Here is a 144179-nt window from a genome sequence, read left to right on the forward strand (position 1 = left end):
ACCAATAGATAGAAAAACATTTATTCATATACAATATACAGGACCTTAAATGCTTCAGATATATCTATTATAAAAATAAAGAAAAAGGTATCAAATTGGAAGCATATTGACCTGGAGTTGCACTATGGAAAATCAGAATATTATAAAGATGACAACTTGTTAAGTAAATCATGTACATATTAATAATACTATTCATAGTAACTGCTGATTGTACCCTAATCAAAACAAGAGAAATTATGTGCAAAATCATCATAATTATATCAAAAAATAATGAGCAGCTGGTGATAGGAAAAATAAACAAAGAAAATTAGAAAGCTAAGTATAAGTCAGAGTTTCCCAAACGTATTCACTCAAGGATCTATTTTAGGGAGTGCTAAATTGAATAACATATAAGACATTTTTAAAACAAAGATCTTTTTTACTGCAATTATTTTTCAATTGCCAAACTCCTCCCACCATTTGCCATATTTAGAGGAGCCAATATGGGCTTTAGTCAACAGACAACAAGGCTAGTCATGGTCATAATGTTAGTATAAAATGCATTGTTTTTGTAGTTGTTATCTGAGAAATCCAACCAGGGACAGATTGTATGTAGCAGGGTTAGATAATTAGATATTGCTCAATTTTCAGAGCTAAATTACATAAAAAGGGGTAAAATAAATAAGGAAAATAAATTGCAGAGGTATAACTACATATTTTCTATAAAAATTTAACAAGGACCGAATGGCCCTGAATGTAACTGTTTCCGCGCGAGCCTCTTCTGAGGCTGCGGACATCAATCCGCCCGATCGCATATGATTTGATGGCCGCAAATTTGCAGGGGGCGGCATTGCACAAGCAGTTCATCAGAACTGCTTGTGCAATGATAAATGCAGACAGCTTATGGTATCTGGATCACACATTTATTGATGTGCAGTGGACATGATCCACTATAGCGAACCATGTTCGCTCGCACTTTATTAAATCGGCCCCATAGGCTTTATACCTCCAAAACACAACTTTCCATGTAACTTATTTCTCTTCCCTACTTAAATAAACGTTCCTCATATACACAGCACTTTTGATGTTAGTCGATTGTAAATGCTACAAGTGTTTGTTTGTGTATGATTTAAGTGTTTGTGTCTGTATTCTTTTGTTTGTGTGTATAAATGGATGTGTATGAATGTGGGCATGTGTGGTGGGTAAGTGTATGTGTGTGCGTGCGCACATGCATGCACAAATGCGTGCGTGTGTGCATGACCGTGTGTGTGTATGTGCATGCAGGAGGGTGTGTTTGCATGAGTGCGTGTGTGTGCGTGCAGACACATGTGCATGCATGAGTGTGTGTGTAAGTGTATGTGTGTGTGTGAATTTTTGCAATCGTTTGCGCTCTGTTTTAATTGCACTCATATTACAAGTGCTAGAATCCTTACCGCGATCACAGAGCTGTGGTTAACTGTTTTCCGAAAATAAAAAGTGTCATAAAACACATCAATAATACGTTACAAAGTACAGTTACACTCATAATAACCCCATCTAATAAAAAAATATTGCATTAAAAAGTTATAAGGGCTCAAAGATATGAGATATTGGGTGTTACATATATATGTGTGTTTACATATGTGTTAATGAATTTATATGTGTATATCAGGGCCGGGTTGGCCTACCAGGATACCAGGAGATTTCCCGGTGGGCTGCAGCAGCTGGGGCTGGAAAGCTACAATTTAAAGGGGTGATTAATGGATACAATGGGTTGTAGGGCTGCTATATAACATCAATCTGATATTTGTATTTAATACAAAGTAATATAATTTAATTCTGAAACAATATTGGGGAAGGAGTGTCCCAGTAATCCCCTTTGAGAAAAATGGGACATGTGCATTCTATCGACTCAACGGAAAATAGGGCTGGTCTTCATATTTTTCCAGGGCTGCTTTTTATTCCCAGTCCAGCCCTGGTGTATATATGTATTTACAGACATATATACACATATAAAAACATTAATACATATGTATACATATAGACATATATATATAAGTGCATTGGAGCCTTTTCCTGAAATGAAAACATGTAAAAGCATATTTATGCACTATTCATATTTAATAAAGGCTTTAACTATGTATTTACTATAAATATTTGACATTCCAATGATCTGCACATAGCAGAATATGTTCTTTATACTGTATTTGTAAAAATATATTCCTATATATTTCTGCAAATATCTATACATACATAGGTCTAAAAATATATATTTGTTTAAAAACCATTAGATATATGTAGAAATATTTAATTATGAATAAATAGAACCTATTCTGTTTCGTAAAGAAAATTTGATTATGAAATATTCATATTTTCATGTCGGTATGCGTATATTACAGTATGCGATCATGTTTGTGCATATTACAGTATGCGACCGGGTATGAGCATATTACAAACAAACATGTTAAAGAACATTGGAATATGAAATATTCCTATTTTTATATCGGGTTTGTGCTAATGAGAATATGTCATGGTGTTTGCACGAGAGAGTGGATGCTTTTTTTTAACTTTTTTTCTCTATTGCCTTCTACGGGGAATGCAAAAACACGATTGTGATTTTCAAATTTTGATTTTAAAGGGCCACTAAACCCAAAATCTTTCTTTCATGATTCAGATGGAGAATAGAAATTTAATTAACATTACAATTTACTTCTATTATTTATTTTGCTTCATTTTTTAGATATCCTTATTTGAAGAAAAAGCAATGCACATGGGTGAGCCAATCACACGAGGCTTCTATGTGCAGCAACCAATCAGCAGCTACTGACCATATCTAGATATGCTTTTCAGCAAAGAATATCAAGAGAATAAAACAAATTAGATAATAGAAGTAAATTAGAAAGCTGTTTAAAATTGCATTCTCTTTCTAAAATATGAAAGAAAAAATGTGGGTTTCATGTCCCTTTAAGCACGATTTTGGTTACTGCAGGAAAAAGAAAGTTTACTTTCAACTTGTAGTATGAGCGCAATGCAACTGGCGCAAAAATGAAAATCCTAGCTGAGTTTTCACTTTAGCAAAAATGGAAAATTCCGCTCCACTTGTAATCTAGCCCTTAATTTATAGGGGTTAATTTACAAGTATTTGTTTAGCTTGCAAGCCTGAGTCTAAAGTACTCATAAGCTAATATATCCAACAAAATATTGATGAAGTCTGGGAAACCATCAGGATTGCAGAACCTGCGCAATGAGTAGCTACATGGCTTAAAGATCATCTACACTTCTTATACTTCTATTGAATGCACACATTTTTTATTGGAACTAGACCGGTAAGGTTGGAGCCTATTTATGTTTAAGGTACGTTATGTTATCTGGATCGACAACTAGTGTTTCTGCCCTAAGTGGCCAGATTGTGTGGATGACAGTCTGCGTGGTTTTGGCAGCGGCACTTTCCCCCTCCCTAAGTACTGGGGATACAGTTGCAGATGCTAATATAGAGCTGCTCATATTAGAGCCTGATTGGGGTAGTGTGCTCTATTGTAAAGAGTGGTGAGGCGCCACAAGAACTGATGATGGCTACGTTCTCTACTGTTTCCTCAAAAGCGCTAATCTCTGCTCAATGGAGTAAAGGGACAGTCAACACCAGAATTTTTGTTGTTTTAAAGATAGATAATCCCTTAATTACCCATTCCCCAGTTTTGCATAACCATCACAGTTATAATTATACACATTTTACCTCTGTAATTACCTTGTATCTAAGCCTCAGCAGACTGCCCCCTTATTTCAGTTCTTTTGACAGGCTTGCATTTTAGCCAATCAGAGCTGTCTCCATGGTAAATTCATGTGCATGAGCTCAATGTTATCTATATGAAACATGTGAACTAATGCCCTCTAGTGGTGAAAAACTATCAAAATGCATTTAGATTAGAGACGGCCTTCAAGGTCTAAGAAATTAGCATATGAACCTCCTAGGTTTAGCTTTCAACTAAGAATACCAAGAGAACAAAGCAAAAATGGTGATAAAAGTAAATTGGAAAGTTGTTTAAAATTACATGCCCTATTTGAAACATGAAAGTTTTTTTTGGATTTGACTGTCCCTTTAATGCTAAGCTGCCACTTACTTTACTGTTGATTGTTAGTCCTCCTGAATCCCTCTTCCCATCAGAGCTTGCAGCTGTGATTCCTCAAGTATCTGTAGCGGAGTATAACACAAAGCTTGATTTACAATGCTTAGATTTCGGAACATGTTCTTTCCCTAAGTCTGATAAATACTGGCAAAATCTAATATGTGATGAGGGAAGGAGGACAGTAGATCAATTCATTTAATGAGGCTTATCCTTACCTGGTTGCTGTCTCTGGCATTAGAGCTAAAGGACAGAGGCATAACATTTTGATAGAAGGGACTGTCTGTCTTGTGGCAGAGAACAGGAGTGGGATAAAGTAGGTTTGAACTGGTCTGGGATACACTAAAAGTTATTTAATTTTGATCTTAAAAGGAAATTCTAGTCAAAATATAAATGCACATAGATTACATCTTTGAATAGAAACATATTTGCAATATACACGTATTGGCAAAAATCCTCTTAGTAAAAATGATGACTGTATTAGTGTTAATTTTTTTCTCTGCACATGCATGTGAAACATACCTAGATATTTTCATTGCACCAGAATTGTAAATACTGCAGCTGCTCAGAGTGCCAGTGGGGCTTGTATCATGTTGAGAGGGTCTCATTATTCCTCTAACCAGACTGTGCTACAGCTCCTCCCAACAGCAGCAGCAGTGTTTACTGAAGTGGTTCTATTCTCTGTCCAGGGGAAACTTAGTTCCTCCTGAAAAAATAGTGCTGGAACTCCGTTCCCACTGGACTTGACCCCTGGTTTTACCTGTTACCCCTAAGTAAGTTTACATAGTATTATTAGGCACAATTCCCCACCAGATGACGTTAGAGGCAATAGTTAAAAATGTATTGAGGGGGCATATATTTTAAGGAAAAATTACCATACTCTGCTTGATTTGATGGAGTCCATCTTAGATTCACCACTATAAAGTGAGACCATGCGGAATGTTTGATCTAATTGTATTAAGCCTTAATGGGCTTTATTGTTGTTGTTTTTGTTAGTTATATATATTTGAACTAAATATACTCAAAATGGTAACCAGCACCTGCATATAGTGGTGTGCGTGCCTAAAGAGTCATAGGGGGATATTTATCAAAGCGTCAACTATGTTGCATTCGCCGGCATCAATACTTTCGCCTAACATCGCCAACCATCACGGCCGCGGATCTCAATATGCTCTCCTTATTTATAAAAAGGCTGTCAAAAACACACGCACCAAGTATGGGGCGATGAGCATTGGACTGTTGTTAACTATCAGTCATCAATCTCGCGTCTATTTGGCAGTCATTCTATTGGCTCATTGGAACAGCCAATTGGAAGAGAGCTCAATCCTACTGGCTGATTGGAACAGCCAATAGGATTTTAGCAGCTCTAATTCCTATTTGCTGATTGAAATCTTTTAGCCAATAGGAATGCACGGGACACCATATTGGATTGTGTCACTTGCATTGAAGAATCAGTGTACGGCGGCGACCGTATGAAGAGGATGCTCCATGCCGGATGTCTTCAGGATGGACCCGCTCTGAGCCGGCTGGATGAAGATAGAAGAGGCCGTCTGGATGAAGACTTCTTGCCGCATGGATGAAGACTTCTTGCTGCCTGGATGAGGACTTTGACGGCTGGATGGATCCTTCCAGCGGGACTTCAAGAACTGTAAGTAGATCGTTGGGGGTTAGTGTAAGGTTTTTTTAAGTTTTTTTTGGGTGGGTTTTGTTTTTAGATTAGGGTCTGGGCAATAAAAGAGCTAAATGCCCTGGGTGGGTGGTGGGTTTTACTGTGGGGGGGGGTGTTTGTATTTTTTTTTGCCAGGTAAAAGAGCTGTTATCTTTGGGACAATGTTAGGTGTAAAGGTAGCTTTTTTTCTACCATAGAAATCAATGGGGTATGCTTCATTCTCTTGCAGCATCGAACATAAGCTTTCGGTGCTTTCATACTCCCATTGATTTCTATGGCATCCGCGGCCTCAAGGGTGGCAGATTGAAAACCAGGTATGATACGTCGGAATAGCCATGAGCGTACCTGTTAGAAGTTTGATCAATTGGAAAAAGTGTCGAATAGAGCCGAATGTGTATTCGGAACATCTGTAATGACGTAAGCATCGATCTGCGTCGAATTGAGATAGCGGGATCATATGTTACATCACAAATTTCAACATTTGCCGATCTTGAGGCTTTGATAACTAGGTTGGATCAATCTCACAACAATTATTATGCAGAATTCCGGCGTATTTTCTGTTGACACTTTGATAAATAGGCCCGATAGACCCAAATCAATCATAAAGAGTCCAACCAGCACTGCTCTTAATTCAAAATCTTTTTTATTGAGGAGATAAAAGCCAAATACAAAATACCTCATTGCGGGCATCCTGCTCTTAGTCATGACATAATAAGAGCAGTGCTGCCTGGTTAGACTCTCTATATTTGAACTAGATCAGGGTTCTTCAAACTTGTTTCCCCGAGACCCAGTGCAATGTCAATGGAGAAAAAAAGTTGAAAAAATACCTAACACCCCATTCTCTCGCGCAAGCACCAACATATTCGCAATAGCGATAACCAGACATGATAATATACTGTAAATATTTAATTTTCCAATGTTACTTACATAACGGAATATGTTCTGTTTATTCCTAAATAAATATTTCTACATATATCTGATGGTTCTTTAAATAAATATATATTTATAATTATATATATATATGTATATATATATATATATATATATATATATATATATATATAGAGATATATATAGGAATATTTATTTAGAAATACTTAAAACATATTCTATGTGCAGAACATTGGAATGTGAAATATTTACAGTAATTACGTAGTTAAAAAGTTTATTAAAAATGAATATTGCATAAATATGCTTTTACATGTTTTCATCTATTTAATGGGAAAGGCTCCAATGCACTTATATACAGTATCTCACAAAAGTAAGTACAACCCTCACATTTTTGAAAATATTTATTATATCGTTTCATGTGACAACACTGAAGAAATGACACTGTGCTACAAGGTAAAGTAGTGAGTGTACTGTATAACAGTGTAAATTTGCTGTCCCCTCAAAATAACTCAAACACACAGCCATTAATGTTTAACCGTTGGCAACAAAAGTGAGTACACCCCTAAGTGGAAATGTCCAAATTGGACCCAAAGTGTTAATATTTTGTGTGGCCACCATTATTTTCCAGCACTGCCTTAACCCTCTTGGGCATGGAGTTCACCAGAGCTTCACAGGTTGCCACTGGAGTACTCTTCCACTCCTCCATGACAACATCACAGAGCTGGTGGATGTTAGAGACCTTGAGCTCCCCCACATTCCATTTGAGGATGCCCCACAGATGCTCAATAGGGTTTAGGTCTGGAGACATGCTTGACCAGTCCATCACCTTTACCCTTGGCTTCTTTAGCAAGGCAGTGGTCATCTTGGAGGTGTGTTTGGGGTCATTATCATGTTGGAATACTGCCCTGCGGCCCAGTCTCCGAAGGGAAGGGATCATGCTCTGCTTCAGTATGTCACAGTACATGTTGGCATTCATGGTTACCTCAATGAACTGTAGCTCCCCAGTGCCGGCAGCACTCATGCAACCCAGACCATGACACTCCCACCACCATGCTTGACTGTAGGCAAGACACACTTGTCTTTGTACTCCTCACCTGGTTGCCGCCACACATGCTTGACACCATCTGAACCAAATAAGTTTATCTTCCAGTAATCCATGTCCTTATTCTGCTTGTCTTCAGCAAACTGTTTGTGGGTTTTCTTGTGCATGATCTTTAGAAAAGGCTTCCTTCTGGGACGACAGCCATGCAGATCAATTTGATACAGTGTGCGGCGTATGATCTGAGCACTGACAGGCTGACCCCCCACCCATTCAACCTCTGCAGCCATGCTGGCAGCACTCATACGTCTATTTCCGAAAGACAATCTCTGGATATGACGCTAAGCATGTGCACTCAACTTCTTTGGTCGACCATGGCGATGCCTGTTCTGAGTGGAACCTGTCCTGTGAAACCGCTGTATGGTCTTGCCCACCGTGCTGAAGCTCTGTTTCAGGGTCTTGGCAATCTTCTTATAACCTAGGCCATCTTTATGTAGAGCAACAATTCTTTTTTTCAGATTCTCAAAGAGTTCTTTGCCATGAGGTGCCATGTTGAACTGCCAGTGACCAGTATGAGAGAGTGTGAGGGGCGATAACACCAAATATAAAAAACCTGCTCCCCATTCACACCTGAGACCTTCTAACACTAACAATTCACATGGCACCCGGGGAGGGAAAATGGCTAATTGGGCCCATTTTGGACATTTCCAGTTAGGGGTGTACTCACTTTTGTTGCCAACAGTTTAGACATTAATGGCTGTGTGTTGAGTTATTTTGAGGGGACAGTGAATTTACACTATTATACAGGCTGTACACTCACTACTTTACATTGTAGCAAAGTGTCATTTCTTCAGTGTTGTCACATGAAAAGATATAATAGCATTTGTACAAAAATGTGAGGGGTGTACTCACTTTTGTGAGATACTGTATATGTCTATATCTGCATACATATATATATGAATGTTTTGATATGAGTATATATATGTTATATACACATATAAATACATTAATACATATTTTTACATATATATATATATATATATATATATATATATATATATATATATATATATATATATACACACACACACACAAATATATACATGTTTAGACATGTATATGTATGTATCTTATCTCAATGTTAAAGTCCTTTGTCGGCTTTTTTTTCCTAACACCCGAGATCTCATATCTTTGAGCCCTTATACATTTAGGGGGCATTATTTTTTTTAAATAATTTTTATTAGACAGTGTTAATATGAGTGTAACTGTACTTTATAATGTATTTTTGATGTGTTTTGTGACACTTTTTATTTTTGGAAAACAGTTAACCACAGCTCTGAGATCAAGGTTAGGATTCTAGCATAAATCACGATTTCGCTAGCAAAATCACGACTTTGTTCAACTTGTAATATGAGTGCAATTTAAACGATGACAAAAAACCTCACAAAATCGTTTGCGCTCCACTTGTAATCTAGCACATAGGGTTGCAGTATCACTAGTGCTAAAACTACATGCAGTAATACATTAGAGCATGTCATTTTCTCACTATAATCAGCCTTTAAATAACTATTCCTAGCAATTACAGAAAACAAATGTCTCGTGCAACATTTTTTTCAGATTTGTCTATGAAATTAGAAATGATTAATTTGAAACTGAAGTCTTCTTAAGAATTCTGCAGCCTCTTGTGTTTATGCCAGGGAACATGAAAATATCATGACATCTGCTCATCTTTCTTCACAGTATACATCAGAACCGCTCAATACAATATATGTAAATGCCATGTATTTGAGTAATAAACAGCATTATGTTTTAATCTTAAATTATTCTTTTTTTGTTTATTTTTATCAAATAGGTATAAAAGAAAGAAAACTAAACCCTTCAACTGATCAAGATGTCCAAAAGCATAATGAACTTAAAATGGAAAAAGCTGCCTATACCAGCCAGGTAAAATGTTTAGTGCACTGTAGTTAGCATTTTGTTCTATTCACAATAAGTAGAGAACAGGTTGAAGGGATATACTAAAACTAATACCTAGGAATCAAAAAGTTACCCTAGGGGGGGCACTAATATCCAAACATAAAAAATAATGGTGCAGGTGGAATGAAGTTCACAAATTAATATACAGGGGCCGATTTACCAATGTCTGGCGGACATGATATGCTGTAGCGTATCATGTCCGCCAGACAGGGGTGTCAATCAACCCGATCGTATAGGATCAGACGGACCAGTTAAGGAGCAGCGGTCTTAAGACCGCTGCTTCATAACTGCTGTTTCCGGTGAGCCTGAAGGCTCGTGCGGAAACAGGGGCATTAGGGTCCATTCGGCCCTTGATAAATCGGCCCCACAGACTTATCTCTAAATACAAAATTCCAAAAGTGTCCATACGATAATGTTCAGTGTTGATGGAATCAAATAGAATTGAACAAAAGTGGTAAAGATGATCTCATATATCCGGACAGCACAAAACCACAGCTGTTCCTCTCCACTTGGAGGTAGATTTATCATAGTGCGAGCGGACATTATACGGTAGCGTATCATGTCCGCTGCATCATGTCCGCTGCACATCATCATGTCCTCTGCACATCAATAAATGCCGACTGCATACGCTATCAGCATTTATCATTGCACCAGCAGTTCTTGTGAACTGCTGATGCAATGCCGCCCCTTGCAGATTCACAGCCATTTGGCCGCTAGCAGGGGGTGTCAATCAACCTGATCGCATTCGATCGGGTTGATTTCTGTCCGCGGCCTCAGAACCGGCGGACAAGTTATGGAGCAGCGGTCTTTACACTGCTGCTTTATAACTTCTGATTCCAGGGAACCTGAAGGCTCACACGGAAACAGGGGCATCAAGCTCCATATGAAGCTTGATAAATCGGCCCCTTCATGTGTATATCAGTGTGTTATTAAAGATGGAATGGTATAGTAGCACAGTGTACTCGCACAGTGTAGTAGAACCCTGATGTGCTGACAGAGGAGTTCTGGAGACTCTCAGGGCTCCAGCTCACTGAACTCCAGCTGCTGGTACTCCAAAAGTGGGGTGATGATTTTCGGTGGCATTAAAGAAGGCACTTTGAGTAAAGTTATGTAATAGAATATAAGTTTAATAAAACCATAAAAAGTGCACATATGTTGGGGTTAACAATAAAGCATAAATGCCCCCTGGCATGCAACTTGTTTCCCGGCTGTACCAGCGGTTTCATCAGGCATAATAATAAAGATAATAATAAAGATAAAGGTCTCTAATTATTGGTGCCGCCATATTATAACTTAGGCTTCACTGCAGCTATCAGAAGAAGAGTTGCTGCACATGTGCAAACACTTTAGCAATGGATTGCAGTAAAAGCTAAATTTCAACATGAACACACCAATGACTAAAGGAAGGTGGTGAATAACCTCAAGACTATGCTTATAAAATGCATTTAGTGTTTAATGTCCCTTTAACTGCCAAAGCCCCCTCCTAAAAAAACATGGTTCTCATCTACAATTACTACCCAAATCACTGCATGAGTTGTCACCACTCTTACCCACCAAGATCCACCCTACCACAAGCAATTCCCCTCCCTTCTTCAACCATCAGAAAGTGAAATGGCTCATTTAATCCCTCATTGGTTAAAGGGATACTAAACCCAATTTTTTTCTTTCATGGTTCGGATAGAGCATGCAATAAAACAACTTTCTAATTTATTTCTATTATCAATCTTTCTTCTTTCTCTTGCTATCTTTATTTGAAAAAGCAGGAATACAAGCTTTGGAGCCGGCCCATTTTAGGTTGAGAACCTGGGTTGCGCTTGCTGATTTGATGGCTAAATGCAGGCACCAATCAGCAAGCCCTATCCAGGGTACTGAACAAAATATAGGCCGGCTCCAAAGCTTTCATTCCTGCCTTTTCGAATAAAGATAGCAAGAGAACAAAGAAAAATTGATAATAGGAGTAAATTAGAAAGTTGCTTAAAATTGCATGATCTATCTGAATCATGAAAGAGAAAATTTGGGTTCAGTATCCCTTTAATTACTTAGCCAAATAAAACATACACAATTACTATATATATATACAAATTTTTGGGGAGTAGGATAATATAATTTTTAGAAAATACACATGGGTGCAGACCCTGATGCACATATAAATTCACTATTTCAATAGAGAGAAACACGAAGAGGACACAGTAGTGTCCTCTCCAAAGAAAGACAGGGATTTCAGCACTCCAAAAATTTTTACTCTTTAATAAGAGGTATAAAGTATTCAATTTATATATGTTAAATGTAAAAAATGGTGCTCCCCACCCCAGCGCAACCTGATCAGCGGCCGGGCCCCCTAAATCAAACCACACATAGATAGTTAATAAATGGATTTTAATACAAGTGCGAAAAAAATCAAGTGTTTCAAAGTGTAAAAAACACATAGAAAAAGCTGGCCAGCTCACATTGGTTGCTAATAATGCAAAGATAATAACCTTGAATATAGTTAAGTTATTTGGCAACACCCCAAGCCAGTGGGTAGCCCTGTGAATTCACAGGAATCTGCTACCATGGATATAGGAGGGGATCCATGCAAAATAACTAAGAAAACAGCAACAAGTATTGGCAACACCTCTCTCAGAGGATAACCCAAACTGATTGGAAATATGTTATCATGAGGAAAATACCTGAGGATCTATGCCTAATACTTCTAAATACAACCAAAAAAGTTACATGCAAGTTGTTATAACATGTAAAGCTTATTTTTACACTTTCGTACTAATGGACAACACCCTTACCAGAGGATAGCACCAATATGATAAAAGGTTATGGCTATCATAGTACACCATACACGGGATCTATGTCCATAGAATACTACTAGCGTAATCTCAGCAAATATGTACCATTAGCATAAAATGTATCAAGCAGGCAAAAAAAGGGGGAACATATTAGAGAGACATTTATATTTCTTTGCAACATATAGTGAAAGTTGTTGCAAACAGAGATCACTCTGTTACTTGGTTTCCTAAGGAGTGTGTTCCATTTAGAAAGTTAGACTCGATAGTCCAAAGATACTTATCAAGTGACTCCTGGATATTCGGTTCTCCGTTACGTCCTTATATCAAAGCCTGATCTGGATACAACAAATTGCTTCTTATGGGGATTCCCGGACAGCTTTTGGAACCATATTGGCTGCAAATACAGTCCGGGAATCCCCATAAGAAGCAATTTGTTGTATCCAGATCAGGCCTTGATATAAGGACGTAACGGAGAACCGAATATCCAGGAGTCACTTGATAAGTATCTTTTGGACTATCGAGTCTAACTTTCTAAATGGAACACACTCCTTAGGAAACCAAGTAACAGAGTGATCTCTGTTTGCAACAACTTTCACTATATGTTGCAAAGAAATATAAATGTCTCTCTAATATGTTCCCCCTTTTTTTGCCTGCTTGATACATTTTATGCTAATGGTACATATTTGCTGAGATTACGCTAGTAGTATTCTATGGACATAGATCCCGTGTATGGTGTACTATGATAGCCATAACCTTTTATCATATTGGTGCTATCCTCTGGTAAGGGTGTTGTCCATTAGTACGAAAGTGTAAAAATAAGCTTTACATGTTATAACAACTTGCATGTAACTTTTTTGCTTGTATTTAGAAGTATTAGGCATAGATCCTCAGGTATTTTCCTCATGATAACATATTTCCAATCAGTTTGGGTTATCCTCTGAGAGAGGTATTGCCAATACTTGTTGCTGTTTTCTTAGTTATTTTGCATGGATCCCCTCCTATATCCATGGTAGCAGATTCCTGTGAATTCACAGGGCTACCCACTGGCTTGGGGTGTTGCCAAATAACTTAACTATATTCAAGGTTATTATCTTTGCATTATTAGCAACCAATGTGAGCTGGCCAGCTTTTTCTATGTGTTTTTTACACTTTGAAACACTTGATTTTTATTCGCACTTGTATTAAAATCCATTTATTAACTATCTATGTGTGGTTTGATTTAGGGGGCCCGGCCGCTGATCAGGTTGCGCTGGGGTGGGGAGCACCATTTTTTACATTTAACATATATAAATTGAATACTTTATACCTCTTATTAAAGAGTAAAAATTTTTGGAGTGCTGAAATCCCTGTCTTTCTTTGGAGAGGACACTACTGTGTCCTCTTCGTGTTTCTCTCTATTGAAATAGTGAATTTATATATATACATATATATACTGTATTTATAACACTATCATACTTCACTGAGGAGTACTATGCAGGACCCTTGACCCAGAAATGAACGAAATGGAGATCAAATTCAGTAATTAAAGGGACATAATACTCATATGCTAAATCACTTGAAACTGATGCAGTATAACTATAAAAAGCTGACAGGAAAATATCACCTGAGCATCTCTATATAAAAAAGGAAGATATTTTACCTCACAATCTCCTCAGCTCAGCAGAGTAAGTTCTGTGTAAAAAGTTATACTCAGCTGCTCCCAGCTGCAGGTAAAAATAAAAAAATAAATGAAGAAATGAACAGCAGCCAATCAGCATCAGCAGTGCTGAGGTCATGAACTCTTACTGTGATCTCATGAGATTTGACTTAACTCTCATGAGATTTCATAGTAAGCTTCCTTTACCTGATTGGTGAAATAATATGAGAGTTCACGAGGCTCATCCCCTAAGCTGTCCTAGGACAGACACACTAAAATGCTGCTTAGAAATCCTTTACAATGGGAGGTGGCTACTGAGGAACTTTTGAGGTAAAATATCTTTCTTTTTTACATAGAGATGTTCAGGAGATATTTTCTAGTCAGCTTTTTACAGCTATGCTGCATCACTTTCAAGTGTTTAAAAATTTGGGTATTATGGCCCTTTAAGATAGGAAAATGTTTTTTTTATGGTAAAGTTTTGGATCCATAGTTTAAAGCTAGAGTTAACAAACAATAGAAAATCACTGGAAGGAACAATGGGAAGGGTAGGCTGTCTGCTACTAAGTTAGTGATATGTGATATGTTGGTCTCTTTTATGGGTACTGTCTCTTGGGTAGGGGGGTCCCTTTACAAAGTGAATTATTTTTCTGGCTGTTTGTAGTGAACATGTAAGAGGGATTGCTTGTGTTAGGTTATCATGGCAGGAGATGAACCCCTAGGTGATTGTGTGCAGCAGACATTTTAGTGGGTGGAAGCAGCAACTAAGGGTGCCGCAGGGTGGGAAAGGTTAATGAGATAGCGATATTGGCCCCAATTTATCAAAGGTCTTGCGGACCTGATCCGACACTGCGGATCAGGTCCACAAGACCTCGTTAAATACGGAGAGCAATATGCTCTCTGCATTTAACATTGCACCAGCAGCTCACAAGAGCTGCTGGTGCAACGCCACCCCCTGCTGACTCGCGGCCAATCGGCCGCCAGCAGGGAGGTGTCAATCAACCCGATCGTATTTGATCGGGTTGATTTCCGGCGATTTCTGTCTTTAGACCGCTGCTTCATAACTTGTGTTTCTGGCGAGTCTGAAGACTCGCCAGAAACACAGCCCTTCAAGCTCAGTACGGAGCTTGATAAATATGGGCCATTGTCACTAAAGCCGGAAAACATGGAAATAAACTTACTTATTGTAAAGAGCATACACTTTATGCATTTCCAGATTAGATCATATGCCAGTAAATCCGTTAAAGTAATTTTCACAAGGTTGGAGGTCTTGATATAGAATTTTGGGTTTATGTTTTTTTGAAGCCAAAGAGCATATCATTTTACATGTGGCGCATTAATATGGTGCAAAGCCATTTTAAAGGTACAGAAAAATGAGGACTTTTAAGAAACCACTTATTGAACTTTGTTATCATATCCAGTTGATTGGCAGAACTAGAATCTGTTTATTAAACATAGCTCAAATACTTGGTTGAGATTGACAATATTCTTTGACTTATATATCATATCTGGAAGTTAGATCTCACTATGCACCAGGGGAGTATGATTCATCCTTACCTTATGGGTCGTCTCTGCCAGAGGACATGCGCTGGCACAGATTTCCTGTACAAATATAGTGGAAGGTTTTTTGTATAGTAAAACTGTGGCTTCATCTTAAAAAATCCTGACACCATATTTGCAAGGCACATCCGTACACTTTACTTAAACTGTGAGCCCTTTTTCTTAAAGGGGCCAGAGGGGCCAGACATGATGCATGTGAACCCCAGGCCCCACTAGGTCCCCTGTAGTAATGCAACTACTATTTGCAAGGCTAGATGGGCTCCTTAGAGGTGCAAGCCTCAACTGAGACCTCTTTGAGGCCCATTTATCAAGCTCTGAGTGGAGCTTGAGGGCCCGTGTTTCTGGCAAGTCTTCAGACTCGCCAGAAAAGCAAGTTATGGAGCAGCGGTTTTTAGACTCCTGCTCCATAACCTGTCCGCCTGCTCTGAGGAGGCGGACAGAGATCGCCACAATTCAAGCCGATCGAGTACGATCGGGTTGATTGACACCCCCTGCTGGCGGCTGATTGGCCGCGAGTCTGCAAGGGGCGGCGTTGCACCAGCAGCTCACAAGAGCTGCTGGTGCAATGCTAAATACGGAGAGCGTATTGCTCTCCACATTCAGCGATGTCTGTCGGACCTGATCCGCATTGTCGGATCAGGTCCAACAGACCTTTGATAAATAGGCCTCTTAGTCTCCTGTAGTTACCCCTCTCTGGAAAGGGAACATTCCCTGCAATTTCAACACTGCCAAAAATATTTTGTCTCCTGTAGTTAACCCCTCTCTGGAAAGGGAACATTCCCTGGAATTTCAACACTGCCAAAAATATTTTTAACATGTGATAGAATGATTTTACACTTGAATAAAAGGTATATTGTTTTCCCACTGCATAATTTAAGTTTCTGCAATACTATTTCAGTCAAACAGAAACCCATTTCCATATAGTTCAAGCTTTCTACTTTTTCTGTGGGAGTTATATAAATCCCCTGTAGGAAATCAGACTACTAACAGGTTGTTACATGAGTGCTTAGACATGTTTTCCAAGAAATAATAGATTTTCTGGGGACAATTTATTATAGTGCGAGAGGACATGATACAATGTAGCGTATCATGTCCGTCGCACATCGATAAATGCAGACTGCATACACTGTCAACATTTTTCATTACACAAGCAGTTCTTGTGAACTGTTTGTGCAATACCGCCCCCTGCAGATTCGCTGCTAGCAGGAGGTGTCAATCAGCCCGATCGTATAGGATTGGGCGGATTGATGTCGGCAGCCTCAGAGCAGGCGGACAAGTTATTGAGCAGCGGTCTTTAGACCGCTGCTTCATAACTTCTGTTTCCGGAGAGCCTGAAACCTTGCGCGGAAACAGGGGCATCAAGTTCCATTCGGAGCTTGATAATTGTTCCCTATAGTATTTAGTTTAATAATATCAACTGTCAAAGTTCCTTTAATTACACTGTAATAGCCAGTAATCTTTTCTGAAGTGTTGATATTGTTATATAGGAAAACATGTATATTATTTATGCTATATAATAGCCTTGACAAAATTAATTCTGCTTTAGTTTGGTTAAGGATAACAGATCTCATTAAGTGAACACAATTCCATTATGTTTTTTTAGTATAATTCCAGGCAAACATCAATTATGCTGAACTAGCCAAAGTTATAAATCAGTTTGTATTTCATTAATAAAAGCTTATAGTGAATATTCCCATGTGCCCTAGTAACTTATGAGATACAAAGATAATAAAATAGGCCTATAGCATATATCAATAATATCAGTCATGTGATTAAAATGTATTTAAAATATTGATCTATTTCCAAACTATGAGGTTAAATACACTTAATTTTTAAAGCTATACATTTATTTTAAAAATGTATACATTGCATTAAAATAATACAATATAACTTTAACTATGCAAAAACAGTGAAGATATGAGGTTTCACATTTCATAGAATTCCTGATAAAAATAACTCTATCCGCATAGACAAGATAATCTAGAATGTCACAGGGATAGTTCACCCAAAAATGTCTCCCATTTAAATTGTTACCAATGATCCATTTTACCTTCCGGAGTGTATTACATTGTTTACAAGTAGCTCCTTTACCCCTATTTTGGCCTTTGAAATAGCTGATTTAGCTTAGCTTGTGGTATCCCAACTTATACTGAAAGTTTTGATACTGGAGTCTCAGCTATTGAATAGCCTATGTAAACACAGCCAGAAGAAATTACACTCCCAGTGCGGTGCAGAATAGTTAAGTAATAAAATGATAATTTTATTTCCATTTCTAACCATTCTTCCACCTCTTCTTCCTCTTCTGGTCCTTTCCTTTTTAGAGGGGTCCCCCTGGACCATTGGGGTCTGAGATCTATATCCCAATCTGGTTTTGTTGAGTGTCTGTTTGGTATAGTCTCTATAGTATTTCGTGAAAATCCTGGGGTGTGTTTTCTGGTCCAGCTTTGGTCTAAAAAAGTATTCTTGGCTGATATGTGTGATTTGTATGAATACCCTTTGTTGTTTGAACTCTGAGGTTGGTCATTCTTAAACAATGTATTATGTCTATTAAAATTTGTTCCCCAACCATTGTTGCCCCCTTGTTGGAAGTTTCGTTTGTGTCTATTTGTATGGTAACTATAGGGACCCTGCCTCCTATATGTGTCTTCTCCTCTCCAATTGCCCTGACCGGACTCATAGGGTCCTATCTATCAAGCTCCGAAAGGAGCTTGACGGCCCGTGTTTCTGGCGAGTCTTCAGACTCACCAGAAACAGCAGATATGAAGCAGCGGTCACAAAGACCGCTGCTTCATAACCATGTCCGCCTGCTCTGAGCAGGAGGACAGGAATTGCAACAATTCAACCCGATTGAGTACGATCAGGTTGATTGACACCCCCTGCTGGCGGCCCATTGGCCACGAGTCTGCAGGGGGTGGCGTTGCATCAGCAGCTCTTGTGAGCTGCTGGTGCAATGTTAAATGCGGAGAGCGTATTGCTCTCCACATTCAGCGATGTCTTGCGGACCTGATCCGCACTGTTGGATCAGGTCCGCAAGACATTTCTTAAATATGCCTCATTGGATCTATTTTTAATACTATATCTATTTTCATATATATTATTATAGGTATTTATTCTTCTCTCTTCTTTATTGGAATTGGTACTAGCTATTCTATTCGAATGTGAAAAGGAAACCTTTCTATTGCTAGTACTTGTGTGTCTTGCTCCAAGGGTATGATTACTATTCATATTTCTTTTAGTTGTCACAGTATTTGTATTACTACTAATGGGAACTTTTGTTTCTCCATTTGTAGGTATATTTTCTTTCAAAATGTTATCCTTATTTTCAATTCCCTCCATTTCAATCTCATTCCCTTCATTTTGGATATCCAAATAATCTCTGAGAAATGTTTTCTTCTTTTTAGTTTCCAAATTTAGGTGAATCTATTAAGTTTTTCTTTATTTCTCTCATCTAGTTCTTTATAAAGTGTATCACCCTTAAATAGTCAACATTGTTATATATATATTGTTCATATATTGAGGTTTTGTACAGTTTCAGACCTTGTGGTATCATTTTATATTTTCAATATCTTTCTAGATTTAAACTGTCGTGCCAATGAGTTAGTTGTTCTTTACTCAGTTTTTCTAGTTTATCAAATATTGCTTTAGGATCCATATGTTGATCCAAGACTAGTCTGCTCTCTTCATCTAGACTAATAGATAGATTTTTTGGTTTAGTCACAGGATCAAAATAGTTCCCAAATTCGAATGGATTAGAAGTCATTTGAATGTAAAAATCTGTAATGTTCTAATACAATGTATATACTAATATAAATAATGCTGCAATATAAAGCAGCTAGTTGAGAGTAAGAGTGACGTGGGAATGAACAAAGCAAGAGAAGATCATCAGCGCTAATATACTGCAATAGGGTCACATAAATAGAGACAAAAAACTCTACAATCAACGAATAAGGGTCAGATGGTCCTACAGTAATGTAATAAACTATATCACTCTGCAAACCTAAAAGTACAATAGTAGTCTATGTATATAACACACCAAATGATGCTTAAAGGCTTATACAAAATAGCAACAAAATGCACAAGTGTGAACAGGCTAACTCACCTTTGGAATTATAATAACATATTATTACTATTTATAAGACTGTTTTCTCTGTGCGCTGTTGTCTATAAAGTCTCTCTTTATTTCATCATATATATGTGTGTATATATACACAAACCATAATTTTACTTCAAAATTTTACTAAAGGGAAATTAAACCAAAAGTTTTCCTAGGTAGGCTCAGGAGGAGGAATGCATTACTGGGAGCTAGCTGTTGATTGGTGGCTGCACATATATGCCCCTTGTCTTTGGCTCACCTGATGTGTTCAGCTAACTCCCAGTAGTGTCTTGCTCATCCTTCAATAAAGAATACCAAGAGAACAAAGTGAATTTGATAATAGACATAAGATGGAAAATTGTTTACAACTGCATGCTCTGAGTAATGAAAGAAAAATATTGGGTTTTAGTATTGCTAGAGGAAAATTATTAGTGCCCCCCCAGTTTTGACTGTGGTATCTTATGTGCCCCCCGTATATATAGTGTTCCTAGAGTCGCCACTGCTGGCGAGCCTGAAGGCTTGCGCAGAAACAGCTGCATCAAGCTCAATTCGGAGCAGGATGAATCAGCCTCAAAGTCTTTAAAATTTTATTACATTCAAGCTTTGCACTTTCTTCACTGAAAAAATACAAGTTTTATCCAGTTGTGGTTCTTGGGGGTTCTGAGAGGTGCTTGCATGTAGCCCCCTCAAATATTAAGTTCTAGAATAATCCCTAGTAGATCTCATAATTGAGGTACAATTTAATCTCTCTAGGGCATTGGAGTAAGAAGCCCATGGGTTAAATGTAACAAATGCCGGGCGGACATGATTCGCTGCAGCAAATCATGTCTGCCTGGCATCGCTAAATGCAAACAGCATACGCTGACGACATTTAACATTGGGCAAGCATTTCTTGTGAAATGCTTGTGCAATGCCGCCCCCTGCACATTTGTGGCCAATCGGCCGCTAGCAGGGGGTGTCAGATACGATCGGGATGATTGCAGCCCACCACCTAAAAGGTGGAAGACAAGTTAAGGAGCATCAGTCTTATGATGGCTGCTTCTTAACTTAAGTTTCTAGCGAGCCAGAAACTTCACGGGTCGAAAGCAGCAACCGCATATCTACCCCCTAGTCTAGTTTCCCCTTTTTATGCTGATGGGGGTTCCAGAGTAATCTATATACAAAATAAAATGTACCCTTGTACGCTGATATTAATTCCCCATTCAAAACACAAAGATAAGATAAGTATGATCACTGCCTTGCTTTATAAGCTAATTACTGATTTATGTTAATGAAATAAATTCATAATTAACACTTATTATTATGCTGCATTCTCATGTCTATTTTCCTTCCTCTTTTCATTACTATTGTGAGACTGAATTTGTGTTTGCCCCTATGCCAGGGCATAACAATCAATCTATACCTTCCAAAAGTGCATCTGTGAAATACCAGTGAGTTCTCCTCTAAATTAGAGAAAGCAACTGATCAGCCTCTCTGGGATGCACTAATGAGACGCAGTTGGTGACTTCCCAATGAACACAATTCTGAGCTATGGTTTTGTTCGGTTGACGGTTTCTCTTAGTATAAATATTTGTTTTATCACCCTGGGAAAATGCCTCCATAAGGGTGATGGGTGAAACCAGACATAGACTTTCTGCTCAATGCACTTTGAGAAATATGGCTGCAACTCACAGATCAAACCCAAAGAAGGCTGGAATGATCATTAGGGATTAGCAAATTATTTATTCTGGGTAGGATTGCCTGGTCCTTTTGTAAGAGGAGTCCAACTGATTTACTTCAGGAAAATTCTCCTTTAAAAAATAAAACAAACTGGCCTAAAAGATATTGCTCCCAGGTGGTGATCTGTCAAAGCACAAACTTGTAAGGCTACTTTCACTATGATGTTTATCTGTGGTTGGAAGGAAATTTCTGAATATTTTATTTACTGTTACTTAAACCAGTATTCCAAACCGCTTCAACTCAAGTCATTAAATCCATACTTTATTGATATACATCAACAAGATTTCTCAAAAAATCTGTGTTTCCTACATAATAACACAGTGAAAACCTTTATTAGCAACGGAACAGAATTGTTCCTAAACTTTTTACTAATTCCTCCCATACAGTAATCATACATAATGTTGGGTTTAAACGTAATTAAACCCCCAGCCACTGCAATGCCCTTTATATATATATAACCCCTAAGTACTGAGATGCCTTCTCCCCATCACATCTATTAAATGAGTAACATCCTATGTGCCAGAGTAGCCTCTCTGGAATGTCACTATTAAATAAAAACCCCATGCTAGAAAACTGCCTCAATAACAGCTTTTATTTATAAAGGGATATTCTGCTGAGAAAAATGGCATCCATATAAAAAAGAATTTAAACGTATTGACATTTTTATTGTCTAAATAAATATGAAGTTAAAGCTGATTAAAGGGACACTAAATCCAAATTTTTTCTTTCATGATTCAGATAGAGCATGCCATTTTAAGCAACTTTCTAATGTACTCCTATTATCATTTTTTCTTTGTTCTCTTTATTTAAAAAGCGGGAATGTGATGCACAGGAGCCCATTTTTGGTTGAGAACCTGGGTTATGCTTGCTTATTGGTGGCTAAATTTCAGCCACCAATAAGCAAGCGCTATTCAGGGTGCTGAACCTAAAATGGACTGGCTGCTAAGATTTACATTCCTGCTTTTTTAAATAAAGATAGCAGGAGAATAAAGAAACTTTGATAATAGGTGTAAATTAGAAAGTTACTTAAAATTGCATGCTCCATCTGAATTGTGAAAGAAAAAATGTGGGTTTAGTATCCCTTTAAATTTGAAATAAATTGCAAGTTGTGCAGTTACTACCAATGCCCAGTGTCTTAAAGGGATATCCAACTATTGGAGCGCTATCAGAATGTATCAATTAATAAACCTTATAGTAAGTACCTTTCTGTCTATAATAGACATGCACATTTGGCAGTTTCAGTTGAGTGAAGTCTTCTTAGGTGACTTACTTGATTGCCAGGAAGCAATGGTTCAGAGAGGAGCGAAGAGAAAGTCTATAATCAGTGTGAGCAGAGCCACAGAATGAAGCACTACTAAAAACTAACTGAAGTCTACTGTTTTAGATGTACTGAGAGAGGGTGGAGTTTGGTGCACAGCATAACAGGAAGCAGCTGAGTGAGCAGAGTTATGCACTGGAGGAGTGAGTTGCGTGTAGAGGATAAATATAGATGACAGAGCACAGGAGATGTCAGTGGTGAGGCGATTCATGTGGTAATAAATGCTGCTGTGTTAAAAGGCAATTGTTTTATGATGAAGGACAAACAGAATACAGTGGCACTTATCAGCTTCTTGAAACATGGGTAGAAGGCAGCGTGTCTTTAGCGTAAGAACCGGCCTCTATTCCCTTCCTCCTTATCCTGGGAGCCCAAACAGAGCACCTACATCAAAGCGCCAAAGTTCCTATGCAGCAACAGAGTACTTCCGAGCATCACCTGATGTAGAGGTGTAACAGACTTGCGGGGCGATGCTGATATGGTAAAAAATAACTTTTATTGCGAGTACAGCAGTCAGCATATGAGCCTACGACTCAAAACAGCATATCCAGGGTCATGTCTGTTTTATGATGAAGTTATGCAATATGAAAAATAAAAATGGAGCTAAAACGATTTTGTGGCAATACTGAATGTGAAATAAACAGGACAACACTACCTACTGGGTCAACTTCAATAACACATGTGACTCAATACTAAGGGGCCTATTTATTAATGTGCGAACGGACATGATACAATGTAGCGTATCATGTCTGCTGCACATCGATAAATGCTGACAGCATACTCTCTCTGCATTTATCATGTCACAGGCAGTTCTTGTGAACTGCATGTGCAATGCCGCCCCCTGCAGATTTGCGGTGAATCGGCCGCTAGCAGGGGTGTCAATAGCTTGATAATTCGGCCCCTAAGAATGTAGGTAGTGCCTCATACAATTTTGTGCCTGCCTGAGCACACTATTCAGTCAAAATGGCGGCAATCAATTTCATTACCTCCTGTGTTTAAATAAATCATTCAAAAAGGGGCATTTTTAAAACAAACAGTGACCCCCCTAAAAAAAATCCCACTTAAGTAATTTATCAAGAGGAAAAATATGTATTTGCAATAAGAGGTTTCCTTTAAAGACAACATTGTGCTCTACGCTTTTCGGATTAGTGAAGACAATAAACTAACCAGGAGGACAGTGAGCTTACTTACGTTATTTTGATGGTACTTTTTTTCAGTCAATATTGCATACTGTTAAAAAGTCAGATACCTAGTCAAGAAAGGAGAAGTAAAATTATTATTGTCCAGTAATGGTAATCTGAGTATCTATAAGTTAAGTATTTTTTATATTAAGACGTAGTTGGGGGCAGTGTCTCAATATATGCAATCTCTCAGAAATATAATAATGAATGAAGAGGCAATAAAAGCTTACTTCATCTGCAGACGACAGATATAGCTTAATGGATTGCTGATGTGAGCACTCTGAGGATTGCAAAGATGACAGGTTAAAGAACTGGAAATGTAAGTTTTTTTTTAATTAAAATGTATCTGTAATGGAGGATGGCGTGTAATCAGAGTTTGATATTAATTGTATGTGATATCAAAGTGTAGGTATAGGAAATTGAACCTGCCCGTAAGAACATGAAAGGTAAAGAGACTTTTTCTTAAGAAAACATTTCTAGGTTAACTGAAGATACTTTGCAACATGATATCTAAATGAAATGCGGTATCTAAATTCTTTGGTAGAAAATATCCTACCTCTTTGAGGAGAGTGAATTTAGCGCGGCCGCACTGTGTTAACGTGAGCGGTGTTAGGGCTCAAGAGCTCTAATATTTTTGTGCTCCACTTGTAATATAGGTCACAATGATCATATCCTGTCATTTGTATTTTAAAATGGTCACCTGTTCAAGGGCTTTTTTTAAGAAACAAAATAATAATAACATATGTAAGTTAAGTTATATTAAAGTTTGATGTATACATTTTGACTAGATAGGCAACAGGTAGAGTTTTAATGACTTTTCCATAATGCTCACAACTGGTTTATTATGGAAAACATATATAAAAATAAACTAATTTTTGAGACAAGAAATAGGAACTATACATCTATGCGTAGTAAAGCATTAAAGGGACACTGTACCCAAAATTTTTCTTTCGTGATTCAGATTGAGCATGAAATTTTAAGCAACTTTCTAATTTACTCCTATTATCAAATTTTCTTCATTCTCTTGGTATCTTTATTTGAAATGCAAGAATGAAAGTTTAGATGCCGGCCCATTTTTGGTGAACAACCTGGGTTGTCCTTGCTGATTGGTGGATAAATTCATCCACCAATAAAAAAGTGCTGTCCAGAGTACTGAAAACAAAAAAAAGCTTAGATGCCTTCTTTTCAAATAATGATAGCAAGAGAACGAAGAAAAATTGATAATAGGAGTAAATTAGAAAGTTGCTTAAAATTGCATGTTCTTTCTGAATTACAAAAGAAAAAATTTGAGTTCAAAACAGGCCATGATTAGTTCTAGGTTTATTTAAACATAAGAATTAAAGGGATATGAAACCCAGAAATTTTCTATTGTGAATCAGAAGGAGCAGCCAATTTTAAAATAAGTTTCCAATTTAATTTTATTATTAAATTTGCTTTGTTCCCATGGTATTCTTTGTTGAAGAGATACCCAGATAGGTGTCTAGTGCACTATATGGAAGGAAATTGAGCTCCCATCAAGTGCTCTTGCATATGAATAATATTTTTCTAAAACTGTTAACATGTGGTGCTCCAGACATGTGCATTCTCCTTGCACTTAAGTCCCTGCTTTTCAACAAAAGATTCAGAGAGAACAAAGAAAACATTGATAACAGAAGTAAATTAGAAAGTTATTTAAAACTGTATGCTCTGAAAAAAATAAAAATAAAACTTCCATGTACTTTTTAACAAATAATGCAGATTTCTTAACAGTAAATGTATAAAAAAATGAAACGTTATTAAGAGCCATTGCTTTATCAGCTTATAGTGATAATCAATTATGGTAAATTTTAGGTAAACAAAAATCAAGATAATGGATTAAATTAAAAATAAATGATAGTAAACTGAAGTTTATGTTTGTTTTTATGAATGCTAAGACCAAAATATTTCAATAATTTCTTTAAATTATAAACAGCCATTTATTTATGAAAACTGAATGAACTAACACTGTTGAAGAGTACATCACCAAACACAAAATTAACAGAATTACTTGTAAACACTTCTTGTAAGCAAAAAAATAAATAAAAAGAATGTACCACTTAGTTAACAACTAAAAATGTATTCCTAAAATTCCAAAAAATGTATTACCAGTACAGAATTATACTATTTACAATAGAAAATAAAAAATGTATCACAAGTACAGAATTATACTATTTACAATAGAAAATAAAAATGTATCACAAGTACAGAATTATACTATTTACTATAGAAAGTAAAAAATGTATCACAAGTACAGAATTATACTATTTACTGTAGAAAATAAAAAATGTATCACAAGTACAAAATTATACTATTTATTCTAGAAAATAAAAAGGTGTTGATAGAATGACTGCTACAACAATAAAATGGAGACAAGACTTGGGAAGAATTATTTCAGCTGATTTAAAAGTAGGTAAACAATGAATAAAATGAGACTAGAAAAGCCAGTAGGATTCTTGGTTTTAAAGGAAGAGGAATTAGCAGCAGAAAAATGTAGGTATTTATGGCACTTTGTTAAACACTTCTTGACAAAGGCATGAATGCTTTGAAATGTGTTGAAAGGGCTGCCATTATAGTACTGTATGACGAATTTGGTACTCAGCACGTCCTCGTGAATATGTATATATATATATATATATATATATATATATATATATATATATATATATATATATATATATATATATGTGTGTGTGTGTGTGTCTCATAGGACATTCCCTCAACAGAGAAACTGGAAGACACTGCAGTTCTAGGCAAAGAGCACTGCAGACTTTGGTGAAACCAAGAAGCTGGAGATTTATATCTGCTAAACTTGAGTTGAGTAGACTGCATCATGGGTAAACCTCAGGAGATTCATACTGAGAGCTGTTAGCCTATGTTGTGATAAATAAACAGTAAAGGACATCACAACCGTGAGCACAGTTTCATTTAACTGTTTAGGAAAAAACTAAAAAGTATGCACTGCACTCTTATATTGTAAGATACAGTGATGTTTTCGCTGAATGTGGAACAAGGCGGCTGCTCACGATATTCGTCTCTTTTTGCAGCTAGATTTCTTCTTGTGAGAGTGTAGCACACCATAAGATCTGTGCAAATCCAGATCTTCAGCAATAGCATCCAGGTAGGTGAAAGGACCTGCACAATAAGTATCACGGAGGGCTTAGAAATCATTTAAACTTAATTTTAAATTTGTAAATAAATATTGAAAAAATATAATAGAAGTTACTTGCTAATTTTCTATTTATATGAAAATGTTTGCATTGCTGCAAAAGAAAAAATATGGTTTTATTGACCCTTTAACTTCAGAAACCTGCATGTTTCTGTTCCCCCACCATAAAATCATAAGTATGGCCGGAAAGTGCCCTCTGCAGCCAGTGATTGGGCGTTTAGCAGGAATTCAAAGAATCTAATCAAACAGAACAGTTTAATTTTTATCATTAAGTCCCTTTAAGCTTATTCGAATGAAAACAAGTCAACAACATCTGTTATATGTTTGCTTTGAATTTGCTTTCAGCTATATGACTAATAATTCACCAAGCAAACAGTGTGATATATCTCAAAATTAAGCTTGTAATATTTTTAAATATTACATATGGGCTTTTAAAATTTGCCTTGCAAAACAATGTGATCAGTTTGGGAATATTTTGACTTTCTTTTCTTTATAATACCAATCTATTAGTATGTGTGTCTGGATATGTTCATGGGATGTTAAAGGGACAATATACTTGAAAAGTGTTATTGTACAAAAAGATAGCTAATCCTTTTATTACCCATTCCCCAGTTTTGCATAACCAACACGGTTATATTAATATACTATTTACCTCTGTGATTACCTTGCATCTAAGTTCTTTTAACAGACTTGAATTTTAGCCAAACAGTGCTGACTAATAAATAACTCCACAGGAGTGAGCACAATGTTATGTATATGGAACATATATGGAACACATGAACTAGCACTGTCTAACTGTGAAAAACTGTCAAAATGCATTGAGATAAGAGGCGGCCTTCAGTCACTTACAAAACAGTTTATGAGCTTTTTACAATGAATACCAAGAGAACAAAGCACATTTAATGATAAAAGTAAATTGGAAAGTTATTTAAAATTGCATGCTCTATCTGAATCACGACTATTTAATTTTGACTTGGCTTTCCCTTTAAAGATTTTATTTTAACATATGCATAGTATTAATGGGCAATTAAGTACTGAATTGGAAAAGCTCTGCATCTCTTGGCAACAATAAGAGGGTGGGACTAGATGTGTTGTGGGCAGAGCTGGGGCAGGCCTGGACAGAGTGGTGAGGGGAAGCAAGTGATTACCGCCGTTGGGGGTCACATGGTGGGGGAGCCATTACTAACAAAACAGTTTAAAGCCTGGTGAGTATTTTTATTGTATTTCCCTTAAACTCCATTTGGTTTTGTGTAAAAATTGTACTTTGTCTGACACTCCCTAGAGAGACCAAAAAGCAAAATCTGTAACTTATGTTTAAGCAGATATTTGATTTGCTGGTTGCTTTTTAGCCTCTCTAGGGTAAGTGGGACAAGCACAATATTTATAAAAAGTAATAGGTGTTTATTGTTTAATTGTGTCCAATCAAGTTAAATGTAAATTAATTTGTGTGCTACTCTAAGCAAACCCTGTGCCCATTTTTTACACAATATTTTACATCAAAGTATGGAAAAAATATAATTCATGTACTTTTCAATACTGTATATTACAATAGAAACAGCACTCAAACAATATTGTTCAATAAAAATAAAATATATATATATTTATTAAAACATATACTATGTAAAAACTATGTTATAAAGAAACAAAATACATAATAACAAGGATGCTCTCATTAGATATAAAATCCACAAATATAGTTGGTCCACTAGCTTGAGTCTGGCCAGACTGTGTGACAAACTCAACACGTTTCGCGGTTCAAACCTCTTGGTCAACTGTAGTAAGTTAGCTATGTTAAGATATACCCCAGAACAGGAATATATGGTTCACAGAACCAATAGTAATCAATGTCTCATAAACAACATAAAATAACTTAAAAAAATAGAGAGATTTTATTAAAATACTGTCTATTGTATTTTCTGTAATTGAATTAATTTCATAATTTCTATGGAATAATATTTTTAATTCAATATTGCTTTAATTGTAATCAGGTACAGATGATGATATCTCATTTGTGTAAACTTCTTATTTTTATTGTTATTAAACTAGGTCCAGTAATTGTATTAGTTAAATATTAATTAAGCATACATTAAAAAAAACTGTGCTGAAAGCCAAGATAAGTGCAAAAAAATGCTAAAATGTATTTTCAAGATGGTAAGAAGTTTTGAATTAGACATACAAAATTCATAGGAAAACTTGTGCAAAAAAGTATTTTCTGATTAATTGAAATTTCAATTAATGGACCATATCTGACAGATTTTGCAAAGTCATGAGAAATTGTTAGTAAGAAAAACAGATTTTCTTAAATTTCAAGCAAAAAAGTCACTTATATGGGAGTCAATGTTGGATTTCAGAAACTATTAAGAAATAATGCATAAGCTTAAAGGAACAGTAACATAAAAGTTAAACTTTCATGATTTAGATAGAGGGTCTGATATAACAAATGCTGGACGAATATGATCCACTGTAGCTGATCATGTCCACCCGATTTCGATAAATGCAGACAGCATACCTTGTCGGAATTTAGCATTGCACAAGCATTTCTTGTGAATTGCTTATGCAATTCCGCCCCCCTAACATTCGCGGCCAATCAGCTGCTAGCAGAGGGTGTCAATCATCCCGTTCATATCTGATCGGGATGATTGCTGTCCTCCACCTCAGAGGTGGCGGACGAGTTAAGGAGCTGCGGTCTTAAGACCACTGCTTCTTAACTTATGTTTCAAAATGTACACTGTTATACAGGCTGTACACTCACCACTTTACATTGTAGCAAAGTGTCATTTCTTCAGTGTTGTCACATGAAAAGATATAATAAAATATTTACAAAAATTTGAGGGGTGTACTCACTTTTGTGAGATACTGTATATATATGTATATTTACAATCCAGGTATGTGTAGTCATCAAAATCTGAAGCATTCCCCAGTTATTTGGGGAGGTCTATGGGGAGAAAAAGTTAATACAGTAGCGGTAATCGAAGTCCTGAGGTTAGCGCACCTTGGTCTTTAACTTGTCTGCTTACATTTTGCCATCAACTTCTAATATCAGCGCTAATGCAGCTTTGATACATTTTTACTTTGAATGCAGTTAATGCGTGATTAAAAAAATTATTAAGTGCGCAAGTTGTAATCTGGCTCATAGTTAATGGAATGCCAAAAAAATACATTTGATATTGATTCCTATAGACTTACATTGAAGTCTATGATAATCAACATTCAAATGTTGATTTACAAATTTCTCAGTATAAAGAAACTTCCATAATTTTAAAATATAATGTAAGAAGTAACTAACACATAACAACCCCTTCTTTACCAATCTTTCTATCTATATTTCACAACCAATCAGTGGCTAGATATGGACATAAGTTGTATTTACAGGACTAGTCATTGTGTATGGTGTGAATGCTGAAAAAGTATATAATAACAGACTATCTCACAAGAAAACAAATGGGACCTTGTAGTGGTTGATGGGATCTTTCTCATGCACGCTTTCACAGTATTTATAATATATTTATAAAAAAGGGGAAAAGAATATGTAAGTAGCATACATTATATATTATTAAAAGAAGAAATATGTAACTCACTTATATAAAAAAAATGCCAGACTCGGTTGATTAATTATTTGACTACAGAATTGTTCAAAGCTATGTGTTACAGGTTTGAATCCCAATAGAACTGACTTTACTTTTCATCCTTCTATGGAAACAAATTAAGAACCATTAAATTGAGTAATACTATATATTATTTACCATTAAATGGTAAATATCTGTCTCCGTTGTCCAAGTGATTACAGTCACTTTTGGTAGGTATAAAAACATTATATTATAATACTATTATTAGGAATTTAACATATGTTCATGTATAATATTTTTACAGATATGATTTAATTTGCAGAATATATTAGCTTTTTTTTCCTGTGCCAAAATGCCTACCTTCCTATGAATATAAGATGATAATGGCTTTATTAGAGCTAAATATAAATTATTCTGAATAATCCACCTTTGAATAATATCAAATAAAATTAGATATTTTTTTTTTAGTTTTTGCAGAATACACTTGGCTTATACAATGCTAAACTGATTTCATCCTTATTCATTTCACAGATGATTGACGACAATAAATCAGAGGAAAATAAGCCTCCCTTTCCTACACACTCTGTGATCATTCAGCGTAATTCTCATCATATAAAGCAATCTATGGCTAATCACACTTCACTCAACATTAATAGAGGATCCATATTGCTTCCCAGAAAATTAGAGTTTCAAACATCCTTAGAAGAAGCTAAAGAAAGAAGAAACATGGCAATAAAAGGAAATACCTGTAAGAAAAAAGGATTTTCTTTTATTACAATTACAGCAAGAAAAAATGTTTCATCTACAAACCATACTCAAACTGCTAGTGACCAAAATTCTTCTAGATACTGTAATAATGACTTGATAATGAAACCTCATTCTTCAGTTGAACATAATCAGAGATGTGGACATTTTGAAACCTATACAAAGTGTAAAATGTGTAATTATTGGCAACACCCAAAAACTAGTCATCTGGATTTGATTTCCAATACAGAAGATAAACAAAACTATTTACACAATTCCTTTGCAAGCAAAAATTATGCAACAGTCATCTCATATGTCCATGTTAAATCTCACCTGTGCTTTTCAATGGTTATCTTCTATGTAGACAAGTTACTATCTTTTTCTCTGGATCAATTTCAGATAACAAATCAAAAAATGTACAAAGCAGAACTATCTTTTAAAATAGAAAGCAGTCCATCAAAAGCAGATGTCACATCTTGCAACAGGGTAATGAAGTGGCATAAACCAATTTTTCCCCGAAATGACATTCCTATACTTGGAGAAAAAAACTATGAATTGAAACCTGTCCAAAATAAACATTCTACATCATCTGCTTGTTTATCTGAAAACAGACAAAGAATATATAACTCTTGTGAACTTCAACATGTAAAATGTAAAGATGACATTGATAACCAAGTAAAACAGCAAAATGGACTTCACGAATCAAGCAAATTTGTTTCTAACTATCAAAATATTAAAGGTAAGAAAAAGTCGTTTGCATAATCGAAAAATTAGTTTCATCCGAAAGATTAGTTTTGTATATCTTTATACAAAGGAGCATATTGCCCAAACAATATAACTTCTACCCCTCATTCCTGCACCTTTTTGGGTGCCAAACTGCATGAACGAATAGATTTTATCAAGCAATTATAGGTTTTTCATCAGTTTCGTCCAATAATGTATATTTGTTTGTACATCAAATGACTCGTCGAATCAGGCGGACCGCTGCTCCATAATTTGTCCACCTGCTCTGAGGCTGCGGACATCAATCCACCCGATCCTATATGATCGGGCTGATTGACACCCCCTGCTAGCGGCCGACTGCAGGGGTGGCATTGCACAAGCAGTTCAAAAAAACTGCTTGTGCAATGATAAATGCCGAAAGTGTATGCTGTCGGTATTCATCAATTTTCGGCGGACATGATACGCTACATTGTATCATGTCTGCTCACACTTTTATAAAACGGCCCCTGTGAGCGTAATTCATTAATGTGTTTTGTATATATTTTGTATATATTTAGTATATATTTATATATATATATATATATATATATATATATATATATATATATATATATATATATATATAAACCAACGAACAGAAGAGCACTCCAAAGGTCTTGCAAATTCCAGTCACTTTTATTGTTCGTTGGTTTATCTGTATTTGTGAGCAGCACCCAAGGCAGTTTATCGTTGAAAAACTGGAGCGCACATTGTTTGGATTTTATATATACCGGTATATATATATATATATATATATATATATATATATATATATATATACACACAGAATCCAGCCCTATTTTCCCCAAGCTTTTTACTTATAACCTTCCATGTGTATTTATGCTAGGTCAAGAAGGCTTAGGGCTTGGGCAGTTAACACCAGGCATTTAGCAGAAATTAGTTTGAACAAAATGGAAAAACAAAAATAAAATAGGCCCCATATTAAAATGGATTTAGACAAAAATAAGATTAAAATATACTCCTGGCAATTACAGCCAAAGTTAATAAAACACAGAATATACAGAACATTATAATTTGCAGTTTAACAAAACGTAAATACTTTCTGAAACAAATATTCCTGCACATAAAAAACAAAGCACAACCAATTCAGCTTACACCTGCTTAACATGAAATGTTCTGGATTTGAAACCATATGGCCAGCAGATTGTGTTGGCAGAAAGTAACAAACACCATGCATTAAATTATATTAAACTCCTTAAACAATGTTTTACCTAATATAACCCAGGTAACATATTGTTTACTGATGATTCTCAAAACTCACAAATAATGATGGTTTATTAGCAAAATAACAAGGTTGTATTTACCTTTAGGATTGCTCAGCAATTTAATGGAAAGAGTTTTAAAGGGACCCAAACAAATTATTTTGTGATTCAGTCAGAGCATAGCATTTAAAAAAAAAGTTCCAATTTACTTCTATTATCTAACGCCTAGATTTAGAGTTTTGTCGGTAACGACCCGCGTAGCTAACGCATGCTTTTTCCCCCCCGCACCTTTTAAATACCGCTGGTATTTAGAGTTCACAGAATGGCTGCGTTAGGCTCCAAAAAGGGAGCGTAGAGCATAATTTACCGCCACTGCAACTCTCAATACCAGCGGTGCTTACGGACGCGGCCAGCTTCAAAAACGTGCTCGTGCACGATTCCCCCATAGAAAACAATGGGGCTGTTTGAGCTGAAACAGTACAGTGTTAGGTTTAATTGTAACTTAGGTTAGGATTTATTTTACAGGTAATTTTGTAATTATTTTAACTAGGTAGCCATTAAATAGTTATTAACTATTTAATAGCTATTGTACCTGGTTAAAATAATTACAAAGTTGCCTGTAAAATAAATATTAATCCTAAAATAGCTACAATATAATTATAATTTATATTGTAGCTATATTAGGGTTTATTTTACAGGTAAGTATTTAGCTTTAAATAGGAATAATTTATTTAATAAGAGTTAATTTATTTCATTAGATTTAAATTATATTTAACTTAGGGGGGTGTTAGTGTTAGAATTAGCTTTAGGGGTTAAAAAATTTATTAGAGTAGCGGTGAGGTCCGGTCGGCAGATTAGGGGTTAATACTTGAAGTTAGGTGTCGGCGATGTTAGGGAGGGCAGATTAGGGGTTAATACTATTTATTATAGTGTTATTGAGACGGGAGTGAGGCAGATTAGAGGTTAATACATTTATTATAGTGGCGGTGAGGTCCGGCCGGCCGGCAGATTAGGGGTTAATAATTGTAGGTAGGTGGAGGCGACATTGGGGGCGGCAGATTAGGGGTTAATAAATATAATTTAGGGGTCGGCGGTGTTAGGGGAGCAGATTAGGGGTACATAGGGATAATGTAGGTGGCGGTGGTGTGCGGTCGGCAGATTAGGGGTTAAAAATTTTTAATAGAGTGGCGGCGATGTGGGGGGACCTCGGTTTAGGGGTACATAGGTAGTTTATGGGTGTTAGTGTACTTTAGAGCACAGTAGTTAAGAGCTTTATGAACCGGCGCTAGCCCAGAAAGCTCTTAACTCCTGACTTTTTGCTGCGGCTGGAGTTTTGTCGTTAGATTTCTAACGCTCACTTCAGCCACGACTCTAAATACCGGCGTTAGAAAGATCCCATTGAAAAGATAGGATACGCAAATGGCGTAGGGGGATCTGCGGTATGGAAAAGTTGCGGCTGGAAAGTGAGCGTTAGACCCTTACCTACACGACTCTAAATACCAGCGGTAGCCCAAAACCAGCGTTAGGAGCCTCTAACGCTGGTTTTGACGGCTAACGCCAAACTCTAAATCTAGGCCTAAATCTTTGTTGAAGAGATACCTCTGGAGAATTATATAGCAGGAAATAGTGCCGATGTCTAGTGCTTTTAATTGTAAAACATTCTCACAAAACTGCTGCCATATAGTGCTCCTGAAATGGACAGGCTCCTGAGATTACGTCTCTGCTTTTCAATCAAAGTTACCAAGAGAACAATGGAAAATAAAAGTCATTTAGAAAGCTTACATTCTCTATTTGAATCATGAATGAAACATTTTGGGTTTAATATCCCTTTAAATATAAATTAACCCTGTATCCCTGCCCTTGCTATGTAGATAATTCTAATTTAACTTGAAATAATTTTTTTAGAAATGATCTACAATTTATATCAGTTGTTGCTTAGTTTGTGTCAACATTAGTATATGCAACATACACACAAATTGTGAGGCTTCTTGTGAAGAAATATATTTTAACCCCCACAGAAGGATAGATAAACACATATTTAAAGTTATCTCCTCATGGGCAATACACTACTGGTACTGAACATGTACATATGCTAAACTTAACTGGCCAAGCAGTTGTGATCATCTCTAATGCATTGTTTAACCCTTATTAACATAGTTCTGTTCAAACAATAGTACAAAAATAAAATGATCTAAACCACTAGTACATTTCCTAAATTCTCCTTTATATATTTTATATCTCTTTAAGCCAGGGGTGTATTTTGACCTAGGCAAACAAGGCACTTGCCTAGGGCAGCAATTTGGGAGGGGGCAGCACTTTTTGTGGCTATATTTGTAAGAAGCAGAGTTAATTTAGAAGTAGTATACAGGTATATATTGGGAGATTTTGACTAAATAGCTTACATTCTAAGAGGGTAAAATAAGAGAGTGCCCAAGGAGCTTACAGTTTAGAGGTAGCTCTGAACCTTTCTGTTATTCAGCTAGCTAATTTTAAGTTCTGTTGGCTTTCAGCACCTAGTATTGTGTTTGTGGAAATATTGCATCAAGAAATCTGTGTGTGGTTTTTTTTATGTTTATTGCAGCAATAGATAGATGTGAGTGTGTGTATGTGTGTGTGTAAGTACATATGTGTGCGTGCACATGTACATTTGTATGTGTATATCTCTGTGTGTTTATGTAAGTGCATATGTGTGCGTGCACATGTACATTTGTATGTGTATATCTCTGTGCATGTATGTTTATGTATCTGTGACTGTGTGTGTGTGAACATTTTTTTTGGAAATGCCATAAAAAAAAATCACATTACTCCCTGACCATAAAATATTATGGCCCAAAAAAGCCTAAAAGCTTAGGGAGGGGGCAGCAGAATTTTGAGTGCCTTGGGCGGCACAAAACCTAAATACGCCACTGCTTTAAGCAAAAAAGAACATGGCTGCCTGCAATAAAGGAGAAAGTCCTTAAGCACACGTTCAGGGATCTGCTGCACTATTCCTCCTGTTAGCACAGCCCTGGACTCTAGGAAAAAGGGTCTGATAAGAGCAGCCCCCCACTGCATTATATTTAAGCATTTTAAACTGCTCTATAGAACTTTGTTCTGTCTTCAACAAGTTTATTTTAATTCGTCACTTTTTTAACTCCCACTCATCCTGGTATTCTTTGACGTTGTTTTGTCTTTATTTACCAACTCCCACTACATTTTTCTGATTATTTTCTTGTTTACATCCTGTATCACCACTACTGTTTTTCTTCAGATACCTAAAGAGTCAAAGAGAAATCCACAGAAGTCAAAGATCCATATATTTATAAAGATTCTCAAACCTTTAGAACCTCTTCTTTCCATTCTCTCTCTGCACTTTATAAGTTCTGAATAACCGATCAACATTAACAATGTGTCTCCTCCCACTATCTGACACACTACTAGCAGACTTGTTCTTATTTGAGAAAATCTTTCATCTCAGCTGACATCTCTGCTACAGATCTTTTTCATATCAAATTATTTCTAAATGTATATCCTACACATTATAGTTTTTATCCCCAAAAGTATAGTTATTGACAAGAAATGTGACATTCACTTGCTACGAGTAAATGTGATAATAATGTCCCCTCATGCTACTTGACGTTTTCCAATTACAATCGTAAAGGCTGTGACTAACAGGGTAAAACAATTTATTCTCTACTCCCTTTCACTTCCTTTCACCTCTAAACTCCCTAAAAGGATTGCATACAAATGACTCTCAATTTTCCTTTTATCCAATTCTTTTGAGCCTGTACAATGTGTTTTATTTTCCTTAGGACTCCACGGGGCACACAATCGCCAGAGTAACAAACGACCAAAATGAAAGATAATTTCTCCCTTCTTATCGTTATCAATATATCAGCTGGCATTGATACTGCTATCCAGTCTGTCTTGGTCTAAAGCCTTCATTTTTTTATATCAGCCCTTTTGTGGTTCTTCCTATGGGGCCAATTTATCAAAGCATCAACTGAAAATACGCTGGAATTCCACATCGTAATTGTCGCAAGATTGATCTGCCGTAGTTATCAAAGAGTCAAGGTTGGCAAATGTTGATATTTGTGACGTAAAATACGATCCCACGATCTCAATCCGACGCAGATCGATGCAAGTTGAAAACTGTGGTATTCGAGCGGAATCGTGTTCATTCGCCCTCCTATTCGACACTATTTAAAGCTCTCACAAAGTTATCAAAAATTCTGCATTTACGCTTGCGTCTTTTCCGACTCAGCGTACCTAGTTTTCAATCCGCCACCCTTGAGGTCGCGGATGCCATAGAACTCAATGGGAGTCTGAAAACACAGAAAGCTTATGTTCGATGCTGCAAGAGAATGAAGTATATTACATAATAAAAGTAAATTAGAAACGTTATTAAAATTGTATACCCTTTCTAAATCAAACAATATTATTGTTACACATTTGGTGCACTAGTAGATATAGGGATAAAAATGTAAAAAACATAACTACTTATGGATTATGCTACAACTTTGTCTCTCATTACAAAGCAAGGGGACAATATTATTTCTACATATTTGGTGCAAAGTTTTGCCCCAAACTTGCTGCACTAATAGATATAGAGATAAAAATGAAATAAATACACCACATAATATAGCTAACTTCCTTTTTATTTTCTGGGAAAAATCTATGTGCACCATGTTTAAGCCATGTAATACAAGTCCCACTCTCCACTTCGCGCCATATTTGACTCAACGCTTTTCGCACCAATTATGACGCAAACTCCTAAATAACTCAAACATTAGTGAATTTTTCCACCACTTTTGATTGGAATATGCATAATCACATGATTTATGACATCTATCAATCTGATTCAAATGCACATTATAAACTATCATTAACTAATCAAATTGCTCGATACTTGTGTCATTGATCACTCATAAGAACTTGTAAGTGCCATTTGTTACATTGTGTATTATACTTTGAAAGTATGTATATGTGAAATTAGTATTAAAGATTAACATTGATGTTGACATTAGGACACACAGTGTAATATTTTAGACAAGGATTTTAAAATTCGAATTGATGTTTGATTTAATATAATCTTAAGATGATAGCTCAAAGGAATAGCCCACCTAATTTTAAACTGTCATGATTCAGATACAGCAGAAATTAAAATCACCTCTTTACTGGCATGCTATTTTCAGCGTAATTTAAGCCTGTTGACTTTGGGTTCATAGTTAAAAAACTTTAATTGGTTCCTGATATTGTTTCAGCCCTTTGCTAATTCTTACTGCTTAAATATCTGTGTAATATGTCTCATTTTAATGCAAGACACAATTATGATTCAAATCAACTTACCTATTATATTCTACTTTAATTATTGCAACTCTATCATCTGTGGTTTCTCAAGCAACTTCCTGTGTTCTCTGCAATGCACAGTGAATGTCTTGGCCAGATTCATATAACTTACAGTCTTCAACTATGGCACCTCTCTGTTAATTCCTCTATTGGAATGGCTTAGCCTCAGACTATAATTCAAAATCTTCCCTCTAGCATACAAAAATATCAACACAATTTTTTTCTTGCCCTTGACCACAAATACTCACCCACTCGCCCCTCTCCTATGCCCTAGACCTGTGTTTCTCAACCTTTTTGTAGCAAGTACCCCTGTAGGCATACACTTGTTTTCTATGTACCCCAACTGTAGCACAAATATTATTGATCTTTTACATGAACAAAAAGGGAAATCATTTGTATCACTTGATTTCATATCAGATATGTTAAGGAAGTAAATATATAAGAATCAGATATTTATTTTATGTTTTATGGAATTTAATATTTTGAACCATTACAATTAAAAACAGATATATAGTTATTTTGATATTATTAATTATATACAAATAATGTGCCTCATATTAAAAAATAAGAAAATAAACTATTTTCTGCATGATGAGAAATGTAATATTTATGGTACCATTTTTCTATTTTTAATAACCATTTCATACACAGTTTGTATCATTTTACTGCGGCAAACTTCAGTATGATGCACTCTACCTATTTCAAAGTGGCACATTTATCTGACATTTGTCTCTGTGGCACTTGGTCACAGAAATACACTTTCTCTGTTCATATCAGTGAAGCTCAATACCAGCCCTCATATGTCACTAACAAGCCAGATTCTAAGGGTCACGGGTGGAAATGAGGAAAAACAGCTTTCTTTGTGATGGTTTACAATAGCTATATCAGGAAAAAAAATGAAGGCCAATCCCTGAAGTACCCCTTGCCAATGCACCAAGTACCCCCAGGGGTACACGTACCACAGGTTGAAAAACTAGGCCCTAGACTACTTCTCTCCTCTTATTATTTCCTTTCATGCACCTCCTTCTAATTATGGATGCTGCCATTTTGGAACTTAGGTTTCACTGCAGGTATCAAAATGAGAGTTACTTCACATGTGCAAACTCATCACCACTGGAATGTATTGAAAGCCAGATTTCAACATAAAGGCGCCCATGACTAGAGGAAGGTGTGGAATAGCTTTAATACTGTGCTTAGAGAAATTATTTAGGGGCCTATTTATGATTGTGTGAGCGGACATGATCCGATATAGCGGATCATGTCCGCTGCACATCGATACATGCCGACAGCATACACTCTCGTCATTTATCATTGCACTAGCAGTTCTTGTGAACTGCTGGTGCAATGCCGCCCCCTGCAGATTTGCGGCCAATCTAGCAGGGGGTATCAATCAACCCGATCGTATGAGATTGGGTTGATTTTTGGCGATTTCTGTCTGCCGCCTCATAGCAGGCGGACAGGTTATGGAGCAGCGGTCTTCCTAACTTCTGTTTCCTGCGCGCCTGAATGCTCGCCGGAAACACAGGGCATCAAGCTCAATACGAAGCTTGATAAATATGCCCCTTAGTGTTTAATGTCCCTTAAACGTTTTAAGCATTTTTTTAAATTTTAATTGTATTGAAAATCTTTTTCTACTTTTAGCATCCAGTCAGAAAACAACACCTAAAGGGGATATTGGTTTACAAAGTGATTGTCAGCCAGATAACCTTGTACCTGAAAGATCAACCAGCACAAAATTTAATTATATATTTGGGAAACAGACTTCAAAACTTGAAAAAAGAAAACATAAAGAAAACATCCCACCAAATGGTAAGTTATATGCATAGCATTTACACTATTAAACATCATTATACAATTTCATTTGTTTTTGTTTTTTTAAATATGAACCTTTTTTTGTATTTAAATAGAATAGTGAGTGAGATCAAGACATATTGAGCCATTCTGGATTTGTGATGTATAGTCACCCTAACTCTTAAAGGGTCATTGAAATGATTTTTATATATGCATTTTATAGAACAGCAATTAAGAAATGCAAATTTTGATTATAAAACAGTATTAAATGGTTTTAAAACAGTTATTTTACATACAGATCATTTTACTACAGTGCTTAAAGGGACATAAAAAGTGCAATATTAAAATGCTCTAAGTCTAATGCATTTTTATTGCATGCATTTAACTGTGCATTTAATTCCAGAAAAAGGGATTAAATACATAGTTAAAATCAACTCCTAACCGGCAATGCTCTACTGGTCCGGAGCTGAACACAGCTGAAGAGACAATCAGGGGCAATATACTGTAGATGCATAGCTAGCAATCTTTAATCATCTTTAGCTCAGTAGTAGTGTATCTGTATCTGACTTTCATTTTGTACACATTCCGTTTGTGGGTATTAATCACGTAGATCTCTGTAAGCAATAGCACATTTATATCCCTTTAAAGGGACATTTAAGTAAAATTAAAACTTTTATGATGCATGAGAATGCACTTTGAAAAAAAAGAAATCCAGTTTACTTTTGTTATCCAATTTACTTTGCTCTCTTTATATCCTTTGTTGAAAATCACATGTTGATATACTCATGAGCATACATGTGTCTTGAGCATTATATAGTAACAGTGTTTGCAACAGTTTATTTTATATAACATACTACACAGTTTATCACACCTCATACACTACAAAACATTGTTTAAATAGTTGTTGAAGTCTGACAGAAGCCTTTGTCTGTAAAAGAGCTTGTGCATATACACAATTGTTAAAGGACAGCTGCTTATTCTTGTATGAGAATCTTATGTGCACACTTTCTGAGGCCTCAGCTCCTACTGAGCATAATGTGATGTGAATGAGATGCACCAGCAATCCGGATACTTTTAAAAGGCTTTTATTTTGAGTTCATACAAACATCTTAGTAAAAGCTGTTGTACACTTGTAAGCGACAAAGTGGGTGACTTAGGATACACACAATGAACTATCCGCTGACGCGTTTCAGCCTATCTGGCCGTAATCGTAGCTGGTGTTCATAACCCCAACAACCTTTAAATACACCTGTGTGTTATTGTGATTAACTAAAAACAATATCCTTGGCGTAATCCTGAGTACACACCCACATTCATGCTCCAGTTATATTCATTTATAGTAACCACAATTTGATTACTTTACATCATGAATGAAAAGTCAAATTTGTAATAACAACACAGTCAGATGTGAACGCAATTTAAAATAAAATTTCATATCCATATTAAGTTACCTTACAAAGGGGCATGTCGATATTGCAAGCATGGACATTTTAGTCTATTGGACATAAACTAAAACAAAAACAAAATAATTAAAATAATTTCCTTGGCTCTAAGGGGTTAAACTCTCCAAGATTTAAAGAATCTTGAATATTGAATAACTTTTGTAATAACCCTTAATATGTTTCCAAATGTTTATGTAGCCCTTTGGATACACAGAACGAACCTTACTACTCCCAATAGTTTATAATGTCAAATTCGGAGTTTAACCCATGGGGCACTCTGGTTCTCAGTCTGTGTATCCAAAAGGCTTCCCTTTTGGCTAGTAGTCTGTCCCTATCTCCCCCTCTCTTTTTACAGTTGACTAATTCAATGATAGTCCACTTAAGCAAATTTGCACTTTTGTTGTTCTTCAGTTTAAAGTGTTGCACTAAAGGAGTAGTTAGTTTACCTGCCTTAATATTGTTTAGATACTCACAAATTCTGTCCCTGGTCTCTCTTGTAGTGAGACCTGTATACTGTACACCACAGACTTCACACGTGAGCAAGTAGACCACATAAGTGGTTCTACAATTAAGGCATGAAAAATGGCTAAACTTTTCCCTAGTTACAGTGCTACAAAAACCTTCTCCTCGTTGGAGATATTCACAGGCTATAAATTGTAAATAGCTACATTTGTAGATGCCTCTAAATCTTAACCATGATGAATTGATATTGGTGCTAAGGGGACCCAGTTGTGTAGGGGCCAGAATATTGCCTATGGTCATATCCTTCTTAAAAGCATATCTACAACCCTTAGCCACAACTTCTTCCAGGTCATTATCAGCTGCAAGCATATGGAAATGTTTCAGAATAATGTTGCAGACTTGGTGGAATTGGTTGCTTAACTGGGTGATAAAAGATACCCCCTCAAACTTGTCTTGATCCTTGGTTTTTTTGGTGCTAAAAAATCTTTCCTATCCCTGGCTGCTATACACTCTCTTGTGAAAGCCATCTCTCTCCTGTTATAACCTCTCTTACAGAGACGATCCTCCAAGTCAAGAGCCTGTTTCCCATATTCAACATTTGTTGTGCAGTTTCTCTTGAGTCTTATAAACTGCCCTTTCACGACAGATCTAAAGACTCTTTTTGGGTGACTGCTCTTGGCGTGGAGGAGGGTATTCCCTGCTATAGGTTTTCTATAAACCTTTGTCTGAACCTTACCCTGATCACTCATAAGAGTGACATCTAAGAAATGTAATTGTGTTCTTCCAAACTCATGGGTAAATCTGTTCCCAACTAAATTTTAATTCAAACTTTGAACAAAATTTGTTGCCTATGTCTCATCCCCTCTCCAGACAATCTGAAGATCACCTATGTATCTTCTGTAGTATCTAATCCTTTCCTTCCAGTGTTCACCACATCCATAGATGTCGGACAGCTCCCACCAACCCATAAACAGGTTGGCGTAAGAGGGGGCAAATTTGGCCCCCATAGCTGTCCCACATCTCTGGAGGTAGTGAACACCTTCAAAAACAAAAAAGTTATGCGTTAGTAAAAACTCTGTGACTCTGAGGGTATAGCAGCATAAATGGGAATCAAATTGAGTAGATCTCTCCAAAAAGAAAGAGATCGCCTCCAGACCTATATTGTGAGGTATGGAAGAATATAGTGAGATGACATCAATTGACAACCAATGGTAATCATCCTGACAAGTAAATGAGTCTAGTTCCATTAAGAGCTGTTTCATATCCTTCAAATAACTAGACATACTCTGAACTAATGGCTGTAGAATATAGTCCAGCCATTGTGATAAAGGCTTCAAAATGGAACCTATACCACTAATGATAGGACGGCCCTTTACTTCAATGAGGGATTTATGAACCTTGGGCAGGAAATTAAAAAACATAATTTATGCTTACCTGATAAATTTATTTCTCTTGTAGTGTATCCAGTCCACGGATCATCCATTACTTATGGGATATTAACTCCTCCCCAACAGAAAGTGCAAGAGGATTCACCCAGCAGAGCTGCTATATAGCTCCTCCCCTAACTGCCATTACCAGTCATTCGACTGAAAACATGCAGAGAAAGGAAAACCATAGGGTACAGTGGTGACTGTAGTTTAATGGAAAAATTACCTGCCTTAAAGTGACAGGGCGGGCCGTGGACTGGATACACTACAAGAGAAATACATTTATCAGGTAAGCATAAATTATGTTTTCTCTTGTTAAGTGTATCCAGTCCACGGATCATCCATTACTTATGGGATACCAATACCAAAGCTAAAGTACACGGATGACGGGAGGGACAGGCAGGCTCTTTATACGGAAGGAACCACTGCCTGAAGAACCTTTCTCCCAAAAACAGCCTCCGAAGAAGCAAAAGTGTCAAATTTGTAAAATTTGGAAAAAGTATGAAGAGAAGACCAAGTTGCAGCCTTGCAAATCTGTTCAACAGAAGCCTCATTCTTAAAGGCCCAAGTGGAAGCCACAGCTCTAGTAGAATGTGCTGTAATTCTTTCAGGAGGCTGCTGTCCAGCAGTCTCATAGGCTAACCGTATTATGCTACGAAGACAAAAGGAGAGAGAGGTAGCCGAAGCTTTTTGACCTCTCCTCTGACCAGAATAAACGACAAACAGGGAAGACGTTTGTCGAAAATCCTTAGTTGCCTGTAGAAAAATTTCAGGGCACGGACTACATCTAGATTGTGTAGCAGACGTTCCTTTTTCGAAGAAGGATTAGGACACAAAGATGTAACCACAATCTCTTGATAGATATTCCTGTTAGTGACCACCTTAGGTAGGAACCCAGGTTTAGTACGCAGAACTACCTTGTCTGAATGAAAAATCAGATAAGGAGAATCACAATGTAAGGCAGATAACTCAGAGACTCTTCGAGCCGAGGAAATCGCCATTAAAAACAGAACTTTCCAAGATAACAACTTGATATCAATGGAATGAAGGGGTTCAAACGGAACCCCCTGTAAAACATTAAGAACTAAGTTCAAACTCCATGGTGGAGCAACAGTTTTAAACACAGGCTTGATCCTAGCTAAAGCCTGACAAAAAGCTTGAACGTCCGGAACTTCTGACAGACGTTTGTGTAAAAGAATGGACAGAGCTGAAATCTGTCCCTTTAAGGAACTAGCGGATAAACCCTTTTCTAAACCTTCTTGTAGAAAAGACAATATCCTCGGAATCCTAACCTTACTCCATGAGTAACTCTTGGATTCGCACCAATATAAGTATTTGCGCCATATCTTATGGTAAATCTTTCTGGTAACAGGCTTCCTAGCCTGTATTAAGGTATCAATAACTGACTCAGAAAAACCACGTTTTTATAAAATCAAGCGTTCAATTTCCAAGCAGTCAGCTTCAGAGAAATTAGATTTTGATGTTTGAAGGGACCCTGGATCAGAAGGTCCTGTTTCAGAGGTAGCGACCAAGGTGGACAGGATGACATGTCCACTAGATCTGCATACCAAGTCCTGCGTGGCCATGCAGGCGTTATTAGAATCACTGATGCTCTCTCCTGTTTGATTCTGGCAATCAATCGAGGAAGCATCGGGAAGGGTGGAAACACATAAGCCATCCCGAAGGTCCAAGGTGCTGTCAAAGCATCTATCAGAACCGCTCCCGGATCCCTGGATCTGGACCCGTAACAAGGAAGCTTGGCGTTCTGTCAAGACGCCATGAGATCTATCTCTGGTTTGCCCCAACGTCGAAGTATTTGGGCAAAGACCTCCGGATGAAGTTCCCACTCCCCCGGATGAAAAGTCTGACGACTTAAGAAATCCGCCTCCCAGTTCTCCACTCCCGGGATGTGGATTGCTGACAGGTGGCAAGAGTGAGACTCTGCCCAGCGAATTATCTTTGATACTTCCATCATTGCTAGGGAGCTTCTTGTCCCTCCCTGATGGTTGATGTAAGCTACAGTCGTGATGTTGTCCGACTGAAACCTGATAAACCCCCGAGTTGTTAACTGGGGCCAAGCCAGAAGGGCATTGAGAACTGCTCTCAATTCCAGAATGTTTATTGGTAGGAGACTCTCCTCCTGATTCCATTGTCTCTGAGCCTTCAGATAATTCCAGACAGCGCCCCAACCTAGTAGGCTGGCGTCTGTTGTTACAATTGTCCAGTCCGGCCTGCTGAATGGCATCCCCCTGGACAGATGTGGCCGAGAAAGCCACCATAGAAGAGAATTTCTGGTCTCTTGATCCAGATTCAGAGTAGGGGACAAGTCTGAGTAATCCCCATTCCACTGACTTAGCATGCACAATTGCAGCGGTCTGAGATGTAGACGTGCAAAGGGTACTATGTCCATTGCTGCTACCATTAAGCCGATCACCTCCATGCATTGAGCTACTGACGGGTGTTGAATGGAATGAAGGACACGGCATGCATTTTGAAGCTTTGTTAACCTGTCTTCTGTCAGGTAAATCTTCATTTCTACAGAATCTATAAGAGTCCCCAAGAAGGGAACTCTTGTGAGTGGAAAGAGAGAACTCTTCTTTTCGTTCACCTTCCATCCATGCGACCTTAGAAATGCCAGTACTAACTCTGTATGAGACTTGGCAGTTTGAAAGCTTGAAGCTTGTATCAGAATGTCGTCTAGGTACGGAGCTACCGCAATTCCTCGTGGTCTTAGTACCGCCAGAAGAGCACACAGAACCTTTGTGAAGATTCTCGGAGCCGTAGCCAATCCGAATGGAAGAGCTACAAACTGGTAATGCCTGTCTAGAAAGGCAAACCTTAGATACCGGTAATGATCTTTGTGAATCGGTATGTGAAGGTAAGCATCCTTTAAATCCACTGTGGTCATGTACTGACCCTTTTGGATCATGGGTAAAATTGTCCGAATAGTTTCCATTTTGAACGATGGAACTCTTAGGAATTTGTTTAGGATCTTTAAATCCAAGATTGGCCTGAAAGTTCCCTCTTTTTTGGGAACCACAAACAGATTTGAGTAAAACCCTTGTCCTTGTTCCGACCGCGGAACCGGATGGATCACTCCCATTAATAAAAGATCTTGTACGCAGCGTAGAAACGCCTCTTTCTTTATTTGGTTTGTTGACAACCTTGACAGATGAAATCTCCCTCTTGGGGGAGAGAATTTGAAGTCTAGAAGATATCCCTGAGATATGATCTCTAACGCCCAGGGATCCTGGACATCTCTTGCCCAAGCCTGGGCGAAGAGAGAAAGTCTGCCCCCCACTAGATCCGTTCCCGGATCGGGGGCCCTCGATTCATGCTGTCTTAGGGGCAGCAGCAGGTTTCCTGGCCTGCTTGCCCTTGTTCCAGGACTGGTTAGGTCTCCAGCCTTGTCTGTAGCGAGCAACAGCTCCTTCCTGTTTTGGTGCAGAGGAAGTTGATGCTGCTCCTGCTTTGAAATTACGAAGGGAATGAAAATTAGACTGTCTAGCCTTAGGTTTGGCTCTGTCTTGAGGCAGGGCATGGCCTTTACCTCCTGTAATGTCAGCGATAATTTCTTTCAACCCGGGCCCGAATAAGGTCTGCCCTTTGAAAGGTATATTAAGCAATTTAGATTTAGAAGTAACATCAGCTGACCAGGATTTTAGCCACAGTGCTCTGCGTGCCTGAATGGCGAATCCGGAATTCTTAGCCGTAAGTTTAGTTAAATGTACTACGGCATCTGAAATAAATGAGTTAGCTAACTTAAGGGCTTTAAGCTTGTGTGTAATCTCATCTAATGGAGCTGATTCAAGTGTCTCTTCCAGAGACTCAAACCAAAATGCTGCTGCAGCCGTGACAGGCGCAATGCATGCAAGAGGTTGCAATATAAAACCTTGTTGAACAAACATTTTCTTAAGGTAACCCTCTAACTTTTTATCCATTGGATCTGAAAAGGCACAGCTATCCTCCACCGGGATAGTGGTACGCTTAGCTAAAGTAGAAACTGCTCCCTCCACCTTAGGGACCGTTTGCCATAAGTCCCGTGTGGTGGCGTCTATTGGAAACATCTTTCTAAATATCGGAGGGGGTGAGAACGGCACACCGGGTCTATCCCACTCCTTAGTAACAATTTCAGTAAGTCTCTTAGGTATAGGAAAAACGTCAGTACTCGCCGGTACCGCAAAATATTTATCCAACCTACACATTTTCTCTGGTATTGCAACTGTGTTACAATCATTCAGAGCCGCTAACACCTCCCCTAGTAATACACGGAGGTTTTCCAGCTTAAATTTAAAATTTGAAATATCTGAATCCAGTTTGTTTGGATCAGAACCGTCACCCGCAGAATGAAGCTCTCCGTCCTCATGTTCTGCAAATTGTGACGCAGTGTCTGACATGGCCCTAATATTATCAGCGCACTCTGTTCTCACCCCAGAGTGATCACGCTTACCTCTTAGTTCTGGTAATTTAGCCAAAACTTCAGTCATAACAGTAGCCATATCCTGTAATGTGATTTGTAATGGCCGCCCAGATGTACTCGGCGCTACAATATCACGCACCTCCCGAGCGGGAGATGCAGGTACTGACACGTGAGGCGAGTTAGTCGGCATAACTCTCCCCTCGTTGTTTGGTGAAATATGTTCAATTTGTACAGATTGACTTTTATTTAAAGTAGCATCAATACAGTTAGTACATAAATTTCTATTGGGCTCCACTTTGGCTTTAGCACATATAGCACAGATATCTTCCTCTGAATCAGACATGTTTAACACACTAGCAAATAAACTAGCAACTTGGAAATACTTTTCAAGTAATTTACTATAATATGAAAACGTACTGTGCCTATAAGAAGCACAGAAAAAGTTATGACAGTTGAAAATTAATAAACTGAAAAGTTATAGCATCAAATCTTTGTAAAAAACACAATTTTAGCAAAGGATTGCTCCCATTAGCAAAGGATAACTAACCCTGATAGCAGAAAAAAAAAAAAAAAAAATACAGAAATAAACGTTTTTTTTTTTTATCACAGTCAACTACAATCTCACAGCTCTGCTGTGAGTGATTACCTCCCTCAAAACAAGTTTTGAAGACCCCTGAGTTCTGTAGAGATGAACCGGATCATGCAGGGAAGACAATAAACTTCTGACTGAATTTTTTGATGCGTAGCAAAAGCACCAAAAAAGGTCCCTCCCCCTCACACATAACAGTGAGAGAGATCAGTAAACTGTCATAAATTAAATAAAACGACTGCCAAGTGGAAAAAAATAGTGCCCAAAACATTTTTTCACCCAGTACCTCAGAAAATTAAACGATTTTACATGCCAGCAAAAAACGTTTAACATTAATAAATTGAGTGTTATTAAAAAGCCTGTTGCTAGTCCCTGCAAATTAGGCTAAAGTTTTATGCATCTAGTATAATTCCAGTGAAGTGCCATTCCCCAGAATACTGAAGTGTAAAATATACATACATGACAGCCTGATACCAGTTGCTGCTACTGCATTTAAGGCTGAGTTTACATTATATCGGTATGGCAGAATATTCTCATCAATTCCATTGTCAGAAAATAATAAGCTGCTACATACCTCTTTGCAGATTAATCTGCCCGCTGTCCCCTGATCTGAAGTTTACCTCTCCTCAGATGGCCGAGAAACAGCAATATGATCTTAACTACTCCGGCTAAAATCATAGAAAAACTCAGGTAGATTCTTCTTCAAATTCTACCAGAGAAGGAATAACACACTCCGGTGCTATTATAAAATAACAAACTTTTGATTGAAGGTATGAAACTAAGTATAATCACCACAGTCCTCTCACACATCCTATCTATTCGTTGGGTGCAAGAGAATGACTGGTAATGGCAGTTAGGGGAGGAGCTATATAGCAGCTCTGCTGGGTGAATCCTCTTGCACTTCCTGTTGGGGAGGAGTTAATATCCCATAAGTAATGGATGATCCGTGGACTGGATACACTTAACAAGAGAAATAGGCATTACTGGGGAATCTACTTTGAGAAACCGACTTGTCATGTGATATGGGGACAGGGAAATTAAATTTGTCAACAAAATCTATATCTGTTATATTAAGGAATATAGTTAGACCTATTGTATAAAACTAGTAATAACAACAGATGTGTTTAAAATACAGCCTATACACACGGGAAATTTATATATCAAATTTCAATTCAAAGTGTATACAATCTATGCGGTATTCAGCAGTATTAGATGCTATAATTTCTCCGAACAGGAATGTATCTATATATACATATATAGAGGGGAGATTAAGTTAAATCCACAGCGCTAATCCCTGATATGGTAGGGTATGAAATCAATTCTATGTGAAGTGCACCACAGAAAAGATACAGGTGGCTATAGCGTACAGTGAAAGTATGGCAGATTGTCCGTATATACGCACTGGTAATCTCTAGCCTTATTTATATATATATATATATATATATATATATATATATATATATATATATATATATATATATATATATATAAAAATAAGGCTAGAGATTACCAGTGCGTATATACGGACAATCTGCCATACTTTCACTGTACGCTATAGCCACCTGTATCTTTTCTGTGGTGCACTTCACATAGAATTGATTTCATACCCTACCATATCAGGGATTAGCGCTGTGGATTTAACTTAATCTCCCCTCTATATATGTATATATAGATACATTCCTGTACGGAGAAATTATAGCATCTAATACTGCTGAATACCGCATAGATTGTATACACTTTGAATTGAAATTTGATATATAAATTTCCCGTGTGTATAGGCTGTATTTTAAACACATCTGTTGTTATTACTAGTTTTATACAATAGGTCTAACTATATTCCTTAATATAACAGGGATTAGCGCTGTAGAATATACCTAATCTTCTCCACATAATTCTCCTCTCGTGTTTAGAGCTTAGAGGGTAATCTCTTTACACTACATATTGTATATTCCAGCAGCTTTTCTCTACTACCTACACAACTGTGCACCTCCAGCTCAGTTGCCTGTTTCTACAAGTACTGTGCTTTATAAAACCTTTTATCTTTAAAATCTATAGCTCTTTTAAAATTTAAATTACTTTTTATTGTATTGTATTTTGATAAGGCATTTCTTTATTATGCAAATCTTTTGAGATTAATGGTCTTTTAATTGCTGGTTAACTATACACAGATAAAAAAGAATCACTTAAAGGGATATTAAATAGTATAAGATTATAATATAAAATGTGTAGTTGTGTGTAGTTAAAAAATCTTTGCAATATACTTACATTGTTTATTTTGTCCCCTTTTCCAGTAATTTAATATTGTTGGTTATCTAAATTCCACTGATTTTCTAGAAAGGAATGTTTCAACTAGAGTTTTCTCACTTATCCCACTCTCTTGCTTAGAGCAATTAGGGACAGATATAAATCGGCAATAAAAGAGACAGTCCAAACAAGGCAGTGTGGAACATAAGCTTATCTTACTGGGTTGCCACACAGCCTTGTTTGCAAAGCTCTGTTTTATTGCCTGATATATATCAATCTCTAATTGTTCCCAGTTGAACAGAGATCAATAGAAAAGTAGTTCAGACAAAGGTGGCTCCCATTACTTTATAAAAACTAAACCTTTACACGTATATCCTATATTATAAAAGGCCAGGTATGTTTGTCCGATATAGTCATGTGCAGTAGAGACTGCAGAGTGAGACAAACATACCCGGCGGTAAGGAAGGATTGGTCAGTGACTGCGCATGAGACGACCATGAGGATCAGACAGCAGAGAGGGAGGGGCAGGGGTGGGAGGGGGTGGAACCGCTGCACTACAGAAAAAAAAATGTTGAGAGCGGCAGGGAAGGGGAAGGAGGGAGGGAGAGGGGATCCAAGTGGATGGGGATTTTGGCCCGTGTACACTGGCTTTAGGACTAGTATTCAATCTTTAAACAAGTAATATAGGCCTTGATAACAATCTATCTGCAATTTGTTCCCAAAAAGGCTTTTATGCATTCCCACCAATTTGGTTGCTGAATTTCTCAAATGATCACAATGCTTAGATGCTATCTTATTCACTTGGTAAAAATCCTGCCGCTGCAAATCAGTTCTAAAAAGAACATTTTGCTTGTTAAGTACCTATTTTTGAAATAGAAACTGTGAGTTCTCCTAAAACTGACAGATATAATAGCCCATGCACACCTCTTAAGGTTACAGTAATGCTGTATTTATGAAACCCCTTACTTGTAGTTGCCGTTTTGTTTTTAGTTCACGCCAAAATGGAAACGGTGCTTTAACAAACAATAGTTGTAAATATTGTTAAAAGTTGAAAAGTGACTATATAGCAATATAAATCAGTGCACAGTCTGCCCATCCTGACAACCTAAAGATGCATTAAGATAGTTTAGCAGTTGCAGAGATAGAAACAATGGGTTCCTATTAATGTCACAATTAAGCGATCCCCTTTTAAAACAAAATTTTAATAACGCTGTAGTGTTACTGATAATGATGACAATGCAAGTGCGACTTATAATCAAATATTAATAATGGAAATTCAAAACACACTATTTGTAGAGGTTGGGGTCCTGAAGTAGCTTTTCCTGTAGATCCCCTAAGCTGTACAATATATCAGAGACGCAGCACATATACTTATGTAAATGTACCTATACATATGTAAATATGTGCCCTGTCTAATGTATAAAGCCTATACAATAGTGATGAATGGAGCTTTAATGAATCAATCCCATATATGTTAATAAACCTCTATAATGTCTTGTGTGGTAATTAGAGTGTTCTTCATGTGTGCAAGATAATAGACTGTTTGTAAAAAGCTGTGAATAGTTTTAAAGAGTTCCAAAATATTCTTTCAAGGACTTATTGAGTGCTTAGAGGTGTCAAATTCGAAAAGCCAAAACCTGGGTTTAAAAATGGATTGTGATTGCCAAAAACTTGTTTGGTCCCATAAGAAAAATAGGGCTTGTATTGAGTATCTGAAAATCCGTTTGTAAGTGCGGGAATGAGTTAAAAGCGCACTATTGTAATTGTGCCAAATAGTAAAGTAGCCTTTTCAATACAAAAAAGAGTCATAAAAAAACTTCAGCCATAATTAAAAAAAAAAAAAATACCTTCTACAGGTACATATTTTAAGGCTAAACTTTGCTGAATATATCATTATGCCTAGAATGCATCTACTCTCTATGTTCCCTTTAACTGACAAAATATCTTTAATAAAAAAAAAGAGAATTTTTGTGCATTATAGTAAAGATAAACTACTGGAGATATTTGTAATGCCTTATGTTTTTTTTTTTTTTTAAATTAATGTAAATCGCTTTAGATAAGCTATTGTAGATGTAATTGATGAATCTTGAACAGACTAGTGAAGAATTTACCCATTACTCCGAGAGGTTCACTGATAAAAAATAATTTCACTCAATATTCCTAGCAGCTTTTTTTTCTACAGACAATCACGTAGAGAACAAATAGACATGAGAACAATTTCATGTTGCTCAGCTGTCTCTAGATGTTTCTGTTGTTGCTGCAATATACTTGCATCTTAAGATAATTATACCCTTAAGCAATGCATTCACTCTTATTCTTTGATGTTGCTCTGCTTTGGACAATGCACAAACAAGGTCAGACAATCTTGTTGTTCTTCATCAATTGTCCTTGCAGTATAGATATCTTTGTTAAAAGTAATTTCAGTTTACATGTGGTTCACTTGTTTAATAGTGACTTTTTGTACACAGACATTGAATCTCCAGATGATTTAAGGCTGTGAGATCTTGCATTCTACATTAAAAGAGAAATAGAACTATAAACGTAATACCATGCATTTAAAATAGCAGGTGTCACTTATTGTACTGTAATGGTCAACAACCAATAAGATAAAGCCCCTCCCCCAGGACTAATGAACAGCAAATGTGTAACACTCACTTAAAGCCTTAAAGGGCCCACTCTTGCTATCTTATGCCTTTCTTTTTTTGATTGGGCAGAATACAAGTTGATGGGTGAAAGCTCTCCTAAGCTCTAGTAGAAATGAAAGTGAATGCATTCTGTATGTCTTTGAGACATTGGGGTAGATTTAACAAAGGTCGAGCTCGACCTTGCTAAATGCCGACAGCATACCAGAAATGCTTGTGCAATGCCGATCGGATCGGGATGATTTCAGTCCACCTAAAAGGTGGTGGAGAAGTTAAAGGGACAGTTCACCCAATTATTTCCGCCCATTTAAATTGTTCCCCCGTGATCCATTTTACCTGCTGGAGTGTATTAAATTGTTTACAAGTAGCTAACGAAAATGAACGTAAATGTTTAACAAAAATTCAGTATTCAGTATTAAGTAAAGTAAATGAATACCGAATAGTGCAGCCGCCGAATATTCGGGGAAAGATATTTTCCTGAATATTCAGAATGAAAATTTGGTCCAAAACTAAATTTTCTTGGCTGCACAGATCACTCATAAATGATAGCAACATTTTTTAAAGCTCATATATATTAAATTACAATATTTAATTGTACATTACTTTACACTAGGGATGGGCGAATGTGTCTAAAAATTCTAAATTTAAAACAAATTTTTATACATTCTTTCATTTGAATCGAATTTTGAATGTTTATATAATAATATAATATATATAATATATATATATATATATATATATATATATAATATATTTTCGTTTTCACATTTTTCAATAACATTCGAAAATATTGGTTTGAATAATAGAATATTTAGCTATGTATTTTATATCACATTCAATGTTGAAATGTAATATTCCAATTCGAATGTAACATTCAAATTCAAAAACAGAATTTATGCTTACCTGATAAATTACTTTCTCCAACGGTGTGTCCGGTCCATGGCGTCATCCATTACTTGTGGGAATATTCTCTTCCCTAACAGGAAATGGCAAAGAGCACAGCAAAGCTGTCCATATAGCCCCTCCTCAGGCTCCGCCCCCCAGTCATTCGACCGACGGATAGGAGAAAAAAAGGAGAAACTATAGGGTGCCGTGGTGACTGTAGTGTATAAAGAAAAAAAAATTTCAAACCTGATTAGGAAACCAGGGCGGGCCGTGGACCGGACACACCGTTGGAGAAAGTAATTTATCAGGTAAGCATAAATTCTGTTTTCTCCAACATTGGTGTGTCCGGTCCACGGCGTCATCCATTACTTGTGGGAACCAATACCAAAGCTTTAGGACACGGACGAAGGGAGGGAGCAAATCAGGTTACCTAAATGGAAGGCACCATGGCTTGCAAAACCTTTCTCCCAAAAATAGCCTCCGAAGAAGCATAAGTATCAAATTTGTAGAATTTGGCAAAAGTGTGCAGAGAAGACCAAGTCGCTGCCTTTACATATCTGATCAACAGAAGCCTCGTTCTTGTAGGCCCATGTGGAAGCCACAGCCCTAGTAGAGTGAGCTGTGATTCGGTCAGGAGGCTGCCGTCCGGCAGTCTCATAAGCCAATCGGATAATGCTTATCAGCCAGAAAGAAAGAGAGGTAGCAGTAGCTTTTTGACCTCTCCTCTTACCAGAGTAAACAACAAACAAAGATGAGGTTTGTCTAAAGTCTTTTGTTGCTTCTAAATAGAACTTTAAAGCACGAACTACATCTAAATTGTGTAATAAACGTTCCTTCTTTGAAACTGGATTCGGACACAGAGAAGGAACAACTATTTCCTGGTTAATATTCTTGTTGGAAACAACTTTTGGAAGAAAACCAGGCTTAGTACACAAAACAACCTTATCTGAATGGAAAATCAGATAGGGTGGATTACACTGCAAAGCAGATAATTCAGAAACTCTTCTAGCAGAAGAAATAGCAACCAAAAACAGAACTTTCCAAGATAGTAACTTAATATCTATGGAATGTAAAGGTTCAAACGGAACCCCTTGAAGAACTGAAAGAACTAAATTTAGACTCCAAGGAGGAGTAATGGGTCTGTAAACCTTGATTCTGACCAAAGCCTGAACAAAAGCTTGTACATCTGGCACAGCTGCCAGTCGTTTGTGTAACAAGACAGATAAAGCAGAAACCTGTCCCTTTAGAGAATTCGCTGACAACCCTTTATCCAAACCTTCTTGGAGAAAGGAGAGAATCTTTGGAATTTTAAACTTACTCCAGGAGAATCCCTTGGATTCACACCAACAGATATATTTTTTCCATATTTTATGGTAAATCTTTCTAGTCACAGGTTTTCTGGCTTGGACCAGAGTATCTATCACAGAATTTGAAAACCCACGCTTGGATAAAATCAAGGGTTCAATTTCCAAGCAGTCAGCTGCAGAGAAACTAGATTTGGATGTTCGAATGGACCTTGTTCTAGAAGATCCTGTCTCAAAGGTAGCTTCCATGGTGGAGCCGATGACATATTCACCAGGTCTACATACCAAGTCCTGCGTGGCCATGCAGGAGCTATCAGAATCACTGAGGCCTTCTCCTGTTTGATCCTGGCTATGAGCCTGGGAAGGAGAGGAAACGGTGGAAACACATACGCTAGGTTGAACGACCAAGGTGCCACTAATGCATCCACTAGAGTCGCCTTGGGATCCCTGGATCTGGACCCGTAGCAAGGGATCTTGAAGTTCTGACGGGACGCCATTAGATCCATGTCTGGAATGCCCCATAATTGGGTTAACTGAGCAAAGACCTCCGGGTGGAGTTCCCACTCCCCCGGATGGAAAGTCTGACGACTCAAATAGTCCACCTCCCAGTTGTCTACTCCTGGGATGTGAATTGCAGATAGATGGCAGGAGTGATCCTCCGCCCATTGGATGATCTTGGTTACTTCCTTCATCGCTAGGGAACTCTTTGTTCCCCCTTGATGATTGATGTACGCAACAGTCGTTATATTGTCCGACTGAAACCTTATGAACCTGGCTTCCGCTAGTTGAGGCCAAGACAGGAGCGCATTGAATATTGCTCTTAGTTCCAAAATGTTTATCGGGAGAAGAGACTCTTCCCGAGACCATAGACCCTGAGCTTTCAGAGAGTCCCAGACCGCGCCCCAACCCAAGAGGCTGGCGTCGGTCGTGACAATGACCCACTCCGGTCTGCGGAAACTCATTCCCTGAGACAGGTGATCCTGGGTCAACCACCAGAGAAGTGAGTCCCTGGTTACCTGGTCTACTTGAATTTGGGGAGACAAGTCTGTATAGTCCCCATTCCACTGTTTGAGCATGCACAGCTGTAATGGTCTTAAATGAATTCAAGCAAAAGGGACCACGTCCATTGCTGCAACCATTAGTCCTATTACTTCTAAAATCAAACACAGGAAAGAGGCGCCGTATGTGTGAATCTGAAGAAGCCAACGACAAATATAAGACATGTGCAGGGTACTCACAATGTGAAAAGGCACTCCAATGTGCCTATAGGGGCAGGCTGGTATTCACAGCAAACCAGCTGGCTGAACCGGCTAACCAGGATACCCAAGGTAGAGGACTCTATGTCTTGATGGACTGTGTATACTGGATCCAGCAATGTGGGAACAGGAGCTAGGTGCAAACACAGGCACACCACTGTGTGAATCTGTAGGAGTACACAGGTAAATATGCAATCTGTGCAGGGTACTCACATTCTGTAGCGGCACTCAGTTGTGCCAGTAGAGGCAGGCTGGCTTTCTCAGCAACCCAGCTAGCTGTGTAGAGTATGAAGCAGGATACTAGGCAGCAATCAGGATTGGCAGGTAGCTCAGAAATGGACAATTGCAATGAGGATATATGATTAAAAGAAGGATTTTAATAAAAATTAAAAGCAATAAAATACATATATTCCTCATGCACAGTAAGTAAGTAGCATGCTACTTACTTACTGTGCATGAGGAATATATGTATTTTATTGCTTTTAATTTTTATTAAAATCCTTCTTTTAATCATATATCCTCATTGCAATTGTCCATTTCTGAGCTACCTGCCAATCCTGATTGCTGCCTAGTATCCTGCTTCATACTCTACACAGCTAGCTGGGTTGCTGAGAAAGCCAGCCTGCCTCTACTGGCACAACTGAGTGCCGCTACAGAATGTGAGTACCCTGCACAGATTGCATATTTACCTGTGTACTCCTACAGATTCACACAGTGGTGTGCCTGTGTTTGCACCTAGCTCCTGTTCCCACATTGCTGGATCCAGTATACACAGTCCATCAAGACATAGAGTCCTCTACCTTGGGTATCCTGGTTAGCCGGTTCAGCCAGCTGGTTTGCTGTGAATACCAGCCTGCCCCTATAGGCACATTGGAGTGCCTTTTCACATTGTGAGTACCCTGCACATGTCTTATATTTGTCGTTGGCTTCTTCAGATTCACACATACGGCGCCTCTTTCCTGTGTTTGATTTTAGATTTATAACCTTTGGAGGGTGAAGATCGAGTGCTGCCTCCAGTCCCATAGAAGACAGATACCTATACCAGATTGGGTTATCTTGGACTTTGTATATTTGTCTATCATCCTGATCTAGGATTGGGTATAATATTGTGAATACACACACTTACATTGTATCTATGTTATATTAGTACTTTGTTGATTGTTTGTCTGAAACATCCATATATGGTCACGTGGGCCTACATATATATTATACACCGTTCTTAGTAGCGCCCCCTATTGGGTTATTCCCTTAGTCCTATTACTTCCATGCACTGAGCTATGGAGGGCTGAGGAATAGAATGAAGAACTCGACAAGCGTTTAGAAGCTTTATCTTTCTGACTTCTGTCAGGAAGATCTTCATTTCCACAGAATCTATTATTGTTCCCAGAAAAGGAACCCTTGTGGACGGTGACAGTGAACTCTTTTCTATGTTCACCTTCCACCCGTGAGATCTGAGAAAGGCCAACACAATGTCTGTATGAGCCTTTGCTTTGGAAAGAGACGATGCTTGGATTAGGATGTCGTCTAGGTAAGGTGCTACAGCGATGCCCCTCGGCCTTAGGACCGCTAGAAGGGACCCTAGCAACTTTGTGAAAATTCTGGGAGCGGTGGCTAAACCGAATGGAAGAGCCACAAACTGGTAATGTTTGTCCAGAAAGGCAAACCTCAGGAACTGATGATGAGTTTTGTGGATTGGGATATGCAGATACGCATCCTTTAGGTCCACGGTAGTCAAATATTGACCCTGCTGGATTGTCGGCAAGATTGTCCGAATGGTTTCCATTTTGAAAGATGGAACTCTGAGGAACTTGTTTAATGTCTTTAAATCCAGAATTGGCCTGAAAGTTCCCTCTTTTTTGGGAACTACAAACAGGTTTGAGTAAAACCCTAGACCTTGTTCCCCTGAGGGGACTGGGTTTATCACTCCCATCTTTAATAGGTCTCTTACACAATGTAAGAATGCCTGTTTCTTTATCTGGTCTGAAGATAAGCGAGACAGGTGGAACCTTCCCTTTGGAGGAAGTCCCTTGAACTCTAGCAGGTATCCCTTGGAGACTATCTCTAGTACCCAGGGATCCGGAACATCTCTTGCCCAAGCCTGAGCAAAGAGAGATAACCTGCCCCCTACTAGATCCGGTCCCGGATCCGGGGCTACCCCTTCATGCTGTTTTGGTAGCAGCAGTAGGTTTCTTGGTCTGTTTACCCTTGTTCCAGCCTTGCACGGGCTTCCATGCAGGTTTGGGCTGGGCCGCGTTACCTTCTTGTCTAGCGGCAGTGGAGTTATTAGCCGGTCCGTTCCTGAAATTGTGAAAGGAACGAAAATTAGACTTGTTCTTAGCCTTAAAAGGCCTATCCTGTGGGAGGGCATGGCCCTTACCCCCAGTGATGTCTGAAATAATTTCCTTCAATTCCGGCCCAAAAAGGGTCTTACCCTTGAAAGGAATATTAAGTAACTTAGTCTTGGACGACACATCTGCCGACCACGATTTTAGCCAAAGCGCCCTCTGCGCTACTATAGCAAAACCTGAGTTTTTCGCCGCCAATTTCGTTATTTGAAAAACGGCATCCAATATAAAGGAATTAGCTAACTTTAGTGCATGAATTCTGTCCATGACTTTTTCATAGGAAGTCTCTTTCTGGAGCGACCTTTCTAATTCCTCGAACCAAAAAGACGCCGCTGAGGTGACAGTAATAATGCACGTAGCTGGTTGAAGGATGAAACCTTGCTGAACAAAGATCTTTTTAAGCAATCCTTCCAATTTTTTATCCATAGGATCTTTGAAAGCGCAGCTGTCCTCTATAGGAATAGTTGTGCGCTTCGCTAATGTTGAAACAGCTCCATCAACCTTTGGGACCGTCTGCCATGCGTCCCTTCTAGGGTCTACTATGGGAAACATTTTCTTAAATATAGGAGGTGGGGCAAAGGGTATACCCGGCTTCTCCCACTCCTTATCCACTATGTCTGCTACCCTCTTGGGCATTGGAAAGGCGCCATCGTGCACTGGGACCTCTAAGAATTTGTCCAATTTGCACAACTTCTCTGGTACTACCATAGAATCACAGTCATCCAGAGTAGCTAATACCTCCTTAAGAAAGGCGCAGAGATGTTCTAGCTTAAACTTAAATGCTACTATATCAGGTTCTGCCTGTTGAGAAATTTTTCCTGAGTCAGAAATTTCTCCCTCAGACAGCCCCTCCCTCACAGCCAATTCCGATTGATGTGAGGGTAAAATAGATAAGGCATCGTCAGCGTCTAATTGTTCATCCTTTTTATCTGTATTTAAAACTGAACAATCACGCTTTCTCTGAAATGCTGGCAGTTTGGATAAAAGATTTGCTATAGAATTATCCACTACTGCTGTTAATTGTTGCATAGAAATAAGTACTGGCGCGCTAGGTGTCGCCTGCGCGGGCAAAGCTGGTGTAGACACAGAAGGAGAGGATGTAGAACTATCCCCACTACCTTCATTAGATGAATCATCTTGGGCAACATTATGAAATGTAACAGAGCTGTCCTTACTTTGTTTGGACGCCATGGCACAATTGTCACAAACACTCGAAGGGGGGACCACATTTGTCTCTATACACACAGAACATAGGTTATCTGATGGCACAGACATGTTAAACAGATTTAGGCAGGCAAACAATGCAATAAAAACTATTTTAAACAAAAACGTTACTGTCTCTTTAAATAATAAAATGACACACTTTATTTCTGAATGTTCAAAAAACTATGAAGGCAATATCCGATTTTTATGAAATTTGGACCCCAGTGTCTTAATGCTTTGAAAGTATTGCACAGCAAAAATGGAGACTCTAGCCCTTAAAACAAGCAAACCGGAGCTAATTGTTGGATTTAACCGTTTTTTATACACTACAAGTCCCTGCTACAGCTTTGCTGTAGCTTTTACCTTCCTTAGGGGTCAACCACCACAGAAATAAGCCTTCTGGAGTCACTTTCTGAGCCACAGGACCCTCTCACATGAAACTGCATGCACTGCCTTGAAATCAACTGCGCAGCTGAAGCGCCAAAATGAGGCCTCCTCCCTCAGTATACTAGAGTGAAGGGGCCTTCCTGACTAGATTTAGGAGTCTAAAACAAGCCAGATCAAATAAAAACGTCCCCAAGTGTATATAAGCTTATAAAACATTTCAAATGCCATGATATTGTAATAAAAACCAATCGATTTGGCCCATAATAGTGTCTACCAGCATAAAAATCAAAAAGGGGAAGCCTGTTGTCTTTTTTGCTGAGTTCAAAGAAAAATGGCTTACCGTTTTCCCTGAGGGGAAAAATGACTGTCATCTAGCATTAGCCTGTGTTGTTAGAAGGAGACTAGTCATACCTGAAGCAGATGAGTCTGCAAACTGTTACCCCCAACTGAAGTTCTCTGGTTTCAACAGTCCTGCGTGGTAACAGCAATGGATTTTAGTTACTTGTGCTAAAATCATAGCCCTCTTAAACAGAAATCTTCATCACTTTTCTGTTGTAGAGTAAATAGTACAAGCCAGCACTATTTTAAAATAACAAACTCTTGATAGAAGAAATAAAAACTACAACTAAACACCACAAACTCTTCACCATCCCCGTGGAGATGCTACTTGTTCCGAGCGGCAAAGAGAATGACTGGGGGGCGGAGCCTGAGGAGGGGCTATATGGACAGCTTTGCTGTGCTCTTTGCCATTTCCTGTTAGGGAAGAGAATATTCCCACAAGTAATGGATGACGCCGTGGACCGGACACACCAATGTTGGAGAAATAGTATTTCTAGTCTACAACTGTGTTTTATAAATGTAATATTCAAATTCAAATGTGACATTCAAATTCGAAATAGTATTTCTAGTTTACAACTGTGTTGTATAAATGCAATATTCAAATTTGAATGTGACATTCAAATTTGAATGTCACATTCGAATTTAAAATAGTATTTCTAGTCTACAACTGTGTTTTATAAATGTAATATTCAAATTTGAATGTCACATTCAAATTTGAATGTCACATTCGAATTCGAATGTCACATTCGAATTCGAATGTCACATTCAAATTCGAAATAGTATTTCTAGTCTACAACTGTGTTGTATAAATGAAATATTTTAATTCACATTCGAATTTAAATGTCACATTCGAATTCAAAATAGTATTTCTAGTCTACAACTGTGTTTTATAAATGTAATATTCGAATTCGAATGTCACATTCGAATTAGAAAGTTACATTCGAAAACTGTAAATAACATTTGATAGTAGAATTTTTAACAATATTTGTTCTCATCAACATTCGATTATGTAAATCGAATTTCTACAATAACATTTGTTCTAACATTCCAATTTGAACACATTCGCCCATCCCTACTCTACGTTCGCTTCTAGTTTTACACTAGTCTTTTTCTATCTGTGCACTGCATATTTGGAAAAAAACGTGCTAAGGTTGTGACAGTCATTTTACAACAGAAAAATAAACCCTTTAAATTTAGCACTGTTTGTTAATTTTCTTGAAATCACATTGTAAGTTAAATATGATTTTTACTGTGTACATTTAAATATAATTTCCTCCCATGTAGTTTTTAATTTTATATTTGTTGGGTAATATAAATTCACATTTTGCTTTTTTAATGCAAATTTCAATACATACTCTTAAACTGTTTTGTTTTTTCAATGCATCCTCTGATTTCAATTTTTACATGGTGTAGTACAATTAATATGCTTTCTAAATTGTCTTTCCAACACATAGCGAAATATAGGTTACATCCCTTAGTGTGATACACAGCTGTCAAGGTAATATTTGCATTTAGAGAATCCCTTGAAGGATGTCACTGCACTAAAAGATAATTGTAGAGAATCTAAAAAAAAGGAAATTCCCAAAACAAGAGTTTTTGTAGTGCATAAATCTTAAACTAGCAAGGAGGGAAAATATATCTATAGGTATATTTGTTTTTACTCAGGGTCCTGTAATGAATCCAAGGACACACATGGATATTAATTCTAGAAATGTGCATTTGTAAAGAGAAACGGATATTCATTTTGTTTTAACTAAACAAATATCCTAATCATTGCACCAACAAAATTTAAAGAAAGCAAAAGAAAGAAATTCATCACTATTCATTTGTTTTCTTTAAATTACCTTTAAGAGGTTAAATATAGGGATGGGCGATTGTGTTTATATCTGAATTTGAATGTTAGAACGAATGTTATTGTAGAAATTCGATTTACATAATAGAATGTTGATAAGAACGAATATTCTTAAAAATTTGATGGGTGTAATAAGGCAATGCGGCACTAAGCTAAGGGTGTGCTAAGGCAATGGTGCACTAATCTAAGGGTGTACTAAGGCAATGGTGCACTAAGCTAAGGGTGTGTTAAGGCAATGGTGCACTAATCTAAGGGTGTACTAAGGCAATGGTGCACTAAGCTAAGGGTGTGCTAAGGCAATGGTGCACTAAGCTAAGGGTGTGTTAAGGCAATGGTGCACTAAGCTAAGGGTGTGTTAAGGCAATGGGGCACTAAGCTAAGGGTGTGCTAAGGCAATGGTGCACTAAGCTAAGGGTGTACTAAGGCAATGGTGCACTAAGCTAAGGGTGTGTTAAGGCAATGGTGCACTAATCTAAGGGTGTACTAAGGCAATGGTGCACTAAGCTAAGGGTGTGCTAAGGCAATGGTGCACTAAGCTAAGGGTGTGTTAAGGCAATGGTGCACTAAGCTAAGGGTGTGTTAAGGCAATGGGGCACTAAGCTAAGGGTGTGCTAAGGCAATGGTGCACTAAGCTAAGGGTGTGTTAAGGCAATGATACACTAAGCTAAGGGTGTGTTAAGGCAATGGTACACTAAGCTAAGGGTGTACTAAGGCAATGGTGCACTAAGCTAAGGGTGTACTAAGGCAATGGTGCACTAAGCTAAGGGTGTACTAAGGCAATGGTGCACTAAGTTAAGGGTGTACTAAGGCAATGGTGCACTAAGCTAAGGGTGTACTAAGGCAATGGTTCACTAAGCTAAGGGTGTACTAAGGCAATGGTGCACTAAGCTAAGGGTGTGTTAAGGCAATGGTGCACTAAGCTAAGGGTGTGTTATGGCAATGATACACTAAGCTAAGGGTGTGCTAAGGCAATGGTGCACTAAGCTAAGGGTGTGCTAAGGCAATGGTGCACTAAGCTAAGGGTGTGTTAAGGCAATGGTGCACTAAGCTAAGGGTGTGCTAAGGCAATGGTGCACTAAGCTAAGGGTGTGTTAAGGCAATGGTGTACTAAGCTAAGGGTGTGCTAAGGCAATGGTGCACTAAGCTAAGGGTGTGTTAAGGCAATGGTGCACTAAGCTAAGGGTGTGTTAAGGCAATGGTGCACTAAGCTAAGGGTGTGCTAAGGCAATGGTGCACTAAGCTAAGGGTGTGTTAAGGCAATGGTGCACTAAGCTAAGGGTGTGTTAAGGCAATGGTGCACTAAGCTAAGGGTGTGCTAAGGCAATGGTGCACTAAGCTAAGGGTGTGTTAAGGCAATGATACACTAAGCTAAGGGTGTGTTAAGGCAATGGTGCACTAAGCTAAGGGTGTGCTAAGGCAATGGTGCACTAAGCTAAGGGTGTGCTAAGGCAATGGTGCACTAAGCTAAGGGTGTGTTAAGGCAATGGTGCACTAAGCTAAGGGTGTGTTAAGGCAATGGTGCACTAAGCTAAGGGTGTGCTAAGGCAATGGTGCACTAAGCTAAGGGTGTGATAAGGCAATGGTGCACTAAGCTAAGGGTGTGCTAAGGCAATGGTGCACTAAGCTAAGGGTGTGATAAGGCAATGGTGCACTAAGCTAAGGGTGTGCTAAGGCAATGGTACACTAAGCTAAGGGTGTGCTAAGGCAATGGTGCACTAAGCTAAGGGTGTGATAAGGCAATGGTGCACTAAGCTAAGGGTGTACTAAGGCAATGGTGCACTAAGCTAAGGGTGTGCTAAGGCAATGGTGCACTAAGCTAAGGGTGTACTAAGGCAATGGTGCACTAAGCTAAGGGTGTGCTAAGGCAATGGTGCACTAAGCTAAGGGTGTGATAAGGCAATGGTGCACTAAGCTAAGTGTGTACTAAGGCAATGGTGCACTAAGCTAAGGGTGTGCTAAGGCAATGGTGCACTAAGCTAAGGGTGTGCTAAGGCAATGGTGCACTAAGGTAAGGGTGTACTAAGGCAATGGTGCACTAAGCTAATGGTGTGCTAAGGCAATGGTGCACTAAGCTAAGGGTGTGTTAAGGCAATGGTACACTAAGCTAAGGGTGTACTAAGGCAATGGTGCACTAAGCTAAGGGTGTGTTAAGGCAATGGTGCACTAAGTTTAGCGTGTGATAAGCCCATGGTACAAAAGCTGAGGGTGCGCTAAGCTGACGTTGTGTCAATCACAATTCTGTAAAAATTCTGTAAAATCCCCATAGACTTTAAAGGTACACAAACCCCAAAACTTTTCTTTCATGATTCAGATAGAGCATGTCATTTTAAACAACGTTCCAATTTGCTTCTATTATCACATTTGCTTTGTTCTCTTGGTATATTTTGTTGAAAAGCATACTTAGATTGGCTCAGGATCAGCAATGCACTACTGGGAGCTAGATGGTAATTGGTGGCGGTACAGATATGCCTCCTATCATTGGCTTACCTGATTTGTTCAGCTAGCTGCCGGTAGTGCATAGATGCTCCTTCAACAGAGGATACAAAGAAAATTAATTAAATTTGGTCATAGAAGTAAATTGTAATTGTTAATTACATGTACTATTTGAATCATGAAAATAAACTTGCACGATTTACATATAGCTTGTAATTTTAAGAGACTTTTACATACATTTCTATTTTCAAATGTGCTTCTTTCTCTTGGTATCCCTTTAAAAAAAAGAATATGCACATATATTACACTACTGGGAGCTAGCTGCTGATTGGTGCCTGCACACATTTGTCTCTTGTGATTGGCTAACTAGATGTGTTCAGCTAGCTGCCAGTAGTGCAATGCTGTTCCTTCAGCAAAGGATAACAAGAAAATGAAGCAAATTTGATAACAGAAGTGAACTGGAAAGTTGTTTGAAATTTTATGTTCTATCCAAATCATGATTGAAAATTTTGGGATTTCCTGTCCCTTTAAGTATTGCTTCTTTATAGTCCTTTAAATTCAAAATGAATTAGTGCCATTGCAAAACTTGTGTTATATACTAAGGGCAATACACCAGCCGATTACACTTTATCTAAAAGAAGGAAATCTATTTCTTTAAACGGCACGTATGGTGGCAGTAGTAGGTCATGTCTGAGCATTAATTTATGGCTGCACTATTATACATGATGATCTCTGAACTAGATTAGTCTGTGGAATGACAAACAGGCTATCACATTCCCCACCATCTGTTGACTCAGAGATATTTCTTAATACTGTAAAAGACTCTGCAAAGAAAAAAAGAAACTAAAAAGTGCTGCAAATTCCTTATTTGACACTTCATTTGGGAAAGTCGGATTCTGATAAGAAAAGATTAAGATTTTTCTCAGACAATTTGCTCAGTGTGAGTTAAAAGTAATGTATATAAAAATGTTTTTTAAACCAAGAGGCCTATTTACCAAAGGTTTTGCGGACCTGATCCAACAGTGCGGATCAGGTCTGCAAGACCTCGTGAATGCGGAGAGCAATACGCGCTCTGTATTCAGCATTGACCAGCAGCTCACAATCGGCCGCAAGCAGGGAGGTGTCAATCAACTCGATTGTACTCGATCGGGTTGAATTGTGGCGATTCCTGTCCACCTGCTCAGAGCAGATGGACAGGTTATGGAGCAGCGGTCTGAAGACTCGCCAGAAACACGGGCCCACAAGCTTCATTCGGAGCTTGATAAATGGGCCTCAATGTCTGATCAGTGTAAAGCTAACTATTTTACCGAGCAGCTAAAATGCTCAGATAATGTAATGGAAAAAATATCCAGAGTTACTATAGACGATATAGAATGTCTATTATTTATTACCATTTCAGTATACTATTTACCTGCAAAATTACTGTGCATACATTGGGGGGTAGTTATCAAGCCGTCTACTTTTCTGGCTTCGCCGGCCCAATACGCCCGCCTAAGCTCGCCTCACATCGCCGCCGCGGACCTGAAAAAATACGCCTAAGTTATCAAATAAAGCTGTCAAAAAGCCGTGGGGCGATGAGCAGCGGACTGTGAGAGTTATCACTCATCCGATCTCGCTGCCCTTCGGCTTTTTTCCAGCTTTATTGCTAGCCTGTCACTAAGCACTCACACTAAACTACACTGTTCTACCCCCTATACCGGCGCCCCCGGAGCCTCCCGCAACTCAATAAAGTTACTAACCCCTAAACCGCCGCTCCTAGACCCTGCCGCAACTCTTATAAATGTATTAACCCCTAAACCGCCGCTCCTAGACCCTGCCGCAACTCTTATAAATGTATTAACCCCTAAACCGCCGCTCCCGGACACCGCTGCCACCTACAGTATACCTAGTAACCCCTATCCTGCCCCCCCTACACCGTCGCCCTCTATTATAAAATTATTAACCCCTATCCTGCTGATCCCGCACATCTCCGCAACTAAATAAATAGTTTAACCCCTAAACGTCCGCTCCCTGAACCCGCCGCAACCTATATTAAACCTATTAACCCCTATCCTGCCCCCCCCTACACCGTCGCCACCTATAATAAATTTATTAGCCCCTAATCTGCCCCCCACTACACCACCGCCACTGTAATAAAATTATTAACCCCTAAACCTAAGTCTAACCCTAACCCTAAGGCCCCCCTAACTTAAATATTAATTAAATAAATCTAAATAAATTAACTCTTATTAACCAAATGAATCCTATTTAAAACTAAATACTTACCTTTAAAATAAACCCTAATATAGCTACAATATAAATAATAATTATATTCTAGCTATCTTAGGATTTATTTTTATTTTACAGGTACATTTCAATGTATTTTAACCAGGTACAATAGCTATTAAATAGTTATTAACTATTTAATAGCTTACCTAGCTAAAATAAAGAGAAATGTACCTGTTAAATAAATCCTAACCTAAGTTACAATTACACCTAACACTACACTATACTTTAATAAATTATTCCTATTTAAATAAATACTTACCTGTAAAATAAACCCGAAGATAGCTACAATATAATTAATAATTATATTGTAGCTATCCTAGGATTTATATTTATTTTACAGGCAAATTTGTATTTATTTTAGCTAGTTAGAATAGTTATTAAATAGTTAATAACTACCTAGCTAAAAGAAATACAAAATTACCTGTAAAATAAATCCTAACTTAAGTTACAATTAAAGCTAATACTACACTATCATTAAATTAATTAAATAAACTACCTACAAATAACTACAATTAAATACAATTACATAAACTAACTAAAGTACAAAAAATAAAAAAAGCTAAGTTACAAAAAATAAAAAAATAAGTTGCAAACATGTTAAAAATATTACAACAATTTTAAGCTACTTACACCTAATCTAAGCCCCCTAATAAAATAACAAACCCCCCCAAAATAAAAAAATGACCTACCCTATTCTAAATTAAATAAATTTCAAAGCTCTTTTCCGATCAGCCAATAGAATGCGAGCTCAATCTGATTGGCTGATTGGATCAGCCAATCGGATTGAACTTGAATCTGATTGGCTGATTCCATCAGCCAATCAGAATTTTCCTACCTTAATTCCGATTGGCTGATAGAATCCTATCAGCCAATCGGAATTGAGGGGACGCATCTTGGATGACGTCCCTTAAAGGAGCCGTCATTCGTCGTAGTCCGTCGGTGAAGAAGGTGGTTCCGCGTCGGCGGAAGGAAGATTCAAGACCCGGCTTGGAAGATGACTTCGCCCGGATAGAAGACCTCTTCAGCGCCTCTTTGAAGATGACATCGGCCGGATCGAAGACTTTTCTTCAGCGCCGCCTGGATGATGACTTCATCGGATGGAAGATTTCTTCAGCGCCGCTTGGAGGATTAACTTCTTCCGCTCCGGATGTCCTCTTCAGTTCCATCGGTGGCTCGGCTAAGTGAAGACAACTAAAGGTAGGATGATCTTCAGGGGATTAGTGTTAGGTTTTTGTAAGGGGGGGGTTGGGTTAGATTAGGGGTATGTGGGTGGTGGGTTTTAATGTTGGGGGGGGTTGTATTTTTCTTTTACAGGCAAAAGAGCTGTTTTCTTTGGGGCATGCCCCCACAAATGGCCCTTTTAAGGGCTGGTAAGGTAAAAGAGCTTTGAAATGTATTTAATTTAGAATAGGGTAGGGCATTTTTTTATTTTGGGGGGGTTTGTTATTTTATTAGGGGGCTTAGATTAGGTGTAAGTAGCTTAAAATTGTTGTAATATTTTTAACATGTTTGTAACTTATTTTTTTATTTTTTGTAACTTAGCTTTTTTTTATTTTTTGTACTTTAGTTAGTTTATGTAATTGTATTTAATTGTAGTTATTTGTAGGTAGTTTATTTAATTAATTTAATGATAGTGTAGTATTAGGTTTAATTGTAACTTAAGTTAGGATTTATTTTACAGGTAATTTTGTATTTCTTTTAGCTAGGTAGTTATTAAATAGTTAATAACTATTTAATAACTATTCTAACTAGCTAAAATAAATACAAATTTACCTGTAAAATAAATATAAATCCTAAGATAGCTATAATATAATTATTAATTATATTGTAGCTATCTTCAGGTTTATTTTACAGGTAAGTATTTATTTTTAAATAGGAATAATTTATTAAAGTATAGTGTAGTGTTAGGTGTAATTATAACTTAGGTTAGTATTTATTTAACAGGTACATTTCTCTTTATTTTAGCTAGGTAAGCTATTAAATAGTTAATAACTATTTAATAGCTATTGTACCTAGTTAAAATAAATTGAAAGGTACCTGTAAAATAAATATAAATCCTAAGATAGCTAGAATGTAATTATTATTTATATTGTAGCTATATTAGGGTTTATTTTAAAGGTAAGTATTTAGTTTTAAATAGGATTCATTTAGTTAATAAGAGTTAATTTATTTAGATTTATTTAATTAATATTTAAGTTAGGGGGGCGTTAGGGTTAGGGTTAGACTTAGGTTTAGGGGTTAATAATTTTATTACAGTGGCGGCGGCGTAGTGGAGGGCAGATTAGGGGTTAATAAATTTATTATAGGTGGCGACGGTGTAGGGGGGGGGCAGATTAGGGGTTAATAAATTTATTATAGGTTGCGACGGTGTAGGGGGGGCAGGATAGGGGTTAATACATTTAATATAGGTTGCGGTGGGTTCAGGGAGCGGCGGTTTAGGGGTTAATACATTTATTATAGTTGCGGTGGGCTCCGGGAGCGGCGGTTTAGGGGTTAATATGTATAGAGTAGCTTGCGGTGGGCTCCGGGAGCGGCGGTTTAGGGGGTAATAACTTTATTTAGTTGCGGCGGTGTAGGGGGGACAGATTAGTGGTGTTTAGACTCGGGGTACATGTTAGGGTGTTAGGTGTAGACAGCTCCCATAGAAATCAATGGGATGTCTGTCAGCAGCGAACTTGTACTTTCGCTATGGTCAGACTCCCATTGATTCCTATGGGATCCGCCGCCTCCAGGGGTGGCGGATTGAAAACCAGGTACGCTGGGCCGTAAAAGTGCCGAGCGTACCTGCTAGTTTTTTGATAACTAGCAAAAGTAGTGAGAATGTGCCGCACTTGTGTGCGGAACATCTGGAGTGACGTAAGAATCGATCTTTGTCGGACTGAGTCCGGCGGATCGATGCTTACGTCACAAAATTCTACTTTTGCCGGTCTCGAGCCTTTGATAACTAAGGCGTATCAGCCTCGCCACAAATACGATGCGGAATTCCAGCGTATTTGAGGTTGATGGCTTGATAACTAGGCCCCTTTGTATTAATGCACTGAGGTGTTCTGAGGCGCTAGATTTTGCTTTTTTTATTTTTTATAATTTTACTTTAAAGGAAAAAAGAGAATACTGATCCCAATTTTCTTCTTTCATGATTCAGATAGAGCATGCAATTTTAAGCAACTTTCTAATTTACTCCTATTAGCAATTTTTTCTTCTTCTATTGATATATTTTAATTGAGGAATCATAAGTAAAACAAAATACAAATAAATACAAAATTCTGCATAGGTTACATTTACAGAAGTTACAATTACATGTGCTCCTAGTCATAGGTTTAAAGAAATTACAAATATACTTTGAGTGAAATCAAAATTATTTCTATGAGATCTCTTTGTATTTATGAAAATATAACTAGTAGCCTCATTTTGGGCCCTATTGACAAATATTCAGACCTCTTTTGGGTCCTCATCAAGATTATATATTGAATGATATCAGGGCTTTATAAAGGAAAGCTAAAGGAAGAGAAAAAGGAAGGGAAGAGAGTGAGAAGAGAATAGAGATAGTAAGAAATAAAGTAAAGGGCCAATGCTAGTCAGTTAGTCTGTTTGCTTAAGTGCGATCACCATCATTTAGGTGTATATTCCAGGGAGGTAGGGGTTTGAGGCTTGTATATATAAGCTATAAGGACAGAGAGTGAAATCTAATGAAGCTTAATTATCTAAGTGTTCCTGTAAATATGATAATGGATTATAGACTGTGCTATCCTGAAGGCCAACTAGTGAGTAGATAATTATAGGCTTCCATTCGGTTATAAATAAAAGTATGTGTATTTGCCATAGTGTCTATCAGATAGATAAAGGAGAGGATAATCTTCTAAAATTATAACAATAATTATAACAATAATATAACGAATGAACTTTAGTGCATTAAACCAACATTAAACCAACATAACAGGGAACCATTACATTTTAGGTAAAACTTTCTCTCAGATTAGGATATGACATGATGTTGTTCAATTTATAAATGTCTAACGCCTAGATTTAGAGTTGGGCGGTAGCCGTCAAAACCAGCGTTAGAGGCTCCTAACACTGGTTTTTACCGCCCACTGGTATTTGGAGTCAGTCATTAAAGGGTCTAACGCTCACTTTCCAGCCGCGACTTTTCCATACCGCAGATCCCCTTACGTTAATTGCGTATCCTGTCTTTTCAATGGGATCTTTCTAACGCCGGTATTTAGAGTCGTGGCTGAAGTGAGCGTTAGAAATCTAACGACCAAACTCCAGCCGCAGAAAAAAGTCAGTAGTTAAGAGCTTTCTGGGCTAACGCCGGTTTATAAAGCTCTTAACTACTGTGCTCTAAAGTACACTAACACCCATAAACTACCAATGTACCCCTAAACCGAGGTCCCCCCACATCGCCGCCACTCTATTAACATTTTTTAACCCCTAATCTGCCGTCCGCACGCCGCTGAAATCTACATTATACTTATGTACCCCTAATCTGCTGCCCCTAACACCGCCGACCCCTATATTATATTTATTAACCCCTAATCTGCCCCCCTCAACGTCGCCTCCACCTGCCTACACTTATTAACCCCTAATCTGCCGACCGGACCGCGCCGCTATTATAATAAAGTTATTAACCCCTAATCCGCCTCACTCCCGCCTCAATAACCCTATAATAAATAGTATTAACCCCTAATCTGCCCTCCCTAACATCGCCGACACCTAACTTCAAGCATTAACCCCTAATCTGCCGACCGGAGCTCACCGCTATTCTAATAAATTTTTTAACCCCTAAAGCTGTCTAACCCTAACCCTAACACCCCCCTAACTTAAATATAATTTAAATCTAACGAAATAAATTAACTATTATTAAATAAATTATTCCTATTTAAAGCTAAATACTTACCTGTAAAATAAACCCTAATATAGCTACAATATAACGAATAATTATATTGTAGCTATTTTAGGATTAATATTTATTTTACAGGCAACTTTGTAATTATTTTAACCAGGTACAATAGCTATTAAATAGTTAAGAACTATTTAATAGTTACCTAGTTAAAATAATTACAAAATTACCTGTAAAATAAATCCTAACCTAAGTTACAATTAAACCTAACACTACACTATCAATAAATTAATTAAATAAAATACCTCCAATTACCTACAATTAAACCTAACACTACACTATCAATAAATTAATTAAATACAATACCTACAAATAAATACATTTAAAAAAAACTAACTAAAGTACAAAAAATAAAAAAGAACTAAGTTACAAAAAATAAAAAAATATTTACAAACATAAGAAAAATCGTACAACAATTTTAAACTAATTACACCTACTCTAAGCCCCCTAATAAAATAACAAAGCCCCCCAAAATAAAAAAATGCCCTACCCTATTCTAAATTACAAAAGTTCAAAGCTCTTTTACCTTACCAGCCCTTAAAAGGGCCCTTTGCGGGGCATGCCCCAAAGAATTCAGCTCTTTTGCCTGTAAAAAAAAAAACATACAATACCCCCCCCACATTACAACCCACCACCCACAAACCCCTAATCTAACCCAAACCCCCCTTAAATAAACCTAGCACTAAGCCCCTGAAGATCTCCCTACCTTGTCTTCACCATGCCAGGTTCACCGATCGGTCCAGAAGAGGGTCCGAAGTCTTGATCCAAGCCCAAGCGGGGGGCTGAAGAGTGACGTCCATCCTCGGGCTGAAGTCTGGATCCAAGCGGGCGCTGAAGAAGTCCATCATCGGGATGAAGTCTTCTATGAAGCAGCATCTTCAATCTTCTTTCTTCCGGAGCTATAATCTTCCAGCCGACGCGGAACATCCTCTTCTACCGACGCCTACTCGCCGAATGACGGTTCCTTTAAATGACGTCATCCAAGATGGCGTCCGTCGAATTCCGATTGGCTGATAGGATTCTCAGCCAATCGGAATTAAGGTAGGAAAATTCTGATTGGCTGATTCCATCAGCCAATCAGATTCAAGTTCAATCCGATTGGCTGATCGGATCAGCCAATCGGATTGAACTTGAATCTGATTGGCTGATTCCATCAGCCAATCAGAATTTTCCTACCTTAATTCCGATTGGCTGATAGAATCCTATCAGCCAATCGGAATTCGACGGACGCCATCTTGGATGACGTCATTTAAAGGAACCGTCATTCGGCGAGTAGGCGTCGGTAGAAGAGGATGTTCCGCGTCGGCTGGAAGATGATGGCTCCGGAAGAAAGAAGATTGAAGATGCTGCTTCATAGAAGACTTCATCCCGATGATGGACTTTTTCAGTGCCCGCTTGGATCAAGACTTCAGCCCGATGATGGATTTCTTCAGCCGCCGCTTGGATCCAGACTTCAGCCCAAGGATGGACGTCACTCTTCAGCCCCCGCTTGGGCTTGGATCAAGACTTCGGACCCTCTTCTGGACCGATCGGTGAACCTGGCATGGTGAAGACAAGGTAGGGAGATCTTCAGGGGCTTAGTGTTAGGTTTATTTAAGGGGGGTTTGGGTTAGATTAGGGGTATGTGGGTGGTGGGTTGTAATGTGGGGGGGGTATTGTATGTTTTTTTTTACAGGCAAAAGAGCTGAATTTTTTGGGGCATGCCCCGCAAAGGGCCCTTTTAAGGGCTGGTAAGGTAAAAGAGCTTTGAACTTTTGTAATTTAGAATAGGGTAGGGCATTTTTTTATTTTGGGGGGCTTTGTTATTTTATTAGGGGGCTTAGAGTAGGTGTAATTAGTTTAAAATTGTTGTACGATTTTTCTTATGTTTGTAAATATTTTTTTATTTCTTGTAACTTAGTTCTTTTTTATTTTTTGTACTTTAGTTAGTTTATTTAAATGTATTTATTTGTAGGTATTGTATTTAATTAATTTATTGATAGTGTAGTGTTAGGTTTAATTTTAGGTAATTGGAGGTATTTTATTTAATTAATTTATTGATAGTGTAGTGTTAGGTTTAATTGTAACTTAGGTTAGGATTTATTTTACAGGTAATTTTGTAATTATTTTAACTAGGTAACTATTAAATAGTTCTTAACTATTTAATAGCTATTGTACCTGGTTAAAATAATTACAAAGTTGCCTGTAAAATAAATATTAATCCTAAAATAGCTACAATATAATTATTCGTTATATTGTAGCTATATTAGGGTTTATTTTACCGGTAAGTATTTAGCTTTAAATAGGAATAATTTATTTAATAATAGTTAATTTATTTCGTTAGATTTAAATTATATTTAAGTTAGGGGGGTGTTAGGGTTAGGGTTAGACTTAGCTTTAGGGGTTAAAAAATTTATTAGAATAGCGGTGAGCTCCGGTCGGCAGATTAGGGGTTAATGCTTGAAGTTAGGTGTCGGCGATGTTAGGGAGGGCAGATTAGGGGTTAATACTATTTCTTATATTTTTATTGAGGCGGGAGTGAGGCGGATTAGGGGTTAATACATTTATTATAGTAGCGCTCAGGTCCGGTCGGCAGATTAGGGGTTAATAAGTGTAGTTAGGTGGAGGCGACGTTGGGGGCGGCAGATTAGGGGTTAATAAATATAATATAGGGGTCGGCGATGTTAGGGCAGCAGATTAGGGGTACATAGGGATAATGTAGGTGGCGGGGGTGTACGGAGCGGCAGATTAGGGGTTAAAAATAATATGCAGGGGTCAGCGATAGAGGGGGCGGCAGATTAGGGGTTAATAAGTGTAAGGTTAGGGGTGTTTAGACTCAGGGTACACGTTAGGGTGTTAGGTGCAGACGTAGGAAGTGTTTCCCCATAGGAAACAATGGGGCTGCGTTAGGAGCTGAACGCGGCTTTTTTGCAGGTGTTAGGTTTTTTTTCAGCTCAAACAGCCCCATTGTTTTCTATGGGGGAATCGTGCACGAGCACGTTTTTGAGGCTGGCCGCGTCCGTAAGCACCGCTGGTATCGAGAGTTGCAGTGGCGTTAAATTATGCTCTACGCTCCCTATTTGGAGCCTAACGCACTGAAAACCCAGCCATTCTTTGAACTCTAAATACCAGCGGTATTTAAAAGGTGCGGGGGAAAAAAAGCACGCGTAGCTAACGCACCCCTTTGGCCGCAAAACTCTAAATCTAGGCCTTAGCCTTTTCCCACGGCTCCGGCCACTAGCCATGGTCAAAAAGCCAAGTCATGGAACTTACATGTAAGCCATAAGAGAGATCAAGTTAATATAACTAATGTAATATTCCAGGCCCCTGCTTGTTAATTACGTGTCTCAATACATTTTATAACATTAAAAAATTGTAATATAACCAAGTGCCATATATGCATGTAACTGAGTTAATAAAAAGAGAAGCGATCTGTCTTTATCCTTCTCCGGTCCTCGCCAGTCCCTGCTTATGCTTTGGTGCTAAAAGATCAGACGTATGCTTGTCCATGAGGAAGCTGGTGAAGGCTGTGTTCTCGTTGCGGATGCATAGTAGTCCGGCGATTGATAACATGTAGTCAGTAGCTCTGCGTGAGCAGATCCTATAGTTATATTGTTGGTTCAAGGATAGTCGACAGGAAAGGATGCCCCAATTATTAAAGCTGTCGGATAATATTTTGTAAGGTCTCATGTCCCGCTCCAAGTTAATTAAGGCTAGTAGCACCTGTAGGGAACTATATATCCCTTCCATATTCAATTAGTGATGGAATCCGTGTCATGTAAGGGCTTGCCGCTATGTAAGGTCCAGGGGTACTGGTGCCTTTCTGTTCCCAAATGATATCCGTTATGAGAGATGGGCAGTCAGTAGGTATTGCGATTAGCTGTAATGGGGTTGACTCACCGGAACATTTGATCATTAGGCTGGTAGTGATTATGAATTTAAAGGGATATGAAACCCAAATTTTTTCTTTAATGATTCAGATAGAGCAGGCAATTTTAAGCAACTTTCTAATTTACTCCTATTATCATTTTTTCTTTGTTCTTATCGTATGCTTTGTTGAATGAGCAGCAATGCACTACTGGCTGCTAACTGAACACATGGGTGAGCCATTGACAATCGGTATATATATGCAGCCACCAATAAGCAACTAGAACCTAGGTTCTTTGCTGCTCCTGAGCTTTCCTAGATACATTTTTCAGCAACAGATAACAAGAGAAGTAAGCAAATTAAATAATGGAAGTAAATTGGAAAGTTGTTTAAAATTGTATTCTCTATCTGAATCATGAAAGGACTCGCGAAGAGTTATTGTTATGATACACTTGTTGTTGAATGTGCAGCCAGCAGTGGCTAGATACCCCAGAGGTCTGGGGGGGGGGGGCGCTGCCTGAGAGAATACCACCGCTATAGGCCTCAGTTGTCCTATTCCAGCTCTGGAATCACCAACACAGCAGTTTAAGGTACGGAGTTTGAGAGCAGGTTACTGTGAGTACTGTTCCAATCAGCCAATAAAATGCGAGCTCAATCCGATTGGCTGATTGGATCAGCCAATCGGATTGAACTTCAATCTGATTGGCTGATTGAATCAGCCAATCAGATTTTTCCTACCTTAATTCCGATTAGCTGATAGAATCCTATCAGCCAATCAGAATTGAAGGGACGCCATCTTGGATGACGTAACTTAAAGGTACCTACATTGTGTAAGAAGACTCCGGATGAAGAGGATGGCTCCGCGTCGGCTCCTTGGAAGATGGCTCCGCTCTGGATGGATGAAGATTGAAGACGCCGCCTGGATGAAGACTTCTACCGGATGAAGGACCTCTTCTGTGCACCTTGGATGAAGATTTTGGCCCGGTTGGGTGAAGACGACTCAAGGTAGGGAGATCTTCAGGGGGTTAGTGTTAAGTTTATTTAAGGGGGGTTTGGGTGGGTTAGAGTAGGGGTATGTGGGTGGTGGGTTTTAATGTTGGGGGGTTGCATTTTTTTTTACAGGTAAAAGAGCTGATTACTTTGGGGCAATGCCCCGCAAAAAGCCCTTTTAAGGGCTGGTAAAAGAGCTGATTACTTTTGTAATTTAGAATAGGGTAGGGCATTTTATTATTTTGGGGGGCTTTTTTATTTTATTAGGGGGTTTAGATTAGGTGTAATTAGTTTAAACTTTTTGTAATTTTTTTTTATTTTCTGTAATTTAGTGGGGGGGGGTTGTATTATAGATTAGTTTATTTAATTGTATTTTAGTTTAGCTAATTGTAGTTAATTTATTTAATTAATTTATTGATAGTGTAGTGTTAGGTGTATTTGTAACTTAGGTTAGGATTTATTTTACAGGTAATTTTGTAATTATTTTAACTAGGTAGCTATTAAATAGTTAATAACTATTTAATAACTATTGTACCTAGTTAAAATAAATACAAAGTTGCCTGTAAAATAAATATAAATCCTAAAATAGCTACAATGTAACTATTAGTTATATTGTAGCTATATTAGGGTTTATTTTATAGGTAAGTATTTAGTTTTAAATAGGATTCATTTATTTAATTATAGGAATATTATTTTGTTTTATTTACATTATATTTATGTTAGGGGGGTGTTAGGGCTAGGGTTAGACTTAGGTTTAGGGGTTAATAACTTTATTATAGTAGCGTCGACGTTGAGGGCGGCAGATTAGGGGTTAATAATTGTAGGTAGGTGGTGGCGATGTTAGGGAGGGCAGATTAGGGGTTAATAACATTTATTATAGTGTTTGCGAGGCGGGAGTGTGGCGGTTTAGGGGTTAATACATTTATTATAGTGGCGGCGAGGTCCGGTCGGCAGATTAGGGTTTAATAAGTGTAGGTAGGTGGCGCCGACGTTGGGGGGGGCAGATTAGAGGGTAATAAATATAATATAGGTGTCGGCGATGTTAGGGGCAGCAGATTAGGGATTCATAGCTATAATGTAGGTTGCGGCGGTGTCCGGAGCGGCAGATTAGGGGTTAATAATAAAATGCAGGTGCCAGCGATAGTGGGGGCGGCAGATTAGGGGTTAATAGTATAATGCAGGTGGCGACGATGTTGGGGGTGGCAGATTAGGGGTTAATAAGTGTAAGATTAGGGGTGTTTAGACTCGGGGTTCATGTTAGGGTGTTAGGTGTAGACTTAGAGAGTGTTTCCCCATAGGAAACAATGGGGCTGCGTTAGGAGCTGAACGCTGCTTTTTTGCAGGTGTTAGGTTTTTTTTCAGCCAGCTCAGCCCCATTGTTTCCTGCATTGAGCATAATTTAGCGCCACTTCAACCCTCAATACCAGCGTTGCCTACGGTAGCGGTAAGTTGGAAAAACGTGCTCGTGCACAAGCACGTTTTTCCAACTTACCGCTACCGTAGGCAACGCTGGTATTGAGGGTTGAAGTGGCGCTAAATTATGCTCAACGCTCCCTTTTCTGAGGCTAACGCAGCCATTCAGACAACTCTAAATACCAGCATTGTCTTAAGGGTGCGATGGGGAAAAAAGCAGCGTTAGCACCGCAGGTCTTTACCGACAAAACTCTAAATCTAGGCGCAAGAGAACTAAGAATAATTGATAATAAGAGTAAATTAGAACGTTGCTAAAAATTGCATGCTCTATCTGAATCATGACAGAAAAAAAATTGGGTTCAGTGTCCCTTTAACTCTTGTTAAATTAAAGCAATCATTTTGTTTGAAATAGCAAATAATAAATAACGTTTTATGAATATCCTATAAAAAAAGAAAACAAACACCCTTTAAAACAATGAACATCTGGAACTAGACGTACATTCTAATTCAGACATATGCAAGAAAACACTAACTTTAAACTAATTAATAGCTATGTCTTTGCCATGGAGTTTCAGTTACCAGTTTTTTTGCAGTGGCTTCAATTTTGAGGCAGCATAACAGTCAATATTTTATTATTTGGTGACATCACACAATTTTTCACAATCTCATATCTTTATAAACTAGAACTATAACATTTAGGGCCAGATTACGAGTGGAGCGCAAACTTTTGTGCACAAGCGATATTAGGTTTTCGCAATCGTTTTTGCGCAGGTTTTATTGTGCTTGTATTACGAGTTGAGCGTAAACGCGTTCATGTGAGAGCAATCGCGATTTAGGCTAGAATGATTACCGCAACTTCATAGCTGTGTTTAACTGTTTTACGAAATAAAAAAATGCACAAAACACATCAAAAGTTATGTGCTCAGGTGTTAGAAAAAAAAAGGCCGGCAAATGGCTTTAACATATATATATATATATATATATATATATATATATATATATATATATATATATATATATATATATATATATATATATATATATATATATATATATATATATATATATATACGTATGTCTAAATATGTATATGTATGTATATATGTGTGTAAATATATATTTACAGTCATATATACACATATAAACACATAAATACATATATACACATATATAGACAGATATAAAAGTGCATTAGAGGCCTTTGCAATAGTAGATGAAAACATGAAAAAACATATTTATGCAATATTAATTTTTAATAAAGTGTTGTACTGTCTATTTCTGTATATATTTCACATTCCAATTTTCTGCACATAGCAGAATATGTTCTATGTATTTATAAATAGATATTTATATATATATATATATATATATATATATATATATAGCTAGAAGTCAGTGAGAAAGGCACTCCATATAAAATGTGGCAACTTCCAGGGTGCACTTCGAGTAGATCATCGAATATATATGTAGGAAAAAAGGCACTCACTGGTTCAAAGTAAAAAATAACATTTAATAGTTCAAGTTAAAAATGCATGACGTTTCGGAGGCATTCCACCCCCTTTATCAAATGCAAAATACAGACAGTTTGAATGTACAAAAAACGATTAACATATACATTACCCCTTCACCTTAAATAACCCTGTGGCATCTGATGGCGCCAAGCCGCAATCGCGGCTTGCATGGTGCTAAACCGGAAGTCATATGACCGGAAATCGCGTCATCCACGTGAACCACGTGGTGACGTCGGTTGTCATGGTGACAACTGTTTGTTGTCTGACGATATTCTCAGACAATAAGGAAATGTCTATCAACAGGGTACAAATATTTATGTTAAACAATAACAAAGAAATCCTATTGTCAGCATTAGAAGAAGCTATAAAATACCACAGTTTAGCCATAGGTCAGAATGCCAGTGTATTAAAAACAACAAAGGTACTCGATCATAGACGATCGAGTGTAACAACATAAAAGCATGAATATGGCGAACATACAGCAACCTAAGCCAACAGCAGACACACATGCAATACCACATTACCATCTATACACAATTATATGAGAAAAATTATGGAAAATGGGTAAAAACTCATCACTAACCATCTCAAATCCTGGTTAATGATTGGTATATACATATATGTCTGCTGTTGGCTAAATCGTATGTTCTTGATGTCTCCTGGAGTATGGCAGACAATATCTGAGGACTTATGCACTGAGAATGATAGAAAGTCATATTTAAAAGTCATTGATGGTGGATATGTTTTATGGTGGGATGAACAATTGTAGTCCATATAGAGAGGTTATACTATATATACTATACTGCGAGTTGATCTAACCTCTCTATATGGACTACAATTGTTCATCCCACCATAAAACATATCCACCATCAATGACTTTTAAATATGACTTTCTATCATTCTCAGTGCATAAGTCCTCAGATATTGTCTGCCATACTCCAGGAGACATCAAGAACATACGATTTAGCCAACAGCAGACATATATGTATATACCAATCATTAACCAGGATTTGAGATGGTTAGTGATGAGTTTTTACCCATTTTCCATAATTTTTCTCATATAATTGTGTATAGATGGTAATGTGGTATTGCATGTGTGTCTGCTGTTGGCTTAGGTTGCTGTATGTTCGCCATATTCATGCTTTTATGTTGTTACACTCGATCGTCTATGATCGAGTACCTTTGTTGTTTTTAATACACTGGCATTCTGACCTATGGCTAAACTGTGGTATTTTATAGCTTCTTCTAATGCTGACAATAGGATTTCTTTGTTATTGTTTAACATAAATATTTGTACCCTGTTGATAGACATTTCCTTATTGTCTGAGAATATCGTCAGACAACAAACAGTTGTCACCATGAAAACCGACGTCACCACGTGGTTCACGTGGATGACGCGATTTCCGGTCATATGACTTCCGGTTTAGCACCATGCAAGCCGCGATTGCGGCTTGGCGCCATCAGATGCCACAGGGTTATTTAAGGTGAAGGGGTAATGTATATGTTAATCGTTTTTTGTACATTCAAACTGTCTGTATTTTGCATTTGATAAAGGGGGTGGAATGCCTCCGAAACGTCATGCATTTTTAACTTGAACTATTAAATGTTATTTTTTACTTTGAACCAGTGAGTGCCTTTTTTCCTACATATATATATATATATATATATATATATATATTATACAATATATGAGGCCCATTTCTCAAGTTCTGAATGGAGCTTGTGGGCCCGTGTTTCTGGCGAGCCTTCAGACTCGCCAGAAACGCAAGTTATGGACCAGCGGTCTAAAGACCGCTGCTCCATAACCCTGTCCACCTGCTCTGAGCAGGCAGGCAGAGATCGCCACAATTCAACCCGATCGAGTACGATCGGGCTGATTGACGCCTCCCTGTTGGCGGACGATTGGCCGCGAGTCTGCAGGGGGCGGCGTTGCAATGGTGAATACGGAGAGCGTATTGTTCTCCACATTCAGCAATGTCTGTCAGACCTGATCCGCACTGTCGGATCAGGTCCGACAGACATTTGGTAAATAGGCCTCTATATCTGTTTATATCTATATCTCTATATAATTTTATATATATATATATATATATATATATATATATATATATATATATTGTACCAAAATCCTATCACATATATGTAGAAATATGTATTTATGAATAAATAGAACATATTATTTGTGTGATGAAGATTAGAATGTGAAATATTCATATTTTCATGTTGGGTTAGCGCACATTAGAATACGCGGTCGGGTTAGTACACTTGAAAATATGCTATTGGGTTAGCGCATATGAGAATATGTGATCGGAATAGAGCATATGTGAATATGCAATCGGGTTAGCGCATATGTGAATATGCGGTTGGGTTGGCACGCGAGTAGGGTATTATTTATTTTTATTCTCCATTGACTTCTGCGGGGGAATAGGATATCCCACACGTTATTCTAATTACGCTAGAAGTAAGCTTTTTGCATCAGGTTAGCATGAGATCGCAAACTTTTCACTTTCAACTCATAATATGAGCGTAACTTGAAGCGCACAAAAAGTTTACTTCTAGAGCAATTAGCGATCTAGCGTAAGCGCCATATAGTGTTCCACTCGTAATCTAGCCCTTAGACTTTTTGTGTAGCTTTCTTTTTTTTTTCTCATAACATTTTTCACGCATGTTCAGTTCTGTGTAAAAATAAACACAAAACACTTCATGCTCTCAAATTAAACAGTAAAACATATCAAATAACATTCAGCTAGAGTACAAGTTTGTGCATTCGTCTTTTAACGCTGAAATATGGTAATTTCAGCGTTAAAACAGCACTGCAGCCATTACAAGTCTTGTCGGTATAGCTGTACCGCAAGTCTTTTAGCCTGTAACGCAACGTCAGTTCCGCACTCGTAAAAATGACGTTTTTTCATGGGATTCCCATAGCGCTACCATTACAAATTTTGCAGTGAGGCTAAAAAACCTGCGTTACAGCCTAAAATGATCCATGACGCCATCTAAAAGTCAGTAGTTATGAGTTTTACTGTACAAATCTGTAACATAAAACTCATAACTAAACTGCTACAAAGTACACTAAACACCCATAAACTACCTATTAGCCCCTAAACCGAGGCCCTCCCGCATCGCAAAAACACTATATTAAATATATTAACCCTTAATCTGCCGCTCCCAATATCACAGTCACTTTAAAAAAAGATATTAACCCCTATTCCACCACTACCTGCAATCGTCGACACTGTACTAAAGTTATTAACCCCTAAACCGCCTCCCTCCTGCATAGCAAACACTATTTAAATATTATTAACCCCTAATCTGCCGTCTGCCCACATCGCCCCCACTATACTAAAGTTATTAAGCCCTACACCGCTGCCACTATAATAAACCTATTAACCCCTAAACCGCAAGCCCCCCCACAACAAAATATACTAAACTATTAACCCCTAAACCAAAAGCCCCCCACACAGCAATAAACTAATTTAAACTAGTAATCCCTAAATCTAACGCCCCCCTAACATTATATTAAAATAAAAATTTCCCTATCTTAAATTAAAGTAAAACTTACCTGTCAAATTAAAAAAACTAAGTTTAAACTAACAATTAAACTGATATAACTATTAAACTAAAATTAAAGTAACTACCAATTAAATAAAACTAAACTACTCATTTAAAAATTCCTAACACTACTCTAAAAATTACAAAATATCTCATTACAAAAAAAAATACTAAATTACGGAAAATAACAAGCCAAATTATCAAAAATAAAAAAGAATTACACCTAATCTAATAGCCAAAATCAAAAATAAAAAAGCCCACCCAAAAAATAAAAACCCTAGCCTACAATAAACTACCAATAGCCCTTAAAAGGACTTTTTGTGGGGCATTGCCCCAAAGATATCAGCTCTTTTACCTGTAAAAAAAATACAAACACCCCCCAAAAGTAAAACCCACCATCCAACCAACCCCCAAAATAAAAAAGCTAACTCTAAAAAAAACTAAGCTACCCATTGCCCTGAAAAGGGCATTTGTATGGGCATTGCCCTTAAAAGGGCATTTAGCTCTTTTACATGCCCAAACCCTAATCTAAAATAAAAACTCACCCAAAAAACGCTTAAAAAAACTTTTCACTAAACCCCAAAGATCCACTTACAGTTTTGAAGTCCCGGCGGAGAAGTCCTCATCCTAGCGGCGAGAAGTCTTCATCCAGGCGACCTCTTCAATCTTCATCCCGGCGGCAAAGTCCTCATCCAAGTGGAGAGAAGTCTTCATCCAGCCAGCCTCTTCAATCTTCATCCAGGCGGCACGGAGCGAGTCCATCCTGAAGACATCCTGCGCAGAGCATCCACTTCATATGGTCGCCACCGTACACTGAATCTTCAATGCAAGGTACAACGATTCAAGATGGCGTCCCTTGCATTCATATTGGCTGAAAAATTTGAATCAGCCAATAGGAATTAGAGCTGCTAAAATCCTATTAGCTGTTCAAATCAGCAAATTTTTTAGCCAATAGGAATGCAAGGGACGCCATCTTGAATTGTGTACCTTGCATACGGCAACCATATGAAGAGGATGCTCCTTGCCGGATGTCTTCAGGATGGACCTGCTCCGCGCCACCGGGATCAAGATAGAAGATGCCGCCTGGATGAAGATTGAAGAGGCCGTCTGGATGAAGACTTCTTGCCTCCTGGATGAGGACTTCTCCAAAGGGATGAAGATCGTTCAAGCGGGACTTCAAAAACTGTAAATGGATCGTCGGGGGTTAGTTTTAGTTTTTTTTACGTTTTTTTGGGTGGGTTTTTTTCTAGATTAAGGTTTGGGCATGTAAAAGAGCTAAATAGTTTTTTTATTTTGTGGGTTTGGGGGGAGTGGGGGTTTGTAATTTTATTTTTTTTATTATTTTTTTTTTAAATTTTTATTTTATTGAGGTTAAAATAGCATAAATACAACAGTCTCATCAACAGGTTACATTTCACAACATACGTTATACTGACATGACATGGCATTTTGGGCACCTCAGTTTTTAAGTCTTATAGGTTCGCTTAGTCCTCAGACAAACAGGGCCAATCGAGGGCCCAGAAGTTGAATAGATCGGTTGAGGACATGTTGATGGAGATAATAGTGAAAATTGCGGCTTCAGTATAAGTCAGATAAATACAGATTATGGAATGAACACACTATACCAAAACAGTGAAGTACAAAGAGGGCACCAATGTAACTCTATAGATCAACAGTTGTTACCGGTGAGGTGCAGAACAATCCACAATTATTATTTGAATCTAAATAAACCATTAACACTGAGCAGATAAAAGAGCATAAACATTTTCTATTATCATGGGTACACTTCAGAGGAGCAGGAAATCGTAAATGAACTTGAGTTTCCTGCATTGGAACCCCGAGAGCCATGCTACAGAAATGCAGGGAAAGATTGGAGCATGACTCTGCGGGTTGGACAGAGACTACTATACTCTGTCAAAAATTTATGCGGAGGAAAGGAATCAACCCTAACCGCATAAGAATGGTGGGGGGGCGGAGAGGGGGCTGGGAACAGCACAGCCTTCAGTTGTCAATTTTCATATCTAACAAGGCAATCAACCCCGGAGTAAACACGGAAATATGGAACACATAGAAGGCTATATAAGCTCTAGTTTCTGCATAAGTGATTGCTTCAAGCCTATGTGGGGGCTATGCTATAGCTAACATGGTCTAACTGCTTTGAGGAACATAAAATACTAATATAACAACTTAACCTTATTTAAAACTGAACACAAGGGTAAAGGGCAAGTGATACTCACAGGTCTGCGTGCTAGAGGCCAAATCAGTCTACCAAAAATCATTTTAATTAAATAATATACCTGTAACTCAGGATAGGAGATAGCACACAGTTAATATGTACGACCGGTAGGACACTTAATCTAGTTCCCCAGACTAGAGTATAGAGTAAGCTGTGTAAATTTTATTTACTATGAGTAATGAGAAACTAAGCTTTTAATTAATTACATCATATATTCATAAAGTAGATTGATGTCATACTCGATAGTAATGAAAAATTAAACTTTTAATTAATTACATCATATATTCATAAAGTAGATTGATGTCATACTCAATAACAGAGCTGTAGGACCTCTCAATAAAGCTCACAAGTACCCCCTAAGCAAGGGCTGGGCGCTATTAGTGGTCCCTCTGCATAAATATATATACGTTGTGGGGCTAGTCCCAGAAAAAAACTTTGCACTTAGCTAGTTAAGGGTTTCCCAGACCTGTGTGTGCCTCTAAATAGAGACTGAAAAAATGGCATTGTTAATAGTTAGGCATAATACATCTTAGCCACTCAGCAAGGGGGTTGTAGCGTAAAATGGAGCTGTAGACTTGTAGGCGAGGCAGCCAACATCCCCCCAAATGTATCAAATACATGAGTTAAAATAATAAACATCTTGTATATAGGGGAGTGACCGTCAGAACCAGATCACAATTACAGGAAGCTATTAGTATAGGGGTCAGTTGGGAAAGCATGATGCACTTCTCTTGGTTACTAATCTGCAGGAGGCAATCACTATTTCAAACCCCCTTTGCGCAGAGTATGCTATTGTACTGTCCAGAGCACATTTGAAATGGCGATATTCAGAATAAACAATTCGTAACAAACACACAGCAAACTTAAAGAAAACGGGAGGAATACACCATACACTGTACCACCAAATGTTCACTAAATGACTGTATTACGAGTCCATTCATATATATCCACTTTTTGGGATGCATGTGTAAGGCAGAGCTTTCCCAGTCACTAAGTAGTTATCGTAATCATCTGCATCAGGGTGATGCAGAAGCAGTCGCACAGTGACTCTCAGTGTCGACATTCTGGGCCCCAGAGAACAGCGCCACTACCCCACACCTATCCTCTCAGCTATGGCGGCCATGATTATGAGGCAGGCACCAACACAGTCCGTGCTGCACAGGGTGTGCACGGAGGCGACCCCTGCATATGAGGTATTAATAACTAGCAAGGTATGTTGTAAGTCTCTCATCGCCCCCATACACACCCCAGGCAGGTCCAGATAGCAGTTCAGGGAGCCCGTCGTATCTCCCCAGTTAACTAACCAGGTATCTCTCCAAGCCTCTTCCTCCTCAGAGCCACCCCGCCACCCGGCATCCCACGGCACACTTGGATTCACCGCCATCGCCAGGTTGCATCTCCGAGGGGACAGATCAGCGGGTGGCTGCGACTCGCATGGCTGTTCTCGCCGGTACATGGGCTCCCTTCTCCCCTCTTCAACTGATGTCGGTAAATGAGTGTATGTGTGGGAAGAGGGTCCTGTAGGGATCGTCTTTAGGATCAGCACTGCGCCTGCTACTTTTCTGTGCCTCAAGTCATCTCTCACTTTGTTCACCGATTCAATAATGGTGTCTATTCTCTCGCAGAATGTCTTCTCAAATTTCGCCATGTAGGTCTGAAACATATTATAGATCTCCCCCATGGCGGAGGGTCTATCGTAGTGTGCAGCGCAGAGTCCACTTATCTGCCGCAGTAGATTTATGGGTGTATGTTTCTTCCGTAGTAGGCCGCAGCCGCGGTCTTTCCTACTACCTTACCGATGGTGTTTAGGAGGAAACTGCTGTGAACCACTGTACAGTCTTGTGGGTAGTGTTGCTGGTATCCCGAAGCTCTCCTGGCCACTTAGTAATAGTTTTCAAGCCTTCTTATTTAGTTTAAATACCAGTTTTCTATCAGTTTATAGCAGAGCTCTGATCTTGTGCGACTGCTCTGCACTGCAGCTGGCTCCGCCCCCTTGTAATTTTATTTTCACAAAAAGAGCTGATATCTTTAGGGCAATGGCCCTTTTAAGGGCCATTGGTAATTTATTCTAGATTAAGTTTTTTATTTTGGGGTGTTTTTTTTAATGGGTATTTGAATACGAATATTTTTTTATTATTTTTAATAATTTGTTTGTTATTTTGTGTAATGTATTTTTTAGGGGGTGTATTTTGTTGTACCAAAAGAGCTGTTTAACTTAGGCCTATGCCCTATAAAACACCCTTTTAAGAGCTTCCTTAATTGGCCCTTTTAAAGGCCCTTGGTAGTTTGGGGGGTGGGGGTTGTATACTGTTAGGGGGTGTTAAGGGCCCATGGTAGTTTATTCTAGATAAGGCTTTTTTATTTTGGGGTGTTTTTTTAAGGGTATTAGAATAGGAATAATTTGTAATTTTTTTTTTGGATATTTTTTTTTTGTAATGCATGGTAGGTTTCTTTATTTTTTGTGATTTTAGTGTTTTTTGTAATTTTAGGTTTTAGTGTAAGGTATCTTAGGTTAGGTTTTATTGCACAGGTAAGTTTGTATTTATTTTTACTAGGTAGTTAGTAAATAGTTAATAACTATTTACTAACTAGTCTACCTAGTTAAAATAAATACAAACTTACCTGTGAAATAAAACCTAAGCTAGCTACAATATAACTATTAGTTATATTGTAGCTAGCATAGGTTTTATTTTACAGGTAAGTAAGTATTTAGTTTTAAATAGGTATTATTTAATTAATAATTGTAAATTTAATTTAGCTATATTTTAATTATGTTAAAGTTAGGGGGGTGTTAGGGTTATGGGTACCTTAGGGTTAGGGTTAGGTTTATGGTTAGGGTTACGTTAGGGTTACATTAGGGTTAGGTTTAGGGGTTAATATAGTTTAATTTAGGTTCTTGCTATGTAGGGGACTGGCGGTTTAGGGGGTTAATAGGTTTATTTAGTGGTAGTGATATGGGAAGTGGTTAAATAACGCAACTTTTCTTGCGTTCGTTAATTTCCCTATAGCGCTCAAAACTCGTAATCTAGCCGATTATTAATATATTAAACATGGGTGGAAATAAAACATATACAAACATGAATGAAGTAATAATGTTTTTTAGAAAATAAATACAAATAAATGGCCTCTCTGGGTTTCCTTATGCAGTAGATTCTAAGGGGCTGATTTAACAAGATGTCAATCAGCCCCAATGCAGCTGTTTCTGCGTGATGCTTCAGGCTCGCCGGAAACAGGAGTTAAGAAGCAGCAGTCTTAAGACTGCTGCTCCTTAACTTGTCCGCCGCATCTGAGGCTGCAGATATCAATCCGCCAGATCGTATACGATCAGGTTGGTTGACATCCCCTGCTAGCAGCTGATTGGCCATGAATCTGCAGGGGGGCGGCATTGAACAAGCAGTTCACCAGAACTGCTTTTGCAATGTTAAATGCCGTTGAGCGGATCATGACGGATAGACACTTAATAAATCAGCCCCTATATGAGGTGACATTTTTTTCACAAAATTTTACTACAAAATACACCAATAGAGAACGATAAAAAAATTGTATTAAAACAACTTTTAAGATTTTAAGTTCAAATTGAATTTACTTCACTGTTTTCTAACTGGAGAACACGTATATAGAAAATTATGTATCTTTGATATTGTAGTAAACTATATTTTTAGATTTAATATTGTTAAAGTTCATATCTTGTTTAAAGAGATATTAAACGTCCTTATATTTCTTGAAGTTACATTAAACAATAAATACATGTTGGATATCATGATGAATTCAAAGCAAAGAATATTACAAAATGTAGATTTTTTAAATTGTATTTAAAATATTAAAGAAATAAAAAAAATGTTTCTATGAAGTACTTGTAGTGTAGTTTGAATAAAGCAATATATAAAATAAAAGCTATAATGAAACCTAAATTAACATTATCTAATCTCTTCTGCTGAGGGATACATAGGGGTAGATGTATCACAGTGCGAGTGTACATGATACAATGTAACGTATCATGTCCGCTGCACATCGATAAATGCAGACAGCATACGCTGCCGGCATTTATCATTGCACCAGTAGTTGTTTTGAACTGCTGGTGCAATACCGTCCCCTGCAGATTTGTGGCCCAACCCAATCATATTCGGAACAGGTGGGACAAGTTATGGGCAGCGGTCTTTAGACCGCTGCTTCATAACTTCTGTTTCTGGCGAGCCTGAAGGCTCGCGCTGAAACAGGGGCATCAAGCTCCATACGGAGCTTGATAAATCGGCAACTTAGAGACAGAATTTGGTGATGCTTTGGACCATACAAAAACCCTTTGATGGCCAGATGTGGCCAGTGGTTCGAGTATCCCCAGTTTGAAGCTACATCTATTTGATTGATGACTGAAGTCTTTAATGGTTTCTTATATGTAATTTTTACTCAGATCCATAATTCTTGTTTCTTAGGTTATAATGGTGAAAACTCATTTGAGAATATTGAACTTAATTATAAGATCAGCAAGCAGTTACCAAACATATTTGACAAAGACAAATTAGAAGAGTTTAAACGGAACCTGTATATTTCTCCAGATACAATGAGCCTGAGGGTAAGTTATTTTTTTCTAATTTTATTATTATTATTGTTATTATTATTATTAATATTATTGTATATGATGTTCATCATAAATATTCTGATTTTGAATTTTAAATAGTTTCTATTTGCACTCTATACTCTTTGTTTTGTTTGCATAATGATCTCAAAGCAAAGGAACCAAGGGCCAATTTAGAAGATGATGATACATCAATTTAGAATAAGAAAATGTACCTTCTACTATGTCATTGCACACCAAAGTTTTTAGTTCTATTTCTTGAAGACACATTTTTCAAAATAATGAATAATCTTCTGAAAGTAGAACATCAGTGAAGAGATCTCGAAATAAAAACAATAGATGGAGGACGCCAATGGTGCAGATCAATGGTGGTTCGGGTAAAAATGTTAACCAGTGATATACAGGGTACTCACATGTATTGGAGGCAATCACTTATGCCTATAGAGACAGGCTGGATTTTAACAGCAATCCAGCTGGCTGATCTAAGGTCCAATAGCAATGTGTGGGTGTCAGAGCATTAGCACTCTACAAATAGCATAGCAAAATACCATACACAGCACTCAGAGTGGATTTACATAAAAACATATTTATTAAAAACTATAAAAAAAGTTTACCACTCATCTTAGTGCCAAATAATATATGGCTTGTGGAGAAACAGTGCGACACGTTTCTCAGATATACTGAAATCCAGCCCGCCCCTACTGGCATAATTGATTGCCTTTATCATTTGTGAGTACCTTGTGTTCATACCATATCGGCACATTACAAAAACCACCATTGATCTGCACCATTGGCGCCTCTTTCTTGTTGTTTTTTCTTAACAGTGAAGAGATCTCACCTATATAATGTATTGTGGGAATGTCACAGTTTGGAAACTTTGCCTGCAGCCCTTTTGCAGCTCTTCATTTAAATAAATGTACCAGTTTCCAAAGTAAAACTAAGAACGTTTAGACACGCCCCCAAACTCTGCTAACAGAATAGCAAAACCCACCCACTGCACTGTTAATCCCACCCACTCCACATCTATGACCCTTCCCCTGTCTGTTTTTGGCTCCCCCAGATAATGCCCAGGACTCAAGACACAAATCTCCCTCACTTAGCCATGACCTCCCAGTTCAAGATGTCATAATAATAAAAAAAATATTTATATATTTTTTTATACCAGGAAGCCCTAGAACTCTATAGGCCAGACTTTATCTCTAATTCGCAAGAACGTTACAGAAGTTGGAACTTAAAGCACAGCACAGGAAAACTCACCAGAATTTTATCAAAGTCCCAAAGATTCCTTCTTCAAAAGCTTTCACCAACGGGCAAGTGACCTTAAAGAGGAAAACCTTCACTGTTCCTCATCCACTGAGTGGGTAAGTAGCCATGACATGCTAATATGTTTCTAAACATGAACAGAGTTGTTTATTTCCCATTTCATTCTGCATCTCAATGTTAGGTCTTTGCCTAAAATAACTGGTAAAGCTAATGAAGAAGAAGACTTTGGTAAGACTGTTTCTCTTCAGCAGGGGGGGGGGGTGCCCATTGTATTAAAGATACAAAAAAATAAAAACTTAATTAAATGATTCAGGCAGAAAAAAAACAACTTTCCAATTTACTTCTATCATCAAACTTTCTTTCTTCTTTTTGTACCCTTTGTTTAAGAGTAAATCCTAGGTAGGTTAAAGGGACACAGAACCCAATTTTTTTCTTTTGCCATTCAGATAGAGCATGCAATTTTAAGCAACTTTCTAATTTACTCCTATTAGCAAATGGTTCTTCATTCTCTTGGTATCTTTATTTGAAAAGCAAGAATGTAAGTTTAGATGCTGGGCCCATTTTGGGTGAACAACCTGGGTTGTTCTTGCTGATTGGTGGATACATTCATCCACCAATAAACAAGTGTTGTCCAAGGTCCTGGACTTTCTTTTTCAAATAAAGATAGCAAGAGAACGAAGACAAATTGATAAGTAGCAGTAAATTAATAGTTGCTTAAAAATTGCATGCTCTATCGAATCACAGTGACCCTTTAATAGGGGCTAAGGAGCTTGCACTTGTCTTTAGCATTCTTTGGCAGCAGTGTTTGCAACTATGTATAACTTTTGCTATAAACATTGTTGCAAACTGCTACTAGATGGCTAAAGACTGTGCACGCTCTTGAGCTCACCTTGGATTACTTTTTACAAAGGATACCAAGAAAACTAAGCAAAATTGATACTAGAAATGGAAAGTTTTTTTTCAAATGTCCCTTCTCTATCCAACACATTTAAGTTTAATTTAGACTTTAGAGTTCCTTTAATGAAAAGTATCTGATGTAACAAATAAATGCTTCATAGTTTTCATGTATAATTGTATCATACTTTTATTTCCTATTCCACATCTATTTTATGTTTGCTGATATTGAATCTAATGTATTATTAATGATAGAAACATCAGTACCTCACTATCCATATCTGCAAATTTAGGCCTAGATTTAGAGTTGGGCGGTAGCCGTCAAAACCAGCGTTAAGAGGCTCCTAACGCTGGTTTTTAACGCCCTCTGGTATTAGAGTCAGTCATTAAAGGGTCTTAACGCTCACTTCCAGCCGCGACTTTTCCATACCGCAGATCCCCCTTACGTCAATTGCGTATCCTATCTTTTCAATGGGATCTTTCTAACTCCGGTATTAGAGTCGTGTCTGGAGTGAGCGTAAGAAATCTAAACGACAAAACTCCAGCCGCAGAAAAAAGTCAGCAGTTAAGAGCTTTCTGGGCTAACGCCGGTTTATAAAGCTCTTAACTACTGTGCTCTACAGTACACTAACACCCATAAACTACCTATGTACCCCTAAACCGAGGTCCCCCCACATCGCCGCCACTCTATTAAAATTTTTTAACCCCTAATCTGCCGACCGCCACCTACGTTATCCTTATGTACCCCTAATCTGCTGCCCCTAACACCGCCGACCCCTATTATTTTTTTTTAACCCCTAATCTGCCACCCCCGCTATCGCTGACCCTGCATATTATTATTAACCCTAATCTGCGCTCCGTACACCGCCGCTACTTACATTATCCCTATGTACCCCTAATCTGCTGCCCTAACACCGCCAACCCTATATTATATTTATTAACCCCTAATCTGCCCCCACAACGTCGCCTCCACCTGCCTACACTTATTAACCCCTAATCTGCCGAGCGGACCGCACCACTACTATAATAAAGTTATTAACCCCTAATCCGCCTCACTCCCGCCTCACTAACCCTATAATAAATAGTATTAACCCCTAATCTGCCCTCCCTAAATCGCCGACACTAACTTCAAACATTAACCCCTAATCTGCCGACCGGAGCTCACCGCTATTCTAATAAATTTTTTAACCCCTAAAGCTAAGTTAACCCTAACACTAACACCCCCTAAGTTAAATATAATTTAAATCTAACGAAATAAATTAACTCTTATTATATAAATTATTCCTATTTAAAGCTAAATACTTACCTGTAAAATAAACCCTAATATAGCTACAATATAAATTATAATTATATTGTAGCTATTTTAGGATTAATATTTATTTTACAGGTAACTTTGTATTTATTTTAACCAGGTACAATAGCTATTAAATAGTTAAGAAATATTTATTAGCTAAAATAGTTAAAATAATTACAAAATTACCTGTAAAATAAATCCTAACCTAAGTTACAATTAAACCTAACACTATCAATACATTAATTAAATACAATACCTACAATTATCTACAATTAAACCTAACACTACACTATCAATAAATGAATTAATACAATATCTACAAATAAATACAATTAAATAAATAACTAAAGTACAAAAAATAAAAAAGAACTAAGTTACAAAAAATAAAAAAATATTTACAAACATTAGAAAAATATTACAACAATTTTAAACTAATTACACCTACTCTAAGCCCTAATAAATAACAAAGCCCTCCAAAATAAAAAAATGCCTATCCTATTCTAAATTACTAAAGTTCAAAGCTCTTTCGTACCAGCCCTGAACAGGGCCCTTTGCGGGGCATGCCCAAGAAATTCAGCTCTTTTGCCTGTAAAAAAACACATACAATACCCCCCCCCCAACATTACAACCACCACCCACATACCCTAATCTAACCCAAACCCCCCTTAAATAAACCTAACACTAAGCCCCTGAAGATCTTTCTACCTTATCTTCACCATACCAGGTTCACGATCGGTCCTGGCTCCAAAATCTTCATCCAAGCCCAAGCGGGGCTAGACATCCATCATCCGACGGCTGAGAAGTCCAGAGAGGGTCCAAAGTCTTCATCCTATCCGGGAAGAAGAGTAGATCCGGACCGGCAACCATCTTCTTCCAAGTGGCATCTTCTATCTTCATCCGATGAGGACCGGCTCCATCGTGAAGACCTCCAGCGCGGACCCATCTTTTTCCGACGACGTCCAACTGAAGAATGACAGTTCCTTTAAGGGACGTCATCCAAGATGGCGTCCCTCGAATTCCGATTGGCTGATAGGATTCTATCAGCCAATCGAATTAAGGTAGGAAAATTCTGATTGGCTGATGGAATCAGCCAATCAGAATCAAGTTCAATCCGATTGGCTGATCCGATTCAGCCAATCATTGAGCTCGCATTCTATTGGCTGATCGGAACAGCCAATAGAATGCGAGCTCAATCTGATTGGCTGATCGGATCAACCAATCGGATTGAACTTGATTCTGATTGGCTGATTCCATCAGCCAATCAGAATTTTCCTACCTTAATTCCGATTGGCTGATAGAATCCTATCAGCCAATCGGAATTCAAGGGACGCCATCTTGGATGACGTACCTTAAAGGAACCGTCATTCTTCAGTTGGACGTCGTCGGAAGAAGATGGGGTCCGCGCTGGAGGTCTTCACGATGGAGCGTCCTCATCGGATGAAGATAGAAGATGCCACTTGGAAGAAGATGGTTGCCGGTCCGGATCTACTCTTCTTCCGGATAGGATGAAGACTTTGGACCCTCTTCTGGACTTCTTCAGCCGTCGGATGATGGATGTCTAGCCCCCGCTTGGGCTTGGATGAAGATTTTGGAGCCAGGACGATTGGTGAACCTGGTATGGTGAAGATAAGGTAGGAAGATCTTCAGGGGCTTAGTTTTAGGTTTATTTAAGGGGGGTTTGGGTTAGATTAGGGGTATGTGGGTGGTGGGTTGTAATGTTGGGGGGGGGTATTGTATGTGTTTTTTTACAGGCAAAAGAGCTGAATTTCTTGGGGCATGCCCCGCAAAGGGCCCTGTTCAGGGCTGGTAAGGTAAAGAGCTTGAACTTTAGTAATTAGAATAGGTAGGGCATTTTTTTATTTTGGGGGGCTTTGTTATTTTATTAGGGGCTTAGAGTGGTGTAATTAGTTTAAAATTGTTGTAAATATTTTTCTGATGTTTGTAAATATTTTTTTATTTTTTGTAACTTAGTTCTTTTTTATTTTTTGTACTTTAGTTAGTTTATTTCATTGTAGTTATTTGTAGATATTGTATTTAATTAATTTATTGATAGTGTAGTGTTAGGTTTAATTGTAGATAATTGTAGGTAGTTTATTTAATTTATTTATTGATAGTGTAGTGTTAGGTTTAATTGTAACTTAGGTTAGGATTTATTTTACAGGTAATTTTGTAATTTTTTAACTATTTTAGCTATTAAATAGAGTTCTTAACTATTTAATAGCTATTGTACCTGGTTTAAAATAAATACAAAGTTACCTGTAAAATAAATATAAATCCTAAAATAGCTATAATATAATTATAATTTAAATTGTAGCTATATTAGGGTTTATTTTACAGGTAAGTATTTAGCTTTAAATAGGAATAATTTATTTAATAAGAGTTAATTAATTTCGTTAGATTTAAATTATATTTAACTTAGGGGGGAGGTAGTGTTGGGTTAGACTTAGCTTTAGGGGTTAATACATTTATTAGAATAGCGGTGAGCTCCGGTCGGCAGATTAGGGGTTAATGTTTGAAGTTAGGTTGTCGGCGATGTTAGGGAGGGCAGATTAGGGGTTAATATTTTTATAGGGTTAGTGAGGCGGATTAGGGGTTAATAACTTTATTATAATAGCGGTGCGGTCCGCTCGGCAGATTAGGGGTTAATAAGTGTAGGCAGGTGGAGGCGACGTTGTGGGGAGCAGATTAGGGGTTAATAAATATATATAGGGGTCGGCGGTGTTAGGGGCAGCAGATTAGGGGTACATAGGGATAATGTAAGTAGCGGCGGTTTACGGAGCGGCAGATTAGGGGTTAATAATAATATGCAGGGGTCAGCGATAGCGGGGGCGGCAGAATAGGGGTTAATAAGTGTATGGTTAGGGGTGTTTTAGACTCGGGGTACATGTTAGAGTGTTAGGTGCAGACGTAAGGAAGTGTTTCCCCATAGGAAACATTGGGGCTGCTTTAGGAGCTGAACGCGGCTTTTTTGCAGGTGTTTGTTTTTTTTTCAGCTAAAACAGCCCCTTTTTTTCTATGGGGGAATCGTGCACGAGCACATTTTTTTAAGTGGCCGGCGTCCGTAAGCTACTCTGGTATCGAGAGTTGCAGTGGCGTTAAATATGCCTGTACGCTCCCTTTTTGGAGCCTAACAGCCATTCTGTGAACTCTCAATACCAGAGTTATTTAAAAGGTGCGGCCAGAAAAAAAGCCAGCGTTAGCTACGGGGTCGTTACCGAAAACTTTAAATCTAGGCGATAGGATTTAATAAAATTATTTTCATTTAAGTTGTCATACATGATGTTAATATACTACATTATCTATTCAATATCTGTTTTATGTTTACTGATATTTTAATCTAGTGTACAATTAATATATCTAGGATTTAAATGAATTATTTTCATTTAATTGATTATAACGAAAACATGTTGTTGTACAATGCATTTTATTGTGTCTTGTAGATAGCATGCATGGTTAAAGGAATATGAAACCCAATATTTTTTTTTCCCGTGATTTTAGAAAGAGCATGCAATTTTAAAAACTTTCTAATTGACTTCTATTATCTAATTTGCTTCATTTCTGGATATCCGTTGCTGAAAAGCATATCTAGATGCTTATTGGGGCTGCACATAGATGCCTCATGTGATTGGCTCACCCATGCGCATTGCTATTTCTTCAACAAAGGATATCTAAATAATAAAGCAAATGAGATAATAGAAGTAAATTGGAATGTTGTTTAAAATTGTATTCTCTATCTGAATCATGAAAGAAAAATTTGGGGTTTTAGTGTCCCTTTAAGTACAGACATTGTTTCCAGAAGATTTGCTACATTGGCAGTATTACATGCATATCTGACAGTAAACAGATCATCATGCTTATTTAGACAGCTAATGGTTTAATCACTGCTTTTTTCTGCTGTGTCACTGGCAGGAAGAGGTTTATCATGGCTTTGTGAGGCAAAGCATGAAGGAGTTAACCATCACTTTTATGAAGAAAAAAAGAAGTTAATGATTGCCAAGTTGCAAGAAATTAATATTCTGGTCCTGGATTGTGTTTGGGCCTAGATTTAGGTTTGGGGGATGAGGATCAGTAAAGTCAATTTAACATTAATGATTCAGATAGATTGTGCAATTTTAAATACCTTTCCAATTTACTTCTGTTATCTAATTGTTTCCTTCTCTTGGTATCCTTTGTTGCAAAGCATACTTAGATAGCCCCAGAGCAGCAATGCAAACTGGGAGCTAGTCGGTGTTTATGGTGGCTGCTCATTAATACCTCTTGTCTTTGGCTTACCTGTTGTCTTCAGGTACCAAGAGAATAAAACAAATTTGATAATACAAGTAATTTGTAAAGTTGCTTAACATTGTATTATTTATCATGAAAGAAAAATGAAGGCTTCCAGCTATCTTAAATGTACTAGGCATTTTCAAATTTCAGCATTCATTATTAGTTAGTTAAACGAATGCCAGATATGGCCAATGTCTGCAGCATTCAGCTCCCTCTGGCACCAGATTTATTAGGAAAAAAGTGCTGCACATGAATATATGAATATCTCTCTGCTAATCCAGATATTTGTGTGTTACCCATTTTTCCTAATAAATCTGATGCCGGAAAATAACCAAATGCCACAGAACGCAGCCATATGCATTAATTTAGCAAATGAATGCCAACATATGCACCTGCCTAAACTTTACCCATTGACTCAGGCTTTGTGGTTCATCAACCAACTTGTAGTAGTAACGCCATCATATGGTCCACATTCACAGTTCCCTCCTGAAAAATACAAAGAGCTTAAAGGGACAGTCTACAACCAGATTTTTATTGTTTTAAAAGATAGATAATCCCTTTATTACCCATTTCCAGTTTTGCATAACCAACCCAGTTTAATAATATACTTTTAACCTCTGTGATTATCTTGTATCTAAGCCTCTGCAAATGCCCCTTTTTCAGTTCTTTTGACAGACTTGCAGTCTAGCCAATCAGTGCCTGCTCCCAGATAACTTATCGTGCATGAGCACAGTGTTATCTATATGAAATACGTGAACTAACACCCTCTAGTGGTGAAAAAACTGTTAAAATGCAATCTGAAAGAGGTGGGCTTCAAGGTTAAGAAATTAGCATATGAACCTCCTAGGTTAAGCTTTCAACTAAGAATACCAAGGGAACAAAGCAAAATTGGTGATAAAAGTAAATTGGAAAATTGTTTAAAATTACATGCTCTATCTGAATCATGAAAGTTTATTTTGGCCTAGACTGTCCCTTTAAACATTTGCAACACAGTTCTGACTAGATTTGTCCATAACACTAATGGTATTATAGATTCTTATCACTTTAGATGTTTGAGGGAATAAATTACATTTGTAGATGGTTACAATCCAGATACTTTATTTGACAATACAAATTGATACATATTTTAATGAGGAGGCCCTAAATGTATTACAGATTATTGACATTACATTGCAAAGATTGATCACTTGACAAGGTAGCTGCTTCTGAAAGGCAGTTATCTCACTGCAGAAATCTTGATGATTGATGTTAATATAATTGTTTTTACAGTATAGCTCAGTTTTATCACTGTGATGCTTATAAATCAAGTTCATAAAATCTCTTAATTTTTTTTATATTTTATTAATCAAGCACTTGTAAAATTATGGTAGATTTTGGGACTACAAAATGATATTATTGTGTAATTTAATGTTCCAGTATATTATATTTTTGTTGCTTTTCTGAGATTTACATTCCATGAATAAATGAATAATCAAACATATGTAATTAGCTAATTTAAGAATTTATTATCCCGGCAACAAAAATATTTTTTTTTCATATTTGATTACATTAAAAAATTGTACCAAGATTTTATGTGGAAAATAAAAACATTTCCAGCCTCATTAAGCTAGCATATAATAAACATTTCTCTTCAATATTCTGCTGACAATACAGCAAAAATGCAGATGTGTTTTTATTTGCTGAGTCAGCAAACGGGCCATTTTCTCAAATGGGATTTTTCTCGGAAATTGTATACAAAGTACAAAGGCATAAAACCTCAGTAATGCATTGTAGGTGTAAAATACTGTGTAAAGTAATTTGGATATTGTTACATTCTAATTAGTTTTTCATCATGTCAGTTCTCTTCCTAAAGTAAAATTTAACTATACTCTACCGCTCTGCAGCCGATTAAATATCTGCTAAATTTAGTTGGACCTTCATTCATCATTTCTTTGGACCCGACTTAGTAAAGTTCAAATACTACCTTTTACACCGATACCTTCTCACGCTGTAACTCTGCCTGTCAAAAAAAATTATGTTTTTGAATGACGAATCGCATTCTCTAAGTTCAGATTGGTCCCCACTGGTGTCCCAACTGACTAGTTTTACCCCTACTGATCAAAATGCGTATTGCGTGTCTCAATGCAATCTAGACCTGTTTAGATGCGCTCTCACGAGGCACGCATGCGCATTCTCTACTTGTGATCCATCTTCGCCACGGCAGTATAAAGCAGCTTACTCAATGCATGCGCAATATAATTGAGCATAACAAGAACACGCACGGAGGTAGACGTAAGAGAGGGTGGGACCGTTCTTACCTGAAATGGAGTAAAACCAGAAATGAGCGGGTGGGCGGAGGAAGCGCTATATAACGGTATGGCAATAATTATATAAATATCTTCAAAATAATAAGTTAAAAAAAATTACTTTCCCTTAAGGTATAATTCTCTTAAAAAAATAAGTCTTAAAATATTATGGGTCAGATAACAAGTACACTTTTAACACGCGGGTTAGCCCACATATTGCAAGTTGAAAGTAAAATTTTGCACACGCTCTAACTTCGGGACTTTGGATATCGTGTTAACTTCTTCTCCCCATTGACTTTGATTGATCACGCAAACTGAAAAAAAACCCACTTATCTCTTGCATGCTAACCCGACACTGCATTAGACCAACTGCGCTAACCCAAAGGTAGTTATGAATATATTACATTCCAATGTTCTTCACATAGAAGAAAATGCTCTTTTTTTAAATATATATATATTCATATATATATATATATTATATATATATATTATATATAATATATATATATATAATTTTATTTAAAAATACATACAACATTTCCTCCTACGTGAATAACACCAGAATGAAAAATATTTACCCTACATACACACATTGGGGCCGATTATCATCCGTCTGTTCGACATGATCTGCTCAGCAAGTTGTAGAGGGAGCTGTAGATGCAGTAGGCATTTCTGAATGACAGCTTGGGACACCCACAGCTCTTTCTTCACTTACAACTACTGCATACAATGTTTGGTGTCTCCCATCTAAACCCATGCACTCACAATTTGTGTTTAAACAGTTTGTATTTATTAAACTCAGCTTCTAGCTACAAAGCAAATGCTTAGTTTACCCTGGAGTTTTACCAATAAGTTGCTAAAGCTACTGAACTGAAGCTTTCTATAGTAAATTGTCCAGCAAATGATGTGTGCATCCATTTATAAGTCTGCTAAAGAATAGGCAGTGAGGCTGGTCTTATATAGGGCTATAAAATTTACCAATTTGTGATCTGTCAGTTTGTCATTGAATTATTCATCATTTTCCTTCTGCCTTGCTGAAAAAAAGAGAAGACATTATTCTGAATAAAGTAATGTATATTTTTTGGTAACTGAAATGAAAAATACAAATGCTATGATACTTATCAATGACATCTAACAAAAGCACTAATGATGACTCTTCAAAAAATATGTTAAATCAAAGAAAACATAAAAGAAACAGATTGTGTTAAAAACAGCTAAATTAAGTTCTACAGTTACATTATTTTTGCAGCACAAATACTGTACTGAGCATGGGCAAATGCACATATCTTCTAGCATGAGAGATACCTCTTTTTCCTTCCTGTTGAGACCACAGCCCCCTTGTGGAATAAACTGTGACCGAAGTAATGGACCTTACACTAATGAAGTTACAAAAAAAATAAAATAAGGTAAAATCCTTTTATAATGATGAAAAATACATATTGCAATGATTTTTATTAAGTATAACCCACTGCATAGTGCTTTTCTATTACAACAATAATTAAAACAGATTAATATCCATTTAATAATTGCTGATTTTTCTATGAGGAAGAATTAATGGACAGTAAAACTGAATCAAAACATTTGTAAGACCACATGGAAATGGCTGTTTATAAACAAGATGTTCTTATGTGAATGCCAGAACACCAATGTTTAAATCTTGCATAGATTTCCAAAATGATCTGTTTCACCAAACCTTTAGGGAATGTAGTCCACGGCATATTATTAAACCTGTTGCCAACATTTTAACAGTTTCATTTGTTGAGATTTTCTAATGATGAAATTCTGATAAGAAGTGCAGTATATTATTATCCTTCTCCATCTGGATATGTTGTTGAATGAGTTTTAGTTCCACTCTCAGAGATTGTTCTGAGAAGGCAATTTATCCAGGATATTAACCCCCAAGCCATGCCAGTAGATATATCTGTGCTCAATTTATGCTACATTTTGCAAAAAAATTACAGTTGTTAAGCAGAGATCTTGCCTATGCCTTCTTTTTCTGAATATTAGAAGCAGCTTACAAATCATTTTCGAAAGCTTTTTTAGCAAACATTTTTCTAAGCATGATGTTCTTGGTAAAAGACTGTTAAATGCCAATGTGTTTATGGTGTTGTCTTGTCATATAGTAAGGGCTCAGCAGGATTTGTACCATATGCTACTCTATTATCTGCAAACTAGTTGCAACTTCTGTTTATATAATATATATATATACTGTATATATTTCTGCTTTGTAAAAGTTTTAAGCATAGCTGCATGTACAATATCAATGGATATTGTTTCTGAAAACAGCTGTCAATGTGAGACGTAAGCAAATACTAAAAACAATGATACGCATATTTCAATGACCAATTTAATCTAACAGGTTAGACCCTATGGGCTTTCACTCACACACTATTTGCGTTAGAAGTAATTTTTTTGTGCTCGTCGGGTTGCTCTCATATTACAAGTTGAAAGTAAAAAGTTTATCTCACTCTAAACCCAATGCAAAAAGCCAAAGTTAGAATATAACCTATTCTTCAATGCAGAGAAAAAAGTGGAAAAACACCCTACTCATGCGCTAACCCGAATGCATATTCTCAAGTGCTCTAACCAGGCATAAAAATATGAATGTTTCACAATTCAATGTTCTTCACATAGCAGAATATGTTCTATTGTTTATAAATTCATGCTTCTACATATATCTGATGGTATTTTGAGACAATATATATATATATATATATATATATATACACACACACACACATGATTACATATAGGTATAGGTATATACAGATATATAGGAATATCTATTTAGAAATACGTAGAACATATTTCCCTATGTGCAGAACCTGTGCTCTAGTTCAGATATTATGAAAATCTGCCCTGTTTGTATATCCTGAAGACTGGAGTTGAGAACACAGCTCTAGAGAAATAGTTATTCTCATATATATATATATTTATATATATATATTATATATATATATATATATATATATATATATATATATATATATATATATATATAATATAAATATATATGTATGCTTACACTTTAAAGTACAATTGTGAATTACTGTAAAGCAGGTGCAATTTTACCCTGTTTTGTCTACAATCTATTCTCATATAGTGCCACATTAAATGATGTTTCAGTTTAAATCACATCACATATATTCCCCAAAGTTCGATGAATGAATGGGTGAAATAATGTGACCAAAACACAACAATATAATTTGCAGTGATCACAGAGTGTTCCAGCAACCAGTCACTCCTTATTTTAAGAATGTGATTCTGCATTCCCAATATTCATATTTCTATGTCAATCATTGCAGAAAATATAAACACCTACCATTACAGAGAATAAAAAAAACATTACCAGAAATTAAAAAAACATTACCAGAAATAAAAAAAACAGTTATGCCTATTCTAAAATTAAAGACTCCCTTAAAAAAAAGAAAGAAAAGGGGCATTGCTGTATTTCAGCTGTTTTGCACCATAAGCTAAAAAGAAAAAAACACCCAAAAAACTTCTATCGCTATACCCAAAATTGGTACTCACCAAACTTGAATCCAGCTCCTAGGTGATCGCCCCGGCGGTGCTCTCTTCTTTTTCATCCATTGCTGTGCTCCACTGGGCCAGCCTTCTATCTTCCATCCGATGCCTCCTCTTCTTTTTTTTTATCTTCCACCCGGTCTGTCTTCATGCGGTCACTACCGTACACTGAAGCTTGATTGTGAGGTTCCCACTTATATATTGGTGCCCTTGCTTTATATTGGCTAGTTTTCAAATCAAATCCAAATTCAAATCAGCTAATAGAAAAATATTTCATTCTTTTGGCTAATTTGAATTTTGAATTGAGAAAATCATCCAATAGGAATACAAGGGCACCCCTATATAAGGAGACACCTCACATTCAAGCTTCAGTGAGCAGCAGTGACCACATGAAGAAGTATTGGATAGAAGATAGAGGATGGAAGAAGACTAAAGATTTATTGTGAGTGCGCTTATACAGAAGTTTAATATGTAGATAGTTAGTGATAGTGCATAGCGATAATTCAAGGATAGTAAGTGAAATTCATATGATTTTTTTTAAATAATATAATTAATAATAGTAGCATATATAAAATTCAGCAGTGCATAAAAATTTGATATCCTGCAATACGGTAATTTCTACACTTCTTAAAACTAGTTTTAGTAATAACAACAGTTAAACTTCTAAATACCAGCAGGTTATAAAATGAGACGTCTCCCAAACATAATATTAACACATTAATTGTATAAAAACATAAAAAGCCTTGATTCTAGATAATATCTACAAGACAATTAATTCACGGAGCCCAAGTATGGGAACAGTCCTCAGGCCAGAGTAGAGGAAGGTAATACCACCTAAATTCATATGACTGCGCCCAAAAATGGTAAAAATGGTTACTGTTTTAACACTGGTTTTGTGTAAGGTGTATACTGCAGTTCTCCGTTCTGGAGTTTTCCGCTTACCGCGGAGTCACTCACCCCAGCACCACAGTGTTCCTGCCGCTTCTGATCAGTGTTGGCATATACCGTGGATTTCCAATCGTCATCCGGTCACGTGTTCTTTTGTGACGTTAACGATTACAGATGGTTGTGGGTTCCTGCTTTAAGCTATGGTTAGACACACCTCCACTTCTGATTGGTCACCTAGGCCAGACTTCCACTTTATAATGGTCACCTGGGCTAAACCTTTTTCTGGAGCTGCGATGTGTCTGCTCCTTTGCAAATCTTCACAAAGTTTGTTATAAATGCAGACTTCTGAGTTCCAGAAATGATACCTCTCTGTATTTCCTCTGCTCCTAGTGCATCCAGCCATGCAGGGACTGCAGAGTTAGATGAACAGTCTCAAATGGTCAAAAGAATAGCGATGATGCTTATTCAAAATAGCAAACGATACTCGGTATGAAGGCTTTAATGAATACTTCATAAATATTGCTGTCCTCTCCTTATCATTGACGCGTTTCACTCAGTACAAGGGCTTTATCAAGATGAGGGACAGCAGGTAAAATGTCTGTATTTAAGGACAATAGTGTCATCCTATTGGGTCAGATATTAAATTGGTAATTCTTTTCAGGTTTGTCCATGTTAGCTGGGCTTATTAAGCTGGTATTACCTATTGCTTAGGCTATCATTAAGAGTGGTTATAGGTATTGTTGAGGATGTATTTAAAACAATTACATCCATTCAATCATTGTGCTTTTTTAAGGTGGTATTCCTTTCTTCCTGTTATATTCAATGATACCAAAAAGGCATTATTCGAGAGTATATATATATATATATATATATATATATTTTATATATATATATAATATATATATATATATATATATATATATATATAGTTTAAATATGGACTAAAATTACTATAGGTTAGTGGAAGGGAAGCATATGGGGGAGGGATGCAATCTTTATCTATTAAATATAGATTAGACAAACTTCCTACTGTATTTGAATCAAAGAATAAATAGACATAGTTTTATGCTAAACATAAACATTCAAAACTGTATACAATAAAATTAGAACGTTGAATTCATATTGAGTTATATTTATCATGAGAGATTTATGTCTAAGGTATATATGTATCCCTGCACATACACACACGGCCACATATTCATGTGTTTGTAGGTCCGTATACGTATTCTTAAAAAAGGGGCCAGATCTAATTTGAATTTACATCCCTTAGGATGTAGGGTGTTAAAAGAGAAATTAATAGAGAGGAAAACTGAAAATGAATATAAATAAAAACAGAAAGTAATGATTGGGAGGTTAGAAAACTTTGAATAAAGATCTTTTAAGAACAAAATGGAAAAATATGGAAAGGGATATAAACAATGAGAAAGAAATAAAGGAAGAAGGGAGTAAGAATATAAGCAATAGACACACAAATATTCAATCCGTTAAGAACCTATCCCTAGAGATAGAGATTCATGGATGGTAGTCCGCCCAAAACACTCAGATAGGCATTATAACAACTATAACCACTATAATGATCACTATCATAGAGATACAATAAAAGATATGAAGAATACAACTATAACTATAACCCCGATATAAGAACTCAAAATAGGGATTACCAGAGACCATACTGGAGATTGAGAAATAGTTACTATAATAATAGTGGGAATAGATAATATAATGAGGGGAAACAGACATAATAGAAATTGGGATAACTCTAGAGAGACAAGGAGACACTGGCAGATCTCCTAGAAAAAAGGTTTGCACCTTTAAAGGACAGTCTAGTATAAATTAAACTTTCATTATTCAGATAGGATTTTTAATTTTAACCCCTAATGACTACAGCACTTTTCCATTTTTCTGTCTGTTTGGGACAAGGCTATTTTTACATTTCTGCGGTGTTTGTGTTTTCCTCTTACTCATTTACTGTACCACACAAATTATATACCGTTTTTCTCGCCATTGAAATGGACTTTCTAAAGATACCGTTATTTTCATCATTATCTTATAATTTACTATAAAAAAATTATAAAATATGAGGAAAAGGGGGGCGGAGCCGACTATCCAGAGAGCAGGACTGCTTTGATATAGCTCCTGATCTTACTTACTTTATAACTACTATTACCTCATAAACCATCATAAAATATATAATGCTTTTACCCCTGGAAGGACTAATAACAACTATTGACCTAAAGCATCCTTAGGAGTTTGAAATCCTAAAAAGGAAGATCTTTATCAAGAGGCAAACAACCCGTCATTACCCCTCATGGACTGGAGTTTCAGTAACGTAGATCTTATGGGACTATAGAACTGTCAGTAAGCTTTTATACTGTAAGCTACGATAACAGTGCTGCACATCCCTGCTCATAAAGATAATCCTTCTATAAGGCTACTAATCTGGAATAGATCCGTCTACTGCCAAGATGGTGACGATAATGCTCTGCTGAAACAACTAGAGAGGAAGATGGACTCACACTTTCTACAGCTCCATGCAGATCTTGTCGCAGTGCGGAGCTCTGTAGGAGAGGATCGCAATCCCGACACACACCTCTCACAGCATGTGAATCACCCGGTAACGATCTCTCTTCCCTTCCATCGCAAAACTCTGAGTTTGCAAACGACCACATCGTTCATCTATGACCGGTCATCAACCTACTCTCCTAGAAGGTGTTTCCCGGTCTGCACAGCAAATACACACCCTGAAAGTGACATTGGATGCCTGCTGCGGTGGTCGACGAGAGCCTTGTAGATCCACAGGACACAGCTGACACCATGACTCGCAGGGATTACGGAGACACCACTGCCATTCCTCAAGTGGCTGGAGATGGTTTCTTAGTGTTCAAGCTGAGTTTGCCTGCGACTAATGCCTTAGAAGATGATGGCTGTCTTTGAGAAAAGCATAGAAAGAAGTGGACATCTTAGATTAAGGGAGGCCCTTTTGTATAGCAGAGTCCTGCAGGCCTATCTTCCTTTTCAAGGTATTATTACATAAAGGGTCAGTGATGAACCCCATGCGATCGCAGAAGCTCAGCTCATTGAGCCCTTCTCGGCCTGCTATCTGCCGGAGTCGGTTAAAAGACTCAATTATCCATGCATTTCTGTTTACCATGCTTTCTATTAATTTCTAAGTTTAGAAGTATATAGTAGTTTTTATTCCCTATCAGAAATTTACCCTGTCAGTTTTCTTGTGTTATGGTTTAATATTTTGTACCTGAAGCCATTTATATGGTAGTCTTATATGCATGTTTATTTGTTGTCACATCACTCCATCTAGTACAGCTCACAGATTATAAGCACTCATTTCCTATTGTTAAGTAAGGTATGTCATCTGAAGATAATAAGATCCATTATGCCTTATTTGCCTTGTTGTCCAAGGGGGTAACAAAGTTGAGGGTTCCTTGACAATGACCAGCTTTTTAATACACTGTGGGGGCAGATGAATATTTTTGAAGGTTTAAGGACACATATACATTAATAGCAATTGAACACTCAAATAATATATATTTTTTGAAAAATTTAGGGAACATAGTGACTTGTGATTAGCAGTTGATTTGTTGCCATTGTTTATGTTTTATAGTCTATAGGAGTGCCTCCTCCCTAATTCTCACAATTGTAGTAAGCTTTTATTGCCAACATCTTTATAGGGAATTGGGAAACAAACTTTTTTAATAGCCAGGGACGTTTCTAGGGGCGGGCAGACCGGGCAGTGGCCCAGAGCGCATTGGGGAGCAGTGGGGAGCACTTTAAAAAATAATTTTTTTAATTGTTTTAAAGTGGCAGTGCTTGCTTGATAAACTACTGGTATAGCAAAGGTTAAAATACACAGATCACAAGCATATACATTTTTGAAAGGAAGCTGTTATGTTAATTGGCTGCATTGGATGTCAATCATACTAATGGAGCAACAAGATCACAAAGGGGGCATGCTAAGACCAGATAACTACTTAGAGCTAAAACTGACAGTAAAAAGGAATCACCCTGAGGAAAGTAGGAGACAATCTCACTGATCTCTGTCATTAAAGAGGTGATGCTTTATGCATATGACAAATTATTTGTGGTCTTTACATAATGATATGTACATATTTTTTCGTTTTACTGAGCTAATTTAAAAAGGTGCTTTATAAAAATTGGGTTTTCACATACTAAGGAACAGGTTTTCTGTTAAGGACGGTTGAATATAAAAAAAATCTTCTTGACATTATGCCTTTTTTGTGTATTTATTAACTAAGGCCTAGATTTGGAGTTCGGCGGTAGCCGTCAAAACCAGCGTTAGAGGCTCCTAACGCTGGTTTTAGGCTACCGCCGGTATTTGGAGTCCGTGATTAAAGGGTCTAACGCTCACTTTTCAGCCGCGACTTTTCCATACCGCAGATCCCCCTACGCCATTTGCGTATCCTATCTTTTCAATGGGATCTTTCTAACGCCGGTATTTAGAGTCATTTCTGAAGTGAGCGTTAGAGCTCTAACGACAAAATTCCAGCCGCCTGAAAATAGCAGGAGTTAAGAGCTTTCTGGCTAACGCCGGTTCATAAAGCTCTTAACTACTGTACCCTAAAGTACACTAACACCCATAAACTACCTATGTACCCCTAAACCGAGCTCCCCCCACATCGCCGCCACTCGATTTAAATTTTTAACCCCTAATCTGCCGACCGCCACCTACGTTATACTTATGTACCCCTAATCTGCTACCCCTAACACCGCCGACCCCTATATTATATTTATTAACCCCTAATCTGCCCCCCTCAACGTCGCCGACACCTGCCTACACTTATTAACCCCTAATCTGCCGAGCGGACCTGAGCGCTACTATAATAAAGTTATTAACCCCTAACCCGCCTCACTAACCCTATCATAAATATTATTAACCCCCTAATCTGCCCTCCCTAACATCGCCGACACCTAACTTCAATTATTAACCCCTAATCTGACGACCGGAGCTCACCGCTATTCTAATAAATTGATTAACCCCTAAAGCTAAGTCTAACCCTAACACTAACACCCCCCTAACTTAAATATAATTTTAATCTAACGAAATAAATTAACTCTTATTAAATAAATGATTCCTATTTAAAGCTAAATACTTACCTGTAAAATAAATCCTAATATAGCTACAATATAAATTATAATTATATTATAGCTATTTTAGGATTAATATTTATTTTACAGGCAACTTGGTATTTATTTTAACTAGGTACAATAGCTATTAAATAGTTAAGAACTATTTAATAGCTACCTAGTTAAAATAATAACAAATTTACCTGTAAAATAAATCCTAACCTAAGATATAATTAAACCTAACACTACCCTATCAATAAATTAATTAAATAAACTACCTACAATTACCTACAATTAACCTAACACTACACTATCAATAAATTAATTAAACACAATTGCTACAAATAAATACAATTAAATAAACTAGCTAAAGTACAAAAAATAAAAAAGAACTAAGTTACAAAAAATAATAAAATATTTACAAACATAAGAAAAATATTACAACAATTTTAAACTAATTACACCTACTCTAAGCCCCCTAATAAAATAACAAAGACCCCCAAAATAAAAAATTCCCTACCCTATTCTAAATTAAAAAAGTTACAAGCTCTTTTACCTTACCAGCCCTGAACAGGGCCCTTTGCGGGGCATGCCCCAAGGATTTCAGCTCTTTTGCCTGTAAAAAAAAAACATACCATACCCCCCCCCAACATTACAACCCACCACCCACATACCCCTAATCTAACCCAAACCCCCCTTAAATAAACCTAACACTAAGCCCCTGAAGATCTTCCTACCTTGTCTTCACCATACCAGGTTCACCGATCCGTCCTGGCTCCAACATCTTCATCCAACCCAAGCGGGGGTTGGCGATCCATCATCCGGTGCTGAAGAGGTCCAGAAGAGGCTCCAAAGTCTTCCTCCTATCCGGCAAGAAGAGGACATCCGGACCGGCAAACATCTTCTCCAAGCGGCATCTTCAATCTTCTTCCATCCGGTGCGGAGCGGGTCCATCTTGAAGCAGGCGACGCGGATCCATCCTCTTCTTCCGTTGTCTCCCGACGAATGACGGTTCCTTTAAGGGACGTCATCCAAGATGGCGTCCCTCGAATTCCGATTGGCTGATAGGATTCTATCAGCCAATCGGAATTAAGGTAGGAATTTTCTGATTGGCTGATGGAATCAGCCAATCAGAATCAAGTTCAATCCGATTGGCTGATCCAATCAGGCAATCAGATTGAGCTCGCATTCTATTGTCCTCTTCTTGCCGGATAGGAGGAAGACTTTGGAGCCTCTTCTGGACCTCTTCAGCACCGGATGATGGATCGCCAACCCCCGCTTGGGTTGGATGAAGATGTTGGAGCCAGGACGGATCGGTGAACCTGGTATGGTGAAGACAAGGTAGGAAGATCTTCAGGGGCTTAGTGTTAGGTTTATTTAAGGGGGGTTTGGGTTAGATTAGGGGTATGTGGGTGGTGGGTTGTAATGTTGGGGGGGGGTATGGTATGTTTTTTTTTACAGGCAAAAGAGCTGAAATCCTTGGGGCATGCCCCGCAAAGGGCCCTGTTCAGGGCTGGTAAGGTAAAAGAGCTTGTAACTTTTTTAATTTAGAATAGGGTAGGGAATTTTTTATTTTGGGTGTCTTTGTTATTTTATTAGGGGGCTTAGAGTAGGTGTAATTAGTTTAAAATTGTTGTAATATTTTTCTTATGTTTGTAAATATTTTTTTATTTTTTGTAACTTAGATCTTTTTTATTTTTTGTACTTTAGCTAGTTTATTTAATTGTATTTATTTGTAGCAATTGTGTTTAATTAATTTATTGATAGTGTAGTGTTAGGTTAATTGTAGGTAATTGTAGGTAGTTTATTTAATTAATTTATTGATAGGGTAGTGTTAGGTTTAATTATATCTTAGGTTAGGATTTATTTTACAGGTAAATTTGTTATTATTTTAACTAGGTAACTATTAAATAGTTCTTAACTATTTAATAGCTATTGTACCTGGTAAAAATAATTAAAAAGTTGCCTGTAAAATAAATATTAATCCTAAAATAGCTGTAATATAATTATAATTTATATTGTAGCTATATTAGGATTTATTTTACAGGTAAGTATTTAGCTTTAAATAGGAATAAGTTATTTAATAAGAGTTAATTTATTTCGTTAGATTAAAATTATATTTAATTTAGGGGGGGTGTTAGTGTTAGGGTTAGACTTAGCTTTAGGGGTTAATACATTTATTATAGTAGCGGTGAGGTCCGCTCGGCAGATTAGGGGTTAATAATTGAAGGTAGGTGTCGGCGATGTTAGGGAGGGCAGATTAGGGGTTAATACTATTTATGATAGGGTTAGTGAGGCGGATTAGGGGTTAATAACTTTATTATAGTAGCGCTCAGGTCCGCTCGGCAGATTAGGAGTTAATAAGTGTAGGCAGGTGTCGGCGACGTTGAGGGGGGCAGATTAGGGGTTAATAAATATAATATAGGGGTCGGCGATGTTAGGGCAGCAGATTAGGGGTACATAGGGATAACGTAGGTTGCGGCGGTTTACGGAGCGGCAGATTAGGGGTTAAAAAAAATATGCAGGTGTCAGCGATAGCGGGGGCGGCAGATTAGGGGTTAATAAGTGTAAGGTTAGGGGTGTTTAGACTCGGGGTACATGTTAGAGTGTTAGGTGCAGACGTAGGAAGTGTTTCCCCATAGGAAACAATGGGGCTGCGTTAGGAGCTGAACGCTGCTTTTTTGCAGGTGTTAGGTTTTTTTTTCAGCTCAAACAGCCCCATTGTTTCCTATGGGAGAATCGTGCACGAGCACGTTTTTGAGGCCGGCCGCGTCCGTAAGCAACTCTGGTATCGAGAGTTGCATTTGCGGTAAAAATGCTCTACGCTCCTTTTTTGGAGCCTAACGCAGCATTTGTTTAAACTCTCGATACCAGAGTTAAATTTATGGTGCGGCCAGAAAAAAGCCCGCGGAGCGTTAACAGCCCTTTTACCGCCGAACTCCAAATCTAGGCCTTATTGTTTACAAATGCTTAATAATGATGGGTGTGTGTATGTGTCATTTACTCCATAATAACAATGGCAAGTTTTCACAAACTCACATGTGAGTGCTTGTTTCTGCTATTACTTCCTGAGTGTGTGTGTGTGCCTAGCTATCCCTGCTTGTGTGTGTGTATCTGCCTATTACTGCCTGAGTGTGTGTGTATGCCTATCTATCCCTGCCTGTGTGTGCATGTCTCTCTCTATTACTGCCTGTGTGTGTGCATGTCTCTGTCTATTACTGCCTGTGTGTGCATGTCTCTGTCTATTACTTCCTGAGTGTGTGTGTGTGTATGCCTATCTATCCCTGCCTGTGTGTGCATGTCTCTCTCTATTACTGCCTGTGTGTGTGCATGTCTCTGTCTATTACTGCTTGTGTGTGCATGTCTCTGTCTATTACTGCCTGAGTGTGTGTGTGTGTGTGTGTGCATATGCCTATCTATCCCTGCCTGTTTGTGCATGTCTCTATCTATTACTTCCTGTGTGTGCATGTCTCTGTCTATTACTGCTGGTGTGTGCATGTATCTGTCTATTACTGCCTGTGTGTGCATGTCCCTGTCTATTACTGTCTGTGTGTGAATGTCTTTGTCTATTACTGTCTGTGTGTGCATGTCTCCGTCTATTACTGCCTGTGAGTGCACGTCTCTGTCTGTTACTGTCTGTGTTTGCATGTCTCTGTCTATTACTGCCTGTGTGTGCATGTCTCTGTCTATTACTGCCTGTGTGTGAATGTCTGTCTATTACTGTCTGTGTGTTAATGTCTGTCTATTACTGCCTGTGAGTGCTTGTCTCTGTCTATTACTGTCTGTGAGTGCATGTCTCTGTCTATTACTGTCTGTGTGTGCACGTCTCTGTCTAATACTTACTGTCTGTGTGTGCATATCTCTGTCTGTTACTGCCTGTGTGTGCATGTCTCTGTCTATTACTGCCTGTGAGTGCATGTCTCAGTCTATTACTGCCTGTGAGTGCATGTCTCTGTATATTACTGTCTGTGTGTGCATGTCTCTGTCTATTACTGCCTGTGTGTATAGTATATTTGAAAAATAAACAGCTATTACTGTTATTTATCAAATTATTTATGTGCAAAAATCTCATAGACTTTAATAGTGAATTTTGTAAAAAAAAAATTGTTATAACTTTTCTAAATAATAGACCCCTAAATATGTTACAAATACACCTAGTGACATATTGCAATCCTTTATAAAATCTTACCTGATGACTTTTTTGCAAAGTTCAATTTTAAAGTCTATTGAAAGTTTTGTACATACATTTTGAATACGAATTTAAAGGGATTGATATGCATTAAACAAATAAATATGCATAGCTATAAGAAAAGTATAAATATAATGGCAATTAGTAAAAGATATAAAGATATTTTTAGATAATATCAATATATTAGGAAAAAAAGGACATATTTAAAGGGATAGGAAAGTCAAAATTAAACTTTCATTATTCAGGCTACACCAAAAATTTTTAAGACAATTCTAATATTCTTGTTCTCTTGGTATCCATTGTTGAAAAGCATATGTTCATATCCTTAGCAGCAGCAATGCACTACTAGGAGCTTAAATACACACAGAGAGAAGCACACTCACAGGAACGAACAACTGGCTCAATACTATTGTTAGCCTGTTCTATGGCGATTTACCACCTGGGTGCAGCTTCTTTTAGCCCAGTAATGCTTTTCACAGAGAAGAACTTTCCTGTAGTATATCAGTCTGATCCCGCCTATTATGGTCAGTCCAGCGCCGAAATACCAGGCAATTCCTCTCTGAACAAGGAACACAGCAACCCCAGACGATCGTTTCGGCCTTCATTGGGCCTCGTCAGTGAGGTGTAGCCACTAACGAGGCCCACAATAGGCCAAAACGTACGTCTGGGGTTTTGCTGTTTCTCTCGTTCAGAGAGGGATTGCCTGGTATTTCGGGGCTGGACTGTACTGTGAAGTCAGGATCAGACTGATATGCTTCAGGAAAGTTCTTCTCTGTGAAAGGCCCATTTTGAGCAAAAAGAGGCTGCTTCTTGGGTGGTAACTAGCCATAGAGCAAGCTATTATGCTATTGTTCGTACCCAGGTTGAGCGCTTCTCTCTTTTTATTAATACTACTAGGAGCTAACTGGTGGTTGGCCGCAACACACATTTGTCTCTTGTCATTTGCTCACCAGGTGTGTTCAGCTAGGTCCCAGTAGTGCACTGCTGCTTTGGAGCTGACCTCTAAATGACAGAGTGACATGCAAGGTCTAGGAGGGGGACATTAGAATCTGTGAGGGGGGCGCATTTTGGAATTTTGCCCTGGGAGCCAGATTCTCTAGAAACGGCCCTGTTAATAGCAATGGCTATGGTGCAAACCTTGTGCTATATAAGAGATACATAGACGACATACTGATAGTATGGCGGGGGACAGAAAATACCATTAAATCAGATGTGTGAAAGTATGACTATTAACTCCAAGGGACTAAAATTCACATACAACCATAGTAAGGAACATATAGTCTTTCTTGATCTTGAAATTTTGGCTATATTATATATTATATTATAGAAAATCATATTGAGACAAAAAAACACTTCAAATAAAGTTGACTCAAACAATTATATCCATGCCAACAGCTGCTATCTCACAAGATGGAAGACTAATATATTCCTATAGGACTAACCTTGCGTATAAGAAAAAACTGTTCAAGGATTAATGACTTTGAAGAACAAGCCACAATACTGCTAAAAAGATATAAAGAAAGAGGCTATGAGTCAGGAAACCTTAATACTGCAGTAACGAGGGCTAGGAACACAGATAGAAAGGAACTCCTGCTGGAGGCGGGGCTCACAGGTGACTGCAGGTAGCTGCAGGTGTACCTGGAAAAAGCTCTGCGCCTCTACGTGAGGCCTATTCCATCACCAGCCCATGCTTTTTTTCCCTTGGCCGGTTGCAGGCTTGGGAGTTTGGATTTCGATCCTGCATAGGAAGTTTACTCATTCAGCTTATTGGTGCACGATAGCTGGTGCACGCCATTTCTGCTAAAGCCGACAGGTGTATTAGTACCCAGCCGATGGACACTCACTTAAAGTTTGCTGGCTCTTCCTGTCCCATCTAGCTCGGCTGTATTGATCTCTATTAGAACGCTATGGACTCCCTCTTTGAACTTGGGCAAAAACCCCTCACAGACAGCTGAACTGTTACATACAAGACGCACACCCTCCCTGCTTACCCGGGAACCTCCTCAGATACCGGCTCTGTGGTTATGAGCATAGAGCACACAGAACGCCGATACAATTCCTTGGCTTACCTGGTTGAGCGATGAAGGAATGCTGAGAGGACCCTGGCGGCAGTGCACGGGTTTCGCCGCTGTCTAGGTGTTGACGATCTGCACTGGGAAGCGGCATTTGTGGCCAAGTCTACCTGGTTGGGCTTTTGCTCCTCACGGCCGCAATCTGTTCCGCTGGCTGTTTTGAAGGTGCGGTAGGTGACACTGGGAAAAGAAAAACAAGCCATACCTTTTTAGCCCGCCTGGTCGGGCTAATATCCCAAGCAGCGGTCTCTCCTGTCTCCTGAAGATTTCGGAGGTGCGTGTGGTGCCGCTGCATGCCTGTGGAGGGCGTCTTTGGTCCTGATCTCAAGCAGCGGTCTCCCCTGTCTCCTGAGGATTTCGGAGGTACGTGTGGTGCCGCTGCATGCCTGTGGAGGGCGTCTTTGGTCCTGATCTCAAACCACACATGATCAAATGGAAGGCATATAGGGCGGCTTGATTCCACTATCTATTGGTCCTGCTGGGCCGCCGGACTTCTTTCCCGTGGATTGGTTTCAGCTTACAGCTCAGACGCCCGTTTGAAGATCTTTGCTTGCAGACGGGTAAAGCATTGAGCACAGGAGCAACGCTGAATTTCACGGTTATCGCCCAGCAGGTACTGTACTCCGGAGTGTCTGGGCAGAGCTAGCTGGGAGCAACAGACTAGTAGAGGGAATTGAAAGTCCTGTAAGCTGCGGGTGTCCATAGTCAGTTATATTAGGTTGTGCACGTAGCATAGAGCTCCCGCAGGAACAGGGCACCTGTAGCTTTGAACTGCCAGTATCGTTTATTATAATCTGATTGAAGGAAGTATATGACCGTTGCTACCTGCCCTGCTGTGTTATGGGACGTTCTGTGCCAGTCCTACAGTCGGTTGTGCTATCTTAATTGACTCTCTTCACACAATGGGTCTGGCATAAAGACTGGGGGCAAAAAGAACTTTATAATCTCTGAGTTTTTTTAGACATATATATCTATCTTACCCTTGTTACAGTTCTGCCAAATTAAGATAGCAGCTTGCTGCTTGAGGGTTATACTCTAACTGTGTAGTTGCATTATTAGATATTTCTGTATTGTATTTGTGTTTTTTTGCGTTTTTTTTTTTTTTTTTTTTGTTTCCTCTTTCTCCTTAAGGTAATTTAAGGGGATTTAAGGTAATTTAACACTGGGCTCTTCTGAAGGTATAGTTAGTGTAGGGAGGTAAACATAGACCTGGTACAGCCAAATCCTTTTAAGTCCTGCTGCTGTGCCTGACTGGGTCTTACTCTAAGCTGAATTAAACTTTGTAGGGAGAAAAAAAGAGGAAAAACTTTACCGCATACAGGTCCCTATAGAAGTGTGTAATCCCCTCTGAGTATATTATGGTGGGGAGTTTTACAGCTATAAGAGTTTTCCTAGATAATCTGTGTGTCCATATAATGATCATTGGTTTTTCTTTTTCTTGCTAGATAATTCCACTATACTAATAACCTTTGATCTATTGATAGAGAGCCATAGCCTTAATACACAATTATCCCACTCAGCAATCAATACATGAATATATCTGTACTATTTGTGATGCATGTTATGTTTGGGTTTTTCCTTAGCATAATTTAAAGATTAGGGGCATACAACTTAAATGTTCACTTTATAATATATATGGTATCTCGCCCCTGAAATTAGGCAATTTTTTTTTGACACCTGAAGTTAAAGCACTATAGCTTTTTAGAGTTAGTAGCATTACACCCTGTTTGCTACAAACGATAGCACTTGAAGTTTTCCAGAGCACTATAGCACCTTAGACCAGGTAGAGTTACACGCCTGGCTTTATACAAAAAATTTGCACTTAAAAATTGGGTTTTTTTTAGTTTCCCCTTTTTTTTTTTTTTTTTTTTTCCCGTTTATGATCTAGGCACCATTAACTCACATATTTTATTAAGATTAAAATATTAACTGATCTGTAAAGTCTTCTCCCAAACAAGCAGTATTAAATTCAAGGACATTGTGGTTATTTACCACACATACATATGGTGACTAGTAAAGAGATATATACATAAACCACCGTTGGCCGCATTTCTTTACTGGACTAGTATATAATTAGAAAACACTTAAATAGTCTCAAAGGGCAGAGCCACAAAACTTATCATTACATCTTAATTAACTTTGGTGCGGAATTAGAGATTGTCATAGCTTGCGCTGAGTCAAATATTACACTCAGGAAACTAGAATCGCCCTTGACTGATTCCTCACATTTGCATAAGCTATATAGTGTGTGGAGGGAGTAAGTTTAAATAAGCATACATCCTGTTCATGGACAAATATACGTATCAAAAGAGTTCTCCTTCCAATATGCCTCCTAAAGCTAAGGAAAAAAAGGGGAGCGGTAGGAACCTGGACTCCAGTATTGCTTCCCCCCTAGACAAAAGTATCTCCATCCCGCCTCCTATTAACCTAACAGAATTTGCAACTGAAGTGGCAAAAATCCTGACACCACAATTTGACATGATTAAACAGGAGATCAGAAACGAGATATCTGGTCTCACCTTAGAGGTTAGACAGTTTTCATCAAGACTAGACGAAATGGAGACTAGAATCTCGGATCTGGAAGATAGACTCAATGTAGTGGATCCAATTCTGGATAATCACAATAAGATTATTGCTTCCATGCAAGCCAAGATCGAGGATCTTGAGGATCGCTCGAGACGTAATAATCTTAAAGTGATTGGTCTACCTGAATCTCCAGAGTATCAAGATTTAATGAATTTTGTCACTTCCACACTTCCACAAGCCTTGCAGATTCCAGTTCCTGCCGCTCCCTTTCAGATTGAAAGGGCTCATAGGATAGGCCAACGACGGGATCATAATGAGGCTGCAAGACCCAGGCCAGTAATCTTCAAATTTATGAACTTTCAAGATAAACTACTATATCTCAAACATTACAGGAAATGTGGTTCTCTCTCTCTAGGCCCTCATAAACTACTTATGTTTCAAGATTTCTCTTCAGAGACACTAACTAAGAGAGGAGATATGTCTTTTTTCTATGGGAGACTGCAGAGAGACAACTATAATATAAGGTTGATATACCCGGCAAAGCTAATAGTTTTGAAAGATGGTGCCACACACACACTTAATAATGTTATGGAGGCGGAGAACTTCTGCAGGGAAGCCGGGGTACCATGAAGAGCTATATAGCTCTAGTAGATAGATGTTCAAGCGATTAAAATAGAATATAGGTCTTAAGAGATATGCACCTGTTAAATATGCAGTTGCATCTCCCGATTGGCTTTGTAGTAGGGATGGTAACAGTGGGTAGGCTGGGAGGGGGGGGTGTTAGGTTTGTGGGGTTCCTGTTTCTTTTTTTTTTTTTTTTTTTTTTTTTCTGTGTGCCTGTTCTTCTTTTTCTCTCCTCCCTTTACTCCTCTCCTCTTCCCCCCTTCCTTTAGATACCTCACTCTTCGAGATGGGGTATTGCTATTCCCCATAGAAATTATATTATTTCGAATCACCTTCTCCCGCTTGCTAGGGATTTAGATGAGTAGTGCTATTAACCTTAACTTACTATCCTGGAATATAGGCGGTATTAATTCACCTATTAAAAGAAAAGCTATAATAAAATATTTGGGGAAATTTAATCCAGACATAGTTTTTCTTCAAGAACTACATCTAAATGCCATTGAAATACCCAAACTTAAAGCTAAGTGGGTGGGGGAAGTGGTGGCAGCCCCATTTACCTCAAGGAAGCGGGGGGTAGCAATTCTATTAAATCGGAATTTAGAATATCAAATAATCAATATTGAATCTGACCCCGAGGGCAGATTTTTAATAATGGAAGTGGAAGTCAGGAATATTAGATATATACTTTGTAATATATATGGACCCAATCAAATCGACCACAAATTCTGGGCAGCTCTCACCGTGAAACTACACAGATTCATAGGGTTAAATTTAATCATTGCGGGAGATTTTAACCTACTAGCTGATCCCATCCTCGATAATTCTAAGAAAAGGATATTAGATAGTAGAGGCAGGAAAGTGAGGATTTTTCAGAAATTGTGTTCCCATCTAGGCGTGGTTGATTTGTGGCGGGTACAAAACAAGGATGTCCGCGCCTATACATGTGTCTCCCAGGCCCAATGTTCCTTTTCTCGGCTTGACTACTTTCTAGTCTCCGAGGCACTATTGGTCCGAAATTGGGTTACAAGAATCGACGACATAGTCATTTCAGACCATGCGGTTATAGCGCTGAAATTAGTTTCGGGTCAAAAACATCTCGGCAAGAATTATATTCATTTTCCCAGATATCTGTCCAATAATGTCAAGTTTCAGAACCATCTACGTTTAAAATGGGCAGAATACTGTAATCACAATGGGGACTATATAGACAAAATCGAGACATTCTGGGAGGCCTCTAAGGCCGTCTTGCGTGGTGAGATTAAATCCTTCTCACGCTATTGGACAAAAAGCTGCAGCTTAGTGTCCAGGCAGTTAGCCAATCGTGTTAAGAACTCATACCGAGCGTATATTCATAGACATACTAGAGAACACTGGGAAGCATACATCTCAGCTAAGGCACTGCGAGATACCCACATGAAACAGATTAATGCCCAGGAAGAACTTAGATTGAAAGCAAAATATGGGGGTTTTACAGGCAGATCGGCCAAGTTCCTAGCTAGATTGGTTAAAGCCTCGCCCAGACATGTAATAGCTTCTATTAAGCAAGGAAATAGGAGATACACGAACCATGCTGACATAGAAAAGGTATTTTTTGAGTTTTTTAAGGATCTATATAGGCAAGAGTCAATTAAACCTGAAAAAAAAGAAACTTTCTGGAGTAAGATTAAAGTACCACGTTTATCTATGGAGGCCAGAGATGCCATTAATGCGCCTATTACCGGGGAGGAGATATTGTGGGCAATTAAGAATGCGAAATCCAATAAAGCTGCCGGACCAGATGCGCTCCCTATTGAATACTATAGAATTCTACAAATCGAGATAATGCCTATACTAATTAGACTATTTAATTTCTATTTTTCTGACAATACGAAATGTTCGGCATCTTTTACAGCAGCAAATATCTAATTGATTCCGAAAAAGGGCAAGGATCCCGAGCTGCCAAGCTCTTTCAGGCCTATCTCGGTCTTAAACACCGATTATAAGCTGCTTGCAGCAATTGTTTCGGCACGTTTGAAACCCCATATGGGTGACTTAGTTCATGAGAATCAATCGGGTTTCATGCCCGGCCGTAACCCCGTAAGGAATATGAGGAAATTATTAATCCTGATTGAGTTTTACTGGAACAAACATAAGGCTACGGTACTCCATGAGAATATAGATAAGGCCATTTTAACGGTCGATGCGGAGAAGGCCTTTGATAGGGTAAATTGGGATCATTTATTCTCCACGCTAGATCAATTCGGCTTTACGGGTTCATTTAACAACTATATACGCTTAATTTATAGCGCACCCTCTTCCGCGGTGATTATTAATAATGTATCTACCCAAAGTTTTGACCTATTTAGAGGGACTAGACAGGGCTGCCCACTTTCCCCCTTCCTGTTCAACCTTAGTGTTGAACCATTGGCAATTAGATTACGGCAAGAACTGGATGGGATCTCCCTTGCAGGGGAGAAGCTGGTCCTTTTACTCTACGCGGACGACCTCCTAGTATTTCTGTCTAACCTTGAGGTCTCCCTGCCCATCTTACAGACTATCACTCAAAAATTTGGAGAAATCTCCGGATTTAAGATCAATATGTCTAAATCAGAATTAATGTGGCTATATAAGAAACCTGCACTGGATATTACCCACCCTTTTCAAGAAGTCTCCCAGATTACATATCTTGGACTAAGACTATCCAGTAACTCGGAGGACTGGTATAGGTTAAATCATAGATCTGTCATAGAGGCTTGTAAGAAAAAGCTGGAGGAATGGACCATGCTTCCAATATCCTTATCTGCTAGAGTGACCCTAATTAAATCAGTTATCTTTCCAAAACTTCTATACATTCTGCAGAATATCCCTTGGTTTTTGCACAAGAAAGATATCACTATATATAATAAGGCCTGCTCCAAGTTCTTGTGGAATGGCAAGAGACCTCGGATCGCCTCGCACAGGCTAATGAATTCTAAGGTATCAGCCGGTTTGGCGCTTCCCAACATTCAAATATATAACTTGGTCATCATAGCTAGATTTGCATTGGATTGGTTAACGGGGAAGGGACAAATTACCTCGTTTACCTGGGAATCCAAGATTGTGGCCCCCTTCCAGCTGAAGGCTCTATTACACTGTCCATTTACCTCAATTCCATCTAATTTATTCTACCTAGGTACTTTTAAGAATATCATCGGGGCCTGGCAAAAACTATGCGTTGAAGTAGGTAATTCGCCCTACGTTTCCCAATACCTACCTATTACTGGCAACCCTGAGTTTGGTCCAGGTCTCTCTAATCAGATATTTAAGGAGTGGGAGTCTAAAGGCCTCCAAACAGTGGGGCAAATACGAGACATAGGGGGTCACTCATTACTATTCCAAGAAATTGCAACGAGATTTGACCTAGGTGCGCGCGAGTTCTACGCCTACCTCCAAGTTAGACACTTTCTTCAGGAACTTTGTAGGAAATATGGAAATAATTGGTTCATGGGCGACCTGCAGGCTTTGATCTCCGCTTATGCGGCAGGCATATACGCAGTTTCCCCTTTGTACCTACTTTTAAATCAGAAAGTTTCCAATCTACAAGTGAGTGAGATGGTAGCCAGGTGGAGTAGCTATTTTCCGGATATAAATGAGCAGACCATTGTGGGGAGCTTTAAAATAATCCAACAGGGCTGGGTCCCGACACCATGGAGGGAATCACAGATGAAGATTGGGCTGCAGAGGTACCTTACCCCTAAGGTTTTATCTAAATGGTACAGAACAAGAGTTACCTGCTCTAGATGTCTATCTTCAGAGGCTGATATCTTCCACTGTTTATGGAGCTGCCCCAAAGTAAGGCAATACTGGGGGGAAATTATATTTTGGATGATGAGGGTCCTGAAATTGGATCATAAAATAACCCCAATAGAGGTTTTCTTTCTGGTCAAATTTCAGGGTAGAGTTAAGAACTATAACCTAATAAATACCATTATATTAACAGCACGTAATCTAATTTTTAAAACATGGAAAGCATCCGTTGCACCTACAATGGCGCAACTTAAAAAGGCATTGAGTAGCCAACTCATAACAGAGCAGTTTAATGTACCATACCCACAAGAAAAACATGTAGCGGGATTCTTTAAAAAATGGGAGATTTTTGTTAGATCCCTACCTCTCTTACAGCAAAAAAAGCTTATTAAGCCATTTAGAAATCTGGAATTTGTCCAGATGAACATATTAGCAGGCCATTTTCCCATAGAATGGGCGGAGACCAGTGACTGAGTATCTGTCGGGGGAGGAGGGGGGGAGAGAGGGGGAGGAGAAATCCAGGTGCCCTTTTTTTTTTTTTCCTTGCATTGTCTTGTTTTACACTGTTTTGTTTTGCATTGTTTTGTTTTGTATCGTTTTGGTCTGCATTGTTTTGTTTTGTTCTTGTTTGTCTGGTTTTGTCTAATTGTCCAATGGCTGTAGCTGTTTGTGGGGGGGGGGTGATATAGAAGAAAACAACAAAGATGTAGGAAATAACCCACTGATAAAAGTTATGTGTTCACTATACGCACTTTTCTTTTATGCATGTATATGCCCGACTTAAAGATTTTGGAATGACTTGAACGGATGTACGGGCCTTTTAAATATTAACCCACTTATTTATCCATTTATATATTTGCATCTACTGTTGTTAATTAACTATGTTTGTATTTTCTTTTTTGTTGCTCATCTGATATAATGGGACACCTACTGGTTAAAGGGGATAACAAATGTTACTGTAGTGAATTCCTATGTCTTTGATATAAATAAATATTAAAAAAAAAAAAAAAAAAAAGAAAGGAACTCCTAAGATATATGGAAAAAATAATCCAAGAATCCTCCGAGATTGTGTACCATTTATAATAGATTACAGTGCTGACCATGGCCTCATTAAGAAAGTAATAAAGAAACACTGCATCTATTAAAAGCAGACCCCATAATTGGAGACAAATTAACACCTAATCCAAAATTTATCTTTAAAAAGGCAAAGAAGTTTAAATCAATATTAGCCCCAAGTGAGTTGGAGAGAGTAAGAAAAAACACACAAGTAAGAGATCTAAATGGAGAAAAACTATCTGGCTTATTTCCCTGTCATACTTGTAAAGCCTGCTAACACAGTATCAAGAAAAAGAGTATAGCAATCCCAAACATAGGTGAAGAGTTTGTTATTAAAGATCTGATTAGATGTACCACCAAAGGAATGGTATATGCCCTTAAATGTAGCTGTAATCTGTTATATCTAGGCAAAACAAATAGGAGCCTTAGGGCCCGCATAAGAGAACATCTTTTATGCATTGAATATGAGAAAGATAACACAGACCTATACAGACACTTTAAGGAGGTACATAAGGGTAGGACTATGGATTTACAATACTGGGGGTTGACTAAAATAACTGGAAATTGGAGAGGTGGAAATCTAGAACAAAAACTTTTAATAAAAGAGGCAGAATTTATTTATATATTTGACACCCTACACCCTAAGGGACTTAATTCAGCATTAGATCTGGCCCCCTTTTTAGTAGAATAACGAACATAGATATAAGAGCGAACTAAGCTTACGTATACGGACCTACACACATGAATATGTGGCCGTGTGTGTATGTGCAGGGATACATATACCTTAGACATAAATCTCATATGATAAATATAACTCAATATGAATTCAATGTTCTAATTTTGTTGTATACAGTTTTGAATGTTTATGTTTAGTATAACACTATGTCTATGTATTCTTTGATTAAAATACAGTTGAACATTTGTCTAATGCTATATTAAATAGATAAAGATTGCATCCCTCCCCCATATGTTTCCCTTCCACTAACCTATAGTAATTTTAGTCAATATTTAGGGGCATATTTATCAAGCTCCATACGAAGTTTGATGCCCCGTGTTTCTGGCCGGCCTTCAGGCTCGTTGGAAACACAAGTTATGAAGCAGTGCTCTAAATACCGCTGCTCCATAACCTGTCCACCTGCTCTGAGGCGGCGGACAGAAATAGACAGAAATCAACCCGATAGAATAAGATCGGGTTGATTTACACCCCCTGCTAGCGCATTTGCAGAGGGCGGTATTGCACTAGCAGTTCACAAGAACTACTGGTGCAATGATAAATGCCGAGAGCGTATGCTGTCGTATCATTGAATATAGCATGAACAATAAGGAATACCACCTTAAAAAAGCAAAATGATTGTATGGATGTAAATGTTTAAAATACATCCTCAACAATACCTATGACAACTCTTGATGATAGCCTAAGCAATAGGTAATACCACATTAATAAGCCCAGCTAACATATGGACAAACCTGAAAAGGATTACCAATTTAATATCTGACCCAATAGGATGACACTATAGTCCTTAAATACAGACATTTGACCTGCTGTCCCTCATCTTGATAAAGCCCTTGTACTGAGTGAAACACGTCAATGACAAGGAGAGGACAGCAATATTTATGAAGTATATATTAAAGCCTTCATACCCGGGTATCGTTTGCTATTTTGAATAGACAATATAGCTATTCTTTTGACCATTTGAGACTGTTTATCTAACTCTGCAGTCCCTGCATGCCTGGATGCACACAGAGCAGAGAAAATACAGAGAGGTATCATTTCTGGAACTCAGAAGTCTGCATTTATAAAAAACTTTGTGAAGTTTTTGCAAAAGAGTGGACAACATTGCATCTCCAGTAAAAGGTTTAGCCCAGGTGATCAATCAAACGTGGAGGTCTGGCCTAGGTGACCAATTAGAAGTGGAGGTGTGTCTAACCACAGCTTATCAAAGCAAGAACCCACAACTATCTGTAATCGTTAATTTTACAAAGGAACACGTGACCGGATGATGATTGGAAATCCACGGTAGATGCCAACACTGATTAGAAGCGGCAGGAACACTGTGGTGCTGGGGTGAGTGACTCCGTGGTAAGCGGAAAACTCCAGAACGGAGAACTGCAGTATACACCTTAATAAGCACACAAGACTAGTGATAAAACAGTAACTCTGTCAAATTACCATGTTTGGGCGCAGTCATATGAATTTAGGTGGTATTACCTTCCTCTACTCTGGCCTGAGGACTGTTCCCATACTTGGGCTCCGTGAATTAATTGTCTTGTAGATATTATCTAGAATCAAGGCTTTTTATGTTTTTATACAATTAATGTGTTAATATTATGTTTGGGAGACGTCCCATTTTATAACCTGCTGGTATTTAGAAGTTTAACTGTTGTTACTACTAAGACTAGTTTTAAGAAGTGTAGAAATTACCTTATTGCAGGATATCAACATTTTATGCACAGCTGAATTTTATATATACTACTATTATTAAATATTTATTTAAAACATTTTCGTATGAATTTCACTTACTATTAGACATGTGCATGGCGAAAAAATTCGGTTCGGTTCGGATCGATTCGGAATTTTTCGAAGTTCGGTTCGGATCGATTCGAATTCGGAAAATTATGAATCGATTCGTTTCGGATTCGTTTCGGATTCATTCGGATTCGAAGAAATTCAGCTGGATTCGGTTTGATTCGGTTCAATTCGGTTCGTAAATTCGGCATTTCGGTAAGTGTTAGGTGGGATTAGACTAGTATTATACTGTATATTAGGTGTTAACCTAACATACTGTACAATACTAGTGTAATCCCAATGGCCATCCGAATTTACGAATCGATTCGGTTCGATTCGGTTCGATTCGGAAAATTCGGCAGAATTTTAATTCGGAAATTCGGTTCGATCCGAATCGCCGAATTTGCAGAATTTTCCGAATTTCCGAATCGAAACGAAACGAATCGCACATGTCTACTTACTATCCTTGAATTTTCACTATGTACTATCACTAACTATCTAGTATCTTGAGCTTCTGCATAAGAGCACTCACAATCAATCTTTTGTTTCACTAGTAATATTTTCCCTGGCAGAGAAGGAGTCAGGGTCTGTGAGGTGTTTGAAAGTCTCAGCTTAGCACATTTTCTACACTCACTTACTATAGAAGAAGACTAGCCTGGTGGAACAATGTCATAGATGAAGAAAGAAGAGACGCACTGCCAGAGGTGATCATGTAGGAGTCAGATTCAAGTTTGGTGAGTACCAATTTTGGGGTTTTTGAGTGGGTTTTTTCTTTTTTAGCTTAGGGTTCAAAAGAGCTGAAATAACTGATGCCTTTTTCAGGGCATCTTTTTTAGGCTAGGGTCTTTTTTTAGATTAGGATTTGTATTTTTTTTTTTGGCCAGCAAAATAACTAAATAACTTTAGGGCACTACTCTACAAAATGCTCTTAAAATGGTATTTCCCTACCAAATGCCCTTATCAGGAAAATTTCTAGAGTAGTTTTTTTAGATAGTTTGTTTTTTTTAGGGCGCAGGGATACTTTTATTGAAGAATGCTAAATCGCTTTAGGGAAATGTCCTACAAAATGCCTTTCTAAGGGCTTTTGCTATAGTAACTTTAGTGTTAGTATAGTTTTAGATTAGGTATAACTGTGTTTTTTATTTTTGGTAATTTTTTTTGTTTTGTGTAACTAGTTTTTTTTTTAAATTATTTTATGTAATGTTAGGTTTATATTTAGTCTTAGGTTTTTTATTTTTATTTAATGGTATTTTTTTTGTTACTTAGGGGGTGTTAGGTTAGGAGGGTTATAGGGTTAGCTGTTAGGAGGTTAGTGGATACATTGCGATGGGGTTGTGGCAGTTTAGGGTTAATAGTGTAGCAGAGTAGTTTTTGATGTAGGGTGTGGTGGTTTAGGGGCAGGGTACTATGAGATCTGAGGGTGTCTAGCTTTAGTGGTTAATAGTGTAGCGGGGTAGTTTGCAATGTAAGCATGTGGGGGTTTAGGGGTTAAAATGCGGGGTAATTTGCAATGTGAGGGTGTGGGGGTTTAGGGGTTAATAGGGTAGTGGGTTAGTTTGTGATGTGGTGGTGTGGCGGTTTAGGGGTTAATAGTGTAGCAGGATAGTTTATGATGTGGGGTGTGTCACTTTAGAGGTTAATAGTCTAGTTGATTGCAACTTTTTTCTCTGGTCAAACTGTTTATGCAAACTTTCAAGTCACGTAAAAAGTTTAAGCAATAAATGCAAAGCATTTGAGCGATCATATTTAATTTTATCTTGTAATACGAGAGCACATTGCTCTCAACACCGCTCATAGAAAATATGGGGAGCATAAATTACCACAAGTTTGCACAAATTAATTTGCTGTAATTTAAAAAGCGTGCCACTTGTAATATGAATTTGAGCCTAAAAAACACAGTAATCTCGCAATCACATTTACACTTCTTGCGCTAATGATAGCAAGACACTGGTAATCTAGCACATAATAAGTTTTCTGGAACCGTCACTACAATAGTTTCTGCATTTTTTTTTTCATTTTTAGGACAGTGTTGTAACTGTAATAATTTAAAGTGACATGGTACTCAATTTTTTCTGTTATCTATATGACAGACCAGCAGTTCGTATAAAAAACAGAATTTATGCTTACCTGATAAATTACTTTCTCCAACGGTGTGTCCGGTCCACGGCGTCATCCATTACTTGTGGGATATTCTCCTCCCCCACAGGGAAAGGCAAGGAGAGCACACAGCAAGAGCTGTCCATATAGTCCCTCCCAGGCTCCGCCCCCCCAGTCATTCGACCGACGGTTAGGAGAAAAAAAGGAGAAACTATAGTGTGCCGTGGTGACTGTAGTGTATAGAGAGAGAAATTTTTCAAACCTGATTAAAAAAACAGGGCGGGCCGTGGACCGGACACACCGTTGGAGAAAGTAATTTATCAGGTAAGCATAAATTCTGTTTTCTCCAACATTGGTGTGTCCGGTCCACGGCGTCATCCATTACTTGTGGGAACCAATACCAAAGCTTTAGGAAACGGATGAAGGGAGGGAGCAAATCAGGTTACCTAAACAGAAGGCACCACGGCTTGCAAAATCTTTCTCACAAAAATAGCCTCCGAAGAAGCAAAAAGTATCAAATTTGTAGAATTTGGCAAAAGAGTGCAGAGAAGACCAAGTTGCTGCCTCACATATCTGATCAACAGAAGCCTCGTTCTTGAAGGCCCATGTGGAAGCCACAGCCCTAGTAGAGTGAGCTGTGATTCGTTCAGGAGGCTGCCGTCCGGCAGTCTCATAAGCCAATCGGATAATGCTTTTCAGCCAGAAAGAAAGAGAGGTAGCAGTAGCTTTTTGTCCTCTCCTCTTACCAGAATAAACGACAAACAAAAAAGAAGTTTTGTCTGAAATCCTTTGTTGCTTCTAAATAGAACTTTAAAGCACGGACTACATCTAAATGGTGTAACAAATGTTCCTTCTTTGAAACTGGATTCGGACACAAAGAAGGGACAACTATTTCCTGGTTAATATTCTTGTTGGAAACAACTTTTGGAAGAAAACCAGGCTTGGTACACAAAACAACCTTATCTGAATGGAACACCAGATAGAGTGGATCACACTGCAAAGCAGATAGTTCAGAAACTCTTCTAGCAGAAGAAATAGCAACCAAAAACAGAAGTTTCCAAGATAGTAACTTGATATCTATGGAATGTAAGGGTTCAAATGGAACCCCTTGAAGAACTGAAAAAACTAAATTTAGACTCCAGGGAGGAGTCAAAGGTCTGTAAACAGGTTTGATTCTGACCAAAGCCTGTACAAAAGCTTGTACATCTGGCACAGCTGCCAGTCGTCTGTGTAACAAGACAGATAAAGCAGATCTCTGTCCTTTTAGAGAACTCGCTGACAATCCCTTATCCAAACCTTCTTGTTAGAAAGGAGAGGATCCTGGGAATATTAATCCATGAGAATCCCTTGGATTCACACCAACAGATATATCCTTTCCATATTTTATGGTAAATCCTTCTAGTCACAGGTTTTCTGGCTTGGACCAGAGTATCTATCACTGAATCTGAAAACCCGCGCTTGGATAAAATCAAGCGTTCAATTTCCAAGCAGTCAGCTGGAGAGAAACTAGATTTGGATGTTCGAATGGACCTTGCACTAGAAGATCCTGTCTCAAAGGTAGCTTCCATGGTGGAGCCGATGACATATTCACCAGGTCTGCATACCAAGTCCTGCGTGGCCACGCAGGAGCTATCAGAATCACTGAGGCCTTCTCCTGTTTGATCCTGGCTACAAGCCTGGGAAGGAGAGGGAACGGTGGAAATGCATAAGCTAGGTTGAACGACCAAGGCGTCACTAATGCATCCACTAGAGTCGCCTTGGGATCCCTGGATCTGGACCCGTAGCAAGGAACCTTGAAGTTCTGACGAGACGCCATCAGATCCATGTCTGGAATGTCCCATAATTGAGTCAACTTGGCAAAAACCTCCGGGTGGAGTTCCCACTCCCCCGGATGGAAAGTCTGACGACTCAGATAATCCGCCTCCCAGTTGTCTACTCCTGGGATGTGAATTGCAGATAGATGGCAGGAGTGATCCTCCGCCCATTTGATGATCTTGGATACCTCTCTCATCTCCAAGAAACTCTTTGTTCCTCCCTGATGGTTGATGTAAGCTACAGTCGTCATGTTGTCTGACTGGAATCTTATGAATCCGGCCTTCGCTAGTTGAGGCCAAGCCCGGAGAGCATTGAATATCGCTCTCAGTTCCAGGATGTTTATCGGGAGAAGAGACTCTTCCCGAGACCATAGACCCTGAGCTTTCAGGGAATCCCAGACCGCGCCCCAGCCTAATAGACTGGCGTCGGTCGTGACAATGACCCACTCTGGTCTGCGGAAACTCATTCCTTGAGACAGGTGATCCTGTGACAACCACCAACAGAGTGAGTCTCTGGTCATCTGGTCTACTTGAATCTTTGGAGACAAGTCTGTATAGTCCCCATTCCACTGCTTCAGCATGCACAGTTGTAATGGTCTTAGATGAATTTGAGCAAAAGGAACTATGTCCATTGCTGCAACCATCAACCCTACTACTACCATGCACTGAGCTATGGAAGGCTGCAGAATAGAGTGAAGAACTTGACAAGCTTTAGAAGCTTTGACTTTCTGACTTGTCAGGAAGATCTTCATTTTTAAAGAATCTATTATCGTTCCCAAGAAGGGAACTCTTGTCGACGGAGACAGGGAACTCTTTTCTACGTTCACCTTCCACCCGTGAGATATGAGAAAGGCTAGAACAATGTCTGTATGAGCCTTTGCTTTGGAAAGAGACGACGTTTGGATTAGAATGTCGTCCAGATAAGGTGCCACTGCAATACCCCTTGGTCTTAGAACCTCTAGAAGGGACCCTAGCACCTTTGTGAAAATCCTTGGATGATCTTTGTGGATAGGAATATATAGATACGCATCCTTTAAATCCACAGTAGTCATAAATTGACCCTCCTGGATTGTAGATAAAATTGTTCGAATGGTTTCCATTTGAACGATGGAACTCTGAGAAATTTGTTTAGAATTTTTAAATCCAGAATTGGTCTGAAAATTCCCTCTTTTTTGGGAACTACAAACAGATTTGAGTAAAACCCCCGACCTTGTTCCACAGTTGGAACTGGGTGTATCACTCCCATCTTTAACAGGTCTTCTACACAATGTAAGAATGCCTGTCTCTTTATTTGGTTTGAAGATAAGTTAGACATGTGGAACCTTCCCCTTGAGGGTAGTTCCTTGAACTCCAGAAGAAAACCCTGAGAGACTATTTCTAGTGTCCAGGGATCCTGAACATCTCTTGCCTAAGCCTGAGCAAAGAGAGAGAGTCTGCCCCCTACTAGATCCGGTCCCGGATCGGGGGCTACCCCTTCATGCTGTTTTGGTAGCAGCAGTAGGCTTCTTGGCCTGTTTACCCTTGTTCCAGCCTTGCATTGATTTCCAAGCTGGTTTAGTCTGGGAAGCGTTACCCTCTTGTCTAGAGGCTGCCGAGTTGGAAGCCAGTCCGTTCCTGAAATTGCGAATGGAACGAAAATTAGACTTATTCTTAGCCTTGAAAGGTTTATCTTGTGGGAGGGCATGGCCCTTTCCCTCAGTGATGTCTGAAATAATCTCTTTCAATTCTGGCCCAAAAAGGGTCTTACCTTTGAAAGGGGTATTAAGCAATTTTGTCTTGGAAGATACATCCGCCGACCAAGACTTTAGCAAGAGCGCTCTACGCGCCCCAATTGTAAACCCTGAATTTTTCGCCGCTAACCTCGCTAACTGCAAAGCGGTGTCTAAAATAAAGGAATTAGCTAACTTAAGTGCGTGAATTCTGTCCATGACTTCCTCATACGGAGTCTCCCTACTGAGCGACTTTTCCAGTTCCTCGAACCAGAACCACGCAGCTGTAGTGACAGGAATAATGCACGAAATAGGTTAAAGGAGGTAACCTTGCTGTACAAAAATCTTTTTAAGCAAACCCTCCAATTTTTTATCCATAGGATCTTTGAAAGCACAATTGTCCTCAATAGGAATGGTCGTGCGCTTGGCTAGAGTAGAAACCACCCCCTCGACCTTAGGGACTGTTTGCCATGTGTCCTTCCTGGGGTCGACCATAGGGAACAATTTCTTAAATATAGGAGGAGGGACAAAAGGTATGCCTGGCTTCTCCCACTCCTTATTCACTATGTCCGCCACCCGTTTAGGTATCGGAAAAGCATCAGGGTGCACCGGGACCTCAAGGAACTTGTCCATCTTGCACAATTTTTCTGGGTTGACCAGATTGTCACAATCATCCAGAGTAGATAGCACCTCCTTAAGTAATGCGCGGAGATGCTCTAATTTTGATTTAAATGTCACAACATCAGGTTCTGCCTGCTGAGAAATTCTACCTGTATCAGAAATTTCCCCATCTGACAAACCCTCCCTCACTGCCACTTCAGATTGGTGTGAGGGTATGACAGAAAAATTATCATCAGCGCCCTCCTCCTCTACATGTTCTCTGAAATGCTGGCATTTTGGATAAAATATTAGCTATGGAGTTATCCATTACTGCCGTCAATTGCTGCATAGTAACAAGCATTGGCACGCTAGAAGTACTAGGGGTCGCCTGCGCGGGCATAACTGGTATAGACACAGAAGGAGATGATGTAGAACTATGTCTACTTCCTTCATCTGAGGAATCATCCTGGGCAATTTTACAATTTGTGACAGTACTGTCCTTACTTTGTTTGGACGCTATGGCACAATTATCACACATATTTGAAGGGGGAACCACATTGGCTACCATACATACAGAACATGATCTATCTGAAGGTACAGACATGTTAAACAGGCTTAAACTGGTTAATAAAGCACAAAAAACGTTTTAAAACAAAACCGTTACTGTCTCTTTAAATGTTAAACAGGGCACACTTTATTACTGAATATGTGAAAAACTATGAAGGAATTATCCAATCTTTACCAAATTTTCACCACAGTGTCTTAATGCATTCAAAGTATTGCACCCCAATTTTCAAGCTGTTAACCCTTAAAATGTGGAAACCTGAGCCGTTTTTAATTTTAACCCCCTTACAGTCCCAGCTACAGCCTTTGCTGCGACTTCACCAATCCCAGGGGGGTATATGATATCAAATGAAGCCTTCTAGGAACGTTTTTAGTGGATTCCAGACCCACACACATGCAGCTGCATGTACTGTACTCAAAAGTAACTGCACAGTAATGGCGTGAAAATGAGGCTCTGCCTACTACAGAGAAAGGCCCTTCCTGACTGGGAAGGTGTCTTAACAAGTGCCTGGTGCTAAAAAACGTTCCCCAATGTTATAAAAGTGTGAAATTCAACTTCAAACTGCATATAATACTTAAATAAAGCAATCAATTTAGCCCTTAAGAGTGTCTACCAGTGTATAGCCCATAATAAGCCCTTTATTCTGTTTGAGACTAAGAAAATGGCTTACCAATCCCCATGAGGGAAAATGTCAGCCTTCCAGCATTACACAGTCTTGTTAGAAAAATGGCTAGTCATACCTTAAGCAGAAAAGTCTGCAAACTGTTCCCCCCAACTGAAGTTCTCTCATCTCAACAGTCCTGTGTGGGAACAGCAACTGATTTTAGTTACTGTCTGCTAAAATCATAATCCTCTTTTAAACAGAACTCTTCATCTCTTTCTGTTTCAGAGTAAATAGTACATACCAGCACTATTTTAAAATAACAAACTCTTGATAGAAGAATAAAAAACTACAACTAAACACCACAAACTCCTCACCATCCCCGAGGAGATGCTACTTGTTCAGAGCGGCAAGGAGAATGACTGGGGGGGCGGAGCCTGGGAGGGACTATATGGACAGCTCTTGCTGTGTGCTCTCCTTGCCTTTCCCTGTGGGGGAGGAGAATATCCCTCCCCCACAATGGATGACGCCGTGGACCGGACACACCAATGTTGGAGAAAAAAGATTAAGAGAAGGATGTTCTTAAGTATTTTACACCTCTGTGCTAGAATTATTTTTAGTGTTTGACTACGATTGGATTTACACATAAATATTCCTCTTTTTGCCTCATTTTTTCAGCAGAACAGGCATTTTTTTAATATTTAGTTTGCAGGAATACCATAATATTGGAAAATGCCACCATATAAAATGTGAAAAACAACAACACTTTTGTGGCATTATCTATTCTTTATCTATATTCTATTATCTATTTGTCCGCCCGATATCGATACATGACGACAGCATAAGTTGTTGGCATTTATCATTGCACAAGCATTTCTGGTGACATTTATCATTGCACATTCACGGCCAATTGGCCACTAGCAGGGGCTGTCAATCATCCTGATCGTTTCTGATCGTGATTATTGCAGTCCGCTACCTCAGAGATGGTGGTTGAGTTAAGGAGCAGCGGTCTTATGACCGCTTCTTCTTAACTTAAGTTTCAGGCAGACCTGAAACTTTGAGGGGTAGATAGCAGCATCCGCTACTTGATAAATCTACCCCTTAGCATCAGTTCACTTTCTGAAAACACAGAAATGTAGGATTTTATATCTATATTGTTCATTAACAATACAAGAAAATCAGCAGTTAAAACTAATCATTTTAATACTTTGCCCCATCTCACAAATGGTGCAGGAACTTATCAGGTATATAATAGCTAGCTATAAAAATATTGGATATTAGGGGGCATGTGTTAGCAGCGATCCCGAGTGGTCGCATACCCCAGATCTCTGGATTTTTACAGCCAACTGTAATATCCCTGATCTCTACTGAGCTTTGGCACACAGTGGTGTTTTTTTAAATCTCAACCCACGCTGTTTTTGTGATCCCGGAGCCTGGATCAAGACATTAGAGGCCTAGGGTGGCGGCCTACGGTAGGCAATGCCACCCCCTCGGTATTCTGAGGTACCTAGCCATCACCAAAACATTCCAGCATACTTGCTCGGACCCTATCATTAACATTCCCTTGCAGGAAGGGACATAAGCAAAAAGGAGAAAACAACATAAAAGAGGAGTTCATATGAAAGGCCTTTACCATCCTACAACTAAAATGGGCACCGCATGGAGAGCAGTACCACAGGACAGCTTTAGTACCCACATGGCTAGGTTAGAAGAACTATGTCAGCAGCTTTTAAACAAAGCACCATTAGATTAGCTAATGAACCGCCTTACAGCCACAAATGCAGCAATTACACTGGCAGAAGGAACGATGGAAATAAAATTACCCAGCACCGACATCTGGCAGGGTGGGTCCCGGCACTAGCTCTGCCTCTGAGACATCACACAGGCTACTAAATGAGAGGATGCCATTGGAGAACCCGCATAAACCTCAAGTAGCAGCTTTAAATAGAAAGTGCTCAACAAAATCAATGAAACTCGCTAAGTAACCCTCCGGCTCTCAAAGTGACTTTACACAGACGGGAGGATACTTTCCATTATGCATGGCCGACTGGGAGTTGGTGGGGGGCTCCCGGACCCCGGTACGCCATGACTGCAAAAAATCAAGCATGCTCCTTAGTCAACATCATCGATTATGATGATGCCTGGAGAGAGATTAATTTGCAATTGGAATAACAATACATGGCCCTCAAACCTACTTGCAGTGACTCTAGAATAAGAGGACATTGGCCCCCAATCGCTCATGAAACACTATAACTGCCTCTTACAAAGAGACTTCTACAAAGCAAGTAAGATTAAACTTCCCTTAAAACAAAATCATGGGGTTGATAAAATACAAGTATTATGTCTTGGTCGCCATCTGTTCTTCAACAGCTACGATGATATTGTTGGGACATTCACCTGTGTTATTATGTGTTGGCTCAGTTATCTTTAGCCTAGTTTATGAAACTTAATCTACGCATGTTTTATGGTCCTTGCTTTTACTTTTCCTTTCTTTTTACCTTTTATGATCATATTATGGTTACATTTATTCTAATGAAGCAATAGGCTAGATAATGTTCCCCAGGCTCAATGTTACTGACCATGTGATTTCTACTCTTATGCTGCTCATGATATAGGCAAGACATATGTAATTATTACATTGCTAGCCTGTTACTATATTTGCTTAGCTCCATTTTGGCCCTCTCCTTGCAGATGGCGACCACAGCCACGGGAGAAATAAACAAGATATAATTCAAATACTACACGAGACTACGAATCCTACTGAACTAGCAGCTAATCACACATTTTATACCCCATGGGGAACTTGAAGCACTCTTTACCTACAAATAATTAGCCTCTGTATTTTTATAGTTAAAACCCATATGCCTGAACCAGTGCTCAAAGTGAGGAATCCCTCTAAAATTTTAACATAGCTCATATCCCCTCAATTCAACACTCCTTTCTACATTTTATTTTCCTCTCCATATAATATACACATTCTCTTTCTCCACCTGGAATAATATCTGAGCAAGGTGCTATGCACAAAGTGGCCGGATTATCAAGCTCGCCGGAAACATAAGTTATGAAGCAGCGGTCTCCATAACTTGTCCACCTGCTTTGGGGCCGCGGACAGAAATCAACCTGATCAAATACGATCCGGTTGATTGACACCCCCTGATAGTGGCCCCCATTCCCCAGTTTTGCATAACAAACACATTTATAATAATACACGTTTTACCTCTGTGATTACCTTGTATCTAAGCCTCTGCAGACTGCCCCCTTATTTCAGTTCTTTTGACAGACTTGCATTTTAGCCAGTCAGTGCTGACTCCTTGGTAACTTCACTTGCATGAGCTTAATGTTATCTATATGAGACACATGAACTAATGTCCTCTAGTGGTGAAAAACTGTCAATATGCATTCAGATTAGAGGCAGCCTTCAAGGTCTAGGAAATTAGCATATGAGCCTACCTAGGTTTAGCTTTCAACTAAGAATACCAAGGAAAAAAAAAAAAAAAAGAATACCAAGGGAACAAAACAAAATTGGTGATAAAAGTAAATTGGAAAGTTGCCCTATTTGAATCATAAAAGTTTATTTTGGACTTGACTGTCCCTTTAATAGTATTGGGCACACCAAAAAAAAGTTTTGAGGTGTTAAGATGTTTTCGTTAAAATATTTAACCATCCTCTTTATTGTGTGTTAGTCTTTGTGGGTGGCTGAATAAAAGATAACATAGCCTGCTGTATTGATGGTGCTCAACTTGTAATCTAGTCAATAATGTTGCTTATTACATATAGCCATATTTACACAAATATTGGTATAATCGCTTATATAATGGTCTATTGCTGTAATAATTGCATAAAGATTTACAAATGAATCAAAACTCAAAGATTTCTTTGCACAGTTCCAAAACTATGTCATCAAGGCAATTATGTGAGATGTACTGTATATATAAATATATTTTATTACTTTTTATTGTTAATCTCAGTAATGCCCAAAAATAAAATGCTGGAAAATATATAGCAAGACTGCCCTTGGCATCTTTGCAAGTGTCTTTGCATCTACTCTATTGAAATTGTTGTGATTCAACAATGTAATTATATGTCTTGGTATACACCCATATATTGGATGGACAACACGCGCAGATGCAGCAGGCAATAGATGCATGTCAACTGTAGACAAGATAGTAACAGGTTCCGGTGTGATGATTCAGATGAAGCAGCAGATAAGTAAGGTAAAGAAGTACTAGCAATCAGAACACATTAATTAGGGTCAAACACAAAGCAGGAAAAATTGTATTTCTGCTTCTGAGCCTACATATGTATGCTCTTCAACAATACTAAAAGAACAACATAATACTAGAAAGTAAAATGGAAAGTTGTTTAAAATTACATGCGCTATCAATCATTAAAAGTTTCATTTCGACTCTACTGTCCCCTTAAGATAAATGTACTAAAGAGGCTCTCTTAGAATGTAACATTAAGGGGCCGATTTATCAAAGTCTGGTGGACATGATCCACAGTACAGGATCATGTCCACCAGACATCGCTGAATGCCGACAGCATACGCTTTCGGCATTTAACATTGCACAAGCAGTTCTAGTAAACTGCTTGTGCAATGCCGCCCCTTGCAGATTCGCAGCCAATTGTCCGCTAGCAGGGGGTGTCAATCTACCCGATCGTACACAATCAGGTGGATTGCAGATCGCAGCCTTAGAGTCGGCGGACCAGTTAAGGAGCAGCGGTCTTAAGACTGCTGCTTCTTAACTGCTGTTTCCGGCGAGCCTGAAGGCTCGTGCGGAAACAGGGGCATCAGGGGCCATTTGGCCCTTGATAAATATGTTGCTACTTATTAAACCTATGGAAAACAGAAAATGCATCATACCTAACACAGAAGAAATATTTTGTTGCACATACCTAGAGAATAGTTACTTTATTGTTGAGATAAATTTTGTACGCTTGAGATTTTTACTGAGCCCACTTAACACAAATAAGCACAACTCACCCACTGAGTTATGACTATGCACAATTTGCTGCTTATTGATATTTCTTCTAAAACATTATTGAATATCATTATGCAAACAGCAAAGCACGATAACAAGTCCTGGTAGACCTCTGCTGTTTCAGTGTTACAAAAGTGACTATGTTGTTATTCTGTTTTCCGTTTGAAATACAAGTGCACAGTGCTGAGCTACTGCACAAAACAATATGTATGGATATCATTTATTTTCAATCTCCTGCAATCCTGTGACAGAGCGGTTTGGATGAGACTGTCTCTTATGTTAAAAATTCTTGGCAGTAACTTTTCTTTTCTTGATTATTCCCTGACATTTTCATGCTGATGTTTGCTCAGCAGTTTCATTGACAATGTAACTATACAAAAAGCAGTGCTACATACCAGTATCCTTTAGAACAGAGATTTCTGAAAACGTTATGGAATGAAACAAAATACAGCCAGATTAGCTATTATATTTTTTTTCCCGAAACAATGCATTATAGAGAGTAGAGAATCACTTATGACATCATCAGTATGTTCACTACTAATATGAAATTTAAAAACATCTTTCACATCAGTGTTTGAGGAATTTCCCTTTAGGAATTCAGCAAAATATAGGCAGGGTTCTTAAAGGGACAGTCAAGTCCAAAATAAACTTTCATGATTTAAATAGGGCATGCAATTTTAAACAACTTTCCAATTTACTTTTATCACCAATTTTGCTTTGTTCTCTTGGCATTCTTAGTTGAAAGCTAAACCTAGGTAGGCTCATATGCTAATTTCTTAGACCTTGAAGGCCGCCTCTTATATGAATGCATTTTTACAGTTTTTCACCCCTAGAGGGCGTTAGACATAGATAACATTGAGCTCACACACGTGAAGTTACCTAGGGGTCAGCACTGATTGGCTAAAATAGATGTCTGTCAAAAGAACTGAAATAAGGGGGCAGTTTGCAGAGGCTTAGATACAAGGTAATCACAGAGGTAAAAAGTGTATTATTATAACTGTGTTAGTTATGCAAATCTGGGGAATGGGTAATAAAGGGATTATCTATCTTTTAAACAACAAAACATCTGGTGTTGACTGTCCCTTTAAGGCAAATTTTCAGAAATCAATGCTTTATAGAGAGTATGGTAAAATTTGGGAACATCATTTAAGCAAAGTATCAAATGTCCCCAGCAACATCATTAAAGGAACAATCTACACCTTAGTCATCTTAAAGTCTTACCTTAGATTAAAGGGACAGTCAAGTCCAAAAAAAACTTTCATGTTCCAAATAGGGAATATAATTTTAAACAACTTTCCAATTTACTTTTATTACCAATTTTGCTTTGTTTTTTTTGGTATTCTTAGTTGAAAGCTAATTCTAATAGGTTAATTTGCTAATTTCTTAGACATTCAAGACTGCCCCTAATAAATATGACTGCATTTTGACCACTAGAGGGTATTAGTTCATGTGTTTCATATAGAAAATATTGAGCTCATGCACGTGAAGTTACCCTGGAGTGAGCACTGATTGGCTAAAATGCAAGTCTGTCAAAAGAACTGAAATAAGGGGGAAGTTTGCAGAGGCTTAGATACAAGGTAATCACAGCAGATAAAAAAGTGTATTTCTATAACAGTGTTGGGTTTGAAAAACTGGGGAATGGGTAATAAAGGGATTATCTTTCTTTTTAAACAGCAAAAATTCTGGTGTTGACTATCTCTTTAAGCTCCAAAATAGCCTCCTGCACCTTGTCTATATCATGCAGCAGGAACAGTAAAAAAGTTATTTTAAAATGAATATTATTTATGGCCACTTTGAAATGGCTTCCAATCGCAGCCCACTGATGACATCACAATCTGGGCTGCATTTGGGGTCCAATCACAAAAGGCTCACTAGTTGGATTCAACAGACTGTTAATGTTATACAACAGAGTGCCTAGATGCAGCCCAGAACGTGATTTCATCAGTGGGTGGAGCTTGCAGCAGCCATTTTAAAGTGACCAGAAACAATATTCATTTTAAAATGATGTTTCTCTCTTAACCCCTTAAAGGGACATAATACTCATATGCTAAATCACTTGAAACTGATGCAGTATAACTGTAAAAAGCTGAAAGGAAAACATCACCTGAGCATCTCTATGTCAAAAAAGAAGATATTTTACCTCACAATTTCATCAGCTCAGCAGAGTAAGTTTTGTGTAAAAAGTTATACTTCAGCTGTTGCTCAGCTGCAGGTAAAAAAAATAAAAAATGAAGAAATGAACAGCAGCCAAACAGCATCAGCAGTGCTGAAGTCATGAACTCTTTTACTGTGATCTCATGAGATTTGATTTAACTCTCATGAGATTTCATAGTAAACTTCCTTAAACTGAATAGGGAAATAATATGAGTGTGCATGCAAGCTCACTCCCTTAGTTGTCCCAGGACAGATATACTGATTTGCTGCTTAGAAGTCCTTTACAATTGGATGTGGCTACTGAGGAATTTTTGAGTTAAAATATCTTTCTTTTTTACATAGAGATGTTCAGGTGATATTTTCTAGTCCACTTTTTACAGCTATACTGCATCATTTTCAAGTGTTTCAATGTTTGGGTATCATGGCCCTTTAAGCCATTTGGACGTAGGTATGTCCAACATTCTGGCTCATGCTGTGGTACAAAGGAATCTGTCTTTAAATGGTAAGGAAGAACTAATTTGTCTTACGTTACCATATGAAGGCAGATCGTCGATACAGACAGTGACACTCTGTCATGGCTTGCCATGATGCCATGGGTGGTGTGGAAGGGAAGGAAGGAGTTGGGCAGGGGGTGCATCACATGAGAGGTGAGGGAGGGGAAGTAGGGGACAGTTCCCTATGATTAAGAACAAATGTTTGCTGAGGGAGGGGAGGGATGGGCCACAAAGCTATGGAAACGGGTTAGGGAGGGGGGCCCTATCAACATTCGTTTGGGGGGGTCGCTAAACTACAGAAATTTCTACAAAATTCGACCGTACTTTGGGCAAGTTTTTCTCTAAAATTCTTGCTCCTGAAGGTATTAAAGGGACGTGTAACCCAACATTTTTCTTTCATAATTCAGACAGAGCATGCCATTTTAAACTACTTTCTAATTTACTTCTATCGTCAGATTTTCTTTGTTCCTTTGGTAATTCTTTTCTTAAAAAGCAGGTAGGTAAGCTCAGGAGCTTGCCCGTGTCTGGAGCATATATGGCAGAGGTTTTACAAAAATGTTATGCATTTGCACTAGATGGCAGAGCTTTTTCATGCCATTTAGTGCTCCCGACACCTATCTAGGTATCTCTTCAACAGAGAATACAAAGCAAATTTCATAATATAAGTAAATTGGAAACTTGGAAATTGTATGCTCTGACTAAATCACAAAATACAATTTTTGGGTTTCAATCATATCCTTTTAAAGTAACATTCCATAAACGGTCAGTAACACTGTATTCACCATGTGGATCACTGTACATAAGAAAGAAATAATTAAATCAGTACCATGATATAGCAAATAAACTAGCTGTTGCATCGCTGAAAATGCTTATTTAAACCCCCCCACAAAAAAAACGGATGGATACATGAAATGTTCAATAACTTAAAGGGACAGTCAAGTCCAAAATAAACTTTCACAATTTAAATAGGGCATGCAATTTAAAAAAAAACTTCCAATTTACTTTTATCACCAATTTTGCTTTGTTCTCTTGGTATTCTTAGTTGAAAGCTAAACCTAGGTAGGCTCATATGCTAATTTCTTAGACCTTGCAGGCCGCTACTAATCTGAATGCATTTTGACAGTTTTTTACCACTACAGGGCGTTAGTTCATGTGTGTCATATAGATAACGCACATGAAGTTACCTAGGAGTCAGCACTGATTGGCTAAAATGCAAGTCTGTCAAAAGAATTGAAATAAGTTTGCAGAGGCATAAATACAAGGTAATTACAGAGGTAAAATGTCTAATTATTCTAACTGTGTTGGTTATGCAAAACTGGGGAATATGGAATTCTTTGTGTATCTTGTAAAGAGCTATCAGGTGAAATAATTTTTATATAAATACTCCTTTATATATGCACATTCATTTACCTTCTGTTTACATATAAATAGGAAATCTCTAATAAAATTGAACAAAATAAAAAAATAGCATTTTAAGTAAACAGTTTATGCAGTTGACAAACAACATTCTAGATGAGAAAAAAGATTTTATGATGTATATAATCCACTATACAGTTCTATTAAATTCTTTGCTGAAATCCATGTAAACTGTTTAATTTCTTGCAGCCTAATTAGACTAAGATATACTGCAGTACAGTGTCATAAACAAAGATGAACAAATTAGAAATCCCACTGTGATAAGATTAAAAAGAAATACTTTACAAATAAGTGGATTTATATCTAGAAAACAGTAATGCTATTAGCACTGTATCAGAGCAAACAGCAGTTTAATATACTCTAAATCTTTGTAATGAACCTTAGACTCTAACAACTGCACGAGTGAGTGAACTTTAAACTTTAACATTTTCAAATATTATTATG

The sequence above is a fragment of the Bombina bombina genome, chromosome 9 (genome assembly GCF_027579735.1).
Source record: "Bombina bombina isolate aBomBom1 chromosome 9, aBomBom1.pri, whole genome shotgun sequence".
NCBI lineage: Eukaryota > Metazoa > Chordata > Amphibia > Anura > Bombinatoridae > Bombina > Bombina bombina.